This window comes from Grampus griseus, assembly GCF_964374135.1.
Source record: "Grampus griseus genome assembly, chromosome: 2".
NCBI lineage: Eukaryota > Metazoa > Chordata > Mammalia > Artiodactyla > Delphinidae > Grampus > Grampus griseus.
The window spans coordinates 151636108-151771606 of NC_139018.1; the positions used below are offsets into that span (position 1 = coordinate 151636108).

Sequence of the window (135499 nt, forward strand, 5' to 3'; positions counted from 1 at the left end):
TCATGGAGAAATGCCTGGGTGACTGGACGTTCGGGGAGCGTCACACCCGTGACTAAGAGGGCAGGGTGCCAGCTGGGTTTTCAGACACTTGGCTGTAGGGCAGACAAGTTATTGAACTTTGCTGAGCCTCCACTGGATTGGATGGGTGCTTTTTTTTTTGATGTGGACCGTTTTTAATGTCCTTATTGAATTTGTTACAATATTGCTCCTGTTTTTTTTAATGTTTCGGTTTTTTGGCTGCGAGGCATGTGGGATCTTAGCTCCCCGACCAGGGATCAAACCCACACCCCCTGCACTGGAAGGCGCAGTCTTAACCACTGGACTGCCAGGGAAGTCCCTGGATGGGTTCTTAGACTTAAAACTCTAAGATCTGAAAAATTTTGACAATACTGTTTTCTGTTGCTATCGGGGAAACGGACACCACACAGTAAGCCATGGAGATGCTTTTAAAGACAGGTTACAAACAAAATAACAATGCCACGGTGCCAACTCTTCGCTCAGCCCCTTCAGTGTGCCAGGCGTTGTACTCTGGCGATTTTGCCGGGTGGGTGTTGTGGCCTTTGTGCAGATGAGAACCTTGAGTCACTTGGTGCAGTCTCCCAGACAGTGAAAGGCAGGGAGAGTCCTCTGCCACCCAAGCCTGGTTCCTGGCATTCATCCTACACACCTGCTCTGACTCGGCATGGGTGAGCTCGGGGGCACCTGAACATGGCATCTCGAGGGGCTGAGATGCCCACAGAGGAGTCACATGACTTTTCACGCTGTCTCTGTCCCTGGTTTGTGAGACGGGAAACAAAGGGGCCACTGTTCAGCAGAAACTGCCCAGCAGAGGCAAGGATGCTCTGTGAACTGGAGTTTCACTTAGGGTCACCAGACCTGGCAAGTGAAAACCCGGGACACCCCCTTAAACCTGAATTTCAGATAAACCGCGAATACTTTGTGAGTGTAATTATATCCTGCGAAATATCTGGGACATATTTATACTAAACAGTACCCGTGGTTTACCTGAAATTCAGATGTAACTGCATCTTCTCTGGCAGCCCCAAACTCACGATATCATATCGTTGTTGTGGACTCCGCTCAGAAAGCCCACGAATCAAAATTCTTTCCATCCTTCGAGGCCCATCCCAGATAACACGTCTTCTGCGAAGCTGTCTCCTCTCCTGGCCCCCAGCACACTGTGCCTGTCACATAGTCACAGAACAAGCCTTGCTCCTCTCTCAGACATCAGACTCGTGAGGGCAGACGCTGGTCCTTTTCCCACAGCTCCTCACTGTGGAATTCATTCATTCCACACTATGCCAACCGCAAAGCAGATGTGGATGCTGATCTCGTGGGTTTTTGTTTCGTAGGAAAGCACGGCATTATCCGGGCAGTTATGAACAGCTGCGTGAAGGGATGGGACAAAGTGCTGCAGAAGGGCTGCTCTGAGGCTGGGGTCCTGCACGGCTTCTCTGGGGGGTGGTGCTCAGGGGCCAGGATGAACAGGAGGAACCCACACGACAAGTCAAGAGAAATTTCCAGAAGACACTGAGGGGTAAGAAAATCTGGTCAGTTTGGGGAACTGAAGGCAGGCCTTTGACATGGAAGTGGGACCCAGAGGTCTTCTACGCGGTGGGTGGCATGGGACTGAGCTCCACCCCAAGTGAAGTTGGTGAGTTAGTGGTGGGTAGTGGGGGCACAATATAATCTGTTATAAGCTTTTTGGGCTGCTTGTGAGAATTACACAAAGCGAAGCACCAAGGTGGAAGAAGCGAGACCAGTCAGAGGCCATTATAGGAATTCAGGTGAGAGAGAAATGGGGGAGGCAACGTGGAAAGGGGCTCACTTGCTGTCCCACCTGTTCTGGAACTTGTCGACTCCCCCCAAGAAGTGGAGGCTGTCTCCCTTGGCTCCTGGGTGAGATTTTCCCAGCCGGCCTTGACGGATGGCAGGTGGGGAGGTGATGCTGCGTGACTTTCCCAGGCAGGTGGGGAAAGGCAGTGTGGGTTCTGCCTGCCCTGCCCTCCCCCCACCCCGCATGCTCACCCCTGGGACCCCAGTCTCACTCCGTGAAGAAGCTCACACCAGCCCATAGGGAGAGGCCTCCAGTGGAAGCCCCTGTGAAGACCTGTGGCCGCCAACCGGCCACATGGACACCAGACGAGCCACCCGCCATGCCTGGTCTGAATCCCTGACCCACAGCCTCCATGAGCACGGGAAACGTTGCTTTGAACCGTTAGACTCTGGGGTAAAATGTTGCGCAGCCATAGTCACTGGAACAAGAGGATCCTGGTTGGAACTTGGGTGGGTAGCAGGGGACCTGGAGAAAAGCTGACCCACCTGAGATGCTGAAAGGAGACAATGTTAACAAGACGTAGTCATGAAAGGGATGGAAAACGTCTCAAGTAGGAAGATAGGAGGAAAGGCCCAGATGGAACACATTTTTTTTTTTTTCCCTGTGGTACGCGGGCCTCTCACTGCAGCGGCCTCTCCCGTTTCGGAGCACAGGCTCCGGACGTGCAGGTCCAGCGGCCACGGCCCACGGGCCCAGCCGCTTCGCAGCATGTGGGATCCTCCCAGACCGGGGCACGAACCCGCGCCCCCCACATCGGCAGGCGGACTCTCAACCACTGCGCCACCAGGGAAGCCCAGAACACATTTTTAAAATCCCTCTTTACATTTTGAATGGTGCATGCATTTCAGCTCGAGAGCTTCATTCGTTCAGTTTAATAATTTGATCCCTGGTAAAATGCAGATTACTCAGGGACTGCTAAAATTTGAGTTTTTCATTCATTTATTAACATCTTAGCATGGATAAAGATTTTGAGATGAAATTTTCTTTTCAGTAAAGAAAATGGAGGGGGACTTCCCTGGTGGCTCAGTGGTTAAGACTCCACGCTCCCAATGCAGGGGGCCCGGGTACGCTCCCTGGTCAGGGAACTAGATCCCACACGCATGCTGCAACTAAGAGTTCGCATGCCGCAACTAAGGAGCCTGCAAGCCACAACTAAGGAGCCTGCAAGCCACAACTAAGGAGCCCATGAGCTGCAACTAAGGAGCTGGCGAGCCGCAACTGAGGAGCCCGCTTGCTGCAACTAAGACCTGGCACAACCAAATAAATAAATAAGTAAATTAATTAATTAAAAAAAGAATGATTAAAAAAAGAAAAGGGAGGCACCTGAGGGTCAAGTGGGGAGATGTCCCCAAGGAAGGAAAGAGAAAGAAAATTCAGGACACAAAATACAAATGATGCCTCCATAGGGCGTCAGCCCTGACTCTTTATCCTGCTGCTGTTACCGGGGAAGATGCCCACAGGTGACATGCATGTGCTTACCATGTGCCGGTCACCTCAAGCACGACCCCACTGAATCCTCACAATGAACACGGAAGGCACACAAACAGCCCTCATCAAGGCAGCTCTGAAAATGGCATGTGGCAGAGACCCCATCTGGCCCCCAACTTTGATTCTCTGCCAGCTATCATGGCTAAGCTGTGGCCAGCGGGATGGGAATGGAAATGATACACCTGCCTTCGTTTTTAATTTTTTAAAAAAATTTAAAAAAATTTTAAAGGTTTCTTAAAACATTTATTTATTTATTTTTGGCTGTGTTGGGTCTTCATTGCTGCACGTGGGCTTTCCCTAGTTGCAGTGAGCAGGGGCCACTCTTCGTTGCAGTGCGCGGGCTTCTCATTGTGGTGGCTTCTCTTGTTGCGGAGCACGGGCTCTAGGCGTGCGGGCTTGAGTCATTGTGGCTCGTGGGCTCTAGAGCGCAGGCTCAGTAGTTGTGGCACACGGGCTTAGTTGCTCCGCGGCCTGTGGGATCTTCCCGGACCAGGGCTCGAACCCGTGTCCCCTGCATTGGCAGGCGGATTCTTAACCACTGCACCACCAGGGAAGTCCCTACACCTGCCTTCCTAAAACGGGGGTGCAACTCCCTTTACAGGCTGGTGAGCAGTCTTAGGGCCTGGACCACTGACATCGGGAGTCTGTCTGTCCCCAACTGTCCTAACCCACCCTAGGTTGGCTTTGCCCAGGCTTTTACCTGGGAGAGAAATACACTTGTGTTTATGCCTCTGTTATTTTGGGTATTTGCTATGGGAGAATTTATATTGTAACTAATGTAGGCAACAAAGGAGGTGTGAATAGAGTGGATGGAAGCTCCGAGAAGGAAAAGTTATGTGTGTAAATGTTTTATTGATCTTCCCTCCCCACATACATGCATATAAGGTCAGGAAGGTGTTTTTGAGAAAATATGGGATCCACACTCATGGAGGCCCATTCTTCTTTGCTTTTGGAGTATGTGTTTTTCTTTACTTGCGGACCTTTCTTACTAAGCGATTTTTGTTTCAGTCTAATGTTAAATGATTAAATTGAGCTAGCTAAGCCCGCGTCAACTGGAAGAATGGGGAGAGAGCGAGACCAGAGCTGTGGACCAAGGGACAGGGTAACCTGCAAGCTGGACTTCGTTCCTAGGTCTTTTATGTTCATCTGAATCTTAGTTGATTGTGGATTTTCAGCAAAACGGGGAAAAATAAAGTCCACGCATGCTGTAGTCTGGCACGGGTGAATGCTCTAGAATCTGAGAGGTGCTCTGAAGTTATCAGAGACTAATCCAAACAGACATACCCCACTGCATCCAGGCGGTGTCTTTCCACTCCAAGAATTTTAGTTAGCCTCTATGTACGACCATATCTATTCAAAAGAGGTTTTCTAAAAAAGGAGATATATAGGAAATTATCTCTGCAATGCTGTAGTCTGTTTTTTCTTCACTTATAAATGCACACCAAAAATTTTAGTTACCACGTGAATTTTGTGTAGAGCTAATTCACTCAATATAAAAAAGGCTCTCACAAATCAAGACAAACAAAACAACAGTCAAATATAATGCAAGACGTTGATTTCACCAGTGGTCTCAGTCAATGGCCTCCCAGTATCCAGGCTCTGGGTGGTGCCCTCTGGCGCATGCTCTGCTTGGCAGGAGGACTTGCTTTGGCTGATGGGATGGGAGTGTCTGCACACACAGGGCAGAGACAGAAGGGCACTGGAGTCTCTTTTTCCTCTGTCCAATCTCTGCCGCTGTCAGGAGAGCAAGCCCGGGCCAGCCTGACTGAGGAAGGGACCCACACAAAGCAGAGCCGACTCCATCCTGCACGGCTGGCTCAAGCGACAGGACGCCACCCGCCCGGCTCAGGTAGGATCAGCAAACCACCGGAGGACCCGAAGCCTCTGGAGAAATCAACAGTTGTTTTCTAAGCCACTGAATTTTGTGGTAGTTTGTTGTTGACTAGGTCATAGCTAAACGAATGCTGATAAAAACTGAAAAAATGTAAATGGCCAGTAAATCAATCTAAAGATCTTCAATCTGATCCATAATTAAAGAAATGCAGGATTACAACAGTGAGATGGTATATCAAGTTAGTAGAAATTAAGAACGTGGTAGCACAGCTCTGGTGATGTGTGTGGGAATCAGGCACTTTCCCAGGTGGTAGATTTTAATTAATTAATTAATTTCAATTTTTAAATTTGTTTCAAAGTTAAACTCAGGACACATTGACTTCATAGGAAATCCACTGGAATGTTCTAGGCTGAACACCTGTTTCCCCTTAGTCTCCCCTAACAGAGCATGTACATGCTAACTACTTTCATTTTGCAGTCACTGCTGTCCCACCCCTACCAGTTATACCAAGACCACCTAAACTGTGTGTGTGGTATTCTGAATGTTCTTAGTTATGCCCTAATTTCAATAACTGAAAAAGACTTTCTGCCATAAGCTGTCACTTGAATTCTTTGGCTACTTTTGAAGTCCCAAGAACACTGAAATGATTCTCCTTTGGGGGGATTATTTTATAGGCATTAGTGACTAGCCCCTGGGGCTGTGCTGGTCCCAGGTGGTAGATTTGCTAAGGTATTCCAGCAACACCGAGTATGGTGGGTGTGTGGACTCGAACGCCACCTCCTCTTTATGGGATTTCCTACGCTGCAGTACCAGGAAGATTATAAACCACGTTTCCTGGGCTCCCTTCCAGCCACACTTCTGGATGTGAGTTGGATTCTGCTAACTGCAGAGCCTGGAGAGGCGCCCTGATCCTGCCAGCAGTACCACTGGTCCTCAGGCCATCCTGGTAACCGGGCGAGGAACGCCTGGAGCAGTGAACCCTGAACAAGAGGTAATCACCGCTCTGCGGTGTTTTTCATCTTGTTTCATGTGCCTCCCGGGATGCCACCCACCCTTAAGTATGCTCTGAGTCTTCCAGAGACGGGGAAGAAGGAAAAAGAGGTTTAGCTCACACCACGAGGCTGGCTGAAATGCCTGTGTCCACCCTGAGGTTGACGTTCTCAGGCCAGAAAAGGCCCCGTGGCAGCGCCTGGGTGGCTGATGAGTGTAGATATTCCCCAGCGCTCTTCTCAGGAAGCCCTTGGCCTGTCCATGTTACAAAGTCAATCACCTTTCTGGGGGATGTTACAAATGCTTTCCCATAGGCCTTCCTCATGCAGGCCAAGCAAATCCTACTGTCACGGCTCAGGTCAAAGGCCAGGCCCCACTTCTACCTCGTTTTTCTCGAGAAACATCACATCCCTCTTTCAAATTGGGTCTTGAACCCTCCACACCCTTGCCGGCTTATGAAAGCAATTTTAACAAGTCTACAGACCGTCAAATGTAAGTTCACATTGTTATTCGCGATGGTAGAAAATGTAACACACGTGTTCCACCAACCCCACTCCCTCTAAATACCGATGTCAGTTGAGGTGTTTGCGTGGGTCCACCTGAAGCTGTCTCCTTACCCTCCCTCCGCTCTCCTGTGCGCCTGGAGCTTGGCCTCCACGGACTTCCGGTCCCCCTCCCCCACCTCCCGAAGGACCCGCTCCCTAAACCTGCTTTCAGTCGAATTTGACAAAGCTTCACTGGTTATCCCATCTACATCTCATCTTAACGAGATAAAATAACCCCAAAATGACAACATAAAGGAATAAGTGTGGACAGTCATACGATGGGGCATTAGACAGCCATTAAAGTAAAAGGTCACAGAATTCTGAAGAGTATTAGGATGTGCTTGAGATGTAAAGTTGGGGTAAACCGCACATACAGCATCATCTCAACTATGTACATTTACAAAGACTAGGAAGAAGTAAGGGTGGTCATTTCAGGGCAGCGGAATGATCGGTTTTGTTTTCTCCTTTACTTTTTTATATTTTACAATGGGCTCTATTAAAAAAAAAAAGCCTGGGCGAATAAAAGGGACATTGCTCTGTGCCGCCACCTGCTAGCGGATCTAGGAACAGCAGGCTGGATAAAGTGTTGCTCCCCCCGCCCCCCAACAGCAGAGCTCTCATTTTCTGAGTGTGAGTTTTGTGCTTTCTTTTCCATGTTGCAATCCCTTTTCTACTTTTGTCTTGTAAATACTTTCTTGTATAACTTTTTTTGGTAATGTGTGTTGGGTCCCAGCTATTTTCAAATGACAGCAATTCTTTGTATCCCTTCCGGCTTCTGCTCTGACCTCTCACGTGGATCAGCTGTGCTCTCGGAAGGACCGGCCACGGTCTCTGGACGTGGGTCATGGATGAGGCGCTGGGAACCCTGGTGAAGGTGGCAGCCAGCATCGGCGGTCAGCGCCCTTGGTCACATCAGAGCCCCGACGGCTGTGCGGGGAATGCATCTGAGGGGGCGCAGGAGGAGAACTTGGGCTGTGGCAGCAGCGGTCTGGATGTGAAGCCTGAACCAGGGAGTCACCATAAGGATGGAGCTGACCAGACTGGCCGGGCCTCCTGTAGAAGGAAGGGACCCGGGGAGGCGGGATCAAGGGCGGTGTCACAGCTCTGACAGCAGGCGCAGAATGAATGTACACAGTTTGGGGGAGGCTAGGGTTTTTTGGGGTTTTTTTTTTTTTTTTACAATTTTTTACTTTATATTAGGGTATAGTTGATTTACAATGTTTTTTTTTTTTAATTTTTTATTTTAGGGGGAGGCTAGGTTTTGAGCGAGTTGAGTGTGGGGCAGCCTTGGGACATCCATGCAAAAACGTACAGCCGGCAGCAGAGGGTCAGGGCTGGAGGGACTCAACGGTCAGGGGGCAGTGAGATGAGATGGATGAGACGGGTGGAGGCACACTCGGCACAGGGACAGTGCTGAGCGGGGACAGAAGCATGTATGGGATAGGCCCTGACAGAGGCGCTCACGACAGAGACGGAAAAGGAAGGTCAGAAAGGAAAACCCAGAAGCGTGTTGTCGGAGGTGACAAGAAACGAGCTTCCGGAAGGTGGGAGTGATTGATAATTGAACTGAAAGGATCAGTAACATGAGGGCTAAAGGCACGTTACTTGATTTGGCAATTGGGTCCCGGTGACCTAAAAGCAGCAGTGAGGAAGCCAGGCGGCAGGGGCCGGCAGTGCCCATGAACTGGGAACCAAGCACAGGCTCTTCTCTAAGGAGGTCGGGATGAGAAAGGATGCTTGAGATGGAGGATAATTAGGAGGGGCTGCCCCTCTTAAGAGCCAGGGATGGAACGAGACTGGCCAGGAAAGGCACTCAGCACAGCATCCAGGACACAGCAAGTGCTCAAGAAACAGAAGTTATTGTTCACTCGTTGGCTATCTCATGATCTACAACCTTACCATGTGCCAGGCATTGTTCTGGGCCCTGTAGATATAGTCAGTGAGCAAGAGACACAAAAACCCTGGCCAAGGAGCTTACATTCTCGTGGGTGAGACAGACAACAGAGAAAATAAATAACTCAAGACAGCTGGTATATTCCACAGTGGTAAATGCTATGGAGAAAACATGAACTAAGGGAAGAAGATATAAAATGTTGAAGGAGGGAACAAAATTCTAGATCTGGTGGCCAGGGACGGGCCCCACTTTTAACACCCAAAGGAAGTGAGAAAAGTACCTATAATTAGGAAGTGAGAGAATAATACTAATGATCATTAGTATTGACCACCATTACTAATGTATTCACCACCATACTAATACTAATGATCATTAGTAATGACCACCATTGTCATTAGCATTCTCAATATATTACTACTGCGGTAATAGGTTGTAATTATATCGTCACCACTATCTTTGCCACAATGAATGTTACTATCATCACTGCCCTCTCTGGCTCTCGAGTAGCTTTGGCAGCAGCATCCAGCAGCCCTGTCCACGCTACAGGGGCGTTTTCAATGGAGACCCGTGTACTGGAGAACCAAGCATAACCCGACAGACCATCATCACCGCGAGTGTGTAAGGCAGAGGCACAGCTCGGGTGGGAACACACCTGTGTGCAGTCACTGCAAAGAAAAAGCTGCTTCACGTGTGTGTTGAGGGGAGAAGGGCAGCCCCAGACCGGTCTTTCTGTCCCACCTGCAAGTAGGGATGCACGTAACAGGCCATCCTCAGACCCAAAGGCAGGGACACGAAGACATCTCTGGAGCAACAGGAAACGGTTAACTGCAGCTGGAGAAGGTGCAGATGGAGACAGTGTGTGATTCAGAGGTCCCAGTCGTGTTTCTACCAGCACATTTATCTGGTTGTTAGGGATAAAAATCAGCCAGCACCACCTGGGAATAACAGAGAACTGGACATTCCTGCTATTTGCCCAGCCTGGCACGATGCTGAGAACGGGGGTGAGGGCGTGCGATGAGTTCTTACTAGATGACACTGAACGAGGGGACTGAGTCTTGCTTGTGATTGATGCAAACGCTTTTTTAACAGATTGACTTGGACTAATAATTATTATTTGCATATAAAGAAAAGGAAAAGATACAGGAAAAGAATGCAAATGCCTGAGGACTCATCCTTTCTTCAATCTGTTTAAGTTGCTACAAAATTTTTCAAAGTTACAATGTCGAGTGTTTCACTTCTGGACAGCCACAAGCTTCCGTGGGCAGGTGGAAGGTGGGACAGGAAATGTGACCTGTGGGACAAACCCCATTTTTCAAATGAGGTCGTGGAAAGGCTTTGTAAATATCTTCAATGCGTTTTGAGATGCCTTTATTATCCAAAGGGAGCCAATTCAGAACTTGTCATTAAAAAAATAATAACCTCAAGATTAAAACATTATAGCTCAAGGAGCAGTGCTTAGACTATAGAAACGTTTCCATTCCTTGTAAATGTCTATGTAAACAGATCCCAGCATTTCCTTCCAGGCTTTGAAGCCAAAAGTTAAACCATTGCAATGCCAATGAAAAGCCCATGAAAGAAGAAAGTATACAGGCCAATTATGTTTTACCTCTCAAGGCAATAGGAACTTGCTATATTCTAAATATTGTTATCATGGCCTCACCACACACTCTTGATTATAAAACATTTCACACACATACATAACAGTATGTACACTGTATTTTCATGCTTCTCTAAGGATTCCAGACACCGACTTCATCAACATCATCTGACTCCACTGGAAGGGCAGAAAAAGTGAATCAGAGATTATGGAAAGATTCCGATCGTGCGGTGTGCAGTCATACAGCCAGGAAGACAGACGCCTCATTCCTGGGGAATCCGCCACCAAAGCGGGGAGTGCAGGAGAGGGAGGGCAGAAAACACTGGCTACTGGCCCATTTCATTGCATCTGCAAACAGATTCAAGCAGCAGGACGTGGATTACTGTGGGTTCACTGTTTTCCTCTGGAAACGCCCTCCGCTGTTGCGCTGTGGTTGAAGCACTGAAGGACGTCCGGACTCCGTGTGAGCTGCTGAGCCAGGGCGCCCGTCATGTCCAGAGAGTCCTCGAGCCCAGAGCACAGGAGGAACTTGACGCAGGCCGCGTGCTGCCCCGCGCAGGCCAGGTGCAGGGCTGGGTGGGGACAGAGGCACCCAGCTCAGTGCATCACCTACAGCAGTACTGACTGGGGAGCAGGATGCCCCTGATAAAAACACTGACTCTTTCAACTGCACAGATTTCATAGTTCCATATTCTTCCCTATGACTTTGCCTATTCTGGATCAAAACATTTTTCCTTTTAACCTGACTTGGTCACAAATGGTTTTAAAAGTAACAAAACCAATCAGAGAGAATTTGAGAGACTTGTCTAAAACAACAAAGTAAGTTAATGAGAAATAGGAGACTTTAAATAGTACAGAAGACATTTTCAAAGTTTTGTGAATTCTCTGTGTAAGTGAAAATATCACCATGAGTGAGAATGACGTAACAGAAAGAAAAACTGCTGACACATCTTCCCATTCTGGTTAGAAATTGGCGCTGAGGGTTTCTGATGTGCTGTGAGCCATGATCCTGGGTCCTGCTCCCCTGTCGTTAGGAGAAAGTTTGTGTCCTGGGACTTAGTGATCTTCCTCTGCAGCCCTGGAGTGAGTTGTGAGGCATCACAAGGTCCTACTTAACCCTTGCAAGATGGACACTGGTGCATAGAGTGCTACTGAGAAGGTTTATTATAAAGTCCAGGTCTAAGGAATTAGCTCTGAATATATCTTTCTGAGCCCAAAATCTAAAAAATTATAGTGATTAAGGTTTTAAAATACATTCCGTGGAGAGAAGACCTATGAAGAATCTATGTAACACCTGGGGAGCTGGTGTGATCATGGATTAAGATAGAAAGTGCTTTGATGTCACATATGTTGTGTGGTTTAAAATAATCAAAACAACAACAGTAATACCAGCAGCAGTAAGGAGTAGTAGTCATCATTGTTACCATGGTAACAGCAGTAGTTCTATAGCTTTGCAAATGGAGGAGGTGCTTTCTTAAGGAAAAGTTGCTGAGCTACTAGAGGAATAATATTAAAAGTGATGATTTTAACATAGAAGTCCATTGTTTACATTGTTTACATTCAGTTTACTAATAATTTTCAAAGCACGTGTAAAATGAGGTCGTACCTGATCGATTTCTTTCGTCCTTGGCGTTGATGTCGGCACCCAAGGACAAGAGTGTCTGAATTGTGCTTACGTGTCCTTCCTGAGAGTTGAAATAAAGGTGTTACCACTGTAACAACAAAAGCAAGTCTTAAACACAAACTCTAATGCACATTAGGTGCTTCTTCTAAAATACTCGACTGCTGAAACTGAATTTTCATATCCAAAGGAAGGCTCATCACATTACTCTCGAACTTCAGCATAAATCATTAAAGATGTAGGTGACGTTTAGTTATTAGAATACAGATGATCAATTTTGTAGCCAAATCACTGACCACTATGGTTGGGTTTCCCTCAGTGTAAGGAGTATAAATCTTGTGATTTACTCAGAAAGCACAATTCTAAATGTCCCAAGCAAACACACTCTTTGCTAAATCTTTAGGGGAGAAATAAACTGGAAAAGAGCGTAACCTCCCCTGGATGGGATTCTTATCATAGCTGGCATTGTCCTTCGTGAAGCAATCAATATACCTTTGTCCAGCCAGTTAGCCTGTCAGTACCTGCTGAGACTGAAACCAAGGCTGCAGGTTCAATCTTCCCACTCGCTTTTATCCCCGTGGCCATAGACCATGCTCTTAGCCCACCCTCAACTGTATACCCACGTTCTCAAAGGGGGAACACAGGCAGGGGAGTGCAGTTCACCAGAAAAATGTTTATTCCTGTTGCTAGGAAAACAAGTAAAGGCAGGCGGCCAATAATATTAAAGATAGTGGCTAGTTTTCTAGCGAAAACTTTTGTGTGTCTTCAATACTTCATACATCAGAGAGCCCAGTAAATGCAATTCCCTTTCCTTAAAGAAATCTTCTGAAATCCAGTAAAAGGATAAGGAACTAGGAAGTTCATACGATGGATTTTTACGGCTTCAAATAACATTATTCCTGAAAACAAAAAAGGGCAGGAGGGAACACAGAGCCCAGACATTACATGGAGTAAAGGGCTCTTCTCAGTTTTTACCCAGAAACAAATAAAGGCAGGTTTCTATTTAAAGGGCCACAGGGCTTTAGAATCATGACCATTTTAAGAGTATGTCATGGGCAATTTCTTTTTTCCATAGAGATCGAGCAAAAGAACCACGACAACAGGGTTACTCATCAACAGAATTAGGCAAGCCTCAGGAAGCAGGAACACTGTTCTGGAAAGAAACAAACCTTAGCTGCGTAGTGAAGTGCTGTGAGGTGGGTGGAGGCTGCTCTCACATCTACGTTGATGCCAAGCTCAGAGACCAAGAATTGGACGGCCTCATTCTGCCCAGTGACTGCTGCCCGGTGGATGGCCTGGGCCCCCAGGGAGTCCTCAGCAGAAACACAAGCCTAGAGGTTGGGAGAGACATGAACAAAAGTAAGGAGCAGAGATACCTGGGACCATGGACTTCTGACATTTTGGCAAAACTCTGTGGTCTACGTACATTTTCCTGGGCACATGATACATACAAAGCTTTTGTCAGATTCCCAAAGGATGCTCTAACCAAAAAAAATGGTTAAGATTCAACGCTGTAGGCTAAAGTGCCAAACAAATAGAGTCACTGGGGAGAGTCCGTTGTTATTATTATTACGAAACAACTACTATTTATTGAATACTTATTTTGCTAACTGCTTTATGTACATTATGTTATGTAATCCTTATAGTAACCCTGTTTTACAAATGGAAACACTGCTGCTTAAAGAGGTAAAGGGGACCTCAGAGGGGGGGATGTGGCAGAGCTGAGATTTGAACCCATGATCTGAACAACAATGCTTCCTGTTTATCCCATGATCTAAAACTTGTAGGAAGAACTAAAGGGATAAAACCAAACCATTTCTATACCTTGTGTTTTTCAAGGAGCAGCCTGGCTACGTCGATGTGTCCACACTGGATGGCGTCCATGAAGGGTGTGAGGCCACACTTGTCTCTGCAGTCCGGTTCATACTGGCACCTAGAGCCCAAACACAAAGTAACAGCTGGGAACAGTCACTGCTTCAAACCCAACGGTGCTGACTCCTGACCAGCTGCCTTATAGATGATCCGTGAGAATCTGGAGTGCTTGCCCTCCTTCCCTACCTCAGTATCTGTACCGAGCTCTTCGAGAGCAGGTTGGTTTCCCCAGCAAGCCTTCTCCTCCTCTAAGCTTCCTGTCACATTTTAGGGACCATGATCTCTCCAGCTTCTCATGCAGAACCTTGAAGTCACCCCTCATCCCTCATAGCCAATCTATTACCAAAACCTCTCAATTCTACATCCAAAATATTAAACAAAACTGTATCCTTGTCTCCATCTTTGTCTTCACCCCTTAAGACCAAGTCAACAGGGACCTCCCTGGTGGCGCAGTGGCTAGGAATCCACCTGCCAAGGCAGGGGACACGGGTGCGAGCCCTGGTCTGGGAAGATCCCACCTGCCACGGAGCAACTAAGCCTGTGTGCCACAACTACTGAAGCCCGTGTGCCACAACTACTGAAGCCCATGCGCCTAGAGCCCATGCTCCACAACAGAGAAGCCACCGCAATGAGAAGCCCACGCAAGAGGGATATATGTATATGTATAGCTGATTCACTGTGTTATAAAGCAGAAACTAACACACCATTGTAAAGCAATTATACTCCAATAAAGATGTTAAAAAAAAAAAAAGCCCTCACCCCACAACTAAGAATAGCCCCTGCTTGCTGCAACTAGAGAAAAGCCCATGTGCAGCAACCGAGACCCAGTGCAGCCGGGAAAAAGAAAACAAAAGACCAAGTCAACACGCAACAGCCTCCTACCCATTTTTCTCTCTTTGGTTCTGGCCCAGCCATTCTGTTCTCACCACTAACAGAGTAATCTTTTCACCATGTAATTTGGGTACAGCCTCTCCTGGTTAAAAGCTTTAACTACTTCCCAACCACAAAGGACAAAGCCTAAAACCTCAACATGACCTCCCACGGTCAGGATTATGTGGCATCCACTCACTTCTCCGGGATCCTCTGGCCCCTCCTCCCTGTGCTTAAGGCGACCCCCCTTCTGTCCAGTCCCACTTTCTTCTCGGTCCCACAGCCTATTTGTCCTCCTTCTTCTGTTCCTATTGCTTCATGGTCCTACCTCCTTTCATTCCTACCAGTCTTCCCTTCTCCCCAGTCCTCCCTTCTTCCGTTCCTACCTTCCTCGTGGTCACACCTGTCTCCCCTTCCTCTCGGCCCTACCTCTCACCTGTCCCATCTTCTTCTGTTCCTACCTTCAACGGTCCTGCCTGTCCCACCTCCTTCTGCTCCCCAGGGTGCCAGGCTCTTTGCTGCCTTTGCACTTGCTGGTCCCCTCTGCTTGGAACATCCTAGTGCCATTCTTCACCTGGCCACTCCAAGGCATCCTTCAAATCTCAGCTTCAGGAGGACCTCAGAGGCCCATCTTCTCCCCCAGATCTACAGGACGACCCCTGCTCCCGCAAAGCATTGTGGACTTTCCCTTTGTAGTATCATCACCATTTGAAATTTTATGACATTTCTGTGATTGTGTGTCTATACTTGGCTTCCACACTAGCCTGAAGGCTGTTAGGGAAAGAACGGTGTTAACTGCTTATCACCCAGTGCTTAACACACACAGGAAGTGCTTAGAAAACATCTGTTGAATGAAGGAAGGAGTATTTATGACTGCAGGTATACAGTCCCAACGCGTAGGAGGCAAGCCCTACACAGTGATGCTTTCGGGGCACTACATGAGGCCTCCTCCTCTTCACTCATCGTCTCCTAGGTAACCACTTCCATCCTATGGATTCAATCGTCACTTCCATGTTGACGAGGCCCCCTCCTGTATCTCAGCCCACACCTCTCTTCTGGGCTAAAATCTGTGTCTAACTGCCCGCTGGATGTCTCTGCCTGGGTGTCTCACAGGTACATGTGACTCAACATGCCCAAAAGTGACACTGCCAGCTTCTCCCCAAGCCTGCCCCTCCTCCCCAGGTGTCATCTACCTCGGCAGGTGGCACCAGCACAGCACCAGCTGCTTAAACAAGACACCTGGCCATTATCCTGGACTCGTCCTTCTCCCTCATTCCGTTTGTCCCTTTATTCACCGAGATCTGGTGATTCCACCTCTCAAGTGTCTCCAGACCTTTCTCTTCACCCTATAGTCAGCATCGTGGTCCAGCCACCACCATCTCTCCTGTTCAACTGCAACAGCCGCCGGACTGCGTTCACAGCACCCACGCTTGCTCCCCCTCCAATCCATTCTGTTTTGCAACCGGGGGATCTTTGAAAAATGAAAATCTCTTATTATTCAGTGGTATCTTACATGCTTAGCACAAGATCTGGAATCCTCAGGTGGTGCCCAGTGTCCCACTGGCCCTGAATCGCCCTTCCTCTGCAGCCTCCCCGTCACTCTTGGGACACAGCAAGTGCCTATCTTCTTTTGGTCTCTTCCGTGCACTGTGTTTGTCCCCGGCCCTGAGCATTCACGGTACTGTCACCTCTGCCTGGAATGCCCCCTCCACCCTGCCCCCATTTTCAGCCTCTTCCAGGTCATAGCATCAGTGTCACTGGGGCCAAGATCCCTCACCCCTAGGCCACGTCCCATGCTGTTGTGGGGACCTCGCAATTCCCTGTAATGCTCATCAGACTCACACGACATGGGCAGCGTCTATCTTCCCTGCCCGTCTGTGAGTTCCATGGGTTGGGGGGGAAACCGCATTATCTTGTTGCTGTGGTAGCCCCTGTGCCTGGTACAGTGAGTGCTGAGTGAGCATATGAATGTCTGTTGAATGAACAGATAAAAGGCCAATGTTTCCCCAGGTTTGTCAGCTATTTTTGTTTCACCTTCTTTATCTGCTTAAGTCCTTTGTTCATGTCTGTTTTGGTACCTTAGATTCTTTATGAACATTTTGTCTGAGCTCTGATATTATGCAGCACTGATATTAACTGTCAATTAGCAAATATTTTCCTTAATCTGCTGTTCTGTTCTTACCTCTGAAGAAGCACCTCTACTGCCTCTGAACAGCCATGCATTGCTGGGTGGAGAGAGTTGAGAATGAGAGCTTTTTAGCACAAAACCAAAATGCTTCTTCCCTCCTGGCACCTCTCTGTGCCCCATCCCTCTAGCTGTAACTTCCAGGAAAGAGTATTAAGTTAGGTACACTGCCACCGCCCCAGAAAAAGACAAATTTAGCTCGATGAGTGGTAAAGGGTGACGTTTTCACTTAACAGGTACAAGGCTCACACTTGATTATCTTGTCTTTATGAGACTCTGATGGCAAACATTCAATCTTAAACCTGCCTCCTCACTTTCGTGCTACAAATCCCTAGGACCAGTCAGTTTTTTCCCAAGAAATGTAAAACATTTTAAGAGTAATCCATGACAAAATAACCAGGAATTTAATTCTCCTGCTAGAAATAACTATCCTCTATAATAAAGATTTCGAGGGAGTTCCCTGGTGGCCTAGTGGTTAGGATTGCGAGCTTTCTCTGCTCTAACCCGGGTTCAATCCCTGGTCAGAGAACTGAGATCCCACAAGCCACACGGCGTGGCCAAAAAAAAAAAAAAAAAGATTTTGACTACCTACTCTCCACTATTTTGTGTGAATGACTGGGCACTGACTGTTTCTCCACAAGAGCAGGGTAGTTCGTCAAACAATTCATGAGCAGAGAAGTTTTCCCACTCATGTGCAAAGTTTTATAAAGGATTCTTTAGTCCCTAACTGTGGCCAGAATAACTGTGTGCCTATCTCCTCAATTACATCATGTCACAGGCATTGATTTCAGAGAAACCTAAAAGCCCTGTATTCTAATTCAATGTGCTATCCAGAGGGCTAAAGATTATGTTCTAAATGTCTTGACCTGGACTCTTGGTCTGCTTAGTGCCCCTTTTGTCTTATACCGTGGTGCTTTTGCTTTCAACTAAGATAATCTACAAATAAACAGTTCAGATTTAAGGATAATTACTCCAAACAATGAAAATGGTAGTCCAGATTTATATTCAACATTGTCACTAGATAAGTCACATTCATTGAGCCCTGGTATTTAATTATAAGCACCTATATTTATTTAAATGGACAGTACCATAGTAGGTATTACTGAAGATAAAAGGAAATAGTCCCCTTTCCTTTTGCTTTTAATAATAATAATGTCAAAATGGTTGTGAAAATAGCAGCTGTAGCTGTCCCGTGCTCACTGCGTGTGGAGCACTGCACAGAGGGCCTTGCATGTGCCTTAATCCCTACGACCTTGTGATATGGGCATCATCATTATCATTATTTTGTGGCTGAGGAAACCTGCTCAAGAGACTAAGTTCCTTGCCCAAGGTCAAAGACTTAGTAAGGAACAGAACCAGCCTACCATCTAACTGGGGAGGAGAAGACAAATGTATGTGAAAAGTCACCTAAAACAAGAAAGAAGAGCATGTTAAGGGCCCGGTGACACTGGTTTTAGAAACTAAGTGTTTGCCAAAATACCCCAAAGCTGCTCGTATTCCTTGCCATTTCCCCAACCCCTCGCTCCCTGGTGGGTGGCATCCCGCACAGCTCCAGGTCATACCTGCCGTGTGCAGCGGGGTTCTCCCAATCTTGCTCTCTGTCTTCCAGGCAGCTGGGCAAACAGCGAGCAGGTACTGGAGGATCAGAGGGTCGCCTTCTCGGCTGGCAATGTGGAAACTGTTCCAGCCATCTTTGTTCTTCAGCAGTGGATTGGCGCCATGCTCCACGAGGTCCTGGACCACCTCAAGATTCCTCCTTGTGCAAGCCATCATCAGAGGAGTCCTAAGATCAATTGGGACAAGCTGTCAGACGGAAGGGCAGCTGAGGCATTAGAAGCGCTCGACCAGGGCTTCAGAAAAACGCACACCCTTGGCAGAGACGGAAGACCTAGAGGACTCGAGAGTCTGGGAAGCAGGAAAACAGCTTTGGCTGGCAACTTCCCTGCCTGTCGTGAGGGCTCTGGGAGAATTAACAAGGGGAAAATGATTGTGACGTGGGTGCCCCTACAGGTGGGGAATACTGAGGAGGCAAAGTTGTTTCTGAACTAGTTTTTAGTATGGCACTGAATTGGAACAGAACTAGTCAAAATCACAGTTTGTGCTTAATATTTGCATAAGAGGTACTCTGCTGGACTTATCCCATTCACCTCAATCAGTAACCGATAATTAAACTGTTCTGAAACGGAGTTAAAACAGAGCAGATGACAAAGTGCCTTGCCGTAAGGAGCCTACATTGGTGGAGCAAATGAAACGGCGTGATTACAATAAGGTTCTGAACTGTTGTGTGTCCACAACCATGGGACAGTGAACTACATCACTATCAACTCCTCTTCTCCCACATCAGTGATTTTGTGCTTCTGCCTTCTCATCTGCTATGACTCTCGGAAGCAGGGGCAGGTCTTGTTTACCTCCTGTCCCAGGGGCTGGCCCAGCTGAAGCTCAACGTAACTACATGGGTCTCAGCCAGGATCTGTCCTCTGAGACTGCTTTGACATTACTTAATTACCAACACTATTTTGATTTTTTATTTTTGGTAATGTAGTAATGATAGTGAATGAGAAATCAAGAGGGAGACACCCAGATAAATGAAGGCTGGAATCTTCAAGAGTGCTTCACAGAGGGAATGAATCCAGGGAAGGGACTTGAGAAAGCCAGCAAGGTGAGAACAGGCAAAAATGTCTCACTGTAACTGCACTTCCCAAGCACACAATCAAATGAAACGTGCCCTTTTAATGGTTGTTTGGGAAGACTGTTTCCTTACCCACAGAACTGGATAAGCATAAGAAAATCAGTTTTGTGCTTAGTCACAGCCAAAGTGCAAACCTCAAAAAGTCACCAGGTCTACGCCCCCCGCCCCCCCATGCCAGTGGGCAAGATGCACTTTGTTTAGCTATCTGGCTGTCTGATGTGTTCCTTATTTATATCAGATCAGGAATCCCTTGTGGATTCATTCAGGAACTTCATTATGTTATGAATCTTCAGATGTTCATAACCTCTAAGGAGGTGGACAGACATAGTACTAAAAACGATGTGGATCTAACACAATGCAATTACTTTGTGTGATGGTTACAGGTGAGCATCGTTGACTGTGGAGGTGGTCATGCAAGGCTACACGTGATAAAATCACACAGAGTACCCCTCACACACACATGTGTACGTATAACTGGTGAAATCCGAGTAAGTATACTGATTGTAGCAATTGCGGTTCCTTCTTCTTGTTACCTTACTGTGGCTGTTAACATGTTAACTTTGGGGGAAGATGGGGGAAAGGTGCATGGGACTTCTCCCATGTCTTTGCAAATTTCTGAGAACCTATAACTACGAATTTCAAAGTATAAAGTTAAAACAATGTCACTGGTGAAGTAATCATTTAGCTACATGTTCCTAGAAGAACATCCCGCCCTGGGGCTCATGCTATACGTAGGACATATAGACAATTTGTAGTTTGCTTATATTCTATCTGATCAGGTACTTTACTGTTCTCTGCTCTATCATGCGAGGCAGTCTGGAACAGAAGATCGGAGCAGTAACCCCATAAGGGTAGCAACCATGTTCTGCTCAATAGGGGAAGGCTGAGGGGCTATGGCGTGGAGGCCGACCAAGGAGCGGGAATCTACGATTCTGCGGGGAATGGTGAGGGTCTCTCCGCAAGTTCCGCCACCTACCAGTCGGCCATCTTCAGGCAGTCGACCGCGGCCCCTCGGCCCAGCAGATACCGCACGCAGTCCCGGTGGCCCATGGAGGCAGCCTCGTGCAGAGGCCGCTTGTAGTCTCGGTTGGCAGCCTCGATGTCCAGCTCCCAGGCCTCGACCAGATAGGCCAGGATTTCCCGGCGGCCGTGGCGCGCGGCGCAATGCAGAAGGGTGTCCCTGGCCGGCCCCGCGCAGCCGGCGCGCCCCGCAGCCCGCAGCTCCTCCCGCAGGGCACACAGCCGGCCTTCCTGCACCAGCCGGCACAGCCGCCTTGGGTCCGCGGGCGCCGCCATGGCCCCTGGCTCCGCTCCTGGTCCGCCCCCGCCCCCAAGGGCCCTCCCCGACCCTTCGCCCGGACGCCCCCGGCCTCGCCCTGCCGGCTCGGCCCCGGGCGGGCGCTCAGGTCTCCGGCTGACCACGCGCCCCGCTGGCCGCCGCGAAGGCACGCTCGGAGGCTGCAGCCCGCGCTGGTTTCACTTTCCGGCGAAACATTAGGTGAACCGCAGGACCGCCGCTGCCGTTCCCGGTAACAAGCAGAGCGGACCCGCGGGGACGGGGTGGGGCCCGCGCGTCCCCGCCCACAGCCCCGCCCACCGCAGCCTGCCCCGCCCACAGCATCGGCCCCGCCCCACCCCGACTGCCGCAGCCCCTCAGTGGGTCCCCGAGCTCGGAGGAACTCTGGGAAAGTTTCTGTTCGCCTCTTCCGCCCTAGCGGAAGCACGGACGGGGCGGGGCCCGCTAGCGGTTGCCACCCCTTCTCCGGGTGCGCGTTTCGATTGGCCGCCAGAGAAGTCCGTAAGCACGCCCCCTCCGCACGCGCGTTTCAATTGGCCAGGGGCGCATTCCGTCAGCGCCGGCGGCGGGCTCTTCCCTGGGCTGCGGCGGGGGCGGAGCTGGTGGAGGAAGTCCGCGGCCTTCTCGGGCTCGCGCTGCCCGGGGGATGCTGGGACTGGGTGTCCGGGCGGCTCTGGCCCGGAGGCGGCGGCGGCGGCGGTGGCGGTGGCGGCGGCGGCGGGACCCCCAGTGTGGAGCGCCATAGTGCGTGAGGCCGACGGCGTGGAAGGGGGCGCGGGCGGGCCCAGTCGTGTGGACGCTGAACCTTTGGGTTCCTCAGCGGGTCCCGCCTCAGGGGGTCCGCGGGGGACTGGGGGCCGGGCGCGGACGCAGAGGGGCGCGGGCCGGCGGTGAGGGGCGCGGCGGGGCGCGCGTGCTGGAGGCCGAGGCGCCCTGGGACGCGGGGGCGCGGCGCTGCTCGGCGGTGTGGGAGTCGCGGAGACGTGGCCTCCGCTGGGGGCAGCCAGCGTTTCCTTTCCTTCTGCTCTGCTGTTTTGACCTTGGGCGAGTCATTTTGTGGTATCCTTTTGCCTCTTTCGTTTGCAGTCGCCCTCTCCCTAACCTGAGTATTAAGAAAATTAAGGTGATGTGGGAGGGCCTTGAGCGGGTGGAGGGTACTTGAGGTCTGAGCAAGCTGTGTGGGGTGACGGGAGACGTGAGGGTAGGTGTTGAGTTCTTTACCCGATCTTCCTGGATGCTCGTCATTTAACCTTCCTGGTGTTTTCGGTTCCTTTAGAGATAAAATGGGAGCAGCTGCTATTTGCCAGGCCTGGAGACAATTCTGCTTTACATCTTGTATTGTACTCTGGTTTACAAACCACTTTACATTAATTATCTCATCCGCAAACAACCCTGTAAGGAAGGCATCATGACAGGTGGGGAAATTGAGACCTAAAGAAGTTAGCGATTTTCCCACGGGAGTACAGCTAATAAAGACCTCTGGAAGGAAGGGTGGTAGCCCCTGGTGAGGGTCTGCTAGTGCTTGGCACTCTGCTCAAATAAATTAAGGGAGATAAAATGAAAAAAGACCTCAAAACAAGCTCATTTTACTTGTGAGCGGATTGAATTTGGTTAACTGAGTGTAATATGGATAATCATCAGAGATAGAACCAAGTCCAGTATCAGCTTTGCCAAAGTTATTGTCCCCTTGTATTTTGCCACTTCCAAAAGAAAGGAAGGTGTAAAAGTGCTTTGAAGTGCATCAAGTCTTAGGACATGCCAAGCATTGGTCTTAGCGCAGCTGTTGGTGTTGGTGCAAATGGAAGTTGAGGTATCTGGTAGTTTCACACTTGTTGTTAATCCCCCTCCACATCCTCATTGCCAGTGACTCCACCTTCTCTTGCCTTATGCCTCCAGCTTCCTTGCTTTTAAAAACAAAACGTTTGCAGTATAGGACAGTATTTTAAATGCAGATGATTGGTTATTTAACTGGTATCCCACATGCAGTTCTGCACCTCCTGCCTTCTTTAGGAGCTTATTTTGGTCTGCGTCCCCCTTGAGATAACTAGATGACAATGTATGTTAACCTGTCCACAGCCCCTGTGGTTCTCTGGAGTAAAAGTTTGGTGTAGAGGGGACAGATCTTGACAGTAAGCTAATGGATGGAGCTATACTGGGGTCTTAAGGTTTCCCAGTTGGTCTGCTCATTCCTTTTTGTGCAGGTGTTTGGAATTTGTGGTGTGCCCTGTGGTGACTCATTTCGCATGTGGCTTTCATTGGCATTGTGATTTGCTGCTTGGCTGTCCTCTTTCCTTTATCTTTTGTTGTGTTTCGTGGTTCCGGTGTCATGATCATTTGACATGTTTTGTGACCTGTGAGTGTGTGAACACCAAACTTGGTATTGGACTTAGAACTCTCATTTCAGATTTGTTGTCATCATCTTTCTCTGCTTGTCATTCCCCTCTATCCTTCCTAGGCTGATTTTATTCGAAGATTGAATGTGAATTCTGTCTTTGCCCATCTGTCAGTGGAATCATCTGCTCTTAGAGCATCTCACCAAAGCGTCTTGAATCTTATGTCTCCAGTTGTCACTCACAGACGTTTGAGGACAAGTCTCATATCTCAGAGTACCTCTCGGAGCTTAACCTGGCATGCTACAGATAATTTTAAAACAGAACAAACTGCCATTTTCAAAACTGAAAGCTTTCATTTTCCGTTCATTCCCGGAAGAAGTGATTAAAACGAAAACACGATTTCTCCTTTACTCTTTAACGTGGTTAATGATGTGATCATTGAGCTCTGGCTAGAAACGTCAGTTACCTGTTTTGTTTTTTCTCTTCCAGTCTCACCAGTCCAAAAAAACTTGTTAGGCTTCACTTTCCCCTTCTCCCTATTTTTGCTGCTGTTGCCCTTAGGCCTTGACCACCTCTTGCCTTGGTTGGTAAAGTGACTTTCTGCCTTGTTTTCTTGACAGTCTGCATGTTTACTCATCGTCTGCCTGCCTCCAGAGTTACCATTCTAATGTGTAGATTTGGTTGGTCATTGACCCTGCTTAGAAAAGCGAGATGATTCGCCGAGTTGCCTACATGATAAAGTCCAAATTCCTTGGCATTATATTTAAGGACATTTATCCTCTGTGTTTCCAAATTCTTTTCCATCCTTTTCCACAATCCATGAGCCTCTTGTTCTAATGAAACCCGGCTTACCGGCACACCACTGGTATGCTATTTCTCTGTGTTTCTGCACACACTGTTTCTTTTGCCTTCCCCGATCCTACTCATCTTGCAAGACTGAACTCTTCATAAAGCCTTTTTCATCCTTCCTAACTGGTCACTTTTCTTCATTTCATAAGTGCATTTGTGTAGCACTTATATAGTGCCTTATGTATAGTAATTTGTGTGTGTTTTGAGAGCTGCCTTATGGACAAGTGACATCATTTGTTTTTGAATCCTCAGTGTCTCAAATAGCATTTGACCCCAGAGATGCCAAGAGAGGAAGCCCTCATGGTGTTTATAATGAATCTGGGAAATCATAGATACTTAAAAGTGGTTGTGGGTTGAATTGACAGTAGAAAAAAGCCTTTCAAATCTATAAATTCTAGTCTGTAAGTAATGGTTATAGTCTTGTATTTCCGTTCTTCCCCTGTTCTTTCTTTTCCTTGCGAGAAACACGTAGAAAAGCTCTTGCCATCCTTGTTTGCTGTAATAAGTGAGTGCTCTTCCAGGGGAGGAGCAGGTGTTTGTGGGTGTGAGGGGACCTAAGTGAGGTTGGGCCTGCGGGCCTGGACCTTTGGGTTTGTAGGGAAGCGGGATGTAGTGCTGGCAGGAACCCAGCTCTGCGCTGAGAGTGAGGACTTGGATGTTGTGTTTCCTTTCTGCCTTTGCTTCTTGTAGAGCTAATGGGGACAAAATATTTGGAAGTTTTTTCATTTTGAGTGTACAGTATTTTGTGGTATTTTCCTTATGCTTGCTATTTTCTAAATACTTGCTATCTTTGGTTATGGTGTTCCACAGTGATTTCTAAAAAGGGACAGAGAAATTAAAGCTGAGGTTTTTAGACGCTGCTTTGAATATTTCTGGATGTGGAAGAGAGAATATTACCTTCCGTAGAAAGAACTCTGGCTTGAGGAGTCAGAAGACCTAAGTTCCATCACCTGAGCCCCAGTGTCATCCTGGCACAATTGCAGGATTGTGCAAGGATCAGATGAGAGTACGTGAAAGAACTTCCAAAAACTGTGAAGCACGTTGGACCTATAACATAGTGTAGGATTTCAAAGCCAAAGAAGACAACCTCAACCTCATCTTCTTCAGAGGGAAGTGCCGTAGTTGTGCATTTGTTCTTTTAATGCATTCATTTCATTAATATTTATGGAGCAGTGAGTGTTGGGTGCTGGGGCCGAGTGCCTTGCTCCTCCCACCAGACTATAAAGCTTTCAGCCTAGGGGCAGAAGACATGTTAATACACGCTTAAACAATGATTAAGAAGACGTTAATAAAACATACTATAGGGACTTTCCTGGTGGTGCAGTGGTTAAGGATCCGCCTCCCAATTCAGGGGACACAGGTTTGAGCCCTGCTCTGGGAAAATCCCATATGCCGCAGAGCAGCTAAGCCTGTGCGCCACAGCTACTGAGCCTGCGCTCTAGAGCCCACGAGCCACAACTGCTGAAGCCCGCAGACCTAGAACTCATGATCCACAACAAGAGAAACCACCGCGATGAGAAGCCCGCGCACCGCAACAAAGAGTAGACCCCGCTCGCCGCAACTAGAGAAAGCCCGCGAGCAGCAACGAAGACCCAACGCAGCCAAATAAATTAATTAATTAAATAAATAAATTTTAAAAACCATACTATAGTAATAGTAATAATTTGTATATAAATGACTTATATTAAATATAGTTGTACAGATAATTGTTGCAGGTCTCTCAGAGACATACAGGGTGGTTTTATTACTACAGAGTGCTGCCTGGATTGAATGAATACTTTCTGTCGCACTGGAATTGGGGACCAACACCGTTCATGTTGCTCAGATTGGGCTCTTAGTTCTCTCAGGGCGCAGTTTGGCCTGTGAAGTACCTGCTCCTGGTAACGATGGGCCAGCAGTGGGCACCTTTGCTGTCTCACCAGAAACAAGAGGGTGTCCGCTTGATCTGCACGGAGTCCCTCGGAGAAGGGCAGGAGGCTTGTGGGGAGCTAACAGGACGAGGTTGGGTCTCTCTAGATTAGCAAAACCACCCAGCTGGGTTCTTGTTATGAGCTGTTTCTCCAGTCAGGCACCTGTGCTGGTGAGTTATCTTAATTTTTTTTTTAAATGGTTTTTTAATAATCTTTCCTTCCAGGGATTGTAGGCACTTATTATTTTCAGCTTGTCCATTTAGGTCTGTAACCTGTACATTTTGGAGGCCTTTTGTTTTTTCTTTTGTTTTAGTTTTTTTGTTTTTTTGCGGTATGCGGGCCTCTCACCACTGTGGCCTACGCCATTGCGGAGCACAGGCTCCGGACGCACAGGCTCAGCGGCCGTGGCCCATGGGCCCAGCCACTCCACAGCACGTGGGATCCTCCCGGACCGGGGCACGAACCTGCGTCCCCTGCATCGGCAGGCGGACCCCCAACCACTGCGCCACCAGGGAAGCCCTGTTTGTTTTAATTAATTAATTAATTAAATTTATTTTTGGCTGTGTTGGGTCTTCGTTGCTGCGCACAGGCTTTTCTCTAGTTGTGGCGAGCGGGGACTACTCTTTGTGGTGTGTGGGCTTCTCTTTGCGGTGGCTTCTTTTCATTGCGGAGCACAGGCTCTAGGCGCGCAGGCTTCAGTAGCTGTGGCACGTGGGCTCAGTAGTTGTGGCTTGCGGGCCCTAGAGTGCAGGCTCAGTAGTTGTGGCATACAGACTTAGTTGCTCTGTGGCATTTGGGATCTTCCTGGACCAGGGACCAAACCCGTGTTCCCTGCACTGGCAGGCAGATTCTTAACCACTGTACCACCAGGGAAGTCCTGCAAGCCTTTCGGTATAAATTATGATTAACAAATGTAGGGGAATAAGGGAAGTGACTTGTGTCAATTTCAAATGATCCTAGAATGGTTAGGGTAGGTGTGACTGCAGTAACAAACAGATCCAAACGTGTAATGACCTCACAATCCAAGCTCATTTCTCAATCCCATAACAGCCTCAGGTGGTTGCAGTTTTGTGTGTGTGTGTGTGTGTGTGTGTGTGAGTGTGAGCGTGTGAGCATTGTGCGGGAGGAGTGGTGCTCTTTAAAGCAGTTATCCGAGGACCCAGCCTGCTGGAGGGTCTTCCTTTTCGAATGTTTGGCCTCTAAGATTCTCTGGGGTCACCCTTCCCTTCTCTGGATGGGAGCAGCGGACGGAGGAAGGAGCAGGAGAGGCTTTTATGGGCCAGGCCTGGAAGAGGCGCACATCCTTCTATGCACATTCTGTGGGGCCTCCAGCTACCAGCACGATGGGGAAGCGTGGACCAGCCATGTGCCAAGGAGGAAGGGGACTGACAGTCTTCACCACGAAACCAGGAGCAGTCCATTCTGCTTTGTGTGACTTGTTTTTTAAATTGTCTTGCAATCAAGAAGATGACAAAATGAAGCTAGGCGGATTACAACAGAATTGAGTCATAGCACGTACTTCTCATTCAATAAGCGTTGGAGGAAATAACTGTTATTTGCACAATGTCGTGCTAAGTGCTTTGAGGAAGAAGCTGATGAGACATGTTCCCTGCCTTTTCAGGGCTGGTGGTCTCATACGGGTTTAGTGATGATCGTTCCAGGGGGCGCTGAGGAGAGTCTAATCTCCAGCAGTGTGCCTGACTGGGGGTGGGGGTGGGTGGGACAGGTCATCATCAAGGTGAAGAGATCGGTGATTGGCAGAGGGCCGCACTCCAGGTGATCGCCACTTCAGAGTGAGATGCAAGGCCGGGACCTGCACCTGCGGTCCGGTGAGGCGTCTCTCTGTGAGAGGACCATCACAGAAAAAGCAGCGTGGGAATGAGCAAAATTCTGTTTGACAAATGGTTTTCATACTTTCCCAGTGTTTTTCTTTCATCATATCTGAGGGATGTGACACATTTCTGTTAGTTACTGTGGTAGAGTCTCCAAGGGTACAGATACCCACTGTGGCCTGGAGATGATTCCGCTGGACATCTGGGGCCTCACGTAGTTTGGTTGTCATCTCCCTCCATCCCTTTAACGGTGCACGTTCCTCACCGACCACTTTAAGTTTGCTTCTTGAAGAAACGCGAGCAGCTTCTAATAGTGCCCTTGGAGAGCGATGCAAAGGGCACCTACTGCTCAGAGGACGGAGGAGCAACACGAGGTTTGGGGACTCAGGGAAGCAAGAAGTAGCATTTGAGCATCTTTATTTTGATAAAGTTATATTTGAGCTGCTGGTTTAGAAGTATATTAACAAGAACAGAAGGTGGTTAGAATTTTACTGTAGTAATTTTAAATAACTTCACAAGAACATTGGTGCTGTTAAAATGTAGGCATCTTTTAGGAGACTCAGCACAGTGTGGTCCACGTGTAATTCTGAGCTGCTGGGCTTTGTGAGCCTCTGCATGGGTGTCGCTAGGTACTTTCATCTGTCTTGTCTGGTTCAAACCACATGACTGTGGTGTTAACTCTGCATGTTAGCTTGTCAGGGTCCTCGTTGTGATGAGAAGGGGACCAAGGCTGTTAGGGAGGAGGTCTCCCGGCTCCGGATCCGAGTGCATCACACAGCCTTTGACTTAAGTGCCTTGTTAACTCCGGAGACAGGTGCGGGGGCCCCAGCTCCCCGTGCAGTGAGTCACAGCGCTTCATCTCGCAGAGACCTGAGAGGCAGAAAGAATAGTTTCTGACCTCTCACTGAAGTCAGAAAAGTAAGAACATAAAAGTGCTAGCTAGCTAGCTCTGCCTCCCAGATGAGCAGTCAGGGCTGTGAGGACCATTCCAGATGGACAGTGTAGGTGGCTGTGCTGGTACCCAGAGGCCAGATGGCCCAGTGTGGGCACCTGTGTCCCCAGCTGCTAGCCTTTGCTCTGTGATGGCTTCATGCAGGACCACTCTGGGCTGTACCAGGACTCTGGAAGCAGAACGCTTCCTGCAGGTCTGTACCAGCGCCAAGGTCCTGGGTCATATGAATTTGAGGGTTTGATATTGTTAATCTTATTCGTTTGTGATTTTATCTATGGAACCTTCTTTAAATAAGATACTGTCTGTTGATAATTTTTCTAGACTGTTTCCAGTTTTAATTCTGGACACTGTATTTGCCAGCTTTGAAACAGTTGGGAATGTTTGAAGAGAAAGCAGAGATCAGTCTCATATCTGGAATCTACAGGGTTAGTGGGTTTATTGGCTGGAATTCTTCAACTGCTTCTGTAGTTGACCCAAGTGTGTTTGGAGCACCTGAATTAGGGGCCAGTATTCGTCAGTATAGTCATTCCAGGGTTTCTGCAGGGAATTCGTTCCAGGACTCCCTATGGCACCAAAATCTGAGAGGGCTCAGGCCCCTCAGAGTCCACCCTGTGGACAGGGACCTGTGGATCCCACATCCGCGGATTCAGCCAACCACAGGTGTTGGTGTTTTTCATCTGCGGTTGGTGGAACTCGCAGGTGCGGAACTCACGGATCCCAAGGGCCAACTCTGTTCTGCAAGGCCCATTGTAGCTTCCTTATGTCTTCTGCCAGTCAGCCCAGAGGTCCCCATTCAGACAAAATAGCAATTAGGTTGTTGGCTTTGTAAGATGAAGAATTTTGAGCAGAAGAGGTAAACTTTCGTGTCTTATTTTTAAAAAGAATAATCAGATTTCAAGCTTTTTTTTTATGTGGAAAATTTTCAAATTTATTGTTTTAACATAGAAAAACTGCACATTCATTTTTTCTGCCTCTGTAAGTATGAGGAATATGTTCAACAACAAAATAATTATAAAACCATTATAGTGGAGGGAACTTTTTTGTTCATAATAAGTAATTAAGATATATGACTTGGCTTTTTTTTTTTAATTAATTAATTTATTTTTTGCTGCATTGGGTCTTTGCCGCTGCGCGCCGGCTTTCCCTAGTTGCGGCGAGCGGGGGCTACTCTTCGTTGCATTGCACAGGCTTCTCATTGCGGTGGCCTCTCCCGCTGCGGAGCACAGGCTCTAGGTGCGTGGGCTCAGTAGTTGTGGCGCACGGGCTTAGTTGCTTCGTGGCATGTGGGATCTTCCCGGACCAGGGTTCGAACCCGTGTCCCCCGCACCGGCAGGCGGACTCCCAACCACTGCGCCACCAGGGAAGTCCCTTGGCTTTTTAAAAGGTATTTTCAGTAATACAGAGTAGGCTGTAATTGGACTGCTGATATACTTCATGTCTTGCCATTAGGTGACATCTTTATAATTTGAAAGTTATTTCAATGTTTTATGCAAATCAGTCACATCTAAGCTTTGTTTGACACAATAAGCAGATGTGTATATTTGTGTAGGGTTTTATAGTTTAACAAGTCTTTTGGAGTGTGTTTTCTCATTTAATCATTGTAACGCCCCTGAGTCTTAGAGAAGCTAAGTGACCAGGGGTCCTCCGGCCACTATGTGGCCAACTTAGGGCTCACACCCAGTTTTTTTCCTTTTAAGTCCACTGTCCCCTCACTATGTGACACTGCTTTTATCCGGCTGAGCATTTTTTTAAATAAATTTATTTATTTATTTTTGGCTGCGTTGGGTCTTCGTTGCTGCTTGTCGGCTTTTAGTTGCGGCGAGCGGGGGGCCACTCTTTGTTGCGGTGCGCGGGTTTCTCATTGCGGTGGCTTCTCTTGTTGTGGAGCATGGGCTCCAGGCGCGTGGGCTTCAGTAGTTGTGGCTCATGGGCTCCAGAGCACAGCCTTAGTAGTTGTGGCACACGGGCTTAGCTGCTTCACGGCATGTGGGATCTTCCTGGACCAGGGCTCGAACCCATGTTCCCTGCATCGGCAGGCGGATTCTCAACCACTGCGCCACGAGGGAAGCCCGGCTGAGCATATTTTTAAGTACTTCTTCATGACTTAAGAGTTATACCACTGCATTTTAACTCTGAATTCAGGTAGTGAAAAGGTCTCTAGCGTCCTTTCAGAGGGGCCTGTAGAACTATTTCTGTGTGTAGAAGTAATTTTTAAAAAGTCTTGAAATATCCATGAAGTTTTTTTAAACTTCCATTAAACCCTGAAAGAATAAACTGAAATTTGGAAGGATCATTTCTGAAGAAGCTAAGGGCTGAGGGGAGTTATTAAGTTTATAAACTGTATCAGATATACTCAGTGGTGTCTTGGTTTCAGACGTTTTCAGGCTTACAGGAAATGTTGAGTGAGATTCTGGCATTTGATACTACAGTTTACTGGAGTATTTTTAGCATCTGAAAATACGGTACTGGCAGGAACTGATTTCTCTGTTGACCATCTCCTGTAAAGGGTCACGTTTTTATTTTTTTTTAATTTATTTTTATTTATGTTACTTATTTTTGGCTGCATTGGGTCTTTGTTGCTGTGCACAGGCTTTTTCTAGTTGTGGCGAGCAGGGGCTACTCTTCGTTGCGGTGCTCGGGCTTCTCATTTCAGTGGCTTCTGTTGCTGCAGAGCACAGGCTCTAGGCACTGGGCTTCAGTAGTTGTGCGTCGCGGGCTCTGGAGTGCAGGGTCAGTAGTTGTGGCGCGTGGGCTTAGGTGTTCCGCGGCATGTGGGATCTTCCTGGACCAGTGATCAAAACCATCTCCCCTGCATTGGCAGGTGATTCCTTTTTGTTTTGTTTGTTTGTTTTTGCGGTATACGGGCCTCTCACTGTTGTGGCCTCTCCCATTGTGGAGCACAGGCTCCGGACGTGCAGGCTCAGCAGCCATGGCTCACGGGCCCAGCCGCTCTGCGGCATGTGGGATCTTCCCAGACCGGGGCACGAACCCGTGTCCCCTGCATCAGCAGCCAGACTCTCAACCGCTGCGCCACCAGGGAAGCCCTGGCAGGTGATTCTTAACCACTGCGCCACCAGGGAAGTCCTTAAAGGGTCACTTTAATTCTCTTGTATCTGTTCTTGTCCTCTCTTTTTTTTTAAGTGTAACTATTCTGTTTTACAGTAGTGTAACTGTTCTATTTAATGCCATAAGGAGGTAGTTAGATCTTACATGCGATAAAATGCAGAAATAGGAATGAAAAAATACCTGGCAGAAAAATGACTAATATAAACAAAAGTATTTCAATACTCTCGAGACAGAATTCTAGGCACAGTCACTGCTGTAGTGTTTTGCTGAGGGAGAATATGAAATTTCCTCCTCTGAAGATGCTGAAAAGTGGGCTCCATTCTCTTCTACTTGGGGGCCTTGCTCCTGTCCTATTACATCAGTGCCCGATGCTGAGATGCTCTCGGGGCCGAGAGGGGTGCATGGGGTGGGGTGGGGTGCATGGGGAGAGACATACAGCAGGGGTGGGAAATCTGCTGTGACTGTCCGCTTAGTGCCTTCTGCTTCTCAGACTTGGAAAAGCTGGTGTATACAGGGGACAATGCATGAGTATATTTTGAAAAGCTATAGCCAGCTCTTAAAATATTTATGGTTATTATGATAGTATAAATGGCCTGGCTAAAGTCAAGGAAAAGTTGCCAGATCTCCATTTATCCATTAGTGGCAACTTCTTTTTGAATGAGCATTTCATGATCAGGGCTTCTACAAAGTGTGATAGGTAGAAAAGAAGGCTATTTTAGGATTCTCAAACCCTAAGGAAGAGATGCAAAGAAACTATAAAATGACTGAAAGTTGATGGGAATATGGGGAAGAGGGAAAGGGCTGGCTGGGGTGGCCCACAGCCACTGTATTCCTGAAAATTAAGGTTAACTTGCTAGCTTGTAGAATTGGTGATAACTAACAAGTGTCCCATTTCTTCTGCCTGTTGATACAAGACAGTGAGACCATTTAAGCGGAAGCATCTTACAGCCGTCGACTGCCAACATCTGGCTCGCAGTCACTTGGCCGTGACCCAGCCCTTCAGTCAAAGATGGACAAACAGAGACCCAAACCACGGTCTCTATCCTAGACCCAGAACCAAAAGAGGGACTAGAGGTATGTCTTTCCCCCAAATATCTTGCGTTTCAGAATCTGTAGTGTGTGTGGCCTTTGAGTATCTCCCGGTATTTGTAAATACTGCTACTGTGATCTTGTGGTTCTGTTGCAGTAGTTTGACACTTTTTCACTATTTGTGAGTTTTCTGTGAAAATTCCATCCTATCATAGTGGTTGGTAAAAGCCCCAGAAAAGCACGGCTGAATGAATTCCACTAGCTGGCTTAACTTTAACGTGGTAGGGAACACGTCCCAGCATCACCACGATACCATTCTGGAACCGTCGTGATTTCCTGACTCTTCAGCAGTCCTCTTTGTCCAATCCATCACTAGGTCCACCGTCTCACTCTTTTTCTCCCAAACGTCCCCTCACTCAGTGCTTTTACGGTAGATTGTGTGCTCAGTCACCTCGTACCTGGGCTGCTGCAATAACCCTCTCCTTGCCTTCAGACTTTATTTTTTCCATATCAGCTCGAATATCAAATAATGTTCCTGAGTACCATTTTCTGTCATGTCACTGCCACTCTCAAGAACCTCCAGTGTGGTATGTTCCCTGTTACTATGAGGGACTCAGGCTCAATCCCCTGACTTTATTACATGCAGGCTCTACTTCTGGCAGATTGTTTTCCTTATGACCCATTTAGTGCCAAGTGAATTCCCACTTTCATTAATACCTGTTTGTATAATCCAGATTGTCTTATTTCCCTGTGATATATCTCATTTCAGAATCCAACTCGGATCTCACTAGTCATCTTCAATTCTTGTGATGTGATTGTAGTCTCTGTTTCCCACTTTTTGGAACCACTGTAACCAATTGTATGAGGCAGTTTTAAACTCGGTGGTTATATAGTGTTTGATATTTTGTCTGTTTTGTGTGTATAAGTCAACTTCTCCTCTGTGTTGTGAGTTCTTTACTGATAAAGACTTGTCAGCATGTGTGTTTCAGCGTGAAGTCCTAGCACTGAGCAGGTGGTAGCTCTTCATAAATATTGGTGTAATTAACTCCACAATTAGAAAACATCAGAATTTAACCCTGGCCTATTGCAAGGTGTACTGTGGTCCTCACACCATCCAAAGACTGGTCTCTGTCCCTTTCCAAATGTGTATCTGACTGTATGATAGAGCCCGATATAAATATTTTTTGGATTAATCTATTTATATAATCAGTTGACCAATAAAATACATCCTTGTCTCTTTCCTCTATTAAAATAGATAATTGAAAATTAGTTTGTCTTATTTGGGTCAACAAAGGGTCATCAGTCATTATTCACTTCTCGTTCACCTTGTTTGGGTTCTCTCTCCAGGTCGAGGATGCCTGGGATACAACCCTGAATTCTTCCTCGCTGGCCAGCAGCGGCGCACCAATGACATGGCCAAAAGCAATTCTGTGGGCCAGGACAGCTCTAAGGACTCGGAGGACGAGATGATTTTTGCTGCAGAAGGCCACTGCGCCCTGCCTCAGGGAGGTGATGGAGCAGTACGGCCACACTCGTCAGGGAAGCGGTCTCGGTCCTTCGAGGACGAGAGGAATCAAGCCACAGGGACCAGTCAGTGGGATGGGGTTTCTAGGAAGACCCCACGGCATCATCTGTCCCCGTCGTGCAGACGGCCCAGGGAAGGCAGGCAGGAAGCAGAGGACGGTGTGTCGTGGTTCTCTGCGCAGCCTGGAGAATCCAGCCAGGAGGTGGAGGACATTGGTCCTGATCCTGTTCCTGACTCTTACTATGGGCTTCTTCGGACCTCGCCCTGCCAGGAACCCCAGAGCCACATCTGCAGCCTGCCCAGTGAGGTCCTGAGGCACATCTTTGCTTTCCTCCCCATGGAAGACCTCTACTGGAATCTGAGCTTGGTGTGCCACTTTTGGAGGGAGATAATCAGTGATCCACTGGTACGGAAAGCGCTTTTCGTTCTCTCGTGTTTTCTCTAAAAAGTCCATGGATTCGCTTCACTTAATGCATACTCCTGACAATGGCATTTCTTCAGAGATGTTGGTGTCCATTTGCCTCCAGGATCAAATCCCAATCTCCTGGAGGCAACCGAGACCTTCTGTGTGTGTCCCACCTTATTATTCCAGGCTCATTGCTGACTTCATTCCAGTCCATTCCTGTATTCTGTCCACAACCAATGATGTTCTGCTTCCCAACTGTGGACTGCACAGTACTTCCCTTATGTTGGTCTAATCTGCACCCCACTTCCCCCAGCCAACCAAAAGGGCCCCTCTTAGCTCTGTTGATGTCTTTCCTCTTCAAGGCTGCACTCTTAGACTAACGCTTTCCCATTCCATCCCATTGAAATCACTCACTCTCTTCCTTGTGCTATTATAGTGATTTATACCTCTGTTCAAGCTTATCATGTTCTGTTATGGTCTTAGAGAGCCTTCTTCCTCCCTGTAAATTATTAGCATATTGCTAGAGGGCTGGTTGTCCTGTTTCTTTTTGCATTCGGCACTGTCTCACGATGTTCTACATACAGTAGGTGATTAGTAAATGAGTGTTGCGTTTAGTCACAAGAGTACCTTTTGAAGATGACACAGGGGCAGCCCGTGATCTCAGAAAGGATTTCCTGATACCGTTATCCTGTGCCCTGCCCTTCCCTTTGTTGTGTCATTATACTTCCCAGGTTCAGGTCTCCAGTAAGCCTGAGGGCTGGGAGAATGTTCTCCTTAGCTTGTATGTCCCTTAGACCAGACATTGGGAAGAAACCAGAGGTAGAGAGTTTAATTTATTCTTCAAATGCATTGAAGTTTAAAACCTTGGAGATGGAGGGAAAGGTGGATATATCAAAACTTAGTACATTTCTCTTCCAAGCCCAAAAGATTTTGGAGGAAATTTCATATCGCTCTTGCTCCATTCTTTGCCTGGGGTCTTGTCTCCTACTTTCTAAGAAATATCTTTCTGTTTTATTTGTGAACTCTGTTTTGGTTCAGTATTTCTACCCATTTAATTATCTCTCTGATGTGAACTGGGGATAGATGAGGTTTCACTCCATTCTGCTCAAGAGGATTTTGGGAAGATATCCCAGCTTATCCTTACCTCTTGATGTTTTTATCATCACCAGCAATGACTTGGTTATTTTCAGTGACCTTGTCACAGCTCTCATTTTCTTTTTATTTCTTGTAGTGTCTTTGTCTGGCTTTGGTATAAGGTTATGCTGGCCTCAGAATAAGTCTGCAAGTGCTTCCTCCTCTTCAGTTTTTTTGAAGAGTTTGAGGGGGATTGATGTTAGTTCTTTAAATGTTCAGTAGAATTTTTCAGTGAAGCAGTCTGGTCCTGGACTCTTAACTTTTTGGGAGGCTTTTGATTACCGATTCAGTCTCTTTACTAATTATTGGTCTGTTCAGATTTTCTATTTCTTCATCATTCAGTCTTTGTAGGTTGTGTGTTCCTAGGAATTTATCCATTTCTTCTACTATATCCAGTTGGTGGATCTGCAGTTGGTCATAGTATTCTTATAAGTCTTGTTATTTCTGTGACATCAGTTGTAATGTTCCCCTCATTTCTGAGTTCAGTTATTTGAATCTTCTCTTTTTTCCAAAATATATCTAAGGGTTGTCAATTTTGTTGATCTTGTTAAAAAAAAAAACAACTCTTAGTTTTATTGTTTTTTTTTTGCGGTACGTGGGCCTCTCACTGTTGTGGCCTCTCCCATTGCGGAGCACAGGCTCCGGACGCGCAGGCTCAGCAGCCATGGCTCACGGGCCTAGCTGCTCTGCGGCATGTGGGATCTTCCCGGACCAGGGCACGAACCCATGTCCCCTGCATCGGCAGGCGGACTCTCAATCACTGCGCCACCAGGGAAGCCCTTATTGGTTTTTTTTCCTATTTTTCTATTCTCTATTTCATTTATCTCTGCTCTTTAGTCTTTATTATTTCCTCCTTCCTGCTAGCTTTGGGTTTAGTTTGTTCTTTTTATAGTTCCTTTAGGTGTAAAGTTAGGTTGTTGATTTGTGATCTTTCTTCATTTTTTTAAAAATATTTTTAAAACATTATTTTATTTTTGGCTTGTTGGGTCTTCATTGTTGCATGTGGGCTTTCTCTAGTTGCGGTGAGTGGGGACTACTCTTCGTTGTGGTGTGCGGGCTTCTCATTGTGGTGGCTTCTTTTGTTGCAGAGCATGGGCTGTAGGCATGTGGGCTCAGTAGTTGTGGCTCGTAGGCTCTAGAGCACAGGCTAAGTAGTTGTGACACATGGACTTAGTTGCTCTGCGGCCTGTGGGATCTTCCTGGACCAGGGCTCAAACCTGTGTCCTCTGCATTGGCAGGCGGATTCTTAACCACTGCACCACCAAGGAAATCCAGATCTTTCTTCTTCTTTAATGTAAGTTTTTATAACTATCAACTTAACTTTTAGCCCTGCTTGCACTTCATTCCATACGTTTTGATATGCTGTGTTTTTGTTTTCATTTGTCTCAAGGTATTTTCTAATTTCTTTGTGATTTCCTTTTTGACCCATTGGTTGTTTTAAGTGTGTTGTTTAATTTCCACATATTTGTGGGTTTTCCAGTTTTCTTTCTGCTACTGATTTCTAGTTTCTATAGTGATTGAAAAACATACTTTCTATAATTTCAGTCTTTTAAAATATGTTAAGACACTTGTTTTGTGTTCTTGTACGTGATCTTTCCTGGAGAATGTTCTATGTATACTTGAGAAGATTGTATATTCTACTGTTGCTGGATGGAGTGTTCAGTATATGCCTTTTTGGTCCAGTGTTGTTTGTTCTATCCATTCTTGAAAGTGGAGTATAGAAGTCTCCTGTTATTATGTTGCTGTTTTTCTCTTCAATTCTGTCAGTGTTTCCTTCCTAGATTTAGGAGCTCTGATATTTGGTACATGCATATTTATAATTGTTATATTTTCTTGGTGAATTGACCCTTTTATCATCAAGTAATATTCTTTGTCTCTTCTAATAATTTTTTTTAAGTTATTTATTCGGCTGCATCGGGTCTTCATCGAGGCACGCAGAATCTTCATTGCAGCGCTCGCTGTGGCGTGTGGGGTCTTTGTTGTGGCACGCGGGCTTTTCTCTAGTTGTGCTGTGCAGGTTTTCTCTTCTCTAGTTGTGGCGTGGGCTCCAGGGCACGTGGGCTCTGTAGTTTGCAGCATGCAGGCTCTAGTTGAGGTGCGTGAGCTCAGTAGTTGTGGCACGTGGGCTTAGTTGCCCTGCGGCATGTGGGATCTTAGTTCCCCGGCCAGGGATCGAACCTGTGTCCCCTGCCTTGGAAGACAGATTCTTCACCACTGGACCACCAAGGAAGTCCCTCTTCTAATAACTTTTGACTTAAAGTCTATTTTGTCTAATCTTAGTATAGCCACAACTCTCATGTTATTTAATCCTCGCTGAAGCTCTGAGCCATTAGTGTCCCAACAGGGACAGGACACTATTTCAGATAGGGAAATTGAAGCACTAGCTTTTCCCAGATTCTGTAAAAAGTTATGTTGGAACCCAAACCAAGAGGCCCCCCTTCTCCTAGTTTCCAACTAAAATTTGTATAATGTTTCTACCCTATTTGCCCAGCTTTTGAATTGTAGACTGCAATTGTTTTTCAAGCAATTATCTATATGTTTGTGGCCTGATCAGTTCTCTAATAGCCATTGCCTGCATGTTGTTTTGGATTTTTTAAACTTTCTAGTTCATTCCTTGGAAAAAGCTGTATCACCGATACCTGATGAATGAAGAGCAAGCTGTCAGCAAAGTGGATGGCATCCTCTCGAGCTATGGCATAGAGAAGGAGTCAGACCTGTGTGTGCTGAACCTCATCCGGTGAGTCCCCGTTTCCTGGGAGGAAGTCAGTTTCCAAAGTCCTTTCCCAGAAATCAGCACTTACTGGATCACCTTTCCCATGGACGCTGCTGTGAATGTCTTACAGCTACACAGCCACCACTAAGTGCTCCCCGAGTGTGGACCCTGGACGGGCGTTGTGGAGTCTGAGGGATCACCTCCTCCTCCCCGAGGCAGAGGCCTGCGTGCGCCAACACCTCCCCGATCTCTACGCTGCCCCTGCCGTACGTGAAGAGGCTGCAGGGAGGGGAGGGTTGGGGAGGTGACACCTTTTCTCTTTGGAAGAAAGTGTATTGGTGATCAAATTTGGTTGAAGGTTATTTTAGATTTATTTTCAAAATCTTCCTTCAGCCTTTGCTTTGAAGCCTTAATCTTGTCATTGGTCCCATAGAGAAATAAAAGGCTACATTGTTATAGATTCTTTAATTTGGAAGGAATTTTAAAAAGTATTTCATCCAATTTCCCATTCTGTTGAGCGGTTCCAACAGAGGATGGTCATCTAGCCTCTACACACTTTGATTAGTAAGGGCTTCTTTACAAGGCAGCCCATTGTATTGTTGACACCTTGGGTTATTTGAAAGAACCAGAGAAAAGAAGGATTTTGTACTGACGCACAGTGAGTTAATGAGAAGCTGGAAATAGTCTCCAGTTTCCTGTGTCTTGTGGCTTCTCATCTGGATAGCGATTCTTCTTAAATTTTGTTTTGGAAGCCACATGCAACCTCAGCCTCATTCTGCAGCCAGTCGAGGGTTGGAAATCCAGCCATGTGCATTTCTCAGTCCATCTTTAGTGAAGTGATTGTCGATGGAGTGAGATTTGTTTCCCAGTATGGTTGTAGTGAAAGGTGTGTGGAACTTTGCTTTTGTGGATGCATTTTTAACAGGGAGGCTTGCAGTAAAGTTAAGAATGATAGTTATATACTTATATGTCTATTATTATTATTTTTATTTGGTTGTGCTGGGTCTTAGTTGCAGCAGGCGGGCTCCTTAGTTGCGGCTTGCTGGCTCCTTAGTTGTGGCTTGCGAACTCTTAGTTGAGGCCTGCATGTGGGATCTAGTTCCTTGATCAGGGATCGAACCCAGGCCCTCTGCATTGGGAGCGTGGAGTCTTGACCACTGAGCCACCAGGGAAGTCCCTATATGTCTGTTATTGATATTTCCATGTTAGTGAACATTTTCTTAGACATTAATAAATGGAGCATACTGTCTCCATAATAATAAATTTTCAATAATTTAATATTTAGTTAACTTAATATTTAATAAGTATTAAATAATAACATAAATACTAAATTAACATCTTAATGCCATTGAATTGTCAGTCTTGATTTCCCCCTAAAGACTGCTGTCTTCTTTTGTATCCCCCAGTTTTTGTGCCTCCCAGATGGGCACCCATTTAATAGTGAGCTTGTTTGAGTTGCGTGTCTGGACCTCAGAGCTCACACTGACCTGGTGCGGGTGGGGTGGGCTGGTGAGGAGGCGGGAGGATCACGTCTGTGCAGCGTCTTGCGTTAAGTACTTTATAAATGTTATTTAATCAAAGAAAACTTAAGAACTCAAACCCAAAAATGATGAGAAAGAAGGAATCCAGGGTAAAAGGAGACATGCCTGGTGTTTCCCAAATGTCATTCAAGAAGTTTGCGCTCCGTTTAGATGGTCTGAGGAAGGTACACGAACCCCAAACCTGGCTTTCTTCACCGGCTGTCCCATGTGATTCTTACCGGTTGTGTTTTGGGTCTCGTCTCCTGTCCTGTCCACCTCCCTCCTCAGGGTGTCAACGTGTGGGCCTTGGTGGCGGCCATCATCCTCCTGTCCAGCAGCGTCAATGACATCCAGCAGCTGCTCTTCTGCCTCCGGCGGCCCAGCTCCACAGTGACCATGCCAGACATCACCGAGACTCTGTACTGCATTGCCGTGTTGCTCTACGCCATGAGGGAGAAAGGGATCAACATCAGCAACCGGTAACTGGCCCCCGCCCTGCCCCTTCCCCGCGTTACTGCTGGGCGAGCCCCACCACCCACTGCTCCGCCAGGTTCTCCGTGAGGTTTGAGTGCAGTGATGCAGGCAGGCGGGCTCTGTGAACGTGAGGTGCCGTGGGGTCGTACACCATCCCCAAGATAGTGTTTACCTACAGGGCTGTTGAGCCTGGAGTGGACGGAGCCTTCTGTGTTCATACGTGGCTACATTTTGTTCCCCAAAGAGCACATCCTGGTCTGTCTCCTTTGCCTCTGCCCATCGCAGCCAGGCATCTCTCCCAGAACCGTGCTCTCCAAATATTTACCTCCAACAGTGCAGGTAAATATAGCTCAGCTCTAGGTATATTTAAACCCTTTTCTTCCCTTTTTTTCATAAAATGGTGGTACATATTTTATTTTTAGCAATGATTAGGAGTCTAAAAAACATCTGAGGAAAAATAAGATACAGGTCATGACTGAATTTGAAAATCTCTAATCTGCTTTTTTCCTGTTAGGATTCACTACAACATTTTCTATTGCCTGTATCTTCAGGAGAATTCCTGTGCTCAGGCCACAGAAGTCAAAGAGGAACCATCGGTCTGGCCAGGGTATGTCTGTAAGGGGGTGTGTGTGTGGACGTCTTTGATTCCTGACTCTCGTACTTGAAGAGGAAAAGGTGTTTTGTTTTAACCACTTTATTGAGTTATAATTTACATTAAATAAAATTCACCCATTTTAATTGTATAATTCAATAATTTTTAGTAGATTTACTGAGTGTGCAACTAACATCATAACCTAGTTTTAGAACAATTTAATCACTCTAAGGGGGGGCGGCCCTCCCCTTTTTTCTGGTTAAATTTTATTTGTCCCATTTGGTTTCCTGTTGCATTTTTGACAGTCTATCACCTGATCTTTTCAATTCCTTATTCTTTTCCTGATTTCTCTTCTGTAATGATTATAGCAAGAAAACAACCATCCAGCTGACACATGAACAACAGCTGATCCTAAGCCATAAGATGGAACCTCTCCAGGTGGTAAAAATTATGGCATTTGCAGGTAAGGGGGCTGCCATTCCTGGAATGCCTCTTACCACCTTACCCACCACCTGCCAGAATATCTTTACCTTAATCTATTATTGAACTGCTGCAATTAAATCATCTAAAAAGCAGTTGCCAAGGAATAAGTGCTTTTTCTTACCACTCCAGGGGGCATCCACACTGGGCTTCCTGCTGAACAAATGGTCCATAGGAGTTTGTTTGTGGGGTAGATGCCACTGGGATTGATCCAGCCTATTATGTATCATCATATCTGCTCAGACACTGATTGCTTATGGGGCGGTAGGTCATGTGAATCCCTTGTTCAGACAGTGTCAGGAGCTCCTTGATTTCTATAGGGTGAAGTCTGGAAGGGCCTCCTACCTTTTGGTTCTAACATACATTACTCAGTCAGCTAATTGTGCTTCCTGGCTCTTAAAGTACTTGGTTGCTCTTTGAACCTTTGCTCATACTATTTTCTGTACCTGGAATGCCTTCCCGCTTCTTTTCTGCCTAAATATCGTACTAAAAACAACAGCCACTTTATCAAATGTCTGCCCTGTGCTAATCCTAACATTCTGTGAGGTTGGTTTATTTATTTATTTTTTGGCTGCACTGCGTGGCATGCAGGATCCTAATTCCCCAGGGATTGAACCCATGCCCTCTGCGGTGGAAGTGTGGATGGCCAGGGAATTTCTGGTTCATTTTATGTATGAGGTTTTAAAGCTCAGGGAAATTAAAATGATGTGGTCCAGATTAAATGAGCAAATACGTGGTGGAGGTGGAATTCAAAGCTGGATCTATTTCTCTCCAGAAACGTGCCTTTTCGCCTGCCCTCCCCGTCCCCTACTTCCTCTATCTCTCTGCCATCTGACGTTGACCCCCGTCACTTCTGTGTCTTCTTGGTGGAGGCTTCCTCAGCCCTTTGAGATCTCCGTGATTCTGAACTCTCACTGTGACTAATCTGTATTAACTGTTTGGTGCCTGATTACATAGGAAGAATAGCCAACACACACCTTCTGTAAACACCTCCACACTATGTCATTGATCTGTTGATCTTCAAACAGCCCTGGTAGGTAGGAAAGGAGGTGCTATTTATCTTCTTTCATAGGCGAGATTTTCTTTTTTGTTTCCAGATCCATATTCTTTTTCACTCTACTGTGTTATCATTATTCTCTTTTTTTTTTGTTCCAATTGTTCCAACTGTGTTGGTGTTTTATTCCCAACTCGATTGTAATGCAGGAACCTTGCTTTGTGTTTGTGACATGCCTAGTGTAGGGCTGAATGTGCAGTAGGTGCTCAGGAAATACCTGTTCAGTGGGTGACAGTTGACTAACTGAATAACTGAATGAAAGGCGGGGAGGAGGGGTAGATAGGATAGTTCAGAACAGGTTGGAAGGATCCTTGAATCTCATTTTCATGCTCTTGCTGTCGAAGCATGAATGGTGCCTAGGCCAGCATAGCTACTGTTTATGAGTTCCTCTGCTGGGTACCTGGGTAATTATCCTGCACACCCTATGAGGTCAGTGTTACCCACACAGGCTGAGGAACAGACTGAAGTGGCCCCTTTAGAGCTGCAGGGTCTGCTACCCCAACCCAGGTGGCTCTGTCTTGAGTCTGCTGCTCCCTTCACAGCACTGTTTTTAGTTTTCATCAGTACTGGAGAACTTGCCACTGTCTGGTCCCAGACAAGCGGGGAGATAGGCATGGGTGGGACCCGATTATAGCGTCTGTGGGAACCGTTATTCCTGGTCAGAGGGTCACCTCCCTTGCTCTTGGCTTCCTCAGGTACTGGGAAGACCTCCACCCTGGTCAAGTACGCTGAGAAGTGGTCTGAGAGCAGGTTTCTGTACGTGACCTTCAACAAGAGCATCGCCAAGCAGGCCGAGCTCGTCTTCCCCAGCAATGTCATCTGCAAGACCTTCCACTCCATGGCCTACGGGCACATCGGGCGCAAGTGAGCATCATGGTGCCACTGTTGCCATTACGTCCAGTCACTGCTCTCACGTTGCAGTCAGTACACCACAGTGACTCGGAGAAAACTTAGTGCTTTGTCTTCACTTACAGGCAGGGAATATGGCCATAGATTGAGTAATTTTTACTTCACCCCATAGAGATATATTGCTACTGAGGGAAGCTTAACACTATCTCACTGAGGGAGGCATTTTCATGTCTTGAACTGAGGCACAGAAGGTCAGAGTGACTTGCCTAAAGTTCAGGGCATCACCAGTCTGGTTGACCCATTCAGGCTTTCCTCAGAAGCTGGAGGGGAGAAGACGGGGCTGAGGGGCACTTGTTCCAGGCACCCAGGGCCTCTGAGCCATGTCCCCTTGGACGAGAAAGCTTCAGGGAGCTTCGAGGGTCCCCCCCTGGGGCCTCCTGGAGTCTGGTCCACACCTTGGAACAGTGGTATCTGCTGTGAGCCACTTCGTCTCCTGGGTTATTAGATGTGAATTCTGGAAAGCGTAACGGAGCCCTTTCCAATCCTACGAGGACCTCACTCAGCTCCTCAGGCTTTTTTTTGTCACCTGTATGTGCCACTTCCAGTGACCTGGTGGTGTCATTGGAGAGAAGGGGGCAGACCTGGGGGAGACACTAAATCGCGAGTTGCCACAAAAGCCAGCCCGGTGCCTTTGGGACGTGCATTGCAGGTACCAATTGAAGAAGAAGTTGAATCTCTTCAAGTTAACCCCCTTCATGGTCAACTCTGTCCTCGCTGAAGGGAAGGGTGGCTTCATAAGGGCCAAGCTAGTATGTAAGACTCTGGAAAACTTCTTTGCCTCGGCTGACGACGAGCTGACGATTGACCACGTGCCCATCTGGTGTAAGAACAGCCAGGGACAGAGAGTCATGGTTGAGCAGAGCGAGAAGCTGGTGAGTGTCTCAGTCCCTTTGGAGTTAGGGCTCGGGAGGAACAAGGGCTCAACACGGTGCCAGCTTGTACTGGTCTTTGATGTCTTTAGAGCTGCTGTCAGGAGGTAGAGGTGGAGGGGAGACCCTAGGCCAGTTGTGCTGGCTGCGAAGTGTACAGGGTTTTCTGTGAAGAGCACTCATCTTGCTTAGTCCTCAGCCTGGTCCTCCATTTCACAGATGGGGCTCCTGCCCAGGGTTTATAAGAGCTCGTCGTGGGGTCTGCTGGTCCAGGGTCTAAAGATGTGATTCTCTTTTCTGATTTTTATCAAGTCTTTTCAGTCATTGACCACACTTTTTATGAATTAACTGTCGGTCATAAATCTAGAGGAATCATCCAGCCTTTCTTGGTTCATCAGATGCTCTGCTCCCTGAGCGATGCTCTACCTCTGGGTGTGGTCCAGCCCCTGGCTTTTGCCCATCTGGGCGCCTGACGTTGACATGAGGCCCTCGTGGAGCCGGGGGAGGCCAGGGGGTGGCTGCCGTTCACCGTGAGCTGGGGCCTTTGCTTTGACCCCTGCACATGGACATGAACTCCTGATTTCAGGGTCATGACCTTCACATCACCGTGTCACTTGCTTTCTAGAACGGTGTCCTCGAAGCGAGCCGACTTTGGGACAACATGCGGAAGCTGGGCGAGTGCAAGGAGGAGGCTTACCATATGACGCACGACGGTACGCACGCGCCCAGTCCTGAGCCCCGCCGTGGACCCGCCTCATTCCGATTTCTGACTCTTCTGCCCCTTCTTGTAGGCTACTTGAAACTCTGGCAGCTCAGCAAGCCTCTGCTGGCCTCTTTTGACGCCATCTTTGTGGACGAGGCCCAGGACTGTACCCCAGGTGATAAACCATTCAGGACACCAGTAGTCCCAAACACATAGCAACAGTGTTGTGAATGTGTAAGAGGACACGTGTGTGCATAAGTCGATGATTCTTGTCTGTCATGAGGAGGAGCGTGTGACGCTTAGTCATTCAGAAACCCTTTGCTGTCTGACTGTGGATTTCAGCACTTGTCTCTCCACCCCCACCCCTCACCCAAAGGAGACTTAATTTTCTCTAAATGTTTTGCTTGCGTTATTCTTAAAATATTGGCTGAGCCTAGGTCACCACATGATTGGGTTGAGACTCATGTGGAGGGGGAAAAGGTAGTCAATTTAGAGTGAACAATTTATGTTGTGTATTTTTCCAGTGGCTGATAGAAAATAGTGTGACTTGGTCATTTTGGGGCCTTAAATTATAATATCAGAGAAGATAACTTGCCTCATTTTATATTTGCCTATGTGGTTTCTTATACTCAATAATTTGTTCAGGAGTAAAAATAATCTGCATTCGTAGGGTTAGAAGCTGTTTCTTTTGTTTGTTATAAAATCATTTCTTTGGACTGAGTGCACCTATGCTGGAGGGAAAGATAACTGTTGTCCAGTGTGCAAGCGTTTTCATCCTTTTCTGTCTTAAGTTTGGTTTCTTTTTGCTCTGTGGGTTGGTGTCGCTTCAGAGCCCTTACTTTCCATCTTCTTGGTCGCAGCGATCATGAACATAGTTCTGTCTCAGCCATGTGGGAAAATCTTCGTGGGGGACCCACACCAACAGATCTATACCTTCCGAGGTGCAGTCAACGCTCTGTTCACAGTCCCTCACACGCACGTCTTCTATCTCACACAGGTAAGCGCTGTCTTTTCTTCCCAGTCCCCAGACGCGTATATACACGCAAGCCTTGTGGCTCCCCACCCTGGTTCTCCGGTGTTGACTACGTGCCAGGCCCCGTGTAAGGCTTTTCATGAGGCTCACTGTGTGTAGCAAATCCGTGCCTCTAAGCAGTGGCTCTCCATGGTTCTCAGGGGGTCTGCAAAGTCAAAACTGTTTTCATAATAGTTATCTGCCTCTTGCACTATGTTGACATTTGCACTGATGATGCAAAGTCAGTGGTGAGACTGTGGCTGAGAATCTCGGCTTTGGCACCAGCCGGTCCTAGCAGTTGCCTTATTCTTCACTGCAAGGCACTGAGTCAAAAAAGAAAGTAGGCAGTTCACTAAGAACATACTTTGTTTTTAAGAGTACTATTTTTTTTAATATTTATATTTATTTATTATCTTCATTGTAGCACACAGGATCTTCTGGTTGCAGCATGCAAACTCTTAGTTGTGGCATGCATATGGGATCTAGTTCCCTGACCAGGGATCGAACCTGGGCCCCCTGCATTGGGGGCGCAGAGTCTTACCCACTGGACCACCAGGGAAGTCCCTACTAAGAACATCCTTGATGGCACAGGAAAAATGATTAATTTCATTACTGTAGACCCTTGAGTCCGTCTCTCTCACAGTCTGTGTGATGAAATGGGAAGTAGGATGAAGTCCTTCTGCCCCTGCAGTGTGCTGCTGTCTGACCAGGAGCACTTTTGTGATTGTGTTGTGAGCTCCACCACTGCTTCTTTCGTTTGTGCTTGAACGAGCAGCTGACAGACCAATTCTGGTTATTCAGACTTGGGGATTTGGCATTTTCTCAAAAACGCATGCTATGAGCTGTGACTTCAAGGAAAACAACTGACATATGTATTGCCGAAGATAAACTTGCTTTCAAGTGAAATCCAGATTTTGGAAACCTTGTTTCCAGCATGAGCATGGCAACTCCTGGGGCCTTGATTATCTGGAAAAGCTGTTACATGTTCCTCCCCTTTTCAGCACTCATCTTTGTGAGGCTGTCACACCAGGCTGGATGCAGACAGAGCTCTGAGATTCGGCTGTCTTAAGCTGGGCACTAAAAACATTGCAAAAATGTAAAAACAGTGCCACTCTTCTCTCTAACTTATGTTTTGGAAAATACCATTTAAAAATTTTTTTTTTTATTTTTTGGCTGCGTCGGGTCTTGTTGCTGCGCGTGGGCTTTCTCTGGTTGCGGTGAGTGGGGGCTACTCTTTGTTGCGGTGTGCAGGCTTCTTATTGCGGTGGCTTCTCTTGTTGTGGAGCACGGGCTCTAGGCATGCGGGCTTCAGTAGTTGCAGCATGAGGGCTCAGTAGTTGCGGCGTGTGGGCTCTAGGGCACCGCCGTGGGCTCAGTAGTTGTGGCTCTCAGGCTCTAGAGTGCAGGCTCAGTAGTTGTGGCGCATGGGCTTAGTTGCTCCATGGCATGTGGATCTTCCCGGACCAGGGCTTGAACCCGTGTCCCCTGCATTAACGGGTGGATTCTTAACCACTGTGCCACCAGGGAAGTCCTGAAAAATACCGTTTTAAAAATATGTTCTGTATGTTATCATGTAATGGGGTTATTGTTATATTGAAATGCACTACAGTTGCTAATGTGGTAATTGTAGGTAGGTACAGCTCACGTAAATGATAAGCATCTTCGGGTGCTCACTAATTTTTTAAAGTATGAGGAGTCCTGAGACTAAAAGGTGTGAAAACCACTGCTTTTAAGAACCTCACTTCTAGTAAGAGGATGTGAGACTGCCAGCGAAAGTGCCAGCGTCATCTGAACTGTGTTCTGTTCTTTTCTAGGAGGCCCTGTAGCCCACTCAGTGACCTTATTTCCTGGAGTTTCCCTTGTTTGCTGTAGTGACTTAGGGTGGCGTCAACCCAGAGGAATTTTTTTTAATAGACGTTTTTTAGTTTCAGATATATAGAAGAGTTGAGAAGATAGTATGGAAAGTTCTTACACATCCTACATTCAGTTTCCTTTATTATTCACGTCTTATATTCGTGTGGTACATTTGCTACAGTTAATGAACTACCGTGGATACATTATTATAAACTAAAGTCCATCGTTTATTCAGATTTCCTTGGTTTTTTACCAAATGTCCTTTTTCTATTCCAGGATCTTATTCAGGTGACCCTATCTGCATTCAGTTGTCAAGTCTTCTTAGGCTCCTATTGGCTATGCTCTGTGGTTTCTCACGCTTGTCTTTTTTTTGGACCTTGAAGAGGACTGGTTAGGTGTTCTGTCGGATACCCCTCTGTTGGTGTTTGTCTGGTGGTTGCACTGATGTTTTGGGAGGAAGGCCTTGGAAGAAAAATTGCCATTTTCATTACAAGGTATTGGGGGCCCGTACTGTCAACATGGTTTATTTATTTATTTATTTATTTGAAAAATATTTATTTATTTGGTTGCACTGGGTCTTAGTTACGGCAGGCGGGCTCCTTAGTTGTGGCATGTGAACTCTCAGTTGGGGCATGCATATGGGATCTAGTTCCCCAACCAGGGATCGAACCTGGGCCCCCTGCCTTGGGAGTGTGTAGTCTTACCCACTGCGCCACCAGGGAAGTCCCGCATCAACATGATTTATAACTGATGATGTTGTCTTGGTCCCCTGGCTGAAGTGGTGCTTGGCAGTTCCCTTCACCATGAAGTGACTCCCCCCGCCACCCCTCCACACTGTGTGCCTTGGAAGGAAGTCATTGCCCTCAGTGCTCACTCGGGAACAAGAGTTGGAGTGTCTACATAGATTATTCAGAATTCTTCTGCAAAGGAGATTTTGTGTCTTCTCTTCCATTTATTTATTCGTTTATTTATTTGTGTCAGCATGGACTCGTGGATCTTTATAATTTGAGTTATGGCTCACTTAGAATAGTTCTATAGCAACAAAGTACTGTTTGTTGAAAGTCTTGCTTTCCTTAGGCTGTGTTATTGATATTCACCAAAGTACATAATACTTCATTACCTTAAGTTATAAGTGAATGGAAAAAGGCAATAAATACCACGAGTTTGGGCAAGAATGGTGTCTTTCCAGCTACAGTGGTCAAGGGATTAGTGTGTTGGGCTGCGTTTTGAAGTTACTGCCATGCAGCACGGCAGGGGGAGGGCAGGAAACGCTCAGGAAATGGTGATTAGTCCCGTGGCCGGTTATGTAGGGTTTGAATCGATGTTGAGGGAGCCTCAGGGGGCAGGGAGAGACCCCCTTCCTCCCTTAATTTTCTGTATAATATACGCTTCTTTGTTAGAGGCAGTTTGGAAAGAATGGTAGATTTGCTTAAAAGAAAAGTTTGCTGCTGGTCTCGGGGAACGAAGGGGCTTAAGGCTGTCCAGGCTGCAGGAGTCCTGAAAGTCCACACGTCACCTTTTCTTCATAGAGTGCTCGTCCTTTTTGTGGCGAGGCACGGGGCTTGATGAACACATGAGGGAAAGATTCAAGTGGCAGAGGGAAAGAGGCCAAGTTGGGGAGGCATGAGGTAGGGGTCTCTGAGCTGCGCTGGGAGCAGTGGTAAGAAAACGACTGTAGAAAACATGGTGGAAGATTGTCAAGGTTTGGATTTGGGGGCAAGAGATAAAGAAAAGCAGGTAACTCTCAGGTTTCAAGATAGAAAATGCTATTCTGAAAACTTAGAACGGTGATTCTTTGCTTGCCAAGCTCCTGTTCTGTGTAAGTCAGTTTACAGTAGGGAATTTCCAAGTACCCATTCCAGGTCGGGCAAGTCAGAGATGCTCAGTGGGGTTTGGCGAGGCCAGGCCTTGGCGGTGGTAGCAATGCGCTCACGTTCTTCAGGGGGTGTTAACTCCTTTCATTGTGTTGTTCTCCCACAGAGTTTTAGGTTTGGTGTGGAAATTGCCTATGTGGGAGCTACAATCTTGGATGTCTGCAAACGAGTAAGAAAAAAGACTTTGGTTGGAGGCAACCATCAGAGTAAGGCTTTCAGTTACACGTATTTGTTACACAGATTAGCTTCCCTCTTTATCTGGATTTGCCCTAGAGTTTGTGCTCTCTCCCAAAAGGTGGCATTCGAGGTGACACGAAGGGGCAGGTGGCCCTGCTGTCCCGGACCAACGCCAACGTGTTTGATGAGGCCGTCCGGGTGACGGAAGGAGAAGTGCCTGCCCGGATCCACCTGATAGGGGTAGGAGTGCGTTTCTGTTCTCTGCTCTCGCCCGGAAACATTGCCGACACACAGAGCCATTGAAAACGGCCCACATGTCCAGGCTTACTCTGCACACAGGCATTTGGGTTTGTGACTGTTCCCGAGCCTGCGCTGTGAAGTCCTTCCCCCTGGCCATTCTGGTCCAGCGAGTCCTGTAAAGTCTGGCCCAGCAAGGACTGTGGACCTTTTCCTCCGATATTAAAAAAAAAAAAAAGAATGCCCTTCTAACCTGTGTGCATGCGGGGCTGCCAGCTGCCTGTGAGTGTCCTGAGGTGTGATGATCAGTCGTGTAAGACAAGCGAGGTGAGGGCACAGCTGGGAGGTGCCCGGGGCTCCAGATGCAGAGTGGACACTGGTTCTAGCTCTGCTTCTTCACTAACTGTGTGTGGCTTGTGGCAGGCGACTCAGCCCCTCTGTCTCTGGGACAGCGACACTGCCTGTTTCACAGGGAAGCTAGGAGGGTTGAGTGACATGTGTACGGCGTTTTTAACTCTTGGAAGCAAGGGTTTTATGTCTAAGAGACATTCACCCGTTCATGTATGAAAAAAATATTTTCTAGGGCCTACTATGTGTAGACCCTCAGTACATACAGTAAGTGAATCAAAATAAAAAATTTCTGATGCTCCTTTTTTTAATTTATAAAGATTATGTAACCAAGTTACAGAAGTTTTGGAAATTAAAAGGAAAAAAATCACCCTTAATCTCAGTGTTTTATGTAAAAATTCTCATTTTCGCTAATTATTTATGTCTTTGGCCTTATAGTTGTGTATTTTTACACAATTGCATTTAGAGTGTACAAAAAAGAGTATGTGTTTTTTACTCCACCCACGAGCATATTTTCTCCCATGTTGCTATTTGAGTGACTTTACAATACCTTCTCAGTGGATGTAGCATAGTTTAGCCATCTTTGTTATTGTAAGGAAATGGTACTGTTGGAGCATCTTCCACGCCAGGCAGGATGTGAGCTTGTCCTCTCCCCTGTCTCAGTCCCACATGTGTCATCCCGCTTGATCACTTCTGGTTACGTTATAATCTGTACTGTCTTATTTTGGTCTCAGTTTGATGTTAATGTTTTATGTGTCCCTTCCCCAAATGATCTAAACCCTTGCAGTGTGGAGCCTTTGTCCTGGGCCCCAGTCAGCGCTCAGTACACGCTTCCCAGTAGAGGTGGGCTGAACTGGGAGGGTCAGGCCCTCTCCTCCAGGAGCTGACCTTTTAACAGATCCAATACCTGTAGACAGTCTAGTTCTTTCCTCAGAAGGAACAGCGGCGAGTGTTTGTGCTCCACACTCAGTATTCAGGTCTCATCTGTCTTCTTTGCTGCAGCTGTTTTATATTCGTGGAAGGTAGATGATTTAAATTGCCTTCTTTGACATGAAAGCAACATGCAGCTAGTTCTTGCCTTTTTTTTAAACGTAGGAGAAGTCTGAGGGAGCAGCCAGAGCTTAGCACTGGGTCATCCCGAGTTTGCAGGCTGCATTGTAACCTCTGCTTTTGTGCATAATGAAGGTTCCCACTCGATGTCTTTATGCTTTGGGTGCAATTTGAGATCTGTTTCCAAAAAAACCGTCTCATTTCAAAATCCCACCTCTACATTTGCTTTACTTTGTCCTGTTAACAACAGTAACAAAAATAAAACAAAATTAAAAACAACAAAACACCAAAAAATTCCCACCGAAAAACTTTTTCAGGGGATTAAATCATTTGGATTGGACAGAATCATTGATATTTGGACGCTTCTTCAGCCGGAGGAAGAACGGAAGAGACGTGAGTGTCCTCCTTGCTGCGTGGGGTGGACGCAGGCACACAGTGGCGGGGTAGAGGAGGGCGGGCAGGTTCTGAGTCAGTTCCCGTTTGCTCTGGAGGAGCCAGTGTGGCTTCTTCTCATCAGCGGTGGGATGCCAGAGACCTCCTGTTTTCAGAGGCACCGATGGCTCTTTCCAGACCCTTTTCTCAGGAATCTAAGTTTCTCTGTCACGCTGGCCCCTAGGCCGTCTTCCCCACCATCTTTCTGTCTGCCCGGGTGACCTCACACACCGAGACTTCTGCATGGGCCCCATGTGATCCTTTCTAATTTTCTGTAGCGCTTTCGTTTTTTCATTACTGCACAATTTCGAATCCCTGAGAAGCAGACAAGGATGTCAGCAGGGCTCTTGACCCTGAGTTTGGAGCTGGAGGGGCTATGGCACAGGTCACTGCGCTGACTTGCCCAGGCACCCACGGCAGGTTAGTGATGCCGTCGAGCCTGGACCTGGGTCTCCAGCTCTGAGACCATTCGTTTATCATGTGGTCAGTGAGGAGTGCACGTCGGTGCAGCCTGTGTCACCTTGACCCCTACGCCTGTTCCCTCTAGGAAACCTCGTCATTAAAGACAGGTTCATCAGAAGGTGGGTGCACAGAGAGGGCTTCAGTGGCTTCAAGCGGTATGTGACTGCGGCCGAGGACAAGGAGCTGGAAGCCAAGATTGCGGTCGTGGAGAAGTACAACATCCGGATTCCAGAGCTGGTGGAAAGGATAGAGAGATGCCACATAGAGGACTTGGACTTTGCAGGTGAGGGACACGGGGGCTCTTCACTTCCCCCTGGGGGCAGGGGCAGCCCGCTTCCGGTGCCTCTTGCCAGCGTGGACATCATGGGTGACTAGGGGCGGCTGTGTCAGTGGAACAAGGCTGCTGTTCTCCTGTGGCCCCTTTATTTCTGTTCTACTTCCAGCCCGTAGAAGGGGCTCCCGAGTCCCATCTCTGCTACCGGCTGACCCTTGGCAAACCCCCAGCCTCTTCTGGGCCTCTGTCCCCTCGTGCGTAGGAAGCAGGCGGTGGGCAGCCGCCATGAGCTCTGGACTGGAACTCGGCCGTGTTCGCAACACCTGCAACGAATTTCTACTTTCCCCTCGTCTTTTTTTTGTCTCTCCCTTTTTTATTCTGACTGAGGTTTCCTCTTTCCCCCTTTTTCTGCAGAGCCGCACCCAGGCAAGAAAACGTAATTAGCGTTTTGAGAGTGGTGGGAAGTGTAAGCTTTTCACCTCTTTCCTTTCTTTCCCAGTCACCCCCTCATCTGCCCGTCCGCTGTGTTTCTGTTCCAGAGTACATCTTGGGCACTGTGCACAAGGCCAAAGGCCTGGAGTTTGACACTGTGCATGTCCTAGATGATTTCGTGAAAGTGCCTTGTGCTAGGCACAACCTCGCTCAGCTGCCCCACTTCAGAGTCGGTAAGGAGACCGCTGACGCCTCACTGCAGGGCTGCCTTGCTTTTTCTTGCACGGTGTGGCTCCTTGGAAGGATCCTTCTAGAACAAGAAAATCCTCCTGCTCCTAAATTTGTTGTTTTTAGACTGTGTGTTTAGAAAAACTGAGCCTCCAGGGTCCACCTCCCTCAGGGCTGCTCGGAGGGCAGCTGTGTTTATTGCATCCTGTTTAACCTGCACCGGCTCTTCAGCTGTGGGTTTTTCCCCATCAGACAGAAGCTCTAAAACAGTTTACCTGCTCGCCAAGGTGTTTTTCTTTAATTAATTCTCCTTTTTATTAAAGAGGCCCGAAAATCATACAAGGGATTAGTGTAAGCACTCTATCATTTGTCTGCTTTTGTATCAGTTTATACTCAAGGCTACCTGTTAAACTCTAAGCATCTAAGCATCTAAGCATCAGTGCTTTTTTTTTTTTTTTTTTTTTTTGTGGTACGTGGGCCTCTCACTGTTGTGGCCTCTCCCGTTGCGGAGCACAGGCTCAGCGGCCATGGCTCACGGGCCCAGCCGCTCCGCAGCATGTGCGATCTTCCCGGACCAGGGCGTGAACCCGTGTCCCCTGCATTGGCAGGCGGACTCTCAACCACTTGCGCCACCAGGGAAGCCCAGTGTTGTTGTTTTGGTTTTAAGTCTTATAATAAAACCATTTGAAGTTTTCCCACAAACAGACAAACAAAAGCTCTCTGTTAGTCATGGAGTCAAAATGTGGGTGTTCTGTGCCCCTAGTCTGTTAGAGTTTTGTTTCTTTTCGGAGTTGGTGTTTGTAGGAAAATTTTGCTTATAAAGCCAGCAAATCCTGAGGGTTTTTTGGGGCGATGGGGAGTAGTAAACTTTTTTTTTTGGCTGTGTTGGGTCTTCGTTGCTGCACGCGCGCTTTGCACGTGGGCTTTCTCTAGTTGCGGTGAGCAGGGGCTGCTCTTTGTTGTGGTGCATGGGCTTCTCATTGCAGTGGCTTCTCTTGTTGCGGAGCACGGGCTCTAGGCGCACAGGCTTCAGTAGTTGCAGCACGTGGGCTCAGTAATTGCGGCACAGGCTCTAGGGCGTGTGGGCTTCAGTAGTTGCAGCACGTGGGCTCAGTAGTTGCGGCATGTGAGTCCTAGAGCACGTGGGCTTCAGTAGTTGAGGCATGTGGTCTCAGTAGTTGTGGCGCGGGCTCTAGGATGCATGGACTTCAGTAGTTGTGCATGGGTTCAGTAATTGTGGCTTGTGGGCTCTCGAGCACAGGCTCAGTAGTTGTGGTGCATGGGCTTCAGTAGTTATGGCTTTCAGGCTCTTGAGCTCAGGTTCAGTAGGTGTGGCGCATGGGCTTAGTTGCTCCACGGCATGTGGGATCTTTCCGGACCAGGGATCAAACCCGTGTCCCCTGCATTGGCAGGCAGATTCTTAACCACTGCGCCACCAGGGAAGACCCGAATAGTAAACGTTTAGATAAGAATATAAATTTCTGTAAGCAGGCTTCTGTGTTGATATTTTTTTCCCCTTTGCTTTCTTCAGAGTCGTTTTCTGAGGACGAGTGGAATTTACTGTATGTAGCAGTAACTCGCGCCAGGAAGCGTCTCATCATGACCAGGTCACTGGAGAACATCTTGACTTTGGCTGGGGTAAGAGGACAGCACGAGTTAATTTAACAACGTCCGGATTTTACCGGATTGAATAAGGGATCAACCAACCTGGGGCCTTCGAGGCTTTTGGTTGGGGGTCTGCATCAGAAGAGAGGGGCTTCTCTTTCTTGGGTGCTTGGAGGCCGATTGCCAGTGGGGGAGGGTCCTTCCTAACCACAGAAACAAAAACCTGGGTTCTTTTCTACGTTCTTTCCTGAGTCAGTTTTAAAAGTTCTTTTTAAAACACTAACTGCGCTCACGTCTTTGGTGAGTTCTCCCTGCTCGGTTAGCGCTCAGCACTCTTCGGGAAGAACAGCAGGAATGTCCTCTGGGTCTGCACACCCTCCTTCTGCTCCCTGGTCCCTTTTGGACTGGTGGACTCCAGACTTGGACAGAATGTGTCCTGCCAGGGAGAGCGCGTGTTCAGGCACCTGTCCTTGTCACTGGTGAGAAGCAGGAAAGTGTCAGCCCTCCCTCTTTACCCCTCACAGACCAGCCCCCTCCCCCACCCCCTCATTTCCATGTCTTTTCTGCCTTTCAGGGTCTAGAGGATAAGCTGTTCAGTTTTTTCAACGCTGTTGGGTTGAAACTAGAACAGAAATTTGAGCTAATGGTTACTACTTCGTCTGTCTTTCCCTGAAGCAAAGATTCTTAAGCCTGAAACATAAAACTTACATGTAAAAGAGACTGTAAATATTCTTTTTTTTTTTTTTCCTTTTGGCTGTGCTGCATGGCTTGCAGGATCTTAGTTCCCTCACGAGGGATTGAACCCTGCATTGGAAGTCTTAACCACCAGATCGCCAGGGAAGTCCCTATAAATACTCTTTTTTCCTTAGCCGTCTCCCAAACGTGTGAGGTTTTGTACAGTAGGAGGATTTAGTCCAAGTGCTGTAGTGCGTGTTCTCTCAGAGGTGAGAACACTGGGAGCCGCGGAATCTCAGCTTTGCTGCTCACGGCTTGGGGCCTGGGCTGGGGGAGATGGGGGGCAGTGGTCCTTTCTAGTAAGTGGTGTCCACAGTCTCAGAGTTGGTAAGTGGTGGTAACACAGAACCCTGATGCTCATAATCGAATATCTGTTGAGTGTCTGATGTGTTCCAAGTGCGTGTCTAGGCCCTGGGGTGTGATAGTGGGCTGGAGAAATTCCTCCCCTCACAGAGCCTGAGTTCTAGGACAAGAGATAGATGGTAAACAAGTTAGCAAATAGCATTTCTCTTCACATTCTTGAGGAGGAGTGTGTCAGCGCTTAAAAGGGAGAAATTGCAGATGAATATGCTGTATGACCTGTCGTGGCAGCAAAAGCTTCCTGTGTGAGACTGATGACCTTGCATTTTTATTGCACTTTTCTCTGAACCCTCTCTGGCACTTGTCTTCCATGCCTCTCTAAGACAGGCCTGTTTGGCCATAAGAATGTTTCTGGAATTTGAAGTCAGCTGCATGCTTCCCCAGCAGCTTTGCTTCGCCTGGGCCTTGCTGTGTGTAACAGCTAATGTGTCAGCGCTTAGAACTGTAAGCCTTTTTCTTTGGCTGCACCCTTGGTGGCACCTGGGTCACCCAGTGGGGTTTCCAGAGATGACTTAGAGCAGAGTGCTGCCATCTCTTTCTGTCAAGGGCCAGACGGTAAATATCTGAGGCTTTGCAGGCCTGCAGTTTCTGCTGCGTCTTCTCAACTCTGCCACCACAGCAAAGAGAGCTGTGGGCCATCTGTTAACAAACGGTGGGCCACGTCCCAATAAAACTTTATTGACAGCAGCAGATGCTGGTCTGGATTTGGCCCCTGGTTGCAGTTTGCTGACTCCTAGTGTAGAGATAAGCATGGCTTTTTTTAACCTCTAAAACCAGTACCCTAGGGAGTGAAGTAGGAGAGTAATTTTTATGTACAAATAATCTGTACCTACTGTGTGAGTTTTTGCATAAACTTTGATCATAAGTAATTTTTTTTAGAACCTGTAGTATGGTTTTCTTGTAGAACCTGTGTTATGGTAGTGGTTAGATCTGTAACAAAAGCAGATTGTCACATCCGTGACTTTTTGGGGTTTTTTTGCGGTATGTGGGCCTTCCACTGTCGCGGCCCCTCCCACTGTGGAGCACAGGCTCTGGACGCGCAGGCTCAGCGGCCATGCCTCACAGGCCCAGCTGCTCCGCGGCATGTGGGATCTTCCCGGACCGGGCCACGAAGCCGTGTCCCTTGCATCGGCAGGCGGACTCTCAACCACTGTGCCACCAGGGAAGCCCTCATCTGTGACTTTTAATGGAGGTCTTGTAGAGCAGTGATACTTCACAACATGGGCTACATAAGGAAAATTTTGAGACGTTTTAAAGTTGAGAAAATGGTATATCGAATTTCCGTGTACAAATCACCCATGTGTATATTTGGAGTCCACATCTCTAAAACGCCCTGGACCTTTCTCTCGTAACCACGGTCCCATTTTATATCTTATAAAATTTATGGTGATTCCTTATGGGCTCTACTACCCATTCTGCAGTCATACTTTTATGATTATCTCAGAAATGTCTTTTACAGTTGATTTGTTCAAATTAGGACCCAAACGCATGTTTGGTTATAAGGTCTTTTAAGCTTCTTAATTTAGAGCAGCCCAGGACCCCCTGCGTCCTTTCTGATGCTCCTGTCTTTTTGTGGAAACCGAGTTGGTTGTCCCCCAGAACGTCTCCCGTTCTGGGTTTGTTCTGCTGTCCCCCGCCCTGGGCTCCCCATCACTGGAAGTCACTGCAGGGGCATGACTGGATTTGGGTCTAACTGTTCTGGCCAGAATCCTCCATGGGGGGTGGGGTGGGCAGGGGGCTTTGCTTTGTGTTGCATCCCATCAGGAGGCAGTGATTTCAGATTCTCTCCCTCTTAGTGATGCTCAGACTGTTTACCTTTTTAGTAGACAGGGCTAGGAAATCCGTATTTTTGAAAAGAAAAATCAACAGTTCTGATTATTATCATACTGATAATTCCAATCGCAATTTTTAATTTAAACTTCTTGTTGTTAAACGTGACACAAATGTATAAAACACACGGGCGGGTGCAACTAGGGGTGAGGTGGGCGTCCACCCAGGTCAGGAGAGTGGGTCTGCCAGCTGTCCCCACTGCCTTCCTGGTGGCCTCACAGCCAGCACCCCCACCCCACCCCCACCCCCGGGAGTAGCCACCGCCCCAGCTGTGACCACAAGCACTTTCTCACTTTTCCTCAGAGTTTTTTGCCGAGTGTGCACCACAGACAGTGAAAACCTTTTCTTCACCTGCTGTCCTTCTGCTCCCCTTTCGTGAGGCTGCTCTGTGTCCGCACTGTTGGAGCCGGTGGCCAATTACGTTTATAAACCTCATCACTTGTGGTTTTCCAGCCCAATCAGATTTAACCTTTAAGGATTTTTACTTCTTTTAAATGCTTGAATATTTTCTCTTACACTGAAAATCTTGGTTCCGAACAGTATTTATTACTTACTTATTTACGCTATTCTGTGTATAAAAGTTTTAATGTAATACCAGTATTACTGTTGGCAGAATACTGTATGGAATTTAAGATTTCCTACCAGCTCTGTTTCCCCACATTCCACTGAGGATGTGCAGTCAGAAGAGCATGTTCTGAAGGTGCCTGAGATGAGTCTCTCTTTGTGTGGTATGATCACCAGTTTAATTGTAGGCAGATATGTTTCTTTGTCTACACTTCCTGAAAGAATTGCTTTCCTGTTTGATTATCTTTTTTGAACGTATAAAATTTACGTTTTCAAAGTGAAAACTTTGTAACACATGTATCCCCGAGAAGTCTCATTCCCTCCCTGTCTCCTGCAGACTTTCTCTCCCTCCATTGTTGATAGCTAGTTTTTATTTATTTTTAAATTTTTGGCTGCGTTGGGTCTTCGTTGCTGTGCACGGGCTTTCTCTAGTTGCGGCGAGCGGGGGCTGCTATTCATTGTGGTGCGCAGGCTTCTCATCGCAGTGGCTTCTCTTGTTGTGGAGCAAGGGCTCTAGGCGCGCAGGCTTCAGTGGTTGCAGCACGCGGACTCAGTAGTTGTGGCATGTGGGCCCTAGAGCACGTGGGCTTCAGTAGTTGCGGCATGCGGGCCCTAGGGCACAGGCTCAGTAGTTGTGGCACACGGGCTTAGTTGCCCTGTGGCATGTGGGATCTTCCCAGACCAGGGATTGAAGCCGTGTCCCCTGCATTGGCAGGTGGATTCTTAACCACTGTGCCAACCAGGGAAGTCCCGATAGCTAGTTTTTAAAAATTAGTTTTTGATTTATCCTTCAGTATTTCTTTTTGCAAATATTGGCAGATATGTGTATATATATTCTTCTGTTCTCCTTTTTCACAGAAAGTAGCATTCTGTAATATTCTGTACCTCACTTTGTCACCGAGAAATAGACATGGAAATCACTCTTTATCAGTTCCTTTTTTTTAATACATTTTTTAATAAATCTTTACTGGGGTATAATTGCTTCACAATGTTGTGTTAGTTTCTGCTGTATAACAAAGTGAATCAGCTATATGCACACACATATCCCCATATCCCCTCCCTCTTGCGTCTCCCTCCCACCCTCCTTATCCCGCCCCTCTAGGTCATCACAAAGCACCGAGCTGATCTCCATGAGCTGTGCAGCAGCTTCGCACCAGCCAGCCATTTTACATTTGGTAGTGTATGTATGTCAGTGCTACTTGCTGACTGCATCCCAGCTTCCCCTTCCCCCCTGGGTCCTCAATCTGTTCTCAACGTCTGCATCTTTATTCCTGCCCTACCACTAGGTTAATCAGTACCATTTTTCTAGATTCCATATATATGTGTTAGAATACGGTATTTGTTTTTCTCTTTCTGACTTACTTCACTCTGTATGACAGACTCTTGGTCCATCCACCTCACTACAAATAACCCATTTTCGTTCCTTTTTACGGCTGAGTAATATTCCATTGTATATACATGCCACATCTTCTTTATCCATTCGTCTGTCGATGGACATTTAGGTTGTTTCCATGTCCTGGCTATTGTAAATAGTGCTGCAATGAACATTGTGGTACATGTTATCTTTTTGAATTATGGTTTTCTCAGGGCTATATACCCAGTACTAGGATTGCTGGGTCATATGGTAGTTCTGTTTTTAGTTTTTTTTTTTGCACTACGCGGGCCTCTCACTGCTGTGGCCTCTCCCGTTGCGGAGCACAGGCTCCGGACGCGCAGGCTCAGCGGCAATGGCCCATGGGCCCAGCCGCTCCGCGGCATGTGGGACCCTCCCAGACCGGGGCATGAACCTGTGTCCCCTGCATCAGCAGGCGGACTCTCAACCACTGTGCCACCAGGGAAGCCCTGTTTTTAGTTTTTTAAAGGAGCTGCATACTGTTCTCCATAGTGGCTGTATCAATTTACATTCCCACCAACAGTGCAGGAGGGTTCCCTTTTCTCCACACCCTCTCCAGCATTTATTGTTTCTAGATTTTTTGATGCTGGCTCTTTATCAGTTTCTAAAGCTCTTTCTCCTTTTTACAGCTGAGTAGTATTCACTGTGTCCATTTATCATGATTTATGTAGCTCCTCACTGATGGGTATTGGGTTCTTTCCAATCTTTTGGTTTTAAAACTAATGCCACAATGCATAATCTTATGCACAAGTCATGTTCTGTTTTTGCCAGTGCTTCTTGGGGATACATTTCTATAATCTAAATTTCTGGGTCAAGGGTAAATGGATATGTCATTTTTCTAGGTATTGCTAAATTCATCACATGGATTTTATACCTTAGAGTCCCACAAGTTATGTATTAGAGTCTAATAGGCTTTTTAAAATTAACTGGAAGCTTATCAGTTGGTCACTGCATATATTTTATGGGGAAAATGAATTTTCTCCATGGAAAAAAGAACACAGACTCTAGAGAAATACTTCCCCCTTACTGAGGCTGGGCTGGGAAACATCTCTTGGCCCACAGGGTGGGGGGCTCTGAGGAAGCCCCGGAAATATTGCCCATTTGCGTGACTAGATGTTTCTAAGTCTGAAGGACCTTGCGTGAGGACTTCTGCTTTTTCTTTATCGCAGCTGCAATATGAACCAATTTGGGGGCATCCTGTTTCAGAAGTGGCTAAGTCTACCCTCAACTCATGGGGGATCTTGGAGGTTCTGGAGGGGGAGAGGAGGGTAGTCACTGGAGAAGGTGAAAGCAAGTCGTGCCTGGTGAGGATTTAGAACAAAAGGGAGCCCTTGTTTCCTGCTACCTTATCACCTGTAAGGTGATGAGCCATCCTGGTCTCCCCTGTAACCAAAAGTAGGGCAGGCAGACTCCTTTTTCTCTGACCCCCTTAGAAAATCTAGGTAAACACCTTTTGTTTCTTTAAGTTTTGAGGAAACGAGGGGATCATTACATTATTGAATTATTAAATGACGTGGAGTTATGCTGGTTGCTCAAAGACGCTTCTCAGCCTCAGCATCTTGGATTCTGAACCCAGCCCTCACGGGTCTCTCCTTAGAACAGGGCCTGCACAGAGTCAGCACTCAGTGCGCATTTGTGGGATGAGGGACAGCAGCATCCCCTCCTGTTGAGAGGCTTTGCGGGGCCAATTCTACAGATCCGGGTCAGACTGGGTCCTCCACGTGGGCGCTCTGAGACCTTGGCAAGTTACTCATTGCTCTGTACCTCTGTTTCCTAGTCTGTAATACTGGCAAAACGGCGATCACCGCACCTCAGAGGAGACGGTTAGAGAAGGGTTATGATGAGCTGATGAGATAACTGCATTACAGTCGATTGGGAGAAGCGTCAGGGTCCTCAGAGATGGCTACTTGTCTTTGAGACGTTGACCTCCAGGGGCAGGGGCCGAGGGAGGCCTGGCATTTAGGAGGAGATTAATAATAAGCAGGACATATAATAGTAAATCATAAAACAGGTAAATCTGATTGCATCGAGATGTAAAGCTTCAGTGTGATAAAGTAACAGCTAACATATAGTTAACCCTTAAAAAAAACCATCTTTCGTGATGCAGTTGTCGTTTTGCCAGTTTTACTGATAAGAAAACTGAGGCACCGAGTAGAATCACCTGCCCAAAGGTGCACTACCCCAAAGTGGGTAGACTGGGCTGTGAACTGAGGTGAGTCTGCAGGGCCTGTGCCCTTCACCGTGCCGGCCGCTGCTTTGCATGAAGTTAAAAGGCCCGTCACGGAGTGGAGGGGACACTTCCCCCATCCGTCCTGCATGTGCTTACTAAGCGCAGCTGTACTCAGCACTGTACTGGGCACAGTGCTGAGGTCGTGGGCATGAGCCAAGCATAACTCTGCCCTCCTTGAGCTTATGTGATTGTGGAAGAGGACCCACACAGTCATAAAGAACTGCACATTCCTGAGACACAGGCAACCTAGTGGGTAAATGGGCAAAGGAAGCCCCAGGGGCCAGGGAATCTGTTAAAAAATTTATATTTATGCAGCCTCCTTGATGGTCAGGGAAATGCAACCTAAAATTGTCTGATGGGTGAGAATGAAGAAGTCTGTCCTTTCAGATTCTGGCCAGGATGGTCGGGGGTGGGCACTGGTTCTCAAAGTGTGGTCAGAGGAACCTTCTGGGAACCTTTCACAATACACACTGTACGTGTACTCCGTGCTCTTCTCATAATACTGGGTAGTTACTTGCCCTTTTCCCTCAGTGCTCTCACAAGTGTACAGTGGAGTTTTCCAGAGGCCACATGGCATGTCGTCACCACAGATTGAACCCAGAGGCAGAGATGGGAGCCCAGTTCCCTTCTTTTAAGCCGGACATGAAAGAGATTTGCAAAAATGTATAGCAATGCTACTCTTCTCGTTAAAGTTGTTTTTTTTTTTTTAATAAAAACCCTGCAATTATTTGAGCCATTATTTAAGTGTTACAGGCAGTAGAACACAACGCCTAATTGACATATTAGCTGTCCAGTCTGTTTATTTACTTTTATTGAGCTGGTTTGTTTTCATGGTACCCTTTGTTTTTTTTCTTTTTTGGCCACACTGCACGGCATGTGGGATCTTAGTTCCCCAACCAGGGATTGAACCCGCGCCCCCTGCATTGAAAGGCAGAGTGTTAACCACTGGACTGCTGGGGGAGTCCCTTGTTAAGGTTTTTTTTAATACAGTTGTTTTTCATAAAAATATACAGGTTAACATATGATAGGTTTATTATGTTATGTTTTAAATGAATTAATAAACATTTTAAAACGTTTGGGACTTCCCTGGTGGTGCAGTGGTTAAGACTCCAGGCTCCCAATACAGGGGGCCTGGGTTCGATCCCTGGTCAGGGAGCTAGATCCTACATGCATGCCGCAACTAAGAGTTCGCATGCATCAACTAAGGAGCCCATGAGCTGCAACTAAGACCCGGCACAACCAAAAAACAAAAGTTTAAATTTCTAATCAGGTAAACATTAGTAGCTCTAACTCATGGAAGCAATACCTCTTTGGAGCCTTTAATGTTTATTAGTGTAAAGGAGTCCCGAGACCAAAATGTTTGAAAACCACTGCTTTGCAGCAGTGTTTTTCCAACTGTAGATTGCAATTTATTAACGACTTAGGAACCTAGTTAGTGGGTTATGATGATCTTTAAAAAAAAAAAGGGAAGTGGAGTAAAGTCTAAAGGAGGAATCAGTCCACAGCATGTGAGGTTACATACTATTTTGTGAAACTGATTTCAGTCTTTCATACATTCATGTGTGTGTATGTAGAATTGTAGTGCTGAGTGGATTTCTTGGCGTGGATCGGGGTCAGAAAAGGTAGAAGGCCCTGGAGGACCTCATGCATGTGTGGGTGGGAAATCATGTACAAGGATGTTCATTGCTGCGTTGTTGGAAATAATTTGGTAACATCAGTCTCCACACAAAGGGACTGTCTTAATAAAATGTGGGAGAGTGAGATGATTGAATCCTGTACAGCACTTAAAAGAAATGTACTAGGGCTTCCCTGGTGGTGCAGTGGTTGAGAGTCCGCCTGCCGATGCAGGGGACACGGGTTCGTGCCCCGGTCCGGGAAGATCCCACATGCCGCGGAGCGGCTGGGCCTGTGAGCCATGGCCGCTGAGCCTGCACGTCCAGAGCCTGTGCTCCGCAACGGGAGAGGCCACAACAGTGAGAGGCCCACATACCGCAAAAACAAAAACAAACCAAAAAAAACAAAAAGAAATGTACTAGATGAGAAGCAAACTAACAGTATAACACTTACGTAAATAAATACCTATAAGATGACACCTTATGTTCTTAGAAATATATGTTAAGTGTAAAGCCAGTTTAGAATGGATTGGAAAGGATTCATGCCAGATTCATGATGCTGCTTTCCCCTAGGGAGGGACTGTGATGACAGATGGGCAAAGGGGACTCCAAGAAAATCTCTAATTTTATTTTAGAAAGGATTTCCCACCGTTAGATTGGGAACACTAGTGTTTATTTATTTTCTGTTCTTTCCTAAAGCAGGTAGCCAGATCCTGAAAGAGAGAAAAACCATATAAATCAGAACTTTGGACACGGATTTTGCAAAAATTGGATAAATAGCCAGTTGTAATCCAAAAAAACATGAAATCATAATTATTTTGTCAGCAAGTATTTGCAGTCTTACTGGTATGCCAGAACCTTGTTAGCCTCCTGTGGGGCAGCAGCAGACCAGACCCTGGTCCCTGTTCTCATGGCATTTCCCGTCTGGCATTTGATCTGGGTGCCCATTGTGTGCAGTCGCTGAGCACTTAGCTCTCGGTGTTGTGTGTCTTCCTCACAACAGCCGGGTGAAGTGGGTGCTGGCTTCTGTGCATTTTACAGATGGAGAAACTGGGGTTTAGAGAGGTTGAGTGTTTGCCCCCTAGGACAGCCAAAGACTTGCAAGATGGTAGTGGGCAGGACTGATGTGGGCAGGTCTTTTAAGCTCATCTGGGCTGTAAAGAGAATATACAAGTCATCCTTAATGATTCAGGCACAGGTCAGCCTAAGATAAAATCCAGAAATAGTCCTGAAATATCATTATAGCCAACAGTTTCACATTTGTCCATTAAACCTTTCCTTTTTAAACTGACCATTTTAGCAAGAATCCAGCTAGACTGGGTCCAGCTGTGAGTGTTCTCTTGGAGACGGTGTTACAGGCAGGAGGAAGGTAGAGAAACGGAGGGAAGATGCAGGGGTCAGTGCTCTTCTCATTCCGGGACTTGTGCAAGGTCTACAGAGTGTTGACAGCCCTCAGCTGTTGGGGTGTCCAAGTAGGAAGTGGCAGAGGCATTGCTGTGACTCTTGTCCTCACTCTTTCCTTCCCAGGAGTATTTCTTGCAAGCAGAGCTGACAAGTAATGTTTTGAAGACAGGCGTGGTCCGCTGCTGCGTGGGGCAGTGCAGCAACGCCATCCCCGTGGACACCGTGCTCACCATGCGGAAGCTGCCCATCACCTATGTACGTGTCTCGGCCACGACCTCTGCTCTCCGTAGGATTTAGTTCAGTCGTCTTTGTGCCCATCTGGGTTGTGGGTGAGGGAGGTGAAGGGGAAGCTCGTCCAATCCTTCCACGAGGAAGGCCCAGAGGTGTCTGGTGGGCCTCAGTGTCACAGACGCTGGACCCAGTGGGGCCAGGCTGGGTGACCACAGTCTGGGAGGTGGGCTTGTGTGGACACTCAGGTGAGGACAATTTACCTGGGGGCCCAGTTAGGTTTTTCTTGGCTCTTCATCCCTTGCCTTGATACGTTCTGGGGGATTTGATAGAGCAGAGTCCACCCTGGGCACTTGTGCTGGGGGAGGTACGGCCTCAGGGCCACACAGGCGGGTCTGAAAGCATCAGTCATGATGGCAGTGCTGGTGGTGGTTGGTTCACGCTTCTTGGTGGGAAACGCTTGCCCTTCAATTGTTCCCCCTGCTCCCTTTTTCTCATCCCGCCCTGCAGAGCAACAGGAAGGAAAACAAGGGTGGGTACCTGTGCCACTCATGTGCAGAGCAGCGCATTGGGCCGCTGGCCTTCCTGACTGCCTCCCCCGAGCAGGTGCGCGCCATGGACCGCACCGTGGAGAACATCGTGCTTCCCCGGCATGAGGCCCTGCTCTTCCTTGTCTTCTGAGGTGCAGGGAGCTCTCTCCTCCGGCCGGGATGCTGGGCAGACTCCTGCCTCCGTGGACGGCGGCATGGGGGGCTCCCTCCCCGAGACCGGACTCACTCACAGAGCATCTTCTGAGGAAGATGAAGCCGACTGGAGCTGGACTTGCCGTGTCTCCACCCCTGGAGGTAGCCAGACCCCACTGCCCCTCCTCCACCCCAGCAGGCCGGGGATGCAGGGGATGGTCTTTTGATAAAAAAAAAAAAAAAAAGAAAAAAAACAGAAAAATTATGTATTTAAACTTTTATTACAAGGTTTCGATTAAACAGGCATTGTAGCACTGGCGTTCCACTGTGTGACGGCCCCTGCCTTCAGCCCTGTTGTTTCTGGACTTTCTCCTTTTCTCCTCTTACTCTTTTCAAAGCTCTGTAACTGTTCACAGTGCACACCAAGCAGAGTAGGAGGCTTATTGTCCAGGGTGACAACTAATGCATCAAAAATGAGATTTTTCATGCTGTGGGGAATCACACATGTATAAGACACAGGGTGCGCCTTTGTCATCACGGGGCTCACAGCCTGAACAGGGAGGCAGCGTGACATATAACAAGACAAGTAGAAAGTGACACTAGGTAGACACCTTGTGTTCCCACAGGTAGAACGGAAGACCAGAAATACCTGAGAGGGAGGCGGAGTAGGCCAGCCACGTTGTGGGGGAGACAGGAGCAGGTGGAGATGGGCAGCTGGTACCTAGTTCACTGCCTGGGGATGCTGGGTGGATGTCGTAATAAAGCTGTTCTTTATAGAGACCAGTGGGAAAACCCACGTTGCTTAGCCGTACATGGATCTGGTTTTTTACATTTTTGCCATGCAGCACTTCAGGGATGCAGATGGCAGGTGAGGGCATTGCCCAGAGAGTTCACCAGCTAGTGTCTGAGCCCAGTCAGCGGAGTGGAGAGCAGACTCCTAGCCTCATTGTTGCGGCCGCCCCTAACCTCTCCCACGTCAGGCCTCTAGTGGAGTTTAGCGAGCAGGCCGGTGAGTAAAGCAAGGGTGCTGTTGGATCGGGCTGGGGTGCTTGGAAAGGGTGAGGGACACGTCTGCATATAGCAGAGAATTCACAGAATGGGCCCTGAAGACAGAGGTGGGACGGGGTGCTTTCATCTGCTCCGCCGGCATGCCTGGCCTCGCCTCGCCTCGCCTCATTTGGTGCTTTTGGTTAACTCAGAGCAAAACAGCACGTGAAAGGAAATGGTTTGGATTTGGAGGTCACAGTGCTCAGAGTCGTTCAGAAGAGGGGTTTGTGGGGGTGGGTGGCAAGAGGGGCCATGAACACGTTTTCTGGAAATCTGCTTTTACCAACCAGAGAGGAAGCAACTTATTTATTGGGGAGAAGTCATGAATTCTCTAGACCTTCTCAGAGCACCTGATGTGGGGCAGGGCCCTGGTCGCGGGCGTCTGCAGTCAGCCGTGGTCCTGACTCGGAGAGGTGACAGTAAGAGGTGTGATGCGTGTGGGGTGTTTGGAGGCGGGCCGCTCGGGTGTGGGGCAGAGGGCGTCCGGAGAGGGGGCCGCACTGCTGCTCTGGGGCGGGAGGGGTGTCTCTCTCAGAGGTGAGGTCGGAGGACCACCAAAGCGGGTGGTGCTGGAGCTGTTTTTAATAACGGGGTGAGTCGTTAGCTATTAAAGAAGAAAAGAATATTCTAGAAAGAAGGAAAAACATGAAGGTGTTGGTGGTCACGGCACTACCAGGGCAAAATGTCAGCACTAGTATTTTGGTACTTATTTAAAAAATAATAGGATCTAGGAATTGATGCTGGTACTTTATTTTTTAAGTGTTAAGAATTTCTAAAAAATCAGTAAAATCAAATGGTTGGTGTGTTTCAAATAGAAAAACAATTTTTAAATACACAGTAAAAATAGAAATGTTATTTATTTTAGTTTCTTATCAGTAATCAGTTTAAGATAGAAATTCCTATATAAAACTTACGATTTTGTTAAATATACTTATAAAGTTAATTATATTCTATTTATTTTTATTAAAAATTTTTTATTGAAGTGTAGTTGATTTACAATATTATATTAGTTTCAGGTGTACAACATAGTGATTTAATATTTTTATAGATATACTCCATTTAAAGTTTTTAAAAATGGTTATATTTCCCTGTGCTGTACAATATATCTTTGTTGCTTATCTATTTTATACATAGTAGTTTGCATCTCTTAATCCCATACCCTTATCTATAAGTGTTAAATACCCATTATCACTTGAATAAAAGTGATTAGATGGAAAGAGTAAAAGCATTATTCAAAAATGTAAACTAAATACTACATGAAAATGAAAATCTTTTAGATCTTTTATAAGGTATAGTCTTTAAAATATGGGGCTTCCATGATTTCATTTAGTTGTTAATGTATTTTTGTGCACAATTTTCTGTAGAAGTTTGTTTTGTTTTTACACCACGTAAATTGGGAGAAAAAATAATTATAAGCTAGTTCCAAATATTTTTCTTTGGTTCATTAATTTTTAAATAATCCCTCTTATTTGATAACTTAGAGGAGTTCTTTTTTCAGTTGTTTAAGAATGTGCAGTCTACTGATAGCAAGTTCTAGTTTTTTTGTTTCAAAGTTAGGATTTCTGATTTGTCTCTGTCTTTGACTTTATCATGTATATAGAAGTTCTGATGCAGAGTTACTCATATAAAAACAAATTATGTTATGTCATAATCCATTTGTTTAGAAGGTATTTGAAATAAAATAAAAATTATTCTTGGAATAGAAGTGTTAAAATATCATAGTGCATTGTAGACTATGCATTAGTTTTTCCTTTCACATAATTATTCTCAAAACATATTTCAGATTTTAGATTTTTAAAAAACTAGGTGATAGTAGTTGACCAACCTGAAATATTGGCATAGAGAAATTTTAAAATGTCACAGAACATCAGCACCTGAAATTGCATTCACTAAAGGTATGCCACTGTAGGAAAGGCTTGGGGAAATGAGATGTGTGTGGCTGGAGAATGTATATAGTAGGAGCCGGCTAGCAAGGGCCAGGTAACAAAGGGCCCGGGACACGAAGGAGTTTGGGTGGTATCCTCAAAGATTATGAGTCAATGTGAGATTTTAAGACATCAGATTTTGTTTTCAGGAAGAACATTCCAGTTGTAGATTGGAGGATGTTTTAAGAAGGTCAGATCAATTAAGAGGCTCAGAGTTGTGATCTCTGCAAGAAATGACAACCACTGGGCTGGACCAAGACAGGCAAAATGGGTCTGGTGAGGAAGGGATGGACCTAGGTGAGTGGTCCTCAGAGTGTGGCCCCAGATGAGCAGCGTCAGCATCCCTTGGGAACTTGATAGAACTGCACATTCTGTTCTTCACCCACATCTACTGGATCAGAACCCATGAGACAGCCCAGCAGCTGGCATTTAACCAGCCCTACAGTGATTCTGATACACACTGAATTCTGAGAACTTCTGCTCTCAGGATTAAAAGGTAGAATCAGTAGGACTTAGTGCTTCAGTGGGAGTGGCGAGTCGGTGATAGGAATCCCGATGGGACCCCTGGTCTTCTGGCTTGTTTTCAGGATGGGTGAGGGTACCCATCATTGGGACAGAAAACACAGGATGTGGTAGGTTTGTATAAAAACAGTGATGGGTTTGGTTTTGACATGTTGAGTTTGGGTGCTTATGAGAAACCCAGGTAGATTTGTCCTGGAGGCTATTGGGAAAACAGGTGTGTACATCAGCAGACCTGTTTGGGCTGGGAGCAGAGGGTTTAGAGCTGTCATGTGTAAGTGGTGGGTGAGGTAGATCAGTGTAGGGGTCTCCGAGCTCACCCCAGCATAGGGTCCAGAGAGAAAAGAGCAGAGGACGACGAGGCTTGGGAGGAAAAAGGAAGAGGATTCTGTGAAGGAAGTGACAGCTAGTTCTGAAAGATAGAGCTGCTGCTGAATTCAGGAGAGGAAGGGGTTTAAGCAGGAGTGAGCTTCAGCATCCAGCACTGTCCAGACCGAGGGGAATGAAGGTACAGAGCCAGAGGTGATGGTGTTAGTGCAAAGCCTATTATCTGCTCTACCTTCACCCAAGGTCATCCTTTAAAGAACCTACCCAGGGCCTCAAGAAGTAGCTGACAGGACTCAACATCCTGGATTGTTTTTTTCCTTTTTTAAATGTCCAATTCAATGGTCCTGGATTCTTTTTTATGTAATCATTTTCCTGGTATTATGTTTTCTTGATCTGGAGCCTGTGACAGAAAAGGTAACATTCTAATGAGTGGTTTGGAGCTGCATGAGGAAGGGCCACTGGCTTCCTGGCCTGAGGTGGAGGGACCTCACTGTCCTGTCCTCCCCCTCTGCTCAGCCCGTTTCACATCTCAGGGTAACTTACACCGTCCCCACTTTGTGTTACCAAATTCTGTATCAGGACACTTGGGGCCATGAGTCCCCCAGACAGAAGCTCTAAAGGGCGTTGAACAGGAAATGTGACGGTTTCGCAGAGGAGGGCGGGCTGTTTCTGGCCTCCCTGCCGTCTCTAGTGTCAGCTTTGCCGCCAGGCTGGTTTCCCCATGGCAAGCTGCCTGTATCTTGTCGGGCAGTGTGTCCAGATGCAGCAGTGAGAAGAAAGCCTGTCCTTTGTGTCTCTTGGGAGCAAGGAATCCTTCCCCAGGAGCTTCCCCTCACAGTGGTCAGAACAAGGTCACTTGCCCATTCCTAACCCAGCTGCTAGCAGGAGGGTAGCTTAAAATAATCAGGATTTGCTTTCCTGGAGTCTGGAATGAGGTCTGCTTCCTTTGATATACATGATGGTGTGGAAGAGAATTAATACCCCAAAAGTGGGAACTCGTTTGAAAAGGAAGGAGAGGGGCAGGCAACTGCCAGGGCCTGATTGTCCAGTGTACACATCGATGTCGTCCAGGAAACGACTGCAGCATTTCTTAGCATGGTAGACATACTCGGGACTGTACATTATTTTATGTAGTTCTCCCGACAAACCTGGAGGAGCGGATGATGAAGCAGCCTTTAGAGTGATTGATCAGTAGCACATAGAATAGTGCTCAGGTTAAAACAAGTGTGATCTCCAAACCCGTGGTATTTCCAGCACCACCATGTCAACAGAACTAGAACTCTTCAAAAAGCCCACATTTGTCAAAAACAAAGCATCAAAGGCTTTCTGATGTTCTCAGCCATGGCATTCTTCAAACCAAATTTTACTGCCAGTTAAAGTGTAGCTACTGTAATTAGGACTTGGGGTGGCAACTAGAATTCTTTCTTAAGCTCTCCTCCTGGGAAGCCCCCAGGCTAAGGCTCTAAGGCTTTTGGGAACAGACCAGAGACACCGCAGCCACATGCAGCCCAGGCGGCCCTGGACAACTTGGAATTAGAGAAGCTCAGGCGCCTCTGGATCACATTCATCTCAAAGGGGGTTCTGAAGATTACACGCTTGTTTTGTAATTAGTGCTTTTGGCTCTCTGCCCAGAGAAATGAGGAAACAGCCCTGGACAGATAACCATCCAAGTTCATGGTGATGGTGTCCATCAGAAGGGGGCCCTTGGGTAGCACCTGGGACTTGCAAGACCCTAAGATTCTGCTGATTGCACTCAATCCCTGCAAGACCATCGCTCTTTAAGGCTGCTTTCGTTTCTGTTTGTTTATAATAGTCATCAAGCAGTCCTCCCAGAACGAGTTCGTGTCACAGGCCACCCCAGGGGTTGTAAGAGAAGCACGGAGCTCCACAGTCTGCCTTCCACCTCGTCTGTCATGTGAGCCCCACAAGTGGTCTGTCATTCCAACTGCTTCCTCCTCTTCTGAACTTGTCACTTGCTTCCCTCTGTCTTTGCCTGTATCGTTCCCCCTATTTAGAACCCTCCCTGCCTATTTCTATTTATTTAAATCACAACCATACTTCAACTCAAGTCCCATTACATCTAAAATACTCCTCAAGTGTCCAGGCCTTTTAGTGATTTCTTCCCCTCCCGAGCTTAACGTGGTAATATTACTGTGTTCACACCCCATGTGCCGTTTATATCTGCTAATGTGTGGTATGAAGTTTTTGCTTCGCTTTGTTTTGCTATGTCTCCCCTTTTTTTTGATCAGGCTGTAAGCACCTACAGGGTAAGAACCAGGTCTTCACTTAGCATCTCTAGTGTCTAGAGAGAGAGAGAGAGAAAGAAGCAATTCAGAAAGCACTTTCAAACACCACATTGATCCTCACCTTTGTGAAAAGGACAATGCAGGTGTTGTTATCCCCACTTTAAAGATGGAATGTCGGTCCTTATAGCTTAAGTGACTCTCGCAAGGTGACGGGGCCAGCGAAGGGTAGAGTGCGAGCTTGGCACCCAGGTGGTCCGAGTCCTGTGCTCCTGCCTCTGTTTGAGGTACTATTCAGCAAACTCCGCATTTATAGGACACGTAATAAAGGTTACAGGGGCTCAGAGGCGGACGATTTCACACATTTGAGTAGCTAATGAAGGCTCCCTGGAGCAGGTAGATATCGAGCTGGCTCTTGAAAGGTAGATTGGATGTAGAGAGGATGGCCAAGGACTGGCAGATAGGTTGACTGTGGACGTCGTGCTTGGCCTGTGGGGACACAGGGAAGCGGTGGGGGGAAAGGTGGAGGAGGCAGCCTGGAGCAAGGCCCTGGATGGCCCTTGTGAGGGCTGTGATTTAGGCGAACAGGCTGCTACGTGATCCTGAGGGTCTGGCTGGCATAATCAGTGAAGCTCTCTTCCTGTGCCCACCGGGGGTAGAACAGGGCCACAGGCTTCTCTTGCAAGGTGACTCCTCAACCAAGGAAGTAGCGATGCTGCCTTGAAGCAAGTGAGGAGCAGCGTTGCCAGGTAAAACGGGCTGCTGCTGAGGACGAGGGAGGGTCCCTGGGGGTAGAGCTGGGAGGCTTGTGAGCCTCCAAATTGCCCCTATATCTTTTTTTTTATTGGGGTATAGTTGATCTACAATGTTGTGTTAGTTTCAGGTGTACAGCATAGTAAATCTTTATACATATACATATATCCACTCATTTTTAGGTTCTTTTCCCATATAGGTCATTACAGAGTATTGAATAGAGTTCCCTGTGCTATACAGTAGGTCCTCATTAGTTATCTATTTTATATATAGTATTGTGTATATGTCAATCCCCATCTCCCAATTTATCTCCCCTCCACCCCCCACCCCATTTCTTAATTCCAATCCTGGGGCCTCGTCCTCATCCAATCAGTGCTCTGTCTTCCAGCCCTCAGGTCTCTTAAACCTGCCGTGGCTGTAAATTCAGCTAACATGATTCAACACTGTGAAGACTTGAGCTCTTAAGTTGGGTTTCCTCTTGACCTTGCATCTCGAAGGCATGCGATTCAGTGGTTACAGAATCTCTAGGTTTTAGACTGTGGCTTGAAACTTGAATAGAGATTTTAGGGATTTGAACTCGTGTTCTCTTATCTAAATTATTCAGTGCCATGAATAGTAGCCACCCGGCTATGGCCTTGGATTTTTCCACCCACAATATTTTAGGCCAGCTGTGGTGCAGCCTCCCGGAGCTGGGCCTTCAGCGGGCCTGCCGTTCTAGGCCACTCCTGGGGAACTAGTTCACTGCCTGCCCTGGGCCACTGGAGTCCCATCTCAGGCTGCTAGCCGAGCTTACGCTGTTTTCTGCCCTCTCTAAGGCAGATAACCATTCAAAACTATTCCTGCTTTCCCTACTTCTCTGTAATTTGCAATACCTGTTACTAGTACCAAATTCCATACTGGTGCGACCTTCTCAGTGACAAGTAATGAAAACTGAACCTGTAACAAGGAAAGAGAAGATGTATTGGAAGAGTGTTGGGGGCTCGTAGAATCACAGGATGTTGGAGGATTAGGCTAGGGAAACAGGTAGGAACCACAGCAGTCTGGAGAGCTAGGAAACAGGCAGCCTGACAACGTTGGATGCCCCTGAAGCCTTGCTGGGCGCTGCTCCATTAGTTCTGTTGTGTTCCTTCATCCCATAGTCAACGCTTCTCACCAGGTGAGGGCATCTGATGGGCCTCATGTGGCTCTGGGGCCCACACCTGGTGGGAGTTGGTGGAGGGGATATTGGCCTTTCTGCGTTGTGGGAGGGAGGTTGCCCCACATGGTGGCGGGTCCCCAAATTGGAGAAGAGGGAGTGTTACATCCCAGATAGCTCAAGACCACAAAAGTAGCATGGGTGGATTTTTAGACAGGCCCTTAGGGGAGAACAGTGTGAACCACAATTCCCTCATAAGTGTAGCGCCATATATTTATAAATTCTGTGAAAACAGTCACACGTTGAATTCCTCATAGGTTCCCACAGTGTGAGGTGTTGGGGATGCTCTGATCTGAATCAGGCTGCTCTTGCCTTCAAGGAGCACAGTCTTACAGGAAAACAAGCAAACTCAAGAGTCTTATGGGAAAACAAGCAAACTCAAGATTCTCGGCTACGTTCTCAAAATTCTGAGGCCAGAATTGAAGAAAGTGGATTGGGCAATTAGGAGCACGGAGAAACCCTTAAATGTGCCTTTTTGGTCCCTGTTCTCCTACTTCCTAATGTCTAGAGAGGGTTTAAAAAGATGAAAGTCAAAGTCTTATTTATTGATCAAGAAAATCAAGTTAAGATAAAAAAAGATGATGGGCAATCAGTTTTCTTCATGACAAATGTGGTGGAGCACAGGAAATGAGAGAGGAGGGGAAAATGTGAATTATGTAGGTTTGTAGCCAGCTGGTGACATCATCTGGGCTAAAGACCTAACAGCTGTAGAACTTGCAAATCCCTTTGGGTCCTCTGTACCTTGTCCACTAAAAAGTAAAAATAAAAAGATCGACTCTTCTCAGTGCCTGGCAGATACTGACCCCCGATCATTCTCTTCACTCATTTGTCCAACATTTCCTGGATTTATGGAGTGCCAAGAATTGAAAGATAAATGCCACTTCTCTGGTGCCCCTGGGAAGTACTCTGGTATAATCTCCAAAGATGGTTTCCCTTGATTCCTCTCCTCCTTTTTTGTCATCCCCCTCCCCTTGGGGCTGGGTGGCCTGGCGACTTGCTTTGACCAATAAAATGCAACAGGTGTGCCCATCAAGTGTGCCAGCTCCTACCTTTGAGGTGCCTGGTGGCTCTTCTTTCAGCCACCTGTAAGCGGTCTGGCTGTCCCGAGGCCACCATGCTGTGAGGAAGCCCAGGCTAGCCACGTGGAGAGTTTACACAGGGGAGCACTGGGGCCCCAGGCAGTGAGTGAGGCCTTCTTAGACCTTCACCTCAGCCCAGCCACTAACTGAATGCAGCCGAGTTGATGACACAGAGCAGAACTGCCTGGCTGAGCCCAGTCAGCCCCCAGAGACAGTAACAGTGGTGGTGCAGAGCTGCTGTTGGGGTGGCCTGTGATGCGGTGACAGGTAACTGGAGGAGGTAACCGCACACCAGGTCTTTCTGCAGGACCCTCCCAGGTTGGCTGGATTGGGGCTTCCGGGTAGGAGAGGGGAAGTGGTAGTTTTTGGAGAACTCTCGCAGGCAGCCTACAGGTGGGGGCAGGTGGGAGGGAGTAGGAAGGGGGTCCTGATGCCACATAAGAGGTGCATCTGAGACCCCCGCATACCGTTTATCTGCCCTTCCAGCATACGTTGTTACGGTTTCCACGTCTATTCCTCACTTCCAGGTCACCTTGTGTCCTCCCAGGCCAAGCCCTCTGGGCGTCAGTCACTATTTGTGTGTAAAAATAGGGGCCAGATGTAGAACTTGAAGCAGTGCTTGGAGCTGTCAAAGAAGGCTAGGGAGATGGGTGCAAAAAGACAAGTGGCTGAGTGCCTCCCAGATCACTTCCTTTGTAGCTTTGCCTGAGAACCTGCTACCCTGTCTCAGAAAATTTGGCCTTACTGTGATTAGGAATCTTTTAGTGTATTGATCTAGCATCTGTTAATGACCTTCAGGGCACTGCATCAGTCTCTGAGAATTCAAAGATGAAAGCACAGTTCTTTTCAAAATGTTCATCACTGCTTGATGGATAAATTCTGAGGCCATGGTATGTTCTGGCATCGTACAGGTTACTTAAACATTTCCCTAGAAGGACTACACCACCTGGTAAGAGAATTCATTTTACCCCTTTAGACTTAAAAAAAAAAAAAGGAAGAAAGAAAAAAGATCCTGATTGATTGATTGATCTGTCCCCACCCAACCCCTCTTGGTCCTTTTAGACCTCAGCTCCACCCAGCCCTGCTTCTATGTCTAGATCTAATTTTTGTCATATAATTTACCCAGCTTGAACTTGGTTGGTGCCTGGTAGATCGCAGACTTCCGTGCTGGACCTGAACCGGGTGATTCTGCATCTTCAAAACAGCACCCCGCTGCCCCCTAGAGGTCATCATGTCACTCACTCTTCCAAAGATGATGGTGATTTTGAACCATAAATCCTTGAACTATCCCTGTGACTCAGCCCTCTTCCATCCCATAGAAACCTTTCAGATTCCTGGCTCCACTGAACATCTGCTCTTTTTTTTTCCCTGTCTAATTAGTTTTAAAATAACAAGGGTCATACACTTAAAGATTCTTGTAAGAACAAACTGGATCCAGCTAATGGTAAATTCTAGAAACTTAGGGGCAAGCAGCTGAAGAGAGAAGCAAAAAGTTTAGGTAATCAGGCAGGTTCAGGATAATCAAGTACTTAAGGCCAATAGTGAATAGAATGGCCCAGCTCATGTGTTAGCAATGAGTTTTCCTACTTGTTGAAACAGATATTTGCAGATAGTGAAAATGGGGTGGCTCTGAAATCCCCAAAGCAGCCATTTAAAATTCCTCCCCTTCCTTCCTTCACTTTAAAAAAAAAAAAAATTATTTATTTATTTTTGGCTGCGTTGGGTCTTCGTTGCTGTGCGCGGGCTTTCTCTAGTTGTGGCGAGCGGGGGCTACTCTTCGTCACGGTGCGCAGGCTTCTCATTGCGGTGGCTTCTCTTGCGGAGCATGGGCTCTAGGTGCGCAGGCTTCAGTAGTTGTGGCTTGCGAGCTCTAGAGCGCAGGCTCAATAGTCAGGCTTAGTTGCACCGCGGCGTGTGGGATCTTCCCAGACCAGGGCTCGAGCCCGTGTCCCCTGCATTGGGAGGCAGATTCTAAACCACTGTGCTACCAGGGAAGTCCCCCTTCCTTTACTTTTTTTTTTTTTTTGCGGTACGCGGGCCTCTCACTGTTGTGGCCTCTCCTGTTGCGGAGCACAGGCTCCGGACGCGCAGGCTCAGCGGCCATGGCTCACGGGCCCAGCTGCTCCACGGCATGTGGGATCTTCCCGGACTGGGGCACGAATCCGTGTCCCCTGCATCGGCAGGCGGACTCTCAACCACTGCGCCACCAGGGAAGCCCTACTTTTGCTGAAGCCATCTAAATTCATGACATGAAGAAGTTTATAAGAAATGGTACTTTGAGAGCCGCGGCAGCTTGTGAATTTGTTGCTGTGCCTATGCCCCACCTCCTGTATGCTTGTGCCGTGTGATGGGGCAGCTGACACCTGGTTTATAGACCTACCCCTGCACCTGCCTTGTTCAGACTCTGTTCAGACTCTGGCATTAATTGAGCCGCATGGCCTTGGGCAAGTCACTTCTCTAGGCCTCAGTTTTCCCATCTGTAAAAAGAGGAGGTGGGACCAGGCCCATGATTTTATAAACAAAAGTTATAAGCATCAAAGCATGAAAGAAAAGAACACTGTAGAGAAAGAGACAGTGTGTGCACCAGGCATGCCTGGGCCACAACCTGACACCCGTTGCTTCTGACGTGGAAATGCTATTAAAAATTCTCCAAAACTGTGATCTGACTCGGATTCAGACAAGGCTTTTTTTTCTCCTTTGCAAAAGAAAAGCTGAACTCAACCATTTGGGACTCTGCATTCCTGATCTCCTTTTTTTATTTGTGGTACATTTCTCGTGATTCTTTCAGTGCATTTTTTTTTATACTGAAAATAGACATTTTATTTTGTTTATACAAGACACAATTTCAAAATACAAATCTTATAATATGTAGCTATAAAAGACAAGGATATAAATATAAATGCACATCTGTAGAAAATGTCACCAAGTTCAGTTTTCTTTCTGAACGTTTAAATCAAGAGGATTCACTGGGCACAATCTCTCTGTTCCCTTTCAATGTGTGCAGAGCACCTAGCTGAGAGAGAGGTTTTAGGAGCTGAAATGCTGGTGTCATCCTCGTAAACATCTCCCAAGCCAGGAGGAGCCTCGTAATTCACTTGGAGCTTCGAGCGTATTTCTTTTCTTTGTAAACTGCAGGTCCGGGTGAGGAATGGGAGAGAGAGTCGAGTGGATAAGCTGTCCTGAATAAATGTCATGATGAAATAAAAGCCCTGATAGGAAGACCTGAGACCTTCATTCTCTCCTGGGAAAGTGTCGACCGCTGGGACTTTGGGGACTGGGCTCTATGTCCCAGGGCAGGGAGCGAGTGTCCGTCCTGAACCCAGAGAACCCACTCATACGGGCAGTGCCTGAGCTGGCCAGTCGGTAAAATGGTACCAGGATGTCTTCTCACCCTGGCGGGCTTTTCCCCGAGGCCGCCGCCCCAAGGCTTCTCTAGGTCCTCTTTGGCTGGAGCAGAGCTAGGCCTTCACTGTGGCCTTTGCTGTCCTCGGTGTCCCCTGGAGCCTCCTAGGTCGTGTGGTTCGTTTTCTGTGCCCTCCCCTCTGGCGTCGGTTCCCCCAGTCCTTGGCACGACCTCCATGCTTTCCATTTCAACACTGGGTATCTGGTAAGCTTGCCTGTAAAGCAGGTAATTCATTTTGAAAAGAGGAGAGATTAGGTCAAAAGATAGTTCATTCTAGGTGTTCAGATGGAGAGCACCTAGATTGCCTCCACTCACAGGTGGTATTTAAATCTTATTTTGGTATTTTAAGCCCTTTGTCCACCAAGGTTTACCAATGCTCTTGGAGTGGCCTCCCATACCTTGCCAATCCTCCCTCTGCTAAAGGTGGTGGTTCAAATGCCGGGCACTGTGGAAGGAGTGAGTCACCAGGAGCCCGGCTAAGCCAGGTGTGACAGTCTTAATAAAAATGGTGTAATGGTTACAAAGCTTTTAAAACAGCTCCTGACATTTACTTAGTTAAGTGTTAAATAAATAAACAAATGTTGGACTTCCCTGGTGGCGCAGTGGTTAAGAATCTGCCTGCCAATCTAGGGGACATGGGTTCGAGCACTGGTCCAGGAAGCTCCCACATGCCGCGGAGCAACTAAGCTGTGCGCCACAAATACTGAGCCTGCACTCTGGAGCCCATGAGTCAACTACTGAAGCCCGCGTACCGCAACTACTGAAACCCACATGCCTAGAGCCCGTGCTTCGCAACAAGAGAAGCCACCGTAATGAGAAGCCCGTGCTCTGCAACAAAGAGTAGCCCCTGCTCACCTCAACTAGAGAAAGCCCGTGCACAGTAATGAAGACCCAACGCAGCCAAATATAAAGAAATAGATTAGTTAGGGCTTCCCTGGTGGCGCAGTGGTTGAGAGTCCGCCTGCCGATGCAGGGGACACGGGTTCGTGCCCTGGTCCGGGAAGATCCCACATGCCGCGGAGCGGCTGGACCCGTGAGCCATGGCCTGCAGAGCCTGCGCATCCGGAGCCTGTGCTCCGCAACGGGAGAGGCCACAACAGTGAGAGGCCCGCGTACAGCAAAAAAATAAAAAATAAAGAAAAAGATTAGTTAATTTAAAAAAAAACAAAGAAAAAACCAAATATTAATCAGTCCTTGAGAAGCCAAGAATAGGGGATGCAGAGCATCTTAATTCCACAGTTCCCTGTCTGTCGTTGGACATGTGTTTTAGGCCCTGAGTATGTGGGTCTGTGGATTATACAGTCTACTTCCTGAGGATAAGCAACTTTTAGGACATTTTAGAGTAAGCACTTCGAGTTCCTTGGAGTGAGGGCTAAACTGTAAATTAGGACTCTAGGCCAATTTACCAAAAACAATTTTCTAAAAGCCAATTTGTTGAATGACAAATCTACCTAATAACTTATTTGCAAATTATCAGTTTATGGCAAGAATCGACTCACCAGATGCCCAAGTAGTCACACTTACCAGGTTTACCAATTCTTCTTATAGATATATTTATGATTTTCCATAATATATTGAGTGAATATTGATGTTTTCCTTTTATGAGCATATTTATTGGCCATATATATCAAATTTACAAATCCCTTTTAAAAATGTATTTTAATGTATTCTTAAAAAAGATCGTGTATATATTCTTTTCTAATATAGTCAATGAATATATTCATTATTGGGACTTCCCCAGTGGTCCAGTGGTTAAGATTCTGCCTTCCAACGCAGGAGGCGTGGGTTTGATCCCTGGTCGGGGAGCTAAGATCCCACATTGCTGTGGGGTGCACCCAAAGACTAAAATAAATAATGGAAGGAAATTTAAAAACATATATATTCATTATAATCTCCTAAGAATGTAATTCCAAATACAACATTTTATGTGGAAATTATTTAGTTGTAATGGTATTCTTAAAATCCTTTTAAAAGTCATTTTCTGTTTTGCTAATATTTTAGCACTTGGGGGGATTTTTTGATGAATTTTTGGGTAAAATATCAACCTTACTTTGATTTCTAAACTGTGAGGTTTGTGGCATTTCTTTTGCTTGGGGTGGTATTAACAGCTTTTGAAGATTTGTGTGAAGTTTTTGATGGCTGTTTTTCATTTTGGCTTTACAGTAGCATTTCATGGAATGTTAATTTTATCAAAGTTAGGCTCGAAGGGTGATACAGTCTTTTGTATTGAGATAATATTTAGAAAAAAATATTTTATAACTAGTGACCAAAAGTTTAGTTTCAACACACCTGATATGTCTGGAACAGCCATATCACTATGGAATTCTAAAATACTGGCTACTAACTGATGGAAGTACAAAATCAAGGCTAATATGCCACTTGAGGCTTTTACGAAGGAATAGTAAAAATGCGTAAAGATTAGAAAAATAATAATAACTGAAATTTCAGCAAGTGGCAGAAACAGTCTTGCCACTACTGCTGAAATATAGAATTTCAAGTATTAGAAATTCCAAGGCCAACGTGAATGAGCCTATTTATGGGGAAGCATATCTGTATTTAACGAGTACATTCAAGAAGAATACATTCGTGACTATATCATCAGAATTGCAGATCCATCAGATTGGTTATTTGGAACCTTCTTTCCTTCTGAATCGGCTTTCGGTGAATTGGCCCTGTGTCATCTGTTGGCTTCTGGCTGCCTGGTTCTGACCAGTGGCCTGCAGGCTGCTTTGGAAAGTGAAGGGCACAGGCCCGACTCAGTGACCGCTCAGCCCCGACACTCCTTTTGGCAAACACAGACAGGGTGCACGGAAGTGCCTGTGTCTACAGCCAGGAAAAGGGGTCTTCCTTGGACAGGGCAGGCCCGGGGTCATCCAGATGCAGCCCTTTTCTTGGGGGAGGAAGCATCTTGTGCGGTGTGAGTCTTCTGTCTACTCACCTTGACCGTATGTAACGTACGTAACGTACGTAACGTACCAGAAGACATACCACGCACACTCCACAGAGCACGGCGACTGATGTGGAGATGGCCGCTAGAAAGAGAGCAGAATTGAGTTGGCATTGAGCTCGAAGGCCCGGCAGCAGATTTGTTTCTGAGACTGAAAATTCTTTACAGTTTACATTCCTGCAGCGAGATCCAGATGCCTTCCTAGCCAGCTCACCGTTACTAACAGTTCCCTGAGGTCCAGCTGTTCAGCCTATTCTACGTCTGGGCACAAAGGACACTCCTTTCCCACCAACACTGCCAGTTCAAACCGTCCCCATTCGCATTATCTTTATCCTCGTCCTTCCCGATCAGTGTGGCATGGGTGACTGGGCAGGGACAGGAGTGAGGCCGGAGGAGAAAGTAAGGGCCTCAGCAATCAGAAGCTGGGCGTGAGCATCAGGGCGAGGGCACCAGCACCCCAGGAGGAGGGGAAGCTGCTGCTAAACCCGAAGGTGGGTAAATAGGTCAGGGATCCTCCTCAGTTGTCCCCGCCACAATGTCCCCCTTTTCTCCACCTTCACAGAATCCTGATTTAGAAACAATAGAAGGCAGTGCCATTTTTCTTCCAATTTCATCTTTACTATGTTTTTTTATTTGCAACTTTTTACGGTGGTGGTAAGAAGGGTGTCATGAGGCAGGTGTTACAGATTAGAAGAGAATAAGGTAACAGCTTAGGAAAAGGGAAACACATGTTTCGTTGGAGTTGAAAGGACCAGCATTGGGAGGGGGACTTGAGGGTGGAGGACCCCAGGCACGATGACTTGAGATTGTTAGGGAGGGTGGGATCTTCACATGGAAGCGAGAGGGCTGAGCCTGAGGGCAAGCTGAACAGAACTGTCTTTAAAACATTTGTATCAATCATAAGCGCCAAGCAGATTTGGCCAGTTTGCCTTACTACTGTGAAATCTCCCTGCAAAAAAATCGCCTATGTGCCCTGTGTGTAAGATGACAGCCCCGAACGTCTGGGGACCCAGGAATCTCACTGTGGACCAGGAGGCACATTCATCTCCTGAATTGTTGAGCTTTTCAGACCTGCACCTATACGGACAGCACACAGCCGTGCGTACAAGGATGAATCACCCATGACGTGGCCTTAAAAATAGAACTTTCCTGAAAAACAGCTAAATATGAGGGGAAATACCCAGATTCTCTGCAGGATAGAAGAGGAAGTGGGTGAAGTTTTTCTCAAGGGCAGTTAGCACGTGTAACAGAAGCTTTGGAGAAGACCGTTTCCTTTGACTCTCTAAGTCCACTACTAGAAATTTATTCTAAGGAAATAGGAAATACATATACAGTATTCACTAAAGTATTGTTTAAAATAATTTTTAAAATGTTAATCTAAATCTCTTATCAGTAGAAAATTAAAATGTGGCATACCCACACAATGGAATATTATTCAGCTTTTTAAAACTATGAAATCTACATTTGTTAATGTGGAAAGATGGCTACAATGTCTTAAGTAAAAAAAGATGGTTGACATAAAAACAAAAAAAAATTTCCAGTAAGCCATGTGTGTATCCATACGCACAGAAAAGTCTTGAAGACTATATACCAAAGTATTAGGTAATACTTTAGGATTGTAGATAACCTTATTTTCTTTTTTAAAAAGTTTTTTTTCCTGATATTTTTGCAATGATATTGTAATCAGAAGAGACACTAAAGTTACAGAAACATAACTAGTTGCACCTAAGTAAATAAAAATAAGCATAGAAAAGTTGTTCCAAAAAAAGTAATGGAAAACATGGGAAATTAGTGGAAGTTGTTTTGAGTTTTTAGACTTAACATTAATCATCATTATGACTAAAAGACAAAATTTTTTTATGTGACTCCGTTAAACTATTCCTTCATGTTGACTAATCAGGTTGGCATGCATTTACTGTTCATGGAGAGGTTTATTGGAAAAGGCAAGCTGATGTTAACTGTAGTTCCACTTTCACAATGCTGCTTCGTGTTTCTTATTGAGAATAAAAACTGCAGACTCCAACTCAAGTGAGAAGAGCGCCCCTGAGCCAATGATATAACACAGCAATTTGAATTCAGCCATTTGAACTTGGCCTCTTCCTCAGTTATTTCCAGGCAAATTTAGTAAAGAAACCAGAATCACCAAAACAATAGATTAATATATCAACTGCTACGTTCTCCACCCTTTTGTGTTTCCTAGGGGGCACATGGATTGGAGAAAAAGGAAAAGAGATTTGGTGAGACAGAGGAAAGAGGGGAGAAAAGGTGGATGATTGCACAGGAGCCCGGAAGGGCCAGGAGCCCCCGCCTTGACTTCAACCTACAGTGATGTTGGGTCTACACTGGGGAAGGCGGCCAAGGTGGCCAGTGGCCACTGTTCAGTGTGGGTGATGAAAGGGTCCTCTGTACCCACAATGAAGTGTCACCTCACGCCGGTCAGAATGGCCATCATCAACAAGTCTACAAATAGCAAGTGCTGGAGAGGGTGCAGGGAAAAGGGAACCCTCCTACACTATTGGTGGGAACGCAAATTGGTGCAGCCACTATGGAGAACAGTCTGGCGGTTCCTCAAAAAACTAAAAACAGAACTACCATATGATCCAGCAATCCCACTCCTGCCTATATGTCTGGAAAAAATGAAAATACTAATTTGAAAATATACGTGCAGCCCAATGTTCATAGCAGCACTATTTTCCAAGCCAAGACATGGAAGCAACCCAAGTGTCCATCCACAAATGAATGGATAAAGAGGTGGTATATATATATACAATGGAATATTGCTCAGCCATAAAAAAAAATGAAATTCTACCATTTGCAGCAGTGTGGATGGGCCTAGAGAATATTATGCTTAGTGAAATAAGTCAGACAGAGAAAGAGAAAATACTGTATGATATCACATATGTGGAATCTAAAAAAATAATACAAATGAATGTATTTGTAAAACAGGAACAGCCTCACAGAGAAAACAAACTTGTGGTTACCAAAAGAGAGAGGGAAGGGGGAGGGGCAGATTAGGGGTAAGGGATTAACAGATACAAAACATTATACGTAAAATAGATAAACAATAAGGATATACTGCACAGCACAGGGAATTATAACCATTATCTTATAATAACGTAAATGGAGTATAATCTGCAAAATTACTGAATCACTATGCTGTACACCTGAAACTAATGTAATATTGTAAGTCAACTATACTTCAATTTTAAATGTGTCCTCTGTGAACATCCAGGGAATCGTCATTTCTTGGCAGTCCGTGCAAACTAGTTAAGCCGCAGGGTAGTGTATTTGATGTGCCGTGTGCCTGCATCTGCTGAAGGTAGTTTTGAAGTGAGAATGTCAATTCCTTATTCCTGGCCAGTGGTTTCTGTTTCTTCCAGTACTGAGCACTCTGCTGGGTTCAGAGTGGGTAATCAATAAATACTTAATTGATCAAATTAAACCGTTAACCTTCCGTAAGCTGAAGGACATGTAAAGTGCCATTTGCTTTTTAATGAGAAATCTGCATTTCGTTGAAGCTTAGGACCATATCTGGCACAGGATAGGAACTCAATTTATATTGTTTGAATAGATGAATGACATAATATAGGGGTAGCTCCTGTTAAAGGCTGAGCATATAAACTGCAGCAAATGTATTTCAGCTGTGAGAGATGAGAGGTATAATACAGTCTGAAAGATAAACCCTTTACTCCTCGTGCACTAAGTGAATATGGCAGTGTAATGTGATGCACCAACTCTGGCTTCTACGCCAGTAGCCTGACAGTGAGAAACTACCAACATTAAGATAGTCAAGTTAGAATTCCATAAACGGGGATCATGTAACTTACTAAACAGAGGCACTTCTGAGAGTGAAAGAGGGAGCTGTTGGTGACCATGCTGGGACAGCAGGCATAAGCCAGGTCCGCCCAGCACCCTAGCACTGAGATGCCCTGAGCATAAACACTACCAGGACAAAGGAAAATACTTACCAGTCACAGCTCTGGGATTGTATTGATATGCACCTGCAGAGAAGAGATTGCAGCTCAGTTATTGCCATGGTCCTAAAGGCACTAATTTCTCACTAAGCAAGACAAATCCTGGACAATTTGGCTCCCATCTTAAAGCCTTGAGAGAGTCACGGCTAGCACAACCAGCCTCACTTTAGCACAGAACCAGGGTCATTGATTTGATTGATGCTGGGCCATGCTTAAGAATCAGATACGCTCTTAGAGAAGATGCCGATTACCGAGCGCTCTCCCATCCCACACACTGTGATCCCAGATCAAGGAAAGCTTCCTCTGGCCTCCCATGTCGGGAGGAGGAAGATCTTATTCTGATTCTTGGCAAAGGCTCTGCCATGTGAATTAATACGGGGAGGCTTGTCACATGTAGGAGACAGGCTTTCTCTCCCCACTGAGCTGAGCCAGGGTGGAGCACAGAGAACCAAGGCTGTGGCAGAGAGCAGGAGGCAGAGGGTTGCTCAGTCATCCTGACTTTGGATTGGATGGTGTGATGCGATCGGCTCGCTCAGGATCTGCAACTCAGAAGCAGCCTGTGGGAGCTGCCCTCTCCTCCAGCACGCAAAGCCAGCACTAACCGGGCGGGTCCTGCGAGGCCGAGGGGGTGTGTTCCGGAGCCTTGGCTGTTGTCTGAGCTGGGACTTGGGAGGGCTCATTATTGACTACCCCTGTGGTCCCCGCAGAAGGAGCTTTGGATGGCATCAGCCTGGAGCCTGGTCCAGTAGCCAGCCTTGTGGCCACTGTGGTGTCTGACCTGGAAGTAAAAGCTGGCTCTGCAGGGAAGTGCAAGACATGGACAACGAAAATATTGAGAACAGTGTCTTTTCTTGGCTTTGGAAGAGAGTATACTAACACCGGCTCTCGTGAGCCTGCCCCAGCCAGCCCGCCCCCATCAAACTCCTCCACGGCTCTGGGGGAAAACCCCTTGAGTGGGTAACATTTTCATCCATCTGGAATGGCCAAGGGGCTTTTGAGGACGCTAGAGGATTTATGGTTATTCATCATGGGGCACATAAACTAACCATCCCAAAGATCTGGGTAGAACCAGGCACTAGAGAAGTGTTTACTAGGAGACCCAGCTCAGATAAACAGTGGAACTGTACTGGCCAAAAGACATTGGGATGCTGATTTTAGTTTACTTTTTACATGTTTGCACAAAACATTTGAAATCAGGGGAACCTGAGATTTGCCCTGAGGGATGTGTCCTGGCTTGGCCCCCATTTCGGGGAGGGTGGGCCACCTGCCTTATGTTTAGGTCCTTTACCTCCCCATCCCTCGCTAGCCAATGGCTGCCCCAAAGTGTAAAGTGTGGTGGCACAGCTCCGCTGTTCTCTTTCTGTGAAAAATGGGTCTTCCACTGTGACAGTACGGTGCTTAGGAGCCCAGCCCTGGAGCAGAGGGTGTGCAAGGGTGGCTGTGAGCCCCGCATCCCGGGCTGTCGGGCCATACAGTCGGGCCACTTCCCCACGCTCTCCCAGCCACGTGGGCAGAGCATGGGTGGGCACCCGTGGCCATGGTGCCTGCCTGGGAGATCAATCTCATGTCTGAGGTTTCACTATGCAGCGTCTGCCAAGTGTTTGGGGCATGAAGGCAAGGCTCTGAGAGGCCACCCGAACCAGGTGTGACTTGGACCAAAGGGATTCTGGGTACTCCAGCCCCTTCCTTCCATTTGTCATCAGCTAAGTAACTGGGAGGAAACCTTGCTCCCGCCTCTCCATCCTCCCTTCAGCAGTGGTTCTCAGCCTTGGGCACCTAAGTAAGGGTCCCCAGGAGAGCTTCTAGAACCCTAATTCCCAGATGCTCCCCAGACCACCCAGAGTTCCAAGGAGATTTCAACGAGCATCCACGGTTAAGAACCGGCTCTCCAGGGAGGAAGCCCGAGCAGCACGGTCAACCACAGTGGGATAGCTGTGCCTGGAGGGAAGGGAGGAGACGGGGACCAGGAAAAGCCTCACAGTGGGTAATGGGCGACAGAAAACCAGGAGTCAAGAGAGGGCATTAGAGGATACAGCGCACGTTGTCCCAGGATGTTCAGCCTCCAAGAGCTCGGATTTTCTTAACATCAGGACGGTGCTGAGGAAATTGGGGTAGAGTTTACCTAAGACTCGGTGGAAATGCAGAACCCTGGCAGCTTCGTGCAAGCGTCTGTACTAAAGCAATCACAGGTTATTGGGAGACGGCTCTGCGTGGGTCTCTCCCGGTTCTGCACACCTTGCCAGCAGGGCACTGACGGCCCTTTCTTGACACCGTCTTTTCAAGGATGCTTAGATGGCCTTGGAAGGTGGAGACAGTGCCTCCCCCTGGAACACAAGGCAGACATGTTTCATGCCAGCAGTGAAACACTCAGGTTCCTGCTCAGGCTTCCCCTCCAGTGACGTAGGCTGCCTGTACGGTCATCTGTTTAGGCCTGCTTAAGGCATGTGGGGACGAGGGACTTGATGAAACCTGCTGACAGTCCTGTTGCCTGTGGTGCCGGGTAGGAAAGTCCTCCATCTCTGACCCAGGAGGGTCAGGTTTTCTGCCAGCGCCCATGAGACCTGGCAAGGCTGACATGCAAGGCATTCAGAACCTCAGACCCTCCCCCATTCTTGAGGCTACGTTTCTCCCACAAAGTGTGATCTGGCCTATTAAGAGTGGATTTTAAACTCTTATTAATTATGTACCTGTGAAGCCTGGCTATCAAGCTACTTTGGTTTAAAAGGGAAAATGAAACTAATGTCAATCCTCATTCTTGACGTGAATAAGATGTGTTTGCAGTGGAACCCTGGCAGTGGTCCACGAATCTGAGGGTTCTCTGTGGACCGGATGGCATCAGGGGATGAGAGTCCGGAGAGAGTCTGTGACATTCCTACCTTTTCCAGAAGGGTTGGGGCTGTCTGGCTCTGGGGTCACCCCTGTCGGTGCTGCTGTGGAGGGTGGCCTTTGGTGAGTCAGGGAGGGGTCTCCTAGAGAGAGGATAACCACATGGCATTTATGATCCTGAGGGTGGAACCTGGTGTGGCTTCAGAACTGGATGTAAATAAAAAATAAATATATAAATTTAAAGTGGACACGTCTGGCTCCCTAGGCTAGGCCAGAAGCACAAGAGATAAACAAGCATCAGTCTGCAGTTCCCATTGCAAACAGACTGCACACTATTTTTTTCTAGCCTTTCAGAAAGACTGCATGAGTTAAGTATCACGTGTGTTTTATTTTTGGCTGGGATGATAGCAGCGATGTCAACTCAGCTTTATAACGCTGGCTTTTGCGTGGGAAAATAAATGATTACGCGATGGATTGTGTTTGGCACAAGAGGTTGGGGAAAATAATGGAGGCAGCTGTTAGTGGTAAAAGGTGGGGGCTTTGGGGATGAGACCTAAAGGTTCCTCCAGTCTTCGGGTTCTAAAAGTCTACGATTCCAGGCCTCGCCCCCTTCTTTCCTCTCCCGCCTGCAACCCGCCCTGTTCAGTTCGCCATCCTCGATTCATTCACCCAGAGGAATTGGAACTTTGCAGAAACAGTCACTCTCCCTACAGTGGAAAGCCCTCATTTTTGCCCCTGGACTATGGTTCCAGTGGGTCCCCGGACTAGACCGAGGAAGACACCTGTGTTCTCCCAGAAGTTACTGCTCAGACCCGTCCTCACCCAGCTTATCCCTCCAATGGCCCCAGGATGCCGTGGGCGCCATGTTCCCAGCCCAGCTATTCGTCTGCAACAAGCAGAAGGCTCCCTCCTTGCCCGGCCTCTGATGCCTGCATGGTGGCCACGCAGCGGGAGGGGAAGGGATACAGGGCGATCTCAGCGCTACAGATTCAATACAGATTCAAAAAGCCAGAGGGAGTCTGGTTTTTCAAGGAGTCCCCCAGTTGTGAGTTTGCTGTAGAACAGCCCCGCTTGTCTGCTTTGCCCAGAGAGGAGTGGCGAATTTTCACAAATACTACGTGAGAAAGTATCACGGCTGGACATGCACCACGTGTGCAATAAATGTTTGTTAAATCATCATTCTCTTGGAAGATCACAGATTAACCTTTCCTTTTCTAGAGTATGGGGCTTAGTATTCCTGAAAATAGCACTACTGGCTTCCACTCCAAGATTGTTTGACTTCTGGTGTGGTTATCCAGCTGTGGATGGTTAAAAAAAAAGGAATTCTGGAGATCTTTCCTCACACCCAGTCTTGAGCTCTGGCGGGACCCCAGACATGATAACTGGGCCAAGGGGGTCTCTGCTCTGTGGGTCTCCGCGCTGCTCTCCGGGGAGGAGAACGGGGAGTGATTTCCTTGCAGGCTGTCTCCTAGGGAGGAATCGGGAATGCTCTCTGGGAAACAAGCATGCTGTGAGCACACACCTTTGTCTGTAGCCAAATTCTTGCTTCTATCATCTTAAAGCACTGAGGTAATAATAGTTAATATTTACCAGATTTCTCTTAATCCTCCTACAAGCCACAATGTTGACATCAGGTCCATTTTCTAGATTAGGAACAAAGAGATCCAAGACATTAAGGCCCTCACTCCAGGTCTCACAGATGGTTAAGTGGCAGAGCCAGGACTTGAACCCAGAACTGTGTGACCCCAAAGCCCATGTATTTCCATCTCCCGGAGGTGTGTTTAGAAGCCCATTTGTTTATTTAGTCTCAGTCCTCAACCCAGATGTCAAGGCCACCTCATTCTGCTGCCCACAGTGCAGTCTGCTCTCTGCGTGGCCTTGGCAAAAGGGGCGGAGGGACAGTGCACTTACTGATGCACTTGAGATTGGGAGTGGTCCAGTGGGCGATGTTCACAGTCTTGTTAAACACGCACTCGGTCAGGCTGGAGGTCCCGGCTTTACGCTTGAAGCCAGAGTTACAAACATACCGCTCCCTGGAGTTGAGGTTGTAACTCTTGACCCAGATGTCTGCATGTTTCACAGATGTAGGAGTTGGGCATGTGATGCCTGCAGAAGTGCAGATGAGAGGGGAGAGATGAAGAGATTTCAGCTTGCTCCGAGGGAACACGGGTGGTAGTCAATAACTTTATAGTCGGGGTCTGGATTATCGTAGGGGCCCCTGGGGATACACCTCAGATTCCAAGCATGTGGAAGATGTTGAGGAAGGGCCCCCACTGTCTAGAAGCTGTCCAGAATCTTGCCTCAAGTACCAGCCATTCAGCATAGCTAGATACCAGGGGTCATAAATAGAGACCCCTCTCTCTTGCCCTCCACTCCCATCAGTCTCCAGCCTCAGTATCTCTTAGCCTCTGGATTGCTATCCCTACAAGCCTTTAATCCATTTCCACAAGGCAGCCGGCATCATCTTCAGATGACTTCAAGTTTGATGACTTCACTCTTTCTCAGTTGCCCACTGCTCTTAGAATAAAAACTAAAATCAAGGCTTTGCTGGACCCGGCACTGTCTGCCTCTCCAGCTGCCCTTCCCTCTGGCCACACTGGCCTCTGGTCCCCCCATGCCTCTCACCATGCACCTCCCCCGCCCACTCTTGGCTGGCCATCTCCTGCCACCCTTCTTAGCTTAGTTCAACATCGCTTCCTCAGGAAAGCCCTCCCTCAGCCCCACAATCAGAATAGCTGTTGGCATTAACCACGACCCCGCAGAGTAACCACTGGCCATAGATGAAAGGCTACACCGATGAGGACTGGAAGAATATTAGTCATGTGTATATATTATATACTGTTTTAAATATATGAAATACTTCACAATAAAAAAGTGGGGGAGGGGATTTTAAAATACCCTGCCACAAGAAGTCAGAAACCTTGGCTGACCACAGGGCAAGAGAGGGCTAAACCATGCCAAGGGTGGGTATTCAGTGCTTTTGCTGCTAAATGAATGTGAAAAAGGGAGGAGATCCTAGAATTAGGAATTTTCTCCTTCCTCTGGGCAAGTTAGGGCAGCTTAGGGTAAAATTGAAGCCGAGAAGACTTGTGAGGCCATTTGGGAGGATTCTGGACAGGCTTTTGGGAGACAAGACACAAGTCACTCCCAGCAGACTGTGGATGTGACCAAGTGCATGTGGAGTGAAAAATAAGATACGTTTTATCAGAGAATGTTACCAAAAGAAGGTAAGAGCCAGAACTAGAACAATTAAAGTTTTCTTAATAATTGCCCCCTTCTAATTAGTTGGAAGTTGAAAGATTTGAGCAAGATTTAGACCCTACGATTTTCTTTGTATGAAACTTGATGGCTAAAACCAGTGTCCTGGGGTTTGCCCCGTCCTGGACCTTCATTTCATTCCCGAGGCACCTCTCTGTAGACAGATGCTCAGTAGATCAGCAATCAGCTCCATAGTTCGTCTAGTGCTGTTAGCATGACACCTAGTGAAGTCCTTTGTTCTCATATCTGAGTTTGGGAACAGGCTAGGATCAGACAGTGCTAGTCTGAAAATCTGCTGATTTAGCCACCTGAGAGTACTGGGAACAGCCCAACTCCCAAATGGATGAGGTGGGCTCAGTCACCTATTGGGATTGGACAGTGTCCTATCCAGATTAGAGCCTGTGCTACGCCCGGAGGGGGACAGAGTCTGGAAAATGTGACCATCTTCCACAGTTTTGCATGACGTGCTGAGGACGCTGGATTCCAGAACATGAATCTTCATCTGCCTTGGAAAATGTCTCTGTCTTCACCCGTGTGTCCTGGTGGTGCTGAGTTCCTTCTACAGCCTTCGAATAAGCCAGTCTTGTTTGATTTACCCCACCAGAACCTGTGCCTGCTTCCTAGAAATCCGAACCTTCCTCTGGTCGGGCAGGATCTGGGGTCAGCTTTGACTAGCCACGGGCCCCCCAAATAGCAGCTTTCACCATCCTTCTCACCTGCTCCCTGTGGACTGGGCTGCCTCTGTCCAGGACCCTAGCTTTCTGGACTAGGGACTGCCCCTCTGCCCAGGTCTTGTCCATCTTCTCCTCCAGAGGGCATCCCCTGGGTTTCCACACTCCCCAGCTGCTGGCCTAGGTTTGGATGTCAGAGAATGACTGCCAGAATCACCAGGACACTTATTCACCTGACTCTCAGCGTCACCACCACCTGGACCCCTTATGCCACATCTTGCTGGCCAGGTGGGCCTCTTTAGATATCAAAATCACAAGGAGCCGTCTCCAGGGACTTCCCTGGCGGTTCAGCGGTTAAGACTTCGCCTTCCAATGCAGGGGGTGCGGGTTCGATCCCTGGTCGGGGAGCTAAGATCCCACTTCCCTCGCAGCCAAAAAACCAAAACATAAAACAGAAGCAATGTTGTAACAAATTCAATAAAGACTTTAAAAATGGTCCACATTAAAAAAAAAACTTGAACACCAAAAAAAGAAGGAGCCAGATTCAGAGTGTGGTTGGAACAATCCACGGTCAAGTGCCCAGCAGCCTGCAGACAGGCCAGCCCACTGCTGGGGCGGCTGTCAGACCCTCCCCTCCTGCTTCAGGCTCTGTCACTGAGGTGTCAGCATCCTCATGCCGGAGCCCACCTGAGCTCGGTGGGTTAGTCACTCCAGGCTTTACTTTGGTCTCCCTAGTCTCAAGAGGGAAAATGGATTGTTTGCTTTTTGTTCTTAATCCAACCCCTGACTCTTCTTTTAAAGCCCCATTGACATCTAATATTAGATTTTTAAAACTATAACATACAGCCTGCCGTCCTTTATCACTCCATCCTGATGGTGACAACGTTCTCTTTTCGCTTGCGGGGCTTCTATAGTGGACTCAAACATTTTCATTTTCTTTTCAATGAGATCATAAGATAATCGTTATTTCAATGTACCAGTTTTCTAAAAGAAAAATTTCCTACTAATTTGTATGAACAAAGTTCATAGTGAAGAGAAGAAATCTGGCTGTTTAGGTTTACTTCCTTCATCTTCCTCTCTCTCCCATCTGGTCTTTGGGTTGTACCTCTTTCGCCTGAATCCCTTCCCAAATGTTTTTATTCGCTGTGTAGTCCTCAAATTCAGCTTAATCCACTGATTCTAATTTCAAATGATGTTCTTTTAAAAAAATATACTTATTTATTTATTTGGTTGCACCAGGTCTTAGGTGCGTCAGGAGGGCTCCTTAGTTGCAGCTCCAGGGCTCCTTTAGTTGTGGCTCACCAGCTTCTTAGTTGCAGCACGTGGTCTCCTTAGTTGAAGCATGCGAACTCTTAGTTGCGGCATACACGTGGGATCTAGTTCCCTGACCAGGGATCGAACCCAGGCCCCCTGCATTGGGAGCGTGGAGTCTTATCCACTGCGCCACCAGGGAAGTCCCTCAAATGATGTTCTGAATCTATTGATCTTTCCTCGGCCACCTTTTTTCAGTCTTCCCTGTTTTCTGTGTTGTTTTCAGATTTGGGATTTTTGTCAGCAAATTGTTCTACATCTTCTAAGTCTTAAAATACTCCCCTCCATTTAGGGCAGTGGCTTTCAACTTTGAGTGTCTGTGGCATTCTCTGAAATCAAACATTTGCGCCCTTCCCACTCAAGGGGATTTAAAACATTGAGACAATGGCGACCGTGCCAGCAAGTTATAAAGAGCCACTGCCACAGCGTAAGGGTATCCATGCTAATGTGTAACTCACTTGGTCATCCTTCAGGGCTGGCTGCTATGTGGGTGGGATAGTTTATTGCGTATAAAAGCACCTAAGTTTATGGTGTATATAATAATTCAGAGTTCTTACAGCCTTCAGTAAATAGGCAGTCTTCTTTGTGGTGGTTTGACTTCACCTTAGATTCACAGCAGGTAGTACCCCTCCCAGCTCGACACCCCTTCTGCCAAACGTTGTCATTGCTGGTATATTCACTTGAGCAACAGTGAATTTTACACACTGATCAGGAAATGTGCTGTGCACACAGTTGAGGACCTCTGTTTTACAAGGCAAAGCACGCTGGGCCAGATCCTGAGTGAATGAGTAGTGACTTCTTGTAGCATCCGTAGATTTTCCTCCCAAGCCCATTTCTGCTGTTAAACCTGAGGGCAAAGGTCTGAAGTCACTGTCATCCCTCCTTTTCTTCCTGATTCTCTACTGGAACCAGTCATCAGTGAGTAAGACATACTCAACCCAGGGTCCTCACTGTTGGAGGAAGAAGTTACAACTATGGAAATGGGGAGGGGACGACTGGAATGCACCCTGCGGTGCTGGGATAGAATTGGGGTTGTAGGTGTCAGAATGCAATCATAGTGTGTGTGTACACGTCTGTGTATACGTGATTCTGTGTGTACACGTGTGTGCATACACGCTACCTGTGTCCTCTGACAGTGCCTGGAAGCAATGACATATAAGCAGAAAACACATTTAGTACCAAGATCTTTGTCTCCACTAAAAGGAACCTCAGCTTCTTGGAGAAAAGGCTGACCTGGGGCCGGGAGAGGGAAAGCACAAGGTGAGTGTGGAATATCTGGTACCAGAAAGTAGGGAAGGGCTTAGAGAATGATGGCAACATGTCAAAAGGATTTAGTGGCCAGGTTGAACTGGCTATTGCTGGCCAATCTGGGACAATCTGAGTGTCAAAACAAATATAATAACAGATTAAGGAATAAAATAAAACAAGACTCAAGTCTGTGCTAATATAAATAAATAAAGGACTAATAACTAAATAGGGGAGAAGAGAAAGCCTTCAGTATAATGCTAACTAATAAATATAGACAGGATGATGGAATAAGAAAAAGGGACAATGGATGCAAAAATGAGGGACATAGTATTTACATAGTGTGGCAGATTTGCCCTGCGTCAGTTTAGCTGAGCTGGACACACACGCCCTAAATTCCCCTCCCTGCACGGTGTCCAGTTAGCCTGTGACACAACAAAGATTTTATGTTCAATCTGGAAGGAGGGAAGGAGCATCCATGTTCCTTTGCACTTGGGAGACAGGGGCCGCTGCCGCTCACACACTGTCGCTTATCTGCAGGCTCCCTTGGGTGGCCAAACAGCTCCTCCAGCCCCGTGACTCTTTGCTGCAGCTTCTTCCACCTTTGGGCCTTAGGTGTGTATCTTCTGCCATGATGAGGAGCGCCAGCTTCTGCTGGACACGCTCCTCGTGGAAGCTGGAGTCTCGGAGGGAAGATGAAAGGCCAACATGGGATCCAGCTTGGCCTCACGGCTCCCAGGTGGCTCTTGCTTCCCCCACTTTATGACCATCTTCCCACTCAGACCGTGGCCTGGAGGCTCCGGCTCCAGACACAGAAGGAACAGCTCACCTAGATGGTAACCAGCTCCCACAGCTGCACAAGGTGGTTCTGCTCTTCTTAGATTCTTAGGACCACAATCCTGACTGGTACATAGAGTCCTAAAGAATCTTCCCACAATTAGTTACTAGTTACAATGGGGAAAATGGTAACTATATTGGAGAAAGCTGACAAACACCACCTGAACCAAGTGATCAGAAGTAACATCACCAACACTTGGACAAATAGCTGTCATATCCCTCCTGATCCGATTCATTGACAAGAACACAAGCATCACATCTGTGGTCTCTCTCCCCCAAATCCATAACTGGAATTTAACCACGAGGAAACACCAGATGAACCTAAACTGAGGGACATTCTGAAAAGTAGTTGGCCTGTATTCACGATCAAGAAAGATCAAGAGGGACTTCCCTGGTGGCATGGTGGTTAAGAATCCTCCTGCCAATGCAGGGGACATGGGTTCGAGCCCTGGTACGGGAAGATCCCACATGCCGCGAAGCAGCTAAGCTCGAGTGCCACAACTACTGAGGCCCTCGTGCCTAGAGCCCGTGCTCTGCAACAAGAGAAGCCACTGCAATGAGAAGCCTGTGCACCGCAATGAAGAGTAGCCCCCGCTCGCGGGAACTAGAGAAAGCCCGCACGCAGCAACAAAGACCCAACGCAGCCAAAAAAGAAAAAAAAATGAAAGGCAGAGGGAATGTTCCAGACTGAAAGAGGCTAAAGAAATGTGACAACTAAACGTGATACATGGTCCTGGATTAGATCCAGAATTAGGAAGAAAACAGCTAAAAAGGACATTAATGGGACAATTGACAAAATTTGAATATTGACTAAGTATTAGATAATAATATGTCAAAATTAAATTTCCTAATTTTGATAGTTGTACTATGATTATGTGAGAGTGCTGTTTTTTAGGAAAGTATGTAAGAGAATGTGTTCTTAGGAAACATACTGAAATATATAAGCATAAAGAAGCATAGTGTCGCCAACTTAGTTTTAAATGCTTCAGAAGAACGTGCACGTGTATAATAAATGTAGATTTATTTAGAGAGATGGGGGAATGGTAAAGCAAATGGGGAAAAATGTAAACAGCTGGCGAATCTGGGTAAAGGATATTCCGAAGGTCTTTGTACTATCTTTTCAACTTCATGGTAAGTTTGAGGTTGTATTGGAATAAATAAGTTAAAAAATAAGTATCCAAAGAAAAACCACCTGATGAGTGGCACTTGGGCCCTTTCTTTGAGATTTCCTGTTGAAGGAAACTCTATGAGCCCTTGACAACTCAGACCAAGATTACCTTTTGGTCAGGAAAATTTTAATTATTTCCCTAATTGTGGTTTTCATGGTGCCGACCTCCCCTCTTTTCTTGTCCTCTCTCCACACCTTTTATTTTATTTATTTATTTAATTTTTTTGCGGTAGCGGGCCTCTCACTGTTGTGGCCTCTCCCATTGCGGAGCACAGGCTCCGGACGCGCAGGCTCAGCAGCCATGGCTCACGGGCCCAGCTGCTTCGCGGCATGTGGGATCTTCCCGGACCGGGGCACGAACCTGTGTCCCCTGCATCGGCAGGCGGACTCTCAACCACTGCGCCACCAGGGAAGCCCTTGGTTTCATTTTTGAAAGATACTTTTCCTGATTATTAGAATTCTGGCTTGACAGTTTTGTTTTGTTTTGGCACTGTAAAGATGTCACTCCATTTTCTTATGGCTCGCATAGTTTCTGATGAGGTCTACTGTGATTCTTATCTTTGTTCCTTGTGTATAATGTATCTTTATTCTTTTTATCATCTCTTTACTTTTCAGCAGTTTGAATATGATGTGTTTAGCATGAGGTTTTTGGTTTTTTTTTTTCCGCGGGGGGCCATTTATCCTTCTTGGTGTTCTCTGAGTTTCCTGGATATGTGACTGAATATCTTTTATAAATTTGTGGAAATTCTCAACTATTATCTCTTCAAATATTTCTTCTGCTCCATTCTCTTCTGTTTCTGGAATTCTGATTACACATATATTAGACTACTTTCTATTGTACCACAGCTCTTGGATACTCTTCTATGGGTTTTTTTTTTTCTTTCATTTTTTCTCTTTATGTTTCTGTTAGAGTAATTTGTACTGACCTATCTGCAAGTTTACTGATTCTTTTCTTGGCTGTGTGAAGTGTTCTGATAAGCCTGTCAAAGGCTTGCTTCATTTTGTTTTTTAAAAATTTTCTAACATTTCCATTTGATACTTTCTTATGATTTCCATCTCTCGGCTGAAATTCCCCATTTACTCGTGAATCCTGTCCATCTTTTTCACTTGAGCCTTTAACATATTAATGATAGTTACTTTAACTTCCAGTCTGATAGTTCCAATTTCTGGGTCAACTCTGAGTCTTGTTTACTGCTCTGTCTCTTCATAGTGGGACTGTGCTGTTGTTGCTTTTTGGTATGTCTCATAATTTTTGATTGAACACTGAACTATGTGTGTAGAACTGAGATAAATAGTATTTATGCCTGAAAATGTGAACACTTCTGCTAAACTGATGATGTGGGGAGGATTGAGTCAATCTAGTCAGCTGTTGAATTGGATTTGGATTTTGTTGTTGCTATGGTTACCTTCAGACCACCATTGGCTTCAAATTCCTCTAGTCTTATCTTTTTTTTTTTTTGCGGTACACGGGCCTCTCACCGCTGCGGCCTCTCCCGCTGCGGAGCACAGGCTCCGGACGCGCAGGCCCAGCGGCCATGGCCCACGGGCCCAGCTGTTCCGCGGCATGTGGGATCCTCCTGGACCGGGGTGGGGGGGGATCCTCCCGGACCGGGGCACGAACCCACGTCCCCTGCATCGGCAGGCGGACTCTCAACCACTGCGCCACCAGGGAAGCCCCTCCTCTAGTCTTATCTTGTGCTTAGGGTGGGGGCTAGAGTGGCAGAAGATTCTTCTCAGTGCTCCCGCTCCACCCTCATCTTTTGTCCTTTTCCATTTATCTAAACCACAGGGGTTGTCTCTCCACACTCTTGCCCACCCCACCTTGAGCAGTTGACTGCTGTGTTTTTTACTTGGTGCTTGCTTGCCTGGATGTGGTGGCATCAGGGGAAGTTCTCTGTGGTCTTAATCCAGCCTCACTCTTAGGCTGGCCCTGTGTGCTTGGCTCTCAGGGTTGGAGTTTTCAGTTATATTGCTTTTTCCTTTCATGGCAGCCAACCTCTCCCTTGTATCTTTGACAGGTTTTGTGCATTAAAAAACTTCCTTCCTCTCATCCAGCAGCCACAGCAGTGGACCTCCAGTGGTATTTAGTGTAGGATCTTGACACAGGACCAAGTATATGTGGGGTTATTTATGGACTTGATATTCTGTTCCATTGATATATTTGTCTGTTTGTTAATCTTGACACCAATACCATGCTGTCTTGATTACTATAGCTTTATAATAAGTCTTAAAGTCAGGTAGTGTAAATCCTCTAACTTTGTTAATTATTTTCAAAGGTGAGTTTGGTTCTTCACTGGGTTATAGAGTCAGTATATCAATTTCTCAGTATATCAATTTCTAACTGGAAAAAAAAAGCCTGCTGAAAGTTTGATTGGAATTGCATTAAATTTATAGATCAAGCTGGTGAAGAACTGACATCTTAATAATATTGAGTCTTCTCAGTATCCATAAACACAATATCTTTCTTGATTTATTTATATCTTCAGTAGTTTATCAGAAGTGTTTTATAGTTTTCAGAGTACTAATCTTGTACATATTTTGTCAGATGTATTCCTAAGTATTTCATATTTTTATTTCAACACAAATGGCATTATTCTTATTTTAATTTCTAATTGTTGCTAGCATTTTGTATACTGATATTTGTAAATTAATTGTGTACTCTGCAACTTTGCTAAACACATTCTAGTAGCATTTTTGTAGATTCCATAGGATTTTCTATGGAGATGGTCCCATAGAAATTTCATGATTCTTGGTTATATTATTTTAGTGGTTGCTTTCGGGTTTATAGCATGTGTCTTTACCTTATCACAGCTTACTCTCAGGTGAAATTATACTACTTCACATATATAGTATAAGAGCCTTAAACAATATACTTTCATTTCTCTCTGCCCAGCCTTTGTGCTATTTTGTAATACATTTTGCTTCTACATATTTTATAAGTACCACAACACATTATTATTATTTTTGCTTTAAACAGTTGTTTACCTATTTTATTGGCTATGGATTTTAATAGATGTTTGCTCTGTATTATTTATCATTTCTGGGTATTTTTTTCAGCAGGAGAGTTTTTCAGAATACCTACTCTATCATTTTGCTAAAAAAGGGAGTCTACTTTCTGTTGTGAACAGTCCTCAAAGAAAGATAAATCCATGAATAATTGATACATGAATCCACAGGGTATTAGTATACTGCAGCCAACCCAATCAGCCACATACTGGCCAGTAACTAACTTTACAAAGCTAGACTCTCTCACAAGTGCATTGGAGATAACACATTTGATTGCATCAATAACCTTTCATTTCAGAGGCCTTAATCACATCTTTTGATACTTCAATTATAATTTCTCTATATATTCTCTCATAACATTGTTCCTTCGATAATCAGTGTAAGCAAGTCTCACCTTGTTTACAATATTGTAAGCTCCTGAAGGGGGGGAATATATTTCTCTGGTGCTCTTACAGCTCTAACTAAGCCCAGTATGTGATGGGTGTTTTCTCAAGTTAGTTACTAGCTTATGAATCTATAGAGTGGAATGGATGAAGTAATGGAAGTGGGAGAAAATGTAAGATTCTGGCATTTTCAAAGCTCTTAAGTAGCAAAAAATATACATAACAAGTCCTATTGATCATTTAAATGAAGTCACCAAAATAGTTGTGTAGGGCCACACCTCTTTCACTTCTCAGAACCTGTGAAGCAGACTTTTTTATCAAGTCAGTTTACACAGTCTAGTATGAGTAAGTAGCCCTGGCCTAGTCTTGCATCCAGAGTTCAAGGGTAGCAGGCGCCTCCCAGTCTTCAAGGAAAGTCAGAATCCGTTCGAGTATTTTCTTTCTCTTATTCTATTATTTAAATGCCTACAGAATGCTGACTGCGGTAGGATACAAAGACGTATAGGATATGCTTTCTGCCCTCAAGCTCTTTGTGACTCTGATGTCTCAAAAGCATAAAAGCCTGTCTGTGTTCACAGTAATCCATTTTTCCTCATTATTTTTCTGGCTGAAACGCCAGCCAAGCCAACACATTTTTTTCCTATTGGCACTCAGTGTAAGTACCAACCACAGCCAGGTCATGCCCTTAACTCATCAATTCTCTTCTCTCTCAGGCTCATTCACTGAGCTTCTTAATCTACCTTTTGTGTAGTAGGTGGATTCATCACAGTTCAAGTCCTTAAATTATGACTTTTGAAGGCTTGGAAGACTTGAGTGGCTATAGGTTGAAGGGCAAACAAAAAAGGGAAAGAGTGAAATACATTCTATACTTGTAGAACTCAAAAGGAAATCTGCCCCCTCCCCTCTCCATTACTGACACTGCCTTGCTTCAGGGTTTCATCACCACTTACTGGAACTATTGCAAAAGCCTCCAACTTAGCTTCCTGCCTCCAGACCCTCTTGACTACAGTTTGTTATTCACACTCTTGATAAGAGTAACCCCTTCCACCATGCAACTCCAATAATATCCCCCCACCAGAGCCCTTAATTAGGTCCCTTCCGCACAGAAGAAAAGTAAGTCTTTCCAAGTGGAAACATTCAGGCAGCATCAATCATGTGTAACGAGTAACATGGATATGACTCCAAGAGTATATACTAGGGGATTTTATACATGAATTTACTTAGTTACGTACTATTTGGTAAAATCAATTTGGCAGAAGTGATTTAGCTGAATACAAGTTAGTTGAAGTGATGATTTGATTGAAAAAGAATATCCTCAAACATTTCTGCCATTTAAAAAAGACTGAGGGCTTTCCCCTTGCCTTTTTTGTTCTTTATAGCTAATTTTCATCCAGTTATTCCTACTCTGTGCTTTTTAGAATATCAGACATTTTGAAACAACCTAAATATCCAACCATTGGAAGGTAACAGAAGCCTACAAATAGCTCTAACAATAAGGAATTGTTTAAACAAGTTGTAAAGGATTATAAATGTATGTATATAATGCACAAATGTTATATGCAGTGACTTTATAGAACCTGATTTTGAGCAATTTGCAACATTTATAAAGCCACAAAAACATTGGCAAACAAGATCGGCTATAATTAATTAAAGATGAATTAGAAAAAAATTCCAAAATTCTAGATCTTTTTTGCATTATTTCTTTTGTAGTTTTATTTATTTCCTTTCATTACAAAAGCAATTCAAATTACGACAGAAAAATAAGAAAAGGCGGACAACTACACACACACAGACACATACACACAGACATAACCTATAATTTTTCTACTCAATGACAACTACTAGATCTTCTAGTAAAAACGGAATCATATGATGCATATATTTGAAAGCAACCCTATTTTATTTATGCAATCCTCCACTGTTGGACATTTAGGTTGATTTCAACAAATCCCATATTTTGTACGTTTAAGTTTTTATCACTTTTTTTGCTATCAGTAGCAGCACAAAGCAATAATGAGGTAAAAATGACTTGGAAAAAAAAAAGGTTTTAGCAAAACTTCCCAGATTCTGAAAAATGGTTTAAAAAATGTTTAAAGACGTAAGTTTTACAACCACCCCCAAGCACTACACTAGCACCCTGCACAACAAAACCCAAACTGATGAGCAGGGATATTCATCTTCAAACAAATCATTGCCCTTTCCAGCTGCTTTGGGCAAATCATCTGCAGCCTTTCAGGTTACGAGGATCTTTAAGAAGCAAATGACCTCCTAGCCGAGATGATGGGTTTCAACTTGCTGTGTCTGTTAGCGCTGAAAACTAACAGGAACAGATCTGAGACTATTATTTACCCAGCTAGTTGTAAGGAATGAGCTGCCCTGTATAATTCCTGACCAGGATCATACTGCCAAGTAGCAAATCTAATCATCCGTATCCACTTCTAAGCTCACTTAAAAACATCAGGCACCCTCTGTTCTGTTAGCTTTTTGTCCATCTTTACACCAATACCACACTGTCCTGATTACTGTAACCTTCTAACTCTCAATATCAGAAGTGTTGATCCTCCAACTCAGTTGTGTTTCAAAGTTGTTTTGGCTATACTAGGTCTTTTGCATCTCCGTGTGGATTTTGGAACCAGTTTGTCAATTTCTATAAGAAAGCCTGCTGGGATTTTGATTTGGGGAGGATTGACAGCTTAACAATATTGATCTGTCCAATGCATGAACATGATATACCTCCGTTTATTTAGATCTCCTTTAATTTCTCTCAGCAGCGGTTTGTGGTTTTCAGTGTACAGGTCTTCCTCATTTTTGTCAGATTTATCCCTACATATTTCATACTTTTTGATGCTATTGCCAGTGATATTGCTTTTTAAAAAAATTTCAGTTTCCAATTGGTCAGTGCTAATGTCTAGTAATATAATTGATTTTCACGTACGGATGTTTTGTCTACAGCAGCCAGCACATGTATAAACAGCTGATGCTCAAAATAGGTGTGTAAGAGCAATTCAGCAGAGATATCTTTCCAACAAATGGTGCCAGAATGACTGGATATCCACATGCAATAAAACGCAAAACCAAACCAATATAAAACCTTCAAGCCATACTTCACAGTATATGAAAACTTAATTCAAAATGAATCACAGACATCAATGTAAAACCTAAGCTATAAAACTTCTAGAAGTAAACACAGAAGAAAACCTTTGTAACCTTAACTTAAGCAAAGGTTTCTTAGATATGACACTGAAAGCACAGTATATAAAAGAAAAAATTAATAAGCTGAACTTCATCCAAATTAAAAATTTCTGGGTTTCCCTGGTGGTGCAGTGGTTAAGAATCCACCTGCCAATGCAGGGGACATGGGGCATTCAATCCCTGGTCTGGGAAGATCCCACGTGCCACGAAGCAACGAAGCCTGTGCACCACAACTACTGAGCCTGTGCTCTAGAGCCCACGAGCCACAGCTACTGAGCCCACGTGCCACAACTACTGAAGCCCACGTGCCTAGAGCCTGTGCTCTGCAATGAGAAGCCACCGCAGTGAGAAGCCCGAGCACTGCAAGGAAGGGTAGAGCTCGTGAGCCACAGCTAGAGAAAACCCATGCACAGCAATGAAGACCCAACGCAGCCAAAATTAAATAAATAAATTTATATAAAAAAAATTTCTGCTCTTCGTTAGACGCTTATGAGAATGAAAAGACAAGCCACAGACTCTGAAAAAATATTTGCAAATCATATATCTGATAAAGGACTTGTATCCAGAATATAGAAAGAACTCTCAAAACTCAATTCAATAACTCATTTTTTTTAAAAGGGCAGAATATTTAACTAGACACTTTACCAAAAGAAGATATATTGATGGAAAATAAGCACAAGAAGAGACGCTCGACATCATTCATTATTTGGAAAATGCAAATTAAAACTATGAGAGACCACTACACATCTATTAGAATGGAACGATTAAAAAGACAGACTGGCCACACACACACACACAGGTTTTTTTTGGTAACTGTGAGATGATGATGAATGTGTTAACTAATCTTATTGTAGTAATCATTTCACAATATGCACATATATCAAATCATCATGTCGTACACCTTAAACTTACACAATATTATATACCAATTACATATATCTCAATAAAGCTGTAAAAAAATTAAAAATTTTAGAAGTTAAACAACAAAAAAAGACTGGCCATACCAAGTACTGACAAGGATGTGGAGGAAGTGGAACTCTCACCCACCGCTGGTGGGAGTGTAAATGAGTACAATTACTTTGGAAAATAATTTGGCTGTTTCTTTAAAAATTAAACATACACATGTCACGTGATCCAGCCATTCCATTCCTAGCCATTTTCTCTGCCCAAGAGAAACAAAAACCTCTGTCCACATAAAAACCTATATGTAAATGTTCATAACAGCTTGATATGTGATAGTCAAAAACCGGAGACAACCCCAAAAATGTCCACTATCAAGTGAATGGATTAAAAAACCCTGCAATATCCATGCAGTAGAACAGTGCTAGTAATAAAGAAGAATGGGCTGTTGATACAAGTTACAAGGCTGGAGAATTCTCTGAATAATTACTATAAGTGAAAAGAGCCAAACAAGAAAGAGTACAAACTGCATGATTCCGTTTATATAAAATTCTAGAAAATGCAACAAATCAATAGTGACAGAAAGCAGATCTTTGTTGCCTGGGGGACAGGGCTGGGAGGTCAGGATAAACGCAAAATGTAAGGAAGCTTTTGATAGTGATGGTCATGTTTACTCTCTTGACCGTGGTGATGGTTTCGTAACTATACATTTACCTCTGAACTTGTCAAATTGTGCCTTTAAATGTATACTGTTTATTATCTGTCAGTTATACCCCCGAGAGAACTGTTTAAGAAAAACTAAGAAACACCGGGAGCCAAAAGATGGCAGCAATGCCTTTGTGGGGTCAGAGAGCTATGCTGGTTGATGAGCTTTAGAGAGCTTGCCTGCAGTGTCATCTGCATTTGTAAGCAGACGGCTCATCTTTGCCTGGTTCTGACTAAAGCTGAATTTCACTTTCACATTGTCCAGTCGAGTTGCCCCAGTGCTCTGGCTGTGCCCCACATCTCCCCAGGGGTCGTGTGGGACACTGGCTAGCCAACTGACTCCATCACCAACATAACTCAGATTCTCAGAAGTTGGGGGAAATGCAAACATAGTCTCAGGAAAATTAAACTTTAGGAAAGCCTTCAGAGCTATGGGTTCACAGCAGGCCAGCCAGCCACAACTGTGGATGGACGCCTCTGATGGAGTAATGGGTAGACTGGCCCGACTGGAGGTAAGTTATTAGGAGTGTTGCCTTAAACATACACACATACACACACACACAGATCATGGGATTACTATCTCCTGGAGAGTCCATGGTTGGTCTTTGGGGTCCCAAACCCCAAAATTATATGGAAGTTTTGGAAGTATGTGCATTCATGTATTTTTCAGAGGAGAGAGTTCGTAGCTTTCATCAGACCCTCAAAGAGCTCCGTGACTGTAACAAGATTAAGGCGCGCCAACGTGGATAAAGCCAGACCCATCTCTCCTTTCTCCTCCCTCTTGTCTAGCTCTCGGGACGAAAATCTACAACCTATAGGACACTCGTTCGAGTCTAACCGGGAAATGACATCTGTGCGACCTAAAGTTCTTCCCGAACACACCCAGCCATCCTCAACTTCGTTCTTCCCCGTTTGCCTGGGACCGCGTACTCCGGGGCGCGCCCCCCACCCCGCGCACTCTCTCGGTTTCCTAGTGCGGAAGAATTTGGAGCTGTTGCCAGGTCCCCCAGGTGTGCAACCTGCCCGACACGTTTTCACTCCTCCGGGACGCACACAGTCCGTACCCCGTCCTACCACCCCCCCCCCCCATATAACCTGCTTTGATCGGAGGGTAGAGACCAGTCGTTTTCCCCGGACCGCCCCATCCCCCGGGGGGACTGCCGGCGGATGAACGCGCGCACAGCTTTCCTCGCGGGGCTGATGCGTTTCTCGAAATCGCTGTAAAATTCTCAACTCCGAGCCCGCATTGCAAACCCCGGCTTCTTCCCTTTGCCTCGGAAATTGGGGAAAACGTAGAATGAAAAGCCCGACCACTCGCTCCCTGCCTTGGGAGGCCAGGCGAGCCGGGGCGCGGGGCCCTGAGCCGACGGTCCCCGCGTCCCTCCACGTGTCCCCGGCGCGCGGGCGCACACCCTTGTGCTGGGGGCCGACCCCAGCCCGGCTTCCCGCTCCCCGCGCGCTCCCTACCCGGCGTCGCCGGCGGTCCGAGCAGCAGCAGCAGCAGCGCGGGGAGGGCGCCGACTCCGCAGCCCCGGAGCCGCCTCGACATGGCCCGACCTCGGCCGCGCCCCCGCCGGCCTCCTCCCGGGCTCGCCGCGGACGCGACGCCGCGCCGCTCGCGCGTTCAGATGTCCACTGCCCGGGAGCAGGCGGCGGGCGCAGCTCCGAGACCGGCCGCCCCGCGAGCCGCATTCGCTTTCGCTTTTGCTTTATCCCCCGAGGGCTGGAGAGGTGAGAAGCGGTGACAGACCCGTGACTCAGCATCCCCACCCCCTCCCCTGGAAAAAGACCCTATGACCTCCGCGCCGCCGCCCGGTCCCCGCAACGCCACCGGCAGCGCGGGACGGGGACCCGGACTGTGCCCTGAGGAGGCCCGGGGTCCTCCCCGGCTTTGCCCTTCTCGCCCCTGGTGACCCCAGCAGTCCATTCCGTCGTGTGTCCCCGCGACGAGTGGGAGAAGCTTTCGGGAAGCAGACTAGTTCACGTAAACACGGCCGGTGGGCGTCACACCTGGCTTCGGCTCCACTCGGTCACCTCGCCTCGCTTGTCTCTGCCTGTTGCTCCGACTTCGAAGGTCCTGGACCAGGAGCTGGCGAACGAGTTGCCGTGCGTCCCGCTGGTCCGGGCCGGTGACGCTGAGTGACAGCGGGGATATCGCCGCGGCGCGGCTGGCCCGGTCACCTGACCGGTGCGCCCAGGCCCAGACAGGGAACGAAGCCCAGGCCGCCTGTCCCGAACCTTGCCTGGCTCCTGGCACCGCCACTTTTCTTACTCCTGCTGCATCTTTCTTCCCCAAGAACATTTAAACTATTTGAAGCGGGCGTGGGAGGGAGGACCGACAGTTATTCACCTCTGTGCCTTAGACGATTCGGCTAGCTGCTGCTTTGCAGGTGGCTTTTTTTCTTTCTTGGGATCTCCAGTTAAGCCTGACATTATTGAGAAGCGAGTGTGCAGTGAGAGAGCTCGGGACGCACAATCAGAAATCCCCAGTTCTGGGAGTGAAATTAGGCAGGATGGGTCGTCTCTGGGCTCGGGTCTCCATCTGTTCTCCAGTGGTAACATCCTGAATAACTCCAGTACAACAGCACAGGCAGGGAATGTCATTGATGCAACCCCCAGACCTTACTCAGTTTTAGTCCGCTTTCCGTGCACTCAATGGAGCGTGTGTATTCAGTTCTGGGCACTACACATCACATATGTAGGTGTCTGTGACCACCACTGTCAAGACGGGGAACAGTTATCAAAAGCATCCCTCCCACTACTACTCTTTTAGTCACAGCCACCTTCCACTCTCACCTTCTCCCTAAGCCTTAGCAACCACTGATCTTTTCTCCATCTCTATAATCTTGTCATTTGAATAATGTTATGTAAATAGAATCATACAGTTTGTAACCTGTAGAGGTCAGCTTTGTTCACTCAGTATAATTCCCTCGAGATCCATTCAAGTTGCTGTGTGTCAGTAGTTTGTTCCTTTTTATGAGCAGTACTGATGGTTTCTTCTTTTAGAAACATGTGAATCTCTGCCATCCACACCCAAACAGCCCTGTGCTTTTGTATGTGTATTATTTTGCTAGGGCTGCCTTAACAAAGTACCAAGAACTAGGTGGCTTAATGACAGCAGGAATTGGTCCTCTGATCTTCTGGAGGCCAGGAGTCCGAGATCCAGGTGTCTGCAGGGCCATGCTCTCTTGGACGGCACCAGGGGAAGATCCTTCCTTGCTTCTTCTAGCTTCTGGTGTTTGCCGGCAATTCTTGGTGCTCCTGCGTGTGTAGGTGCATCACTGCAGTTACGTGGCTGGCTTCTCCCTGTGTCTTCACCTCATCTTCCCTCTGTGTCTAAATTTCTCCTTTTTATATGGACACCAGTCGTATTGGATTAGGACCCACCCTAATCCTAATGACCTCATTTTCACGTGGTGACCTCTTAGAGACCCTATTTCCAATAAGGTGACAGTCTGAGTTAGTGGGGGTTAGGACTTCAACATATCTTTTTGGGGTGACACACTTCCACCTGTAACAATATGGTATATTTATTTCTGAGAACAAAGTCCGAGACCTGTTTTCTCAGGCCAAAGGAACTGACCTGGATGCAGAACAGTTGGATCTGGATCCCTGCGGTACAGTGTCCACACCTCAAGGGTGACTCAGATGGGAGCTTGTTTGGGGCCGTCAAATAAGAGGGTCCCTTACAGGGCTGGGGAGCTTGGTCAGCAGCCACCACTCAGGGAAGAGCTGGAGTTGAGGACAGGGCTGTGGGGTCAGGAGAGATGATACCTGGGAGCTGGGTCTTCAGCCATCGGCTGTCCTCTGGAAGGGAGCAGACAGTGAACCCTCAGGATGGGAGGGTAACATGTCACACTGGGCCACCAAGAAGGGGAGGCTATGGATCAAGGCTAATGGATTATTCCCCAACCCATTCTCCTCCTCCTCCTCCTTTAGAATCTTAACTTTTTAAAGTAAGATATAATTCCTATAACAGTAAATTCACCACTTTATAGAGTATAATTCAGTGGTTTTTATTCATGACATTGTATAACTATCACCACTATCGAATTCCAGAATAATTCCATCACCCCAAAAAGAAACCCAGGGCCTGTTAGGAGTTCCTCCCAATTTCCCCCCTTCTTAGTTGCTGGTAACTTCAAATCTACTTTCTTTCCCCATGGATTTGACTATTCTCAATATTTCACAGGAATAGAATCAGACGATATGTCCTTCTGTGTCTGGTTTCTTTCACTCAGTGTAACTTTTTTCAAGGTTCATCCATGTTGTAGGGTGTAGCAGTACTTTATTCCTTTCTATGACTGGATAATATTCCATTAAATAGATATTTCACATTTTGTTTATTCATTCACCAGTTCATGGATATTTGAGCTGTTTCCAACTTTTAGCTGTTAGGAATAATACTGCTATGAACATTCATGTACAGGCTTTTGTGTGAACATATGTTTTCAGTTCTCTCGGGTGTATGCCTAGGAGTGGGATTGTTGGGTCACATGGTAATTCTCAGATTCTTGAAGGACAGCATGAAGACTCGGGGAGCCTTTTAGGAACCAGACACAGCTGGTTCCCAGACTGGGGGCGATCATTCCGCTGCTCACCAAAGGATAGTGTCCTTGGCTTTGGGAGATGCTGACTTAGGAGCTAAGGCAATATAAGTCTGTAGGCATCAGCTCGTGGGCACCTAGCTGCTGCTGTCAACCTGGGGGCACCGAGGCAGTAAAACGAGACAGAGGGACCCAGAGAAAACTAGTCCACTCACAGGAGGAGTTGTGCTGAAGAGCAGAAAGACAAATGTTGACTGTAAGGGGAAGGAATTGCTTCTCAATCCTCAAAGTATAAAAAATACCACATTTTCTTATTTTTGTAAATCTTCCTATCTGGCTCCAAGCTTCCACTTGCCAAGATCAACACAAATCTGATATCGCTCTCGCCCCATCCTCCAAAGGCAAATGGCTGTCTTCCCTTCCCATGGATTTTGCCAGGAAAAATAGAGAGAGGCCTCTGTCACCTCTGTCTTCTTGGTTATTTCTGGGTGGTCATTGTCCAAACCCACCCTCCGGCCTCTGGTCTCAGCAGACCTACCTGACCCCCTTTTTTGCACAGCCTCACAGACAATCTAGGCAGATTCTTTCAATTAGCCAAGGTCTTTGTCCAGAAAAGGCCTATTTGGGTCCACCTCCCTGTTACTCTGCAATCAAATAAACAAACACCAAACAAATACATAATCTGTAAACTGCATCCCTCGGGTGGGAGAGCCCCACACTGTAGAATACAAAATCTTGTCTGCTCTTGGGGAAAGTCACCCCTTACTTTCTTCCCTGTGATAAGTAGCAAAAGTCTCCAAGAGACCAATCCATTTCTTTCTTTTTTTTTTTTTTTTTGCGGTACGCGGGCCTCTCACTGTTGTGGCCTCTCCCGTTGCGGAGCACAGGCTCCGGATGCGCAGGCTCAGTGGCCATGGCTCATGGATCCAGCTGCTCTACAGCATGTGGGCTCTTCCCTGACCGAGGCACGAACCCGTGTCCCCTGCATTGGCAGGCGGACTCTCAACCACTGCGCCACCAGGGAAGCCCCCAATCCATTTCTTGATAACTCAGTTATATTCATTTGCAGCCTCATAGCCATAATTTAATCACGTTTAGTTGAAAAATTAAGCGATGAAATGGATTTTGAATCTTAAAGATTTAAACATGTCAGAGTAGTGTGTGTTTAACAACTATTTAAAGTTTATTTTTTAACTCAAAGTTGTTTTGGAACTTTTTTTAATTGAGGTAACATGATTTATAACGTAAGTTTTATTTGTAAAACATTATATTTCTACTTCTGTCTACCGTACAGCGTGCTCACCACCAAACATTTAGTTTCCCTCTGTCACCATATAGCTGATCCCCTCTACCCATTTTACCCTCCCCCCATCCCTTCCCCTGTGGTAGCCACTATTCTGTTCTCTGTATCTATGTGTTTGTTTTTGTTTGATTTGGCTTGGAACTTTTACTTTTTAATTGACTTTGAAACCACATTCTCTCCAGTTCTGCATATATGGGAATAACAGGACCCACACCACAGGGTGGTTGTGAAAATCAGAGGAGTTAACAAAAGCATTTTGAACAGTGCCCCACATATAACAAATGCTCAATAAGTGTTACATATATGGTACGCAATGTGTAATATATAATATATTGTCCTTTGTAAATTACTTCAGATGATTGTAGAGAAAGTTATCAGCTAAAAATATTAAGTACAAGCTAGGGGTGGAGAAAGGGTTAGGAGAAACGTTATATCTGATACTAAGCCGAGCCAGCTGCCAAGGCGGGGACCAGACGTGTGGAGAAGCCGAGCTGATGTAATGGATTAAGAATATGCAGGTTATGACCTGCTGAACGAGGCAGCAGCAGTCACTCACAGGGTGTCGGCAGGCAGCTTTCTCAGCATCCCAGCTCCCGCTTTGGGGAAGCGAAACCCACGGGGGTCGTTTTGATTGAAGGTGAAGTTTCAATAGACCCACACAGGAAGTAGAGTCATAGACTGATTATTACTTACGGATCGCAGAAGCGAGGGGGCGCAGTGACCCTGGGGAAAATCAGTCCTCCGTCCCAGGTGGCGGCAAGCAGGAGATGGAGAGCAGGGTAGCGAGCACCTGTTATTTACAAGGTGCTTGGGCGAAGGTCACTAACTTTTCACAGCCTTCACTGTAAGGCGTTATTTTAAAAGGTGCCCGAGGAAAAGCAAAGCGGGAACTTATGGCGGCATCCTCAATTCAAGTCTTTATCTAAATGTCCAGACTCTGGGTGTGAGTAAGGTTATCATAGTGTAAAATACCTCAGCAGCAACTCAGAAGACAAAGTTGTTTTTCTCAATAGTTTTTTTTTTTCTTTCTCCCTCCTCATCGCACCAAAGCACCAAGAAGATAGACAGGGAGGGCTTCCCTGGTGGCGCAGTGGTTGAGAGTCCGCCTGCCGCTGCAGGGGACACGGGTTCGTGCCCTGGTCTGGGAGGATCCCACATGCCGCGGAGCGGCTGGGCCTGTGAGCCATGGCCTCTGAGCCTGCGCGTCCGGAGCCTGTGCTCCGCAACGGGAGAGGCCACAACAGTGAGAGGCCTGCGTACCGCAAAAACAAGACAAAACAAAACAAAAAGAAGGAGATAGACAGGGAGGCCCCATGAACAGATGGTGAGGATAGAAACTCCATCCTGGGTGGAAGTTCCAACAGCTGGGACCAATATTCCCACTTGTGCTGTCACTTCCTACAGCAAGACAACAGCCAACTAAGATGATAAACTTGTAAAGCAAACCTCCCCGAGCTGAATCAGCTTTGTGTTCCACTTTCAGTTACACCAGGAGAATCCCCTACTGACCCTCGTTCACCCAAGATCCCAATTCGGCCTGTCACTCTGGGAGCTCTTCCTTAAATCTGCCCCTCCTCTCCTGCCCCCAGCCCGGCCTCTTCTTCCTCCCTTATCTCATCGCTGGTGAGGAGGGCTTGAAGAAGAGGAACAGCTTTCATGAGCCTCCTGCTTTCTCCTTTGTTCTTTAGTTCATCCATAAATAACTCAGGATAAATCCAAGGAAGAAAGTGACAGAACCTTAGGGTTTTAAAAATGCAAACCCATGATTTATCCTGGAATCTCAAACCCAAATGCCCTTAAGGACCCGAGGGCGGGTTGGTGGGCGTGAGAGGAAGTGAGCTGAAAGCTCTTGCAGACTACGGGACTAGTGTGTGTCCAGTGCCACTAGAGTTTTAATTTTTGAAGAAACATTGGAAATATAGGTCCTTGTGTGATATCTCCTGGTTTGCAAATAGTGACTATTGCTTTAGAAAAAAATGAAAACACCATGCAAGCCCAAGAAAGCCCATTCGTACGCTTTGCAACATCTAATATGTAGTAATCTTTTTATGCAGACAACTACTCAAAGTATTTTGATTCCTCCACTATGCTAGAAATTAGAAATATTAATTTATTGGAATGAGTTTGGTTCACGAATTTTAAAATCTTCGATCTATGACCAATCACAGTAGGTGACCCATGACCTCTTGGAACATTTTGCAAAAGTTTTTTGAGCATGCTCTTTTCTGCAGAAAAGACCCATAACTTTCATTAGTATTTGTTTCAAAAGGGTCCTTGACCTAAAATATTAAGAATAAAATACCTACAAGTTATAATATTTTATAGACATTGTAATTTTTTTAATGTAAGAACTTATAGATTCTGAGTTGAAAGATAAGGTATTTATGAACCTAAAACTCTTACTGATTTCTTTGGGGTTAGAGTTATTGTTAGTGTCATTTCTTTCTCTCTTTCTTTTTTTTTTTGCAAAATGATTTCTCCAGATACGTTATAAAAAAATGTAAGAAACATCTTAATAGTTGCAAAGATTGGAAATAACCTGAATGTCCATCAACAGGAAAGTACATACAAGTGAATATAATGCAGTTGTAAAAAAGTTCTCTTTCTACGAATGTGGAAAGATCTCCAAGATATATTGTTTAGAAGACAAATAACCAAACAATATGCAAAACTATGTATAGTATGCTGCCTTTTATGTCAGAAGGGAGAAAATAAGAATATATTTATATTTTCTAGTATTAACACACATATTTGATAACACCCGGGGAAAGCACACAAGAAAGCAATAAATGTGCATTCCTATGGAGATGGTAACTGAATAAATGGGACATGGGATGAAGGGGGGATGCTTCAATGTATACGTTTAGTTTTACCCTTTTTTCCATATTTTTGAAACATCTATTCTTTTAAAAATATTAATTAATTAATTAATTTATTGGCTGCGTCGGGTCTTAGTTGCAGCACGCGAGATCTTCTTTGGGGCATGCGGAATCTGTCATTGCGGCGCACAGGCTCCTCTCTAGTTGTGGTGCGTGGGCTGCAGAGCACGTGGGCTCTGTATTTTGTGGCACGCGGGCTCTCTTGTTGAGGTGCACGAGCTCAGTAGTTGTGGTGCATGGGCTTAGTTGCCCCGCAACATGTGGGATCTTAGTTCCCCGACCAGGGGTGGAACCTGCGTCCCCTGCATTGGAAGGCGGATTCTTGACCACTGGACCACCAGGGAAGACCCATATTATTTATTCTAAAAACTAAATTTAAAAAGTCTCATGACGACCTTAAACATCCTGTTTTCAAACAGGAATTTTTAGCTCATGGGTAATATTAAGAAATTGAAACAAGGCAAGCCAACAGCTTTGATATGGTTTTGCAGGTATACTTTCCAGTGAAAGTTTACTTTGGCCATTTTATTAGGGATACTTCTAGTGTAAAGTATAGTATACTTCTAGTATAAAGTAGCCATTTTAAATAAGAATCCTGAAGTAAACAGGCTTCTAAAATGAGAATGTTTCCAAAATAACTAACCAATAAGAGATTTAAAATCTGGCATTCTGGTAGACCAGAGAGGCTCAATTAGGCAAGATTATTCATCCCTAAAAGATAGTTCATCTCTTCCAGATAGTCTCTTTACACACTATTCCAAAACCAATAGACATTTTTTTCTGTTTGCTGATTTAGTTGCCAAAAAAAAAAAAAACAAAAAACTGAAAACAGAGATGTGCTTTATATCTTGTCACTTGATTTAAATGGCCTTAAAAGGAAGGAATGTGTCATTCTTCACCCTTCCTCTTTCTTGCTGGCTGAAATGCAGACATAATGACTGGAGCTCCAGCAGTCATATTGAGCCATGAGGACTCTCAAAACTAGGAGCCACAAGCCACCCATAGAGTAGAGCTAAGATGGAAAGAACCTGGGTCCCTGACACCAGGGGGACCAAAGCAGCTTGGACTGTCTCCCTTTGAATTTGTTGAACCTGAAAGAGAAATAGACATCTACCTTGTTTGTCATTTCTACTTTTGATTTTTTTCTTACAACTGAACTTATCCTAACAATACACCTAAAAAGAGAAACTATGTTCCAGATAGGCTTGGGTTTTTTCCCTTATAGATTGTCTTTTCATTAGCCCTGGTATTTTCATTTCCTGATGCAAGGAAAAACATTTAGTATACTCTTTATTTTCATCAATTTTGAGATACTATTAAGCCTATTTTGACATCTTCATTACCCTTTTGTGATTTAAAATAAATTTTATTATATTTCATTTATAAAAAACATAAAATTATGTTGTATTTTTAAAGAAAAAAGCGTCTGTTATTATTATACATTAACTTAATAATCAAATTTATAATATAACTAAAAGAACATTGATAAGGTTATAAGACGTGTAAGATTATTCTAATTATTCTCTTATCATCTGAGCCTTCCACAAGTTGTAGTAGTAACATCAAAGATCACTGATCACAGATCACCATAACAAATATAATAATAAGGAAAAGATTGAAATATTGTGAGAATTACCAAAATGTGACACAGAGATGTGAAGTGAGCAAATTGTTGGAAAATGACACCAATAGACTTGCTCGATGCAGGATTGCCACAAACCTTCAATTTGTAAGAAACACGATATCTGCAAAATGCAATAAAATGAAGTGCAATAAATTGAGGTCTGCCTGTAGAGCTGATAGAAGAACATGCATGCTCATTTCTGGGTATAAATATTGTTTACTTCAGTCTCTGTTATTCTTGTACACACAAAATTTAACATTTAATCCAAATGACATCCCCCCAAAACAAAATGAAATGAGATAAAATAGTCAACAGAGCCAGACACAGAGATGGTGCAGATGTTGAAACTATCAGAAACTTTAAAATAACTATAATTAATATATTAAGAGTGTATAGTGGAAAAAGTGGACAACATGCATGATGGGGAATTTGACCAGATAGATGAATACTCTAAAAAAGAGTTAAAGAAAAATGCTGGAAATGAACACCATTTCTTTATGGACTAAATTGTGACCTTCCCTCCTTCCCCCCAAATTCATATGTTGTAGCCCTAACCCCCAATGTGGCTGCATTTGGAGATAAGGCCTGCCCTAGCAGACGAATAAGACCATGATATCAGACATGAAGAATTCCTTCAACAGGCTTATTAGCAGAGGGAAGAATCAGTTAACTTGAGGAAAGGACAATAGAAATTATCCACACTGAAACATGAGTGAAAAGGGAGGACAAAAAATACCAGCATCCAGGAACTTTGGGATGATATGAAATGGTCTAACATATGTGTTACTGAGTCCTAGAAGGATGAGAGACAGGAAGATAGAAGAGATAAAAGCTGAGATTTTCCCAAAGTGCATGAAAAACAACAAATTCCAGATCCAGGAATTTCAAAGCACCCTGGTAAAGATAAATACAAATAAAAACACAATTAGCACATCATTATCAGACTGCTGAAAATCAGTGATAAGGTGGAAAATCTTAAAGACAGCCAGAATGAAATAATGAAATAATCCGTAAGGAAGATATTACATTCTGTAGACTTCACATCAGGCACTGTGCAAACCAGAAGATGATAGGGTGACATCATTAAGAAACTGAAAGAAGGGATTCCCTGGCAGTCCAGTTGTTAGGACACCGCGCTTCCACTGCAGGGGGCATGGGTTCAATCCCTGGTGGGGGAACTAAGATCCCACAAGACACGTGTCATGGTCAAAAAAAAAAAAAAAAAAAACTGAAAGAAGAAAAAGTCAACCTAGAGCTCAGTGAAAATCTCTCACACAAATGAAAGAAAAATAGTGGTTTTTCAGCAAGTAGATGCCAAGAGAATGTATCACCCATAGACTTTCACTACAGGAAATGTTAAAGTAAATTATTCAGGCAGAAAGAATATGAGACTAGAAAGAAGTCTGTATCTACACAAAGGAATGAAGAGTACTGGAAATGGTAAAAATGTGGGCAAATATTGAAAAGTTTTTTCTTATTTTTAATCTCTTAAATGGATAATTGACTCTCTAAAGCAAAAACAGTAACAATGTACTATGGGAATTATAACATATGTAGAAGTAAAATGCATTTCAACAATAGCAAAAAGGATGGGAGAGAGGAATTGGAAATGTACTGCTGAAAGATTATTACACTTAAAGTGAAGTGCTAAATTATTATTTAAAGATAGACTATGACAAGTAGAAAATGTATATTCCTTAGAGCAACCACACACACACAAAAGGTATAGATAATAAACAATAGTGGAATGGAATGGAATCATTAAAAAAATAATCAAAAAAACCCAGGAAATGAGAAAAAAAAGTAACAAGGAATAAACGGGACAAATAGAAAACACATAGCAAGATGATAGATTTAAACTCAACCATATCAACAATTAAATATAAATGGTTTAAGTAACCCAATAAATTAGAGAGATTGTCAGATTGGATTTAAAAAGCAAAACCAACTATATACCATAAGAAACCCAGTTTAGGGCTTCCCTGGTGGTGCAGTGGTTGAGAGTCCGCCTGCCGATGCAGGGGACATGGGTTCGGGCCCCGGTCCGGGAAGATCCCACATGCCGCGGAGCGGCTGGGCCCGTGAGCCATGGCTGCTGAGCCTGCGCGTTCGGAGCCTGTGCTCCGCAACGGGAGAGGCCACCACAGTGAGAGGCCCGCATACCGCAAAAAAAAAAAAAAAAGAAAAAAAAAAAGAAACCCAGTTTAAATATAAAAAGAAATAGGGTAAAACAATGGAAAAAGATATGCTATGTTAATACTAATCAAAAGAAAACTGGGGCTATATTAATTCAAAGTACACTTTGGACAAAGAACATTACCAGGGATAAAGAATATTAAATAAAGAATAATCCTAGGATAAAGAGGGACATCATATACTAACAGGATAAATTAATCAAGAAGACATTGCAGGGTTTCTCTGGTGGCGCAGTGGTTAAGAATCTGCCTGCCAATGCAGGGGACACGGGTTTGAGTCCTGGTCCGGGAAGATCACACATGCCACAGAGCAGCTAAGCTCGTGTGCCACAACTACTGAGCCTGCGCTCTAGAGCCCGTGAGCCACAACTACTGAAGCCCGCGCGCCTAAAGCCCGTGCACCACAACAAGAGAAGCCACCGCAATGAGAAGCCCGTGCACCACAACGAAGAGTAGCCCCCGCTCACCGCAACTAGAGAAAGCCCACGTGCAGCAACAAAGACCCAACACAGCCAAAAATAAATAAATAAATTTATATTAAAAAAAGAAGACATTGCAAAAAACTTTCAACAAAATGAGTGTAGAGGGAACATACCTCAACATAATAAAGGCCATATACGACAAACACACAGCTAACATCATACTCAACTGTGAAAAGCTGAAAGCATTCCTCTAAGATCAGGAACAAGACAAGGATGCCCACTCTCACCACTTTTATTAAACATACTATTGGAAGCCCTAGCCACAGCAATCAGACAAAATAAAGAAAGAAAAGGAATCCAAATTGGAAAGGAAAAAGTAAAACTGTCACTGTTTGTAGAAGATCAAAACAGATGAACAAGAGATGAAAAGATGAAGATTTGAATTTCAATATGATAAAATTTATCAATTAAATTTATTTTTCTTTATGGTTACGAGGGTTTTTTGGGTTTTTTTTTGTTTTTTTTTTTGTTTTTTTTTTTGAATTTCTTTTAAAGAAATTCTTTGGGGACTTACCTGGTGGTCCAATGGTTAAGACTCCATGCTTCCAGTGCAGGGGGCGTGGGTTCAATCCTTGGTCAGGGAACTAAGATTCCGCATGCTTTGCAGTGTGGCCAAAAAATAAAAATAAAAAAAATAAGAAATTCCTTCCTCAAAGTCAGAAAGATATTAATCTTTATTTTCTTATAAAAAGTTTAAAGTTCAGCTTTTGACCACTAAGTCCTTACTTAATCCATCTGGAGTTAACTTATTTGCATGCTATGAAATAGAGATCTAATTTCATTTCTTTTTTATATGGAAAACACACTTTTTCTAGCTTTGTTTATTCAATAGTCCCTCTGCCATGCTACCTCCTTCATCATTCCCAAGTTTAACTCTCCATAAATAAACTCTTCCAAGAAAGGTGTGTCTCCACGGGATCAAGAAGGACAACATCTCTGGTGAAATATACTGGGTGACTCAGATGAACACCGACTTTATTTCAAGTCATCCCAAACAAGAAAAAGCCAAAGTGTATGCATTTGTCAATAAATAAATATATACACACATTTATACTGGGGGTGAAATGATAAAGAAAATGTGATGACTGATAGGTGTCCATGAAATATAGAACTTTCTTGCAGTTTTGAAAAACTTCACCTTCATCTTTGATGAGAGGTCCAGGGATGCATGCAAGCAAGAGCAATCCTGGATTCCTTATGAGCCATGGAGAACAAGATTTAACCTTCCTTTCCACCTGAGAAAGTAGAGGGAACAAGGCTCAGATTCTGGCAGTGGGCAAAGAAATATACTCTCAACCAGGCGTGTTCTTTCCTGATGCATGTTCGGTTGCAATTCCTCAAATCAGTCTGTGAAATCAGAAAGATTGTTTCCAAGACCACCTGGAAGAACTAACAAGAATATATTTCTCTTTTCATTCACATAGGATCCAGATTAATTGCAGAAAACTTAATCCAAATAGCAAGAATAGGAACTGAAATAATCATTAGGGCCCTGAGGAAACACTCCTATTATTGAAGTGGACTCCATGATGGTTCTGCTAGGGCTCTGCTCCAGGGGAAGTGCTGGGTGTCGTATTGAGATGCCCTAGTGCTATGGTGCTCTGCGGAGCCTATAGGGCTTGAAGTCAGGCTGCTGGAGTTTGAGTTTTCCTGCACACGAACCTCCCTCTGCCTCCCTTTTCTCATCTGCAAGGTGGGAACAGAGTGGGGTTGTTTGGGGTACAGTGAGATTCCAGGTAGGGTCCTAGCCTAGGGTCTGACCTCTTTCAGCAGCTCATTATTATTACTATTAGTCTCATTATTACTCTTAGTAATAATAGTAGTAATTATTATTCGGCATTTTAATGATGTCTAGCTGACTTGGGTTTTCATGGGCAAAGCTTATAAATAGGACATTTTCTGTGCCCAGTTAGGGTTCATGCTTATTTCCTTCATTTTAATCCACAGCAACATGCCGTTAACCTCTGATTTCTTGAGCCTGGACCTAATCTGGAAGGTCAGAGCCATATTTTAAGGTAGTTTCATGCTAGTTACTATGGGACTCCTGAGTTTATGAAAGAAAGCATGCTTGGGTTTGTACTTGCATCAGATCCTACATGACTTCATGGGGAGATTTGGTTTTAAGGGTCATTGAGAGCAGATTGGGCCATAGCCTTTATCTCTTTCTTCAGGTATAAAAATGAAATAACGAGAAAATAAAACACAACAAATTACATATTTTTGAATAGTCTTCAGATAACACAGCTGTCTCTTAAAACTTCAGTCCACAACTCCTCTCTTATTTATTGGCCAAAGCAAGTCACAGAGCCGTGCCTGAGTTTAAGAGGGTGGTCGAGGGAACCTCCTGCATGGTGGAGCGCTGAATATTTGTGAGCACTTGTACCCATTAGAGGCACAGTGTGACCCACTGTACTTGCAGTTTATTTATTTTCTAATATTTTTGTCTCTAAGGGTCCCAGCACATGGTTTGTCCATTTAAAATGACTGAGACATCTCTAGGGAGGGAACTACAGGAGAAGAGGAAAGGAAAAGCCCACAAACCCCACAGATGTACTTTTGGGGAGCAAAGATGCCATCTGATTCCTCCAGGTAGAGTGAGCGACAGCTGCCCTCACAGGACCCGGGTGGCAGCAGCATTTTAGAGTAGAGACAATAATTTCTGATTCTAAACCTCTGACCTGCCAGGTACATTCCATCCTGTCTCGCCCACTCCATGCTTTCCCTCTGTCCACTTCCGTAAGCTCTCAGGTCAATTATTAACTCATAGTTTTGTTTTAAATTCTACCCCAGGATTCCATTACCCGCTTCTACAGAGGGGGGACGTTCTCTCTTCCATTTTTACCCCGATGTCTCCTAGTGGTAAGTGAAGGTGTCCTGTTCCAGGCCCTGAGGCTGACATCCTGCAGGTCCTTGGGTGCCATCAGGTCCTGGCAGGAGATCCGCTGACATTCTTGGCCTCAACTCCCTCCCTGCACCCAGGCTCCTTCCTCGCTGAGGCCTGGAGAGTGTGCGGTCCTTGCCCGCAGTCCCCTCTGGTCCCCATATGGGCACCTGGAGACATTTGGATTCTGTTCAGCCACGTTCGCCCCGAGGGGAGCTCAGAGCTTAGACCACCTCTGGAAGCTCTCTCTGGCTTTTCCCACTTCTAACGGTGCAGTATTTGTGTTCCTGCCTACTCTCAAAACAGCCAGCCTTCCCTAGGCTCTTTTTTTTTTTTTTAAACAGCTTTATTGAGATATCTTTGACGTATAGAAATTATATACACTTAGGATGTACAACTTGATGTTTGATGCAAGTATACATTAAGAAAATATCACCAGGATCTCGCTAATAAACGTCTCTTGTCACTCTACGGTTGCCCCTAGGTTCGTGGGTGTCCCAATTTAATGGGGTGCCTGTATCAGAACCTACCCCCCTCCGCAGAGCGCGGAGCAAGGGAAGGTAGAGGCGCTGAGCTAGACCGCACCCCTTCTCTTCCTTCACCTCGAGGAGGACCGGGGAGAGTGTGCGTAGGGAAGGAAACCAGTTCTCCCGGTTGTCCCGCAATCCCTCACCTGTTTTGTCCCACACCTGATGGAGTGTTCTTTGAACAGCAGATTAACGTCTGGTGACTTTGTTTTCATGAGTACGAGTGTAGGTGGTTGCAGGGGCACAGAGGAGAGTTTGGTGCCTTAGTCTCTAGCTCTGCCCAAACATCATACTTTACATATCACCCTATCACAATGTCTATGGAGCCGTCTGTCTGCAGGTTTTCCCTAGAGAGTGGTGCTACGTATTTGTAAAACAAATATATGGAAAACTCAAAGTCCAAGGGCCCTAACAGAGGTTTCAACACTGTCGTCTTGATCTACGTGGACTGGATGTCCCGCTCACTGAAATTCACATGTCTCTGGGTGTGTCTGGTGAACCTATAGGGACAGGATGCAGGAATCTATTTGCAGTTTTGGAGAAGTGAGCCCAGGGGACAAGCATAGCGAGGAAGGAAGGGAGGACATCCTTGTGTCTGTCTGAGACTGTCTCGTTGGTCTGGCCCCTTGGCCGTGAGTGAGAACCTGATGGCAGGAAAAGCTATAGGCATGAGCTGAGGGTACAGGATTCACGGAGGACTTGGTGAGACTCCTAGGGCACATGGAACTTGTTTTAGAGCAAATACAGTCCTGACAACCAGATCCTAAAGGTGTCTGAGTGAGACGGGGTGTGTGTGTGCGTGTGTGTGTATGAGACTGTGAGTGTTACGTGTGTGCCCATGGGTGTGTGCAGGGCTAAAGTCCTACACTAGCAGGTAGAGCAAGAGCAAGGAACTCTGGGTTATCACCAACAGCCTGGCTTGGTCTGAACCTACTGGCTCGTGAGGCCAGAAGACATTTCAGTCAGAGACCAGTCCCCTACCCCAACACCCCAAAAACCCAGAACCCTGCCAGGAATTTCAGACAGAGGTGAATTCTTTAGAAAGCACTTTATTGGGGGATTAATTGAAACTGCACATATATGAAGCGTACGATTTGATATGTTTTGACATGTCTGCACCTGTAAAACCACAATCACACAAATGCCCCTTTGTAATCCTCACTCTGCCCCCCCCTGCCCCTCCCCTGACAACCTGCTTTCTGTCACTGTATATTAGTTTGCATTTTACAGAAATTTATATAAAACAAATGGAATCAAGCAATAAATACTCTTTAAAAATTGGGGTTAAAAACATATAACACAAAATGCACCCTTTTACCCATTTTTAAGTGTACGGTTCGTAGCATTAAGGACATTCAGAATGTTCTGCGACCATCACCACCATCCATCTTCAGAACTCTTTTCATCTTGCAAAATTGAAATTTTGTACCCGTTGAACAGTAACTCACCGTTCCCTACTCCCTGCAGCCCTGACAACCCCCATTCTACTTCATGTCTCTGATTCTGACTACTCTAAGTACCTCATATTAGTGGAATCAGACAGTATTTGTGTTTTGTGATTGGCTTATTTCATTAGCACAATGCCCTCAAGATTCATCCATGTTGTTGCATATTGCAAAATTTTCTTCGTTTTTTAAGGCTGCATAATATTCCATCGTGTATATAGACCACACCTTATTTATCCATTCATCTGTTGATGGACACTTAGGTTGCTTCCATGTTTTAGCTATTATGAATAACGCTGCCATGAACACGGGTGTACAAATATCTTCTTGAGACCCTGCTTTCAGTTCTTTGGGTTTATACCCAGAAGTGGGATTACTGGATCATATGTAGTTCTATTTTTTAGTTTTTTGAAACTCCATACTGTTTTCTGTAGTGGCCGCACCGTTTCACATTCCACCAACAGTGCACAATTTCTCCACATTTTTGCCACCACTTGTTCTTTTTTTTTTTTTTAATTTAAAAAATTTTTTGCCTGCGTTGGGTCTTTGTCGCTGCACACGGGCTTTCTCTAGTTGCGTCAAGCTGGGACTACTCTTCGTTGCGGTGCGTGGGCCTCTCATTGCCATGGCTTCTCTTGTTGTGGAGCATGGGCTCTAGGGCGCACACGGACTTCAGTAGTTGTGGCGTGCGTGCTCAGTAGTTGTGGCTCACAGGCTCTAGAGCGCAGGCTCCATAGTTGTGGCGCACGGGCTTCGTTGCTCCGCGGCATGTGGGATCTCCCCAGACCAGGGAACCCATGAACCCATGTCCCTTGCAGTGGCAGGTGGATTCGTAACCACTGCATCACCAGGGAAGTCCCATTTTTCTGTTTTTTTTGATAATAGCCATCCTGATGGGTGTGAGGTGGCATCCCATTGTAGTGTTAATTTGCATTTCCCTAAGATAAGGGATGTTGAATATCTGGGAATATACTTATGGCTGATTCTGGAGGAAACTGTTGCTGCCATAGAAATCAATGCTGTTGTAACTGCAAAAAATTTTGGAGCCTATAGTGGCAGTCAACCACTGTTCTCTTTACCAAGGCTGCCAAAGGCTGCTGGAGCCTACAGCCATCTCTCGCTGATGCAGATGCTGCTAAAAGCAGAAAGGAAGGTTTATGGCTTCTCTTTTTTCATCTGCCTTCCAAACTCTTCTTAGGACTTCCCACTGGCCACCTAGCCCATGGCTGGGGCAAGAGCATCTGGGAAGTGTAATTTGCAAAGACCCAGCCCCTGACAGTCGAGAACAGGGTGTGGAAGGACAGGAAGTTATCACATATCTGCTGCTGCATCTTTTACTTCTTTGCTGATTAATGGTATTTACCTGCACAATTAATCACTTCGCTCTAAAGCATTTACTCCACTGAAGATTTCAAACACTTTATACCTTCTCTTATTAGGGTCTATTCTATCAAGGTAATCTGAAGAGCTTAAGCCAGATTTTCTCTTCTGAGTCTGCTAATGGAAAACACATAGCCACCCACCTTGCGTGACTGCTTGAAGGTAGTTATTAGCCTTTTTTTTTTTTTTTTCCAGATGGAATATTCTCTTAACCTACCCTCGTATCAGTAGGATAACATCATATAACTAGGATAACTTATTGTAGAAGAAGAGGTCATGGGTTTTGCATGGCACTCCTTCAGAGGAGGAATGGAATTACAAAGGGATTGGCTTTGAAAATCTCAGCAGCTGTCTCTTTCTGATTCCTGACTAGCTGGAAAGCACCGTCTGCTAGGAACATCCCCATGTGAGCCCATATTTTTGGAAAGCCTTCAGGGACACCTTAAATTAACTACAGTCATTCTCTAAAGATGAGTAAGAGAGTAGTCAAATTAGTGCAGAAAATTGATGCCATTTTCTCTGATATACTTGTTCACCTCCTGGAGGGAGAATTTTTTTAGATAACATTTGTGGAACAGAAAACATGTACTTACTTGAAAGTCTGCTTAAATGTCATATGCTTATGTATATGTATAGCTGATTCACTTTGTGATAACAGCAGAAACCAACACACCATTGTAAAGCAATTATACTCCAATAAAGATGTTAAAAAATAAAAGGGGAATATTAAAAAAAAATGTCCTATGCTAATTCTTGTCCCATTTTCCACTGAAAATATTTTGATACCATTATGACTGTATAAGCCAAATTTGGGGGAGGTGCAAGTAGGGTGGATGATTGTTATGGGATGTTGATACAGCTGCTCTAATGAGGGCAAAGGTCACAGTGGCCTAAAGGGAAGCGTATTTCTTTCTTTTTTTTTTTTTGGTAGTTACAACTGTTATAAATATCACATCTGCATTTTATTTTTTTAAAAAACTTTTTATTTTATATTGGAGTATAGTTGATTAACAGTGTCGTGTTAGTTTCAGGCGTACAGCAAAGTGATTCAGTTATACATACACATATATCTATTTTTTTTCAAATTCTTTTCCCATTTGGGTTGTTACAGAATATTGAGCAGAGTTCCCTGTGCTGTACAGCAGGTCCTTATTGGTTATCTATTTTAATATAGTAGTGTGTGTACATGTCAATCCCAAACTCCCAATCTACCCCTAGGGGAGGGTATTTCTGACTCATGTCCAGTGCAAGAGTAAACAGCTGTGGCGGGGCCCCTCCATGTCAGACATCCAGGCTCCTTTGGTTTTATTTCCCTGTTAAACTTAATGTGTAGTTTTTAATTCCACTGCTTGTTCTAGCTCCCACTACCAAGACCACCTGCCAGCCAGTGGAAGAGGGGAGGAAGGGCAAGGCACACCTGTTCTCTTCAAGGGCACCTTAGAAACGGCTCACTTTACCGCACTCATGTCTCACGAGTCAGAACTTAGTCACGTGGCCCATTTAGCTGATGGGGAGGCTGGCAAACGTAATCCTCAGCTGGGGGAGGGCTGTGTTCCACTAAAACCTGGGCTTTCATTACCAAGGAAAGACTGGATTTAGGGGTCATAGCAATCTCTGTCAGAATATTTATTTTCCATGGTTGTTTTAAATTCCCAGTCTGACATCTCTGCCATAACTGAATTTGGTTCTGATGCTGGCTCTGTCTCTTCAGGCTGCATTTTATGCCTTTTAGCATACCTTGTAATTTCTTTCTTTCTTTTTTTTTTGGCTGGGCTGCGCGGCTTGCAGTATCTTAGTTCCCTGACCAGGGACTGAGCCCAGGCCCTTGGCAATGAAATCGCCGAGTCCTAACCACTGGACCACCAGGGAACTCCCTAGCATGCCTTGTAATTTTTTATTGAAAGCTGAACGTGATGTACTAGGTAAAGGGAACTGAGGTAAGTAGGCCTTATGGTGTGAGGCTTTGTGTCTGTCTGCCTAGGAATTAGGCTGTGTTTAGCGTTTACTATACCTGTGGAGGCTGAAATTGCCTATGGTGTCATTGTTTTTATCTCCCTGGCTTTCCCTGGGTTTTCTCTGCATTTCCCTAGAGACTTTTTCTTAAATAATGTCTAAGATGTGTGGGTCTTTGGGCTGTGTTTCCCCGTTATCATACAGGAGCCATACTGATGTGATGGTGAGGTGTGGGGGAGGGATTGTTTTACAATTATCTTACAATTGTCTTACAATTAGGGGTTAAGTCTCCTTAGTGAGCCTGGGGCTGTGCTTCTCCCCCAACCCCTCAGGTGGGATAGAAAGCCTGGATAGGAATCCAGGAGTCTGGAGTTATTTCCCTTTTCCCGTGTGCAAGGTAGAGCAGGTCAGAATTGGGCATTTCCCTTCCCTCTGGTGTGTTAGGCTTAGATAAAACCCCAGATAGTTAGGGAAGTAGTTTCTCCCAGGGACAGCCCTCCTTAAGGAGAGCAGAGTGTCTGGTATATTTCAAAATTGGTTCCTTTGCCCCCTCCCCCTGCTGCAAGCATGAGGGGGGTTTCTCTGACCGTCACCATGAGGACCTGGTTCACCCCCGGGAGGTAAAACTCATGGAGACGTAGGGCCTCCTATGACTGGACCCCTGGAGTTTATACCTCCCAGACTTGTGCACACCGAGCCTCCAGCAGTCATGGGTTTAGGTTTCCCTGCCCCAGTGTCTGCTCCAGGAGGCCGTTGATTCTTTGCATCCACCTGTCTGTCCCTTCACTTTGGGGGCAGAGCTTTGCCCTGTGACTGACGATCTGAGACGAGTCACTGGTGTTCAGTTTGTTCAGGCTTTTCTTCTTACCCCAGGCCTGGAAACTGCTCATTTGCTTTCTGTCTCTTTGGAGCTGCCTATTCTGGACATTTCACATAAAAGGAATCATACAACATGTGACCTTTTGTGTCTGACTTCTTTCACTTGGTACAATGTTCTTTAGGCTCATCTATGCTGTAGCCTTTATCAGGACTTGATTCCTTTCTATGGCAGAGTCACATTGCAGTGTGTGGAGAGACCATGGTTTGCTTATCCATTCCTCCGTTGGTAGGCCTTTTGGGTTGTTTCCATCTCTTGACTGTTTGGCTGTGATGCTGTTATAAGCAGTTCTATACAAGCTTCTGTGCGGACAAGGGTTTTCTTCCTTCCTATAGAACATGCCCAGGAGTGGAAGTGCAGGGCCATCTGGTAATTCTTTAACTTTTTGAGGAACAACCACCACAATGGCTGCACCATTTTACATTCCCTCCAGCAATGTATGAGGGTTCCTATTTCTCCACATCCTTGTCAACATTTGTTATCTCCTCTTTTTTTTTCCCTTAAAGTCATCTTAACAGTTATGAAGTGGTGTCTCACCATGGTTTTGATTTGCATTTCTTTTTTTAAAAATTTTTATTGAAATGTAGTTGATATACAGTGTTGTGTGAGTTTCAGGTGTACAGCAAAGTGATTCAGTTTTTTATATATATATATATATATTCTTTTTTTACATTCTCTTCCATTATAGGTTATTACAAGATATTGACTATAGTTTCCTGTTCTATACAGTAGGTCCTTGTTGGTTATCTATTTTATATATAGTAGTGTGTATATTTTAATCCCAAGCTCCTAATTTATTCCTCCCCCCACCCCATTTTGGTAACCATCAGTTTGTTTTCTATGTCTGTGAGTCTGTTTCTGTTTTGTAAATAAATTCATTTGTATCATATTTTTTTTTTTAGATTCCACATATAAGAGATATCATATGATATTTGTCTTTCTCTGTCTGGCTTACTTCACTCAGTATTATAATCTCTAGTTTCATCCATGTTGCTGCAAAGGGCATTATTTTATTCTTTTCTATGGCTGGGTAATATTCCATTATACATACATATATATATATATATATATATACACATATATATATATACATATATATCTGATTTGCATTTCTGAAATGACCAATGATGATGTGCTTGTTAGCCATCTGTCAGGACCTCTTCATATTATTAAAAAGTATTGAGGCTCCTCAAAACTTTTTGTTATGTAGTTACATCTAGTGATACTTATCATACTTAGACACTAAAACCAGGAAATTTAAAAAATATTAGTTATTAATTCTTCTATAAACAGCAGTAGTAAACTCATTATGTGTTACCACCAGAGCGATGACATCATCACATATCATGTAGCTTCTGGAAAACTCCACCATACATTTGTAAGAGAATGAGAGTGAAAAAGGTAAATAACATCTTAATCACAGCTGACCCTTGAACAACACTGGAGTTGGGAGCAATGACCCTCTGTGCAGTAAAAAATCCACGTGTGAGTTATAGTCGGCCTTCCGTATCCATGGTTCTTATGTATCTGTGGTTCCTCTATATCCCCGATTCTGCATCTGCGGATTCAACCAACCAGGGATTGTGTAGCACTGTAGAATTTACTTTAAAAAAAATCCACATAGGGCTTCCCTGGTGGCACAGTGGTTGAGAGTCCACCTGCCAATGCAGGGGACACGGGTTCGTGCCCTGGTCTGGGAATATCCCACATGCCACGGAGCGGCTGGGCCCGTGAGCCATGGCCGCTGAGCCTGCACGTCCGGAGCCTGTGCTCCGCAACGGGAGAGGCCACAACAGTGAGAGGCCCACGTACCGCAAAAAAAAAAAAAAAAAAATCCACATGTAAGTGGACTCATGCAGTTCAAACCTGTGTTGTTCAAGGGTCAACTGTATTATGAAAAAAATTTTGATCTCATGGACCTCCCTCCCCCAAAATGAGTAATGATAATCCAGTTTTATTCAAGTAAGATAAATAAGATTAAAAAAAAATTTTTTCTGGTCTTATATTCGTCTTAACATTAGTTTCCCCAGAAAACATATACTTGGGGGATGTTGATGATGGAACCTGATGGTACTTGGTTGGTCACAGAAAGGACAGAAAATGGTTCTTTAATCTAGATATGGACCTGCTGACTTCTGCCCATTTTTTTCATAACATTTTCCTGCCCTTTCAGAAATGAAAACTGGCTGCTGATTTAAATTTTTCATTAATCTTCATTATGTGATTTTGTTTAACCTGGACATCTAAGTCAACTGATTGAGAATTGAGATTTTTGGCAAAAGTCTGAATCTGCACTGAAATCTCAGCCCCTGAGGCTGATTTTTCCAGTGAGAGTTGAGGGTGGGAGGCATAAACCCCATGGTTCTCAAAGTGTGGCCCTGGACCAGCGTCATCAGCATCAGTTGTAACCTGTTAGAAATGTAAAGTCTCAGGCCCCACCCCAGACCTGCTAACTCAGACACTCTGGAGGTGGGCCCAGCCTTCTGTGTTTTTTGTTTTGTTTTTTATTTTTGGCTGCGTTGGGTCTTCGTTGCTGCACGTGGGCTTTCTCTAGTTTCAGAGAGCGGGGCTACTCTTCCTTGTGGTGCGTGGGCTTCTCATTGTGGTGGCTTCTCTTGTTGTGGAGCACAGGCTCTAGGTGCGTGGGCTTCAGTAGTTGTGGCACGCTGCCTCCGTAGTTGTGACTTGCGGGCTCTAGAGCGCAGGCTTGGTAGTTGTGGTGCACGGGCTTAGTTGCTCCACAGCATGTGGGATCATCCCGGACCAGGAATCAAACCCATGTCTCCTACATTGGCAGGCGGATTCTTAACCACTGGCACACAGAGAAGTCCCCCCTTCTATGTTTTAACAAGGCCTCCAGGTGATTTTGATTTGCTCAACGTTGTGCAAACAGTTTGAGGATCACTGGTGTGACCTTGTCCATAATCACATGCTCTCCCACCCCACTCCACCCCGACTTCCTTCTTTCTTTCCTTCCATAAACATTGAACATATTGCTCCCGTATCAGTGTTTTTATGACACTTCTTTGAAAATGTACACATTTGCACATTGTGTGTCTGTCTGTAAACATCAAATTCGTGCTGGCCAAACACAGAGTATCATTTATAGCAATCCAAGAGAAACTAACTCTTGAAGTGGCCCATTAGTCATGTACAGCTGAAGCTTTTTGACCGGAATAATCCATTACCTAGGATCTAGCTTATCTCCCTTCTCCTGACATTAACTCCAGTGAAATCTTTTCAAATATTGAAGCTCCACAGTTCCAAGGGCTTGGTTGTCCTCTTTTGGTATTACCCAAAGACTATTCCCCCATGGACTCTGTTCTTTAGAAACTCAGAATTGAAGGTTCAGTGGAGGGGGGCTAGTTTAGAGCACTGAGCTAAGGTCCAAAGCATTCCTAGTTACCAGTCCAGAGTTCTTAGGGGGCATTCATTAAAGGATGTGATCAGGAGAATGGGCTAGTCAACCAGAGGCTGGGAAAAGACCTACGTGGACCGAGGAACAAGGTCCAGTTACATAGGGTAGAGAGCGTGTGTGTCTATTTACATTAGTGCTAGGGTTTTCCTTGGGATTTCTAAACTGGGAAGTTGGGATGAACTTAGCATGAAGCTACTCTTCTTCGTATTATACATGGCATGGAGAGAGTTCCATGCCGGTCATGCTTTAATGAACACATACACATGAAAATGGGACCAAGAGTTCTGGTTTTTCCTCCCTGTTCCTCCAGTGACCTTGGACTTGCTGCCTACGTGCAGGTCAAGCTCGCTCGTTGATACTACAGAGCTGGCTTCACGATGGGGTTGCAGGTGCCTGGTGTCCTGTGATGTGACTTCAGAGCTTTCCAGAACCCATGGGATCAGGAGATGCCTCTTGGATGAGTGTTCAGCTGCCTTGATTTTGATTGTGGTCCATGACATCTGCGGGTTCTTCTTGCCCTTGGTTTTCTAGATTGTCCTTCTATTCTTCTTCCTGTAGTGATATAACAAGTCATAGTCATGGGTGTAATGCCACACCAAGAAGAATGTGGTCTGCGCCCTAAACGGATGTGGGTGGAGCATTCAACAGAAGCCCCCATTGACCCGCTAACTTTAAATCCCACCCCGGGATATTGTGACCTTCCCACATGCTGACCACCCCTCTAGAGATCAAGACTGGCAGCCCTGAGGTCCTCACAGCGTGATGGTCCAATCATTGTGCGGTGAGTGGGGCTGAGAAAGAGCCTGAGACCCAGACCATTACAGGTGTGGAGGCTGGGTGGGTCTTAGGGAAGGGGCTACAGGAGGGGGTCTGCTCCAGGGCTACTCCCCACGGGGTACATGACCCTCACATTACACGTCAGTCTCGTGTGTAGTGACAACAGTCCCCCGTAACACTCTAACATCTGGTGTCATCCCCAAGTCAACCCTCTTCCTTAACCCTCACTTCTGATCAGCCACGTGAACTTGACTCACGTATTTCTCGATTTTTTTCTCCTTTTTTCAAAAAATTTATTTTTAATTTATTTATTTTTGGCTGTGTTGGGTCTTCGTTGCTGTGCGTGGGCTTTCTCTAGTTGCAGCGAACGTGGGCTTTCTCTAGTTGCGGTGAGCGGGGGCTACTCTTCATTGTTGTGCACGGGCTTCTCATTGCAGTGGCTTCTCTTGCTGTGGAGCGCGGGCTCTAGGCGCGTGGGCTTCAGTAGTTGTGGCTCGCAGGCTGTAGAGTGCAGGCTCAGTAGTTGTGGCGCACGGGCTTAGTTGCTCCGCAGCATGTGGGATCTTCTCAGACCAGGGCTTGAACCCATGTCCCCTGCATTGGCAGGATTCTTAACCATTGCGCCACCAGGGAAGTCCTTTTCCTCCTTTTTAACTTACGTCCACTGACCTAGTTCATGCTCTCCTCGTCCCCTGTGTGGATTTATTCCATCGTAACATAATCAAACTGCCACCACCATTACCCACCGTAACTCCAGCCTTATTGTGGCCAGACTCTTCAGAGGGCCAGTGCTACCATTTATCGCATAATCGAGCTTCTGTGGCTCGCTGTCGTCCTCAGGATCGGGCCCGAGCTCCTCAGTCTGGCCTGATCTTCCAGGCCTTGGTCCCTGGCCATTCCCACAGCACCACTGTCACCACTGCCCCGTGCACTTTACACCCCAGTGTTCAGAACTGTTAGATCCTCCCAGACGTCCTCGTGCCCTTCAGGCTGCCTTACGTCTCCTCCTGCCCCTCTGACTTGCAGCTTCTCCTGCCGTTCTTTATCTGGCCGCTGGTATCAGCTCTGAAAGACTTCTGGGTGTCCCCATATAGGATTAGGTTCCTTTCTCTTCGTTCCTGTAACACCTCAACCTTAGGCTTTAACAAATTACATTTAAAGTCTCAATTCTTTTCCCCTTCTCCTCCACTGATCTGTAAGCTCCTGAGAGCAGGGGCCATTCGTATTCATCCTTAGGCCCCTGGCAAGTGCCTGGTACATAGGAGATATTCTCATAGTCATTTTAAAATTGAAATATAATTGACATAGAACGTCGTGGAAGTTTAAGGTGTACCATGTGTTGATTTGATACATTTATATATTGAGATGTAATGAACACCGTGGTGTTAAAGCTAACACTTCCATCATATCACATAACTGTCATTTCTTCTTGGTGGTGAGAACATTTAAGATCTAGTCTCTTAGCAACTTTTAAGTATATAATACAATGTTGTTGATTATAATCACCTCTGCTGTGCATTAGAGTCCCCAGAACTTATTCATCTTCTAACTGCAAGTTTGTACCCTTTGACCAGCATCTACGTAGGAGATAGCCTATCAAAATTTTTTGGAAGTATACAGAAGACAACAGCTGCCTAAAAGGAATAATAAAACCAACTAGCTGTGCTAAGGGGTTTTCATGAATTGAAAACTAGTTTTCTAGCTTGCGCTGTACCATAAGAACTTTCTGTGGTGACGGGAATGTTTTGTATCTATGTTGTCCAATAATGTGGCCACGCGTGGCTATCAAACACCTGAAATGTGGCTGGTGCAACGCGTAGACCGAATTTTTAATTGCATTTAATTTATTTAAGTTTAAACTTAAATATCCACACGTGGCTAGTGGCGACCCTATCAGACAGTACAATCCTAGACTTCCCCAGCCCTTCCTCAGCCCATGGGAACATCTGGTTACTTCCTAATTTGCTCAGAGCTCCCATGGGGCAAGGCTCCAAGAACTGGTGTGTTGGCAAATGTTTAACAACCAGCTGTCTGAAAAAGGCTGCCTGTTTCCATGGTGTAAAAACTCCCACCACTCCCAGTTTCAAGCTACCTTGAATACAGAGTTGGGGAGAGACGTGCAGTATAAAACCATCATATAGATAGTATTTCCTCGATACAGATGCAAATAACCCTGAGAATAAAGTAGTAAAATGCAGTAAAACAATTAGAAAGTGATTAATTTTGAGTACTTATTAACTTTCTCTTTTAATAAATTTATTTATTTATTCATTTTTGGCTGCATTGGGTCCTCGTTGCTCTGCGCGGGCTTCTCATTGCGGTGGCTTCTCTTGCTGTGGAGTACAGGCTCTAGGCTCGCGGGTTCAGTAGCTGTGGCTCGTGGGCTTCAGTAGTTGTGGCATGTGGGCTTCAGTAGGTGTGGCTCGCGGGCTGTAGAGCGCAGGCTCAGTAGTTGTGGCGCACAGGCTTAGTTGCCCCGCGGCATGTGGGATTTTCTCGGACCAGGGATCAAACCCGTGTCCCCTGCATTGGCAGGTGGATTCTTAGCCACTGTGCCACCAGGGAAGTCCCTGACTTTGTTTTTAATATAATTTATTTAACTGTAAGTTTATATAATTTAATTTTTAATAATGGCTATGCTTAAAAGCAGTTCTCAAAATTCCAGAACATCTAGCTTTTGGCTCTCAGGAGCTGGGGTAAGTCAGCTCCCGGTAATTGCTTTAAAAAATTAAAAAAATCAAATGTAGTATTTCTGTTTGGCCACAAGAGGGCACCATCAGATGAAATTCAATTCTAGGAAGGCTTTTGGACCAGCTCTCTGGGTCAGTTTGAGGTGTCTGTTTAGGTCTCCTGGAAGATTGCAATTCTGGGAGATCTTGGAAACTCATATAGTTTCAGGCAGTTCTTGGTTTCACAACATCAAGTCCAAACCTTTCCCACTCCCAAATAGCTTCATCCCTTTGTGTCCGAAGGTTTGGGTCTTTAAGCTACCAAATACAAAGATCCTTGATAGGTATTAGATCCTGTCAGTGAGGGAAGGAGAGGATCTGTCTGTGCAGTAAAAATAGCGTCTTGGGCAATTTACCCGCATCATCTCACAGAATCCTATAAAAACGCCTCAGGAATTGGCTAACACGTAGAGGGATTGGTAGGTTGCCGGGTATGCGAATAATTCCTAACACGGCAACCCTAGAGGGCTTCTCCTTTGCGTTGCAATCATTTGTGCTTTTTAATTGACAGAAGGAAAACCAGGAGTTTATCGTGGGCCTGACGATCAAGATAAGAATGGAAGGAATCTGATGATTTCTATCTGGCTAGGCAGGCTGGGTGGTCGGAGGGCTTTGGTTCTTGGCGGGGGGTGGGAGGGTGACTCTCTGTCTTCTCAGGGTCTTCTGGGGGGCTTATATCAGGGTTGGCAGAGTGCACCCGGTGAGGAGGGGGTAGGGGATGCCCTGGGAGTGGGGAGAGTGACAAGCTAGGTCTCCATAGTCCTCTGTCTAAAGGGAGGGAGAGACTGACTCTGTGTGTGTGTGTGTGTGTGTGTGTGTGTGTGTGTGTATGTGTGTGTGTGCGTGTGAGAGAGAGAGACAGAGAGAGAGAGAGAGAGAGAGAAATGATTTCACTCTCTTGATTCTTAACACTGTTAGTGCAGTGGGTCTCAAAGTTTGGTCCCTGGACCAGCAACATTGGCATCACCTGGGCATTTGTTAGACGTAAATTTTCAGGCCCTACCCCAGACCTGCTGAATCAGGGACTTTGGGGGTAGGCTTGGCAGGCTCTGCTTTAAGAAGCCCACAGGGAATTAGGAATTTGGGATTAACAGATACTATATAGAGAATAGATAAACAATGAAAACCTACTGTATAGCACAGAGAATTATATTCAGTATCTTGTGATAACCTATAATGGAAAAGAATCTGAAAAAGTATATATATGTGTATTTATATATATCTGAGTCACTTTGCTGTAAACCTGAAACACTGTAAATCAACTGTACTTCAATTAAAAAAAACAAGCCCCCCTGGGAGATTCTGATGCACTCGTTTCAGAACCACGGGTCCAGCTTGGGGTTGTCTAAACTGGATGTGTATGTATTAGATGCGACTGAGGAGCTTTTAAAAAGTACTAACATCCCAGTAACAACAGGGCACACAGTACGTACATTGTGGTCCCATTCACATGAAATGTCCAAAACAGGCAAAC

At 45.9% G+C, this 135499-nt stretch overlaps 3 protein-coding genes across 4 annotated transcripts; 1 reads left to right on the forward strand and 2 right to left on the reverse strand.

The window, feature by feature from the left end:
• Nucleotides 1-9939: 9939 nt before the first annotated feature.
• Nucleotides 9940-20718, reverse strand: ANKRD16 (ankyrin repeat domain 16; the record flags this gene model as incomplete). The annotated part of the gene is made up of 7 exons (XM_082648124.1): nt 9940-10757; nt 11792-11870; nt 12976-13137; nt 13631-13739; nt 16731-16773; nt 18296-18516; nt 20399-20718. The coding sequence occupies 7 exons, from the start codon at nt 20716-20718 to the stop codon at nt 10576-10578; spliced, it is 1116 nt and encodes a 371-aa protein (XP_082504250.1). The 3' UTR covers nt 9940-10575.
• A 640-nt stretch (nt 20719-21358) lies between these two features.
• FBH1 (F-box DNA helicase 1) lies at nt 21359-67963 on the forward strand. Of its 2 annotated transcripts, none has more exons than XM_082649266.1 (21): nt 21359-21463; nt 32576-32735; nt 34038-34621; nt 38362-38492; nt 38599-38734; nt 40277-40467; nt 40977-41069; nt 41423-41517; nt 43284-43452; nt 44147-44369; nt 44992-45079; nt 45158-45244; nt 45930-46066; nt 49916-50015; nt 50105-50226; nt 51939-52014; nt 52601-52798; nt 53329-53454; nt 54981-55087; nt 65307-65438; nt 65922-67963. In XM_082649266.1, exons 3-21 carry the CDS (start codon nt 34103-34105, stop codon nt 66090-66092), a joined length of 2901 nt encoding a protein of 966 aa, XP_082505392.1. In that variant the 5' UTR covers nt 21359-21463; nt 32576-32735; nt 34038-34102; the 3' UTR covers nt 66093-67963. The 2 variants fall into 2 exon arrangements, with proteins under 2 accessions (XP_082505392.1, XP_082505391.1); XM_082649265.1 differs by having other exon boundaries at nt 32580-32735.
• A 9999-nt stretch (nt 67964-77962) lies between these two features.
• IL15RA (interleukin 15 receptor subunit alpha) lies at nt 77963-106557 on the reverse strand (the record flags this gene model as incomplete). The annotated part of the gene is made up of 7 exons (XM_082648820.1): nt 77963-78799; nt 81524-81617; nt 85501-85533; nt 86109-86303; nt 88383-88475; nt 90244-90438; nt 106476-106557. The coding sequence occupies 7 exons, from the start codon at nt 106555-106557 to the stop codon at nt 78649-78651; spliced, it is 843 nt and encodes a 280-aa protein (XP_082504946.1). The 3' UTR covers nt 77963-78648.
• Between the last annotated feature and the right edge of the window lie 28942 nt (nt 106558-135499).

Coding starts and splice junctions, on each gene's coding strand:
- FBH1 (XM_082649265.1), top strand. Junction 43,453..44,146: donor TACGGGCACATCGGGCGCAA/GTGAGCATCATG, acceptor CGTGCATTGCAG/GTACCAATTGAAGAAGAAGT. Junction 45,245..45,929: donor GGCCCAGGACTGTACCCCAG/GTGATAAACCAT, acceptor TCTTGGTCGCAG/CGATCATGAACATAGTTCTG.